The sequence below is a fragment of the Trachypithecus francoisi genome, unplaced genomic scaffold (genome assembly GCF_009764315.1).
Source record: "Trachypithecus francoisi isolate TF-2019V2 unplaced genomic scaffold, Tfra_2.0 Lachesis_group0, whole genome shotgun sequence".
Taxonomy (NCBI): domain Eukaryota; kingdom Metazoa; phylum Chordata; class Mammalia; order Primates; family Cercopithecidae; genus Trachypithecus; species Trachypithecus francoisi.
Genome location: NW_022681453.1, coordinates 88,912,434 through 89,031,588, shown reverse-complemented (window position 1 = coordinate 89,031,588; position 119,155 = coordinate 88,912,434). Strand labels below are relative to the sequence as shown.

General features: G+C 39.5%; 2 protein-coding genes across 6 annotated transcripts; both read left to right on the top strand.

The window, feature by feature from the left end:
- The first annotated feature begins 20,692 nt into the window (after window positions 1-20,692).
- On the top strand, window positions 20,693-85,529 carry TBC1D23 (TBC1 domain family member 23). 2 transcript variants are annotated; one of them, XM_033211496.1, is made up of 19 exons: window positions 20,693-21,406; window positions 39,952-40,063; window positions 42,071-42,176; window positions 43,619-43,823; window positions 51,132-51,255; window positions 55,592-55,716; window positions 55,805-55,851; window positions 56,678-56,781; window positions 58,740-58,862; window positions 60,050-60,142; window positions 63,213-63,383; window positions 66,274-66,316; window positions 67,856-67,962; window positions 71,505-71,644; window positions 72,946-72,990; window positions 77,062-77,150; window positions 79,400-79,535; window positions 80,803-80,997; window positions 83,872-85,510. In XM_033211496.1, exons 1-19 carry the CDS (start codon window positions 21,354-21,356, stop codon window positions 83,951-83,953), a joined length of 2,100 nt encoding a protein of 699 aa, XP_033067387.1. In that variant the 5' UTR covers window positions 20,693-21,353; the 3' UTR covers window positions 83,954-85,510. The 2 variants fall into 2 exon arrangements, with proteins under 2 accessions (XP_033067387.1, XP_033067388.1); XM_033211497.1 differs by lacking the exon at window positions 72,946-72,990 and having other exon boundaries at window positions 21,333-21,406; window positions 83,872-85,529.
- A 9,873-nt stretch (window positions 85,530-95,402) lies between these two features.
- Window positions 95,403-115,948, top strand: NIT2 (nitrilase family member 2). Of its 4 annotated transcripts, none has more exons than XM_033211480.1 (10): window positions 95,403-95,574; window positions 98,886-99,004; window positions 99,618-99,738; window positions 100,869-100,957; window positions 107,560-107,653; window positions 108,156-108,230; window positions 110,717-110,795; window positions 112,798-112,896; window positions 115,120-115,175; window positions 115,524-115,713. In XM_033211480.1, exons 1-10 carry the CDS (start codon window positions 95,418-95,420, stop codon window positions 115,613-115,615), a joined length of 981 nt encoding a protein of 326 aa, XP_033067371.1. In that variant the 5' UTR covers window positions 95,403-95,417; the 3' UTR covers window positions 115,616-115,713. The 4 variants fall into 4 exon arrangements, with proteins under 4 accessions (XP_033067371.1, XP_033067372.1, XP_033067375.1 ...); XM_033211484.1 differs by having other exon boundaries at window positions 95,552-95,889; window positions 115,524-115,946; XM_033211482.1 differs by lacking the exon at window positions 95,403-95,574 and adding an exon at window positions 95,591-95,955 and having other exon boundaries at window positions 115,524-115,946.
- Window positions 115,949-119,155: the final 3,207 nt, after the last annotated feature.

Here is a 119,155-nt window from a genome sequence, read left to right as displayed (position 1 = left end):
CATGTATGCTCGGAATCAGCATCCAATATATAATACTATCTCTCCCATAGCCAGGCTTCACGGGTCCAGGAATCAAGGGGTGGAAGTGGAAGTGGCACCACTCACCATCACCCCTAGTGATCCACTAGCAAAACTTTTGCTCCTGAGATTGTACATAATCTTCAAATAAAGACAATAATAAGGTCATAATTACACCTAACATAATAAAACTATCCTTCGTACAACTGGAAATGCATCAATCCCCAATCCAAATACTATTACATAAAGTTAGCAGTACTTAAATGCTGACATGAAGTCTATAAATCTTATGTCACATGATAAAGGAAAAGGAAATTAAATGAAGATATTTTCTTAGTACAAGTGTATACATGCACAAACAGGTTTTTAACAAAAGGAGGAGGAAATACTCATGACAGTTACAGTCCTCGTTTCTGCAGCTGGTCACATGGTTGTAACTGGTATTGATGACTACTTTCTTCTACTACCCACTCTGTAATCCCTTTGTCTTCAGCAAGCACCTCAACAGGCCATGGTTTTTTTCCTGACGGAGTGACCCAAACCTTCACTCCTAAAGGATCGGGGTCATTTGTAGTCCTGCCTGGATTGGGCTGTTGTAGTGTCCCATTGACCTTAATCACAGGGTATGGTAATACTAAGAGACACCCTAATGGTCTCCTGTATTCCATGCATACTCTTCCTTACCTCCATTGTGGAGTAGTAGACTGATTTCATCTTAATAGTCTGGGTAAATCACCCCAGCTAACACTGTAACTCCCTTCTTAGCCTGTTGGCTTAAAGGTAAGAGGAGCTGTGTATAGGTTCAAGTTGACAAGGGGTGGACTTGTGATGGTTAACACTGAGTGGCAACTTGATTGGATTGAAGGACACAAAGTATTGATCCTGGGTGTGTCTGTGAGGCTGCTGCCAACAGAGATTAACATTCGAGTCAGTGGGCTGGGGAAGGCAGACCTACGCTTAATCTGGGTGAACACCATCTAATCAACTGCCAGCAAATATAAAGGGGGCGGAAAACCATGAAAAGGCTAGACTGGCTTAGCCTCACAGCCTACATCTTTCTCCCCTGTTGGGTGCTTCCTGCCCTTGAACATTGGACTCCAAATTCTTCAGCTTTGGGACTTGGACTGGCTTCCTTGCTCCTCAGCTTGCAGATGGCCTATTGTGGGACCTTGTGATCATGTGAGTTAATACTACTTAATAAACTCTCATATGTATATTAGTTCTATTAGTTCTGCCTATTAGTTCTATGAGTTCTGTCCCTCTAGAGAACCGTAATACAAACTGTAATCTCACTGTAACACAGTAACTATTTGCATATGATATTCCAGGTGAATTAGTATGTTTATATCACGGTAATCCTAAAATAGGTACTTTTTGGGTGACATCTTATTTATTTTTAAATGAAAATAGCAATATTATACATGCTGAAATATTTTTAATAGAAGAATATAAAGCAAAAGGAAAAGTACTATACCTTTCACATCCATTCAAGAGTCATCACTGTTGGCCAGACGCAGTGGCTCACATCTGTAATCCCAGTACTTTGGGAGGCTGAGGTGGGTGGATCATTTGAGGTCAGGAGTTCGAAACTAGCCTGGCCAACATGGTGAAACCTCATCTCTACTAAAAATACAAAAAGTAGCTGGTCCTGGTGGCACATGCCTGTAATCCCACCTACTCAGGAGGCTGAGGCAGGAGAATGCCTTGAACCTGGGAGGTGGAAGTTGCTGTCAGCCGAGATCACACCACTGCACTCCAGCTTAGGCAACAGTGAGACTCCGCCTCAAAAAAGGAAAAAAAAAAAAAAGAGTAATCACTATTAATGCATCCACCTTTTTCCTTGTATACTTATACATACACACCTATAATTTTGTCTTGTTTTACTTCCATTTAACGTTGTTATAAACATTTTCCACATTTTCATATAATTGCTATTTCAAAGGCTACACACCATTCCTTTCTGTGGATACAGTAATCAGGACTCTTAATTGTAAGTGACAGAACTCAAACTGGCTTAAGAAAAGCAGAGGCTTATTGACTCATATAACTGGGGTGAGCATAGGGGAGATGTTAGATGTGACTAGATTCAAGGTTCAGATGATGTTTTCAGGAATGTGTCAGCTGAGTCTCTGTCACTCTTCATCTCGTCTCTGCTTGTGTATAGGCCTTATTTGGTCTAACTGCAGCCAGGCTTTCTGCATGTGGCTGAGAATGTTAGGGTTATATTTTTCCAGTTCTAGACCCTAGAGGAAAGAGGAGGTCTTCCTAACCAATTTCAAAGGAAAAGTCACAGGAAAGGACTTTCCCTGACTCATCTTTAAACCAATCACTGTGGGCTATGGAGATGGGACAAACTGATTGATCACCCTCGGTCATGTGCCTACCCATACATTTAGGAAGGGCAAAGGAAGTGATAGGGAAGAAACAGCTGAGCAGTACCTTTCACAGATTCTAAATCCTGGACTTTGAGATTGTTTCAGTATTTTGGCTGGGACTGATAACACTGGGAACATCTTTACGGCTATTACTCTTATTCGTATGGGATTACAGTTTGCCCTCTGTATCTGTGGGTTCCACATCAACAGATTCAACCAACCGTGGATCAAAAATACTTGAAAAAATTAAAACACAGCAAGACAGCTGGCTGTGGTGCCTCACGCCTGTAATCCCAGCACTTTGGGAGGCTGAGGAGAGTGGATCACTTAAGGCCATGAGTTTGAGACCAGCCTGGCCAACATTGTGAAACCCCATCTCCACTAAAATTACAAAAATTAGCCAGATGTAGTGGTGCATGCCTGTAATCCCAGCTACTCGGGAGGCTGAGACACAAGAATCACTTGAACCCAGGAGGCAGAGGTTGCAGTGAGCTGAGACTGAGCACTCTAGCTTAGGCAACAGAGTGAGACACTGTCTCAAAACGACAACAATACAACAAAAAATAATGCAAATAAAACAATATAGTACAGAAACTAAATAGCATTTACATTGTGTTAGGCATTATAAGTCATCTAGAGATGATCTGAAGTATACGAGAGGGTGTGTGTAGGTTATATGCAAATATGACACCATTTTATATAAGAGACTTGAGCATCTGCAGATTTGGGTATCCACTGGAGGTCCTGGAACCAATCTCCCACGGATACCGAGGAACAACTGTATTTCCTTATGAAAAATTCTTTGGAGTAGAATATCTGGATCAAGGAGTATCACACATTCTTGTGGTTCTTGCTACACATTGCACTTATTGTTTTTCAAGAGGATTGTGCCAAAGAAATAGCTTTAAAAAAAATGAGACCATATGAAAATTCTGAAGTCCATGTATTAATTCAACAAATATTTGTTCAGCACCTACTATGTGCCAGGCACTATATTTACCCAGACCTGCCACACAGGGAGTCAGCAGGGTCTAAATCCAAATTCATATGTGTGATCTGTCTTTAGCAAGAGGACTACATGTCCAGAGATAAGTTCTGTTTAAAAGTCATTAAGGATGCTTGTGGGTGGGGCAATGGTCTTCAAAATAAATTTTTTTAGAGAAAGGCTCTCAGACTGTTGCCCATGCTGAAGTGCAGTGGCATGTTCATAGATCACTGCAATCTCAAACTCCTGGGCTCAAGCTATCCTCCCAGTTCAGCATACCGAGTAGCTAGGAGTATAGGCGTGTGCCACCCTGCCTGGCTAAGCTTTTTAAATTTTTTGTAAAGATAGAGTCTCACTATGTTGTCTCAAGCAATCCTCCTGCCTTGGCCTCCTAAATTGCTAGGATTACAGGTGTGAGCCACCCCACCCGGCCAGGCCAAGAGTCTTGATGTGAGTCTATCAATTATCAACTTTCCTAAAATGATGTCAGCATTTTTTGGTTGTCCAAATGATTTATTTTCATTCAGAAACTTTTTTTTCAAATTAACTATACAGACACAATCTAAATTGTAATCTGAGTCATCACCACCCACCAGCAAGTCTCTTCATGTTTCTGAGCTTCAGCTTGCTCATCTCCAAATGACAATGCCTGCCAAGCACTCAGGTCAGGGACACCAAGGGGATCAGAGGCGATGAATGAGGGAACAAGGAGACTAGTTACTTAGAGAGTGATGAGAAGGTTTTGAAGAGCCAATGCGGTGAACATGATAGGAAGTTTAAATACTGAAAAAGATAATTTGTTAAACTGTAAAGTAGGATATGAATGTAAGATATTATTACAATCAAGAGAGGTACTGCGAAAGTGAGTTTTTTTTTCATGTAAATATGGTACAAAATTATAACCATGGAATATAAAGCTGGGTTTTGAAATTCTGTCACTACCTTTACAAAAAGAAATAAAGAAAAAAACATTCTGAAAATGCCTCTTCCTTCAACCAGGATCTCTTGGTATATTATGACCACTTTATTAAATATGGAGATGGAATGATGAGTTAATAAAAACAAATGAATAAATTTACATAGACTTGCTAACTTCCCTCCAGATTTGAGTTTCATAAACAAGAATGTATCATGTAAGTCATGAATAACAGGGCATGTGAATTGTACTTAGGTTTTAACATTGGCTAAATGTTTTTAGAGCTAGAGCCATAGTTTTTTCCCCCCACGAATGAACAACTTTAGAGATCATTTAGTTCAACTCCCTTGTTTTACAGACTGTTTTGGTTTCATTGCTTGAGCAGAAACTTTTAATATATGCTTCCATGTGGTTACTACCCATATATTTTAAAAAGACATGTTTCTTTAGTCCTCCTTCACTATATTGTGGCTATTTTTGAAAGGTACATAAATAGAGAAACCATTAGAACTATTATGGAGTGGTCCAGCTTGCTTATGAATACATTTCATCATGTAATCAATCAAAAGATTTAAAAGTATTTGGCATTTACAAGGAAAGATTCATAAAATGCTTCATGAATGAAGGCCTCATTTATTTCTAAAATGCATTCATGGTTATTGAGTTCCATAATAAGTAGTAGTGGGAATGGAAATTCTGGAATCTCAAATCTATTGTTTTTCAATTTTCAACATATGTTTTAAACACACACCTACTGCTGGGAACTGTGAGCTGTCTTCTTTCTGATGTTTGCCACATCATTACACTACTAACAAAAGGTTTCAGTTGACTAAAAGCCAAATTCTAGCAGAAAGGAAGATGAATTAAGCACTTAATTATAATTTTCTGTTAAATGGCATTTTATTTAACTCATACTTTATCATTTTATCACCAGTTTTAGCATATGCAAAATTAGCTAATTTTGTTATTGTGGTAAGAAATAGAAGCCATATAGAATTCACAGGCCTCCTGAGTGATACCCAAACACAGTACTATTTACTTACTTTATTATTTTTTTTTTCCTTTTTCCAAGACAGCATCTTGCTCTGCCACCCAGGCTAGAGTGCAGTGGTGTGATCACAGCTTACTACACACAACCCTGCGGGCTCAAGCAATAGTCCCACATCAGCCTTCCATGTAACTGGGACTACAGGCATGCATAACCATGCCTGGCTAATTTTTTGTAGAGACAGGGTTTCATCACATTGCCCAGGCTGCTCGTGAACTCCTGGGCTCAAGCAATCTACCACCTGCCTTGACCTCCCAAAGAGTTGGGATTACAGGTGTAAGCCACTGCACCTGGCCCACAGTACTATTCATTAAGTTGCCACTGACCTCAAACCAAGGTAAGAGAATAATTAAACAATGACAATCCAATGTTTGAAGAGAAAACAGAAAATTACTGAACTGTCTTCCCTACGATATTAGATACATTCTTTAGAAGTAAATAAATAAAGCAAGTGAAAACTACAGTTTCTGTCCCTATTTTTATTGAAGTAGGGCATAGAAGATCGTTTTCTTCTCCTTCAGCTTTGATCACTCAATTGTTATAAGCCCTTGGGTAGTTGACAACACTTCATTCAGACAGAGCCACAATGCTTGGCACAAAGTGTACAAGCTTTAGAATTGAAGAGACCTGGGCCTCAGTTTTGATATTGCCCCTTCACCGTTGGTTCTGTCACTTATTTGATCCCTCATTTAATTTTTATCTTATCATCTGACACATCATCTATGTGTCAGGCATTGTCTGAGAAGTGGAGATAGAAAGCTATAGAAATTAATCAGACATAATATTTTCCCTTAAGGAAGTTATATTTAGTGGTAGACATAGTCAAGCAACAGATAATCTATAAAGTAGGACTATTAAAACCCACAAAATGAGAGTACTGTGAAGATCAAGGATTAAGTAAGATGAGCCCAGGTGCAGTGGCTCATGCCTGTAATTCCAGCACTTTGGGAGACCAAGGTGGGTGGACTGCTGGAGCTCTGGAGTTCAAGACTACCCTGGGCAACATGGTGCAACCCCATCTCTACTAAAATACAAAAAATTAGCTGGGCATGGTGGCGTGCACCTGTAGTTCCAACTACTCGGGAGGCTGAGGCACAAGATATAGCTTGAGCCTGGGAGGCGGAGGTTGCTGTGAGCCAAGATCATGCCACTGCACTCCAAGTTGGGCTACAGAGTGAGACTCCATCTCAAAAAAAAAAAAAAAAAAAAAGGATTAGTGAGATGACATATATAAAGAACCTGACACTGTATCTAGCCTGCAATATACATGCAACACATTTCTTTTTTTTTTCAGTGCTAAATAAGTTAATGCCACTGTGCTGGGGATTGAACAAGTTAAGTTACGGCCCAACCCTCAAGAGTTACCATATAAAAGTTGGAGGGAGAAGAGTGGAAGCAGTTGTTTTAAGTATTTAGATATTTTTGGCACAGATAGCACAGGATAAATGTCAATAATCTATGAGTTAAGTGCCACGTAAGCAGAATAGGGAGACAATAAAACCGGATAAAAAAGATTGCAACAGTAAAAGACTTGATGAAACTGGCTGTTACAGAAGTGTAGTTTATGCTTCAGAAGATTTACATAAATTTCCCCAGTAGAGCTCACTCATGCAAATTTCAGAGGAAAGAAGGCAGGCTATGGGGTAATTCAGACTTAGAAATTACTCTGACAGGCAGATAAACTTTCTTTTTTTTTTTTTTTTTTGAGACGGAGTCTCGCTCTGTCGCCCGGGCTGGAGTGCAGTGGCTGGATCTCAGCTCACTGCAAGCTCCGCCTCCCGGGTTCACGCCATTCTCCTGCCTCAGCCTCCCGAGTAGCTGGGACTACAGGCGCCCGCCACCTCGCCCGGCTAGTTTTTTGTATTTTTTAGTAGAGACGGGGTTTCACCGTGTTAGCCAGGATGGTCTCGATCTCCTGACCTTGTGATCCACCCATCTCGGCCTCCCCAAGTGCTGGGATTACAGGCTTGAGCCACCGTGCCCGGCCGATAAACTTTCAAAAGATTAAGAGGAGCAAGCGAAGGAAAGATTAAACTGTTAGATCCTTGAGTCCAAACTACTGAACCTTGACAGAAAGGCAAGAGAAATCAGAAGAAGGTGACAAGCTGTCAAGAGAAAGGGGGACAGATGGATAAGGTCACAGATGGAGGGAGGAGCATGTTCAGTGCTCAGAGGGAAAATGAACAATAACAAAGGGCAGAAGTTTGTAATCAGAAAAAGGGAACTCATGATCTTGAGATATAACTTATAAATGTCTTCAGTGGCCCTGAGCAGAGTCATATTAGTGGCTGGCTGTGGAAAACACGAGATGTGCCACTCAGGCTCCCCTTTTCAAGAAAGGATTCGCTACCTAGCTTTAAGAAGTCTAGTTAACTGACAGATTCCAGCTGTTAGCTCCTTAAAACCTGCACTGGAGCTGAGGTTGTACTCTTATTAGGGTGGTCCTCAATCAATAACTGAACAAGGAGGTGGGTACAAGGAGCTAGCCATTCCCACCCATTGTGGACTCCTACAACTGTTCACCTCTGCAGAGATGCTCCCTACTGAACTAGCAGAGAAAGCATTGTACTCTGACAACTCCCTGCTCAGTCCTACCTATTTCTCTTCTTTTACAGGTGTAAATTCCCCCCATACACCTCTGGTACTCCTAACTCCATCTTACCATCTGCTTGCCAAAGAACCCACCTGTAGAATTTTAGCTCTGTCACATACATTATTGTATTAGTCTGTTTTCACACTGCTATAAAGAACTACTTGAAACTGGGCAATTTATAAAGGAGAAAGGTTTAATTGACTCACAGTTCCACAGGCTGTATCGGAGGCATGGCTGAGGAGGCCTCAGGAAACGTACAGTTATGGTGGAAGGTGAAGGGGAAGCAAGGAACCTTCTTCACAAGGCAGCAGGAGAGAGACAGAGCTAAGGAGGAAGTGCTACACTTGTAAACAATCAGATCTTGTGAGAACTCCCTATCATGAGAACAGCATGGGGGAAATCTGTCCCCATAGTCCAATCACCTCTGACCAGGTCCCTCCCCTGACACGTGGAGATTAAAATTCCACATGAGCACTTTGGGAGGCCGAGGTGGGCAGATCACGAGGTCAGGAGATGGAGACCATCCTGGCTAACACGGTGAAACCCCGTTTCTACTAAAAATACAAAAAATTAGCCAGGCGTAGTGGTGGGCACCTGTAGTCCCAGCTACTGGGGAGGCTGAGGCAGGAGAATGGCATGAACCTGGGCAGCGGAGCTTGCAGTGAACAGAAATCGCGCCCCTGCACTCAAGCCTGGGAGACACAGCGAGACTCCGTTTTAAAAAAATAAAAAATAAAAAAATTCCACATGAGATTTGGGTGGGGGCACAGTCAAATCATACCATTCCACCCAAGCCCCTCCCAAATCTCATGTCTTTCTCACATTTCAAATCACAATCATGCCTTCTCAACATTACTTCAAAGTCTTAACTCACTCCAGCATTAACTCAAAAATCCGAGTCCAAAGTCTCATTTAAGACAAGGCAAGTTCCCTTCTGCCTATGAGCCTGTAAAATCAAAAACAAGTTAGCTATTTCCAAGATACAATCAGGGTACAGGCACTGGGTAAATGCTCCCATTCCAAACGGGAGAAATTGGCCAAAACAAAGGGCATACAGGCCCCATGCAAGTCCAAAACCCAACAAGGAAATTAAATCTTAAAGCTCTAAAATAATCTCCTCTGACTCCAAGTCTCACATCCAGGACATGCTAATGCAAGAAGTAGGCTCCCCAGGCCTTGGCAGCTCTGCCTCCATGGCTCTGCAGGATACAGTTCCAATTTCAGGTCATTTTTTTTGTGAACGCATATGAGTGTACATTTTTATAAAAAGACAGGTTGGACAGGGTGTGGTGGCTCACGCCTGTAATCCCAGCACTTTGGAAGGCCGAGGCAGGAAGATCACGAGGTCAGGAGTTTGAAACCAGCCTGGCCAACATGGTGAAACTCCGTCTCTACTAAAGATACAAAAAATTGGCCTGGCAGGGTAGTGCGTGTCTGTAATCCCAGCTACTCAGAAGGCTGATGCAGGAGAATCACTTGAACCCGGGAGGTGGAGGTTGCCGACATCATGCCATTGCACTCCAGCCTGGGCAACAGGGCAAGACTGTCTCAAAAAAAAAAAAAAAAAAAGTCAGGTCACCTGTTGAATGCTTTGCTACTTTGAAGTTTCTTCCACCAGATACCCTAAATCATCTCTCTCTAGTTCAAAGTTCCACAGATCTCTAGGGAAGGGGTAAAATGCAGCAAGAGTGACTTTTGTTCTGGTTCCCAATAAGTTCCTCATCTCCATGGGTGACCACCTCAGCCTGGACTTCATTGTCCATATCACTATCAGCATTTTGGTCAAAACCAACAAGCCTCTAGGAAGTTCCAAACTTTCCCTCACCTTCCTATTTTCTGAGCCCTCTAAAGTGTTCCAACCTCTGCCCAACCAGTTTCAAAGTCACTTCCACATTTTTAGGTATCTTTATAGCAGTGCCCCCATTCTGCTGGTGCCAGTTTTCTCTATTAGTCCATTTTCACACTGAGACTGAGTAATTTATAAAGGAGAGAGGTTGGACTCACAGTTCCACATGGCTGGGGAAACCTCAGGAAACTTACAATCATGGCAGAAGGTAAAAGGGAAGCAAGGCACATCTTACATGGCAGCAGGAGAGACAGAGAGAGCAAAGGGGGAAGTGCTATACTTTTAAACCATCAGATCTCGTGAGAACTCACTATCATGAGAACAGCATGGGAGAAATCCACCCCCACGATCCTGTCACTTCCCACCAGATCCTTCCCCTGACATGTGGGGATTAAAACTGCACATGAGATTTGGGTGAGGACACAGAGCCAAACCATATCAATTATCTCATTTTATCCTTATAATAATTCAGGTGATAGAGATGGTAAGAACATACATGCTTCACTTTACAAATGGAAAATCAGAACTCCAGAACACTTCAGTAACCTCACTGTGCTTACACACCTAGTTTGTTCCTCCAAATCTTTTCTGAGCCCAGAGAGTTATTTACCTGGGGGATGTTAAAAGGAATAATGAGTGACAGCAACAGTGCGAAAGGAAGCCACAAATGGGTATCTGCTAAGCTTTGTAGAACTGACATGAGGTTGGAAAGTAAAAACACTGTAGTAGAGAAAAGCAATCAAGAGGAGGATTATAAATGATAAAAGTTGTTTGTATTGGCCAGGCAGATGGAGGCTCCCAATTCCCCTACCTGTGAGTTGAATTTGGAAGCCAGATTGAGCAGGACTGAATTTCTGAAATGAATCTGAGTGAGAATAAACCTCCCTAGCAATGTCAGATACCAAGACAAACCAGGTTTGGGGAGCAAGTCTTTAAACAAGAACCATATCTGACTGACTCCATCCAGTGGGGAGACATCCCAGGGCAGAATCCCATGTGCTTGAAGTCCAGTGTTGGGATAGTGAATCTTTCTCCTCTTAAAAGTTACTGATGCAGTGGCTTATGGCTGGCAGAGTTCAGTACTTGCTAAGAGAATACCTCATGTGTTTACGTCACACAAACGAGTATGTCTGGACAATGTGACAAATGTAGCTAAGCCACAGAAATCGTTTTCTATACAATATTTTAAAATTTGAGATGGTAAAAGGATAGGAATATAAAACCAGAAGTACATAATGCTTGAAAGCAACTGGTAAAATACAACAAGTGTCCGCATATTCAAAAGCTATTATTGATAAAAAAGACTCCTAAACAGTCTTCCTAAAAGTGCATTCTTTTCTAAGTTGCCTCTGACAGGTCCCAGGGTCGTTTAAGGGACAGAAGGAGCTTGGCAGCCAACTTGCTCCAATGGCTCCTCACTGGAGTTACATGAGTGCCACCTAGCGACACTTGTTAAAGCTGAAGGGGGCCGGGATAGACCATCTAGCTCAATTTACCTCATCTGAGGAAACTGAGGCCCCAATATCAGAGATAACTTAAACAGGGCCACACATCTACCTGGCTAGTGGCTGAGCTAAGACTAGGAATCAGGCGACTTGTTTCACGGTTTCCTCAACTGGAGATAATCTCTGGAGTTTGGGAGTCAGGAGTCCTGCCTACTGGACTGTGCCAGAAAATAAAGCCTAAACCTTTCAGGGTCTCAGGTTACCCAGGCACTAAACTCATAAAATAATATTTGTTGCAAGTTTTTGAGACACATGAGTGTCAGAGAAGAGAACCTAAAAGTTGGCAAAAGTGCCCATAGGCATTTAGTTTGCTTTCCTCCACCATGAGTGACTGCCCCTGAAGCAGGTGTACAAGTAATCACATTATTTCCTACAACCAAGTGCTCTGGTCCAAAGTCATCAACCGTAATTCAGGGGCAATGCATCAGTTATAGCCTTTTTAGCACCTTCCGTGGGTGTAACACCATCTTAGAGATCAATTGTAATAAAAATATCATTGAAACCACTCAAGTTTTGATTTCCAGAAGTCAGATGCTCTGCAGTTCTCCAGTTCGAGTTTCTATTTCAAGATTAGTCTAGGCCAGTGGTCCTCAATGCTGCCTGCACATTAGCACTGCCTAAGAAACTTTTAAAATTCACCTGTGCTTGTGTCTGACCCTAGACCAGCAGAATCAGAATTCCTGGGGGTGAGGTTCCCACATCATTTTATGTGTGTGTGTTTTTAAGCTCCTTGGATTATTCTGAGGCTAAAAGGATTGAAAAACACAGTGCTGGACTGAGCTTCTGCTGAGAAAGAGAATGAAGAAATAAATGTAGGAAAGGTGGGAGGTAGATAAGACCATTCCCCCTAAATCCTGAAACAGAATTTGTTCTATACTCAAGTGCTCAATAAATGATTGCTGAAACTTGTCCAATGTGAGGTGCTATGATGAGAATGAAGGAGTTCACAATCTATTCATGATTTTAGGATTCTTTATAGCCTCACATAAGAAACATGTACAAAGAACCACAAGTAAACTTAAAAGAGAAACAGGTAGACATGTCCATATAGATCAAGAAGAAATGTTTTAAAACCTGAACACTATTCAAGTCTACATTACTCTCTGCTTTCCTTCTCCTTTCCCATTTTTAATTTGTTGATTCCTCCACTCAACTCACATGTCATGTATGAGATGTGATAAAGGGCACATATGATAAAGGGACTGGCTATATTCCAAAAGGCTTTGTTGTCATTCTCTGAGGAAGAAACAACTAAGCTGAGCACTGAAGTAAGAGTAGGAAGTAACTTGATGCTATGTGTACATATGTTGGAGTCCAAGGGTGTGCAGGGCTGGGTGATCTTTCAAGACAGAAGAGACAGCAAAGGTCACGTGTTGGGAAACAGTATGGCTTATTCAAGGAACACAGAGGAGACCAGTATAAGAGAAAGAAGAACATGGTGTGGAAAGGGACTAGAATGTCCAGGAGGGCCTTGTCCATTTGCTTTCATATATATACATACCATGTACCACTCCCTCTCACAGTTAAGCCTGTCACATGTTTTTCTGCCTTGCTTTGACCTGCTATTACTATCTTACCTTTAGTATCAGTGACTGACTAACCTCCTGAAGAAAATCTCTAAGTGATTTTTCTAAAATTCCAAGCACTTTTTTCTTTTCTTTTCTTTTCTTTTTTTTTTTTTTTTTTTTTTTTGAGACAAGGTTTCACTCCATTGCCTAAGCTGGAATGCAGAGGCAGGATCTTGGCTCACTGCAACCTCTGTCTCCCAGGCTCAAGCGATCCTTCTGCCTCAGCCTCCCAAGTAGCTGGGACAATAAGTGCATGATACTATGTCTGGCTAATTTTTGTAGGTTTTAGTAGAGACAGGGTTTCTCTCTGTCACCCACACTGGTCTTGAACTCCTGGACTCAAAAGATCCGCCCACCTCGGCCTCCCAAAGTGCTGGGATTACAGGTGTGAGCCACTGTGCCTAGCCCAAACTTTTTTGTTGTTGTTTTTTGTTTTTTGTGTTTTTTTTAGAGACAGAGTCTTGCTCCGTGACCCAGGGTGGAGTGCGGTGGTGTGATCTCAGCTCACTGCAACCTCCGCCTCCCAGGTTCAAGCGATTCTCCTGCCTCAGCTTCCCAAGTAGCTGGGACTACAGACATGCACCACCACGCCCTGCTAATTCTTGTATTTTTTTTTTTTTTTAAGTAGAGATGGAGTTTCACTATATGTTAGCCAGGCTGGTCTCAAACTCCTCACCTCAGGTGATCTGCCTGCCTCGGCCTCCCAAAGTGCTAGGATTATAGGCATGAGCCACATGCCTAGCCTCACCAAACTTTTATTCATATTACAAATGTAATACATGCTCATTGGAAAAAAATATTCTAACAATTTATAGACATATAAACGAAAGTTCCCCCTAAATCCTACCCACTAAAATTGGCCACCGTTAACAATTCCACATATATTATTTAATTTCTATTTGCATGTTCAAATATCATCTCAATTTTTTAGAAAAAATGTGATAATACTAGACAGTGTTCTGTAACTTGCTTTTATAAATTAATATATCATAAACGTATTTCTGTGTTAGCATCCACAGTTTTACCTTATTCTACTTTAGCATCAGCATGGTATTTCATCATACAGACGAACCATTCAATAACGGACAATTAGGCTGACTCCATTTTTTTGCATGTACAAGCCAAACAAAATATCAGTGAGTATCCTTGTATATATTCTTACTCGATTGCATAAATATTTCTATAAGTTCTTGGAAACGCATGTTTCAAAAGGTATGTATATTTTAATTGTAAGTATTTCAAAATTTCCACCCAAAAGTGTTGTATCAATTGACCGCCCATAAATGGCATATGAGAGTGCCTATTACCATTCTCTGTCTCTGACTGGTAATCTCTCATCTTACATAAATAATCAAAACCAAAATTTACCATGATTCGTGTCCTTAGACCCAATCCATTTTCTGGGCTATAACCCTGTTTCCAACTTTATTTTCATTATGTTTTTACATGTTTGTTTTCTCCACTAGATATGAGATCTTTGGGACCAGGTTATACCTTTCCATTTCCAATGCCTGGCATTATACCTGATACACAACTGTAATTTGCTGTAGGAATAAATGATTGAATGGATTATATACATACACACACACACGCATATATATATATATACACACACACATACACACATATATAAGTACAAACCATTATAGAGCATTTACTATGTGCCAGACATTGTTCTAAGCACTTCTACTAACTCATTTAATCCTCCCAACAATCCTATAAATTATCAATGAAAGAATATGAAATCCAAATTCAAGTAAATCAAATGGCAATGATTGACGTATGTTTAAGGGGCAGCAGCAGCAAAAGGCAGAAATGAATAATTCTGTTTGGGAGAGAGGGTTACAGAGGAAATGATGCTCAAGGCTTGTAGCTAGGAGCAACCAGCTGAGGGACTGAGTAGAATTAACAAAGCAGAGGAAATAGTTTTAAAAAAGACATAAAGTCATGGAGCAGCAGGGTATATTTGAAGCCTTGAACACAGAATGGCTGAAGTATATTTTATAAAGAAAGATGGAGGCCGGGCGCGGTGGCTCACGCCTGTAATCCTAGCACTTTGGGAGGCTAAGGCGGGTGGATCACAAGGTCAGGAGTTCAAGACCAACCTGCCAACACGGTGAAACCCCGTCTCTACTTAAAAAAAAAAAAAAAAATTAACTAGGTGTGGTGGTGCGTGCCTATAATCTCAGCTACGGGGGAGGCTGAAGCAGGAGAATGGCTTGAACCCAGGAGGTGGAGCTTGCAGTGAGCTGAGATCACACCACTGCACTCCAGCCTGGGTGACACAGCAAGACTCCATCTCAAAAAAACAAAAACCAAAAAGAAAGATGGGAAAGCACTTAATGAGACAGATTATGAGAATACTGTATCAGTTATAAGAAATTTGGATATTCTTTCAGGGAGTGGTGAGTCATTGAAGCAATTTAGGTAGATTTTCATTTTAGAAAATGTGCAGCAAGGGGCACAAATTCAAATACCTTGGAGAACCTAGCAAGTAACAAATGGGGTCTGGTTTGAAGCAATGGGAAGTCTTGCGGGAAGCAGAATGAAAAGTATATAAAGACACTGAAGTTATTAAAAACAACAACAAAATAAAAACTGCTAAGTAAATTCAGCCTGAGGATCGCCGGTTTGAACCCCTGGGGTAGAGGAAGTGCTGACTGCATGGGGAAGAGCATAGAAGAAGTACAGAGTAATTAAGAAACCCCTTCATCTAAAATATAACCAGGACAAAAACAAGAGAAAATCTGCACAAGGGAACAAGAAGCCAACCTGAAAAATATTTAGAAAGGGAAAAAATCATAGGCCATGCTGACCAATGGGAAGAGAGACAAAGAAGTCAGACTAAGTTCCAAGTTTCTGGCTAGATGACTGGAGATTTAATGAAAAAATTCAGCTCCATAGAATTGGCAGGTAGATGTGCACATAGTCTTTGAAATTTAACAAAATAAAAGTAAATAATAAAGAAAAATTAACAAAAAGAAATGGCAGGTAGCGACTGGCAGGTACATAGACAAAATGAGTTTAGTTTTCAAATGTTGAGTTCAGAATGTCTGTCGTCCAAGTGTAAGCTCCTAGTAGATGACTGGATTTATATATGCAGAGTGCCAAAAAAAAAAATTTTTCTTTTGAATATCTATCTAAATTGAAGGTAGACAAATAGGCTGAAGACAAATGGGCTTTCTCTCTGCTGACAGATTATCACAGAATGTTTTCAAAATATTAATAATTTTTAAAATAATAATGTTTTTTATGGCAACATTATTGTTATAGTAATAATGGGTTGGAAATGGAGATACAGGAGTTACCAGATTATAGGTGAGAATTAACAACAGAGAATTTATTATTGTACCAAAAAAAAGTGTGAGCAAAATTATAGAGAATAAATTCTTTAAACTTCTGGATGCTTTTGTATCTGTAGTCATTTTTTACGTTCATGATATCCTAAAATTCTTTTTGTTTACTTTTGTATTTTTCTTACGTGAATTTGAGATGTGAAAATGACAATGACAAGCTGTATAATTTAGCTTGGGTATTAGAGAAATCAGCTTGTAAATAACATATTCAGATAAACTGTAACATATACCTATATTTTTAACACACTTTGTCAAAAGCATATATCATATAATTCCATCCAGTTACCTTAGATGATTCCTTGCTAATGATTTTATTTGGTAACACATATATATACCAAAAAGGAAGGGTGAATATAAGTGTATAAGACAAATAGAGATAAATTATACATCAAGAATAGCACTGCCATTGTCTGAAGGATTCTGTTTTCAGACTGTGCCTGTGTGTGTGTGTGTGTGTGTGTGTCCTTAGAGCCTGTAGTTCATGAAAAAGCAGGAAGTTCAGTTTTAAAAACTAAGGCTAGTTCCAGCTAACATGTTGTTTACTATCCTATTTCCAACCAGGAAGTACTCAACCCCAATAAAAGCCTTTTGCCTGTAACATGTGGGAACAAAATTGGAATGAGCAAAGGGTTAAACAGACTCCCACATTAAAGCACAAACATCTCAAACCTAAGAATGGGTCAATCCCTATCCAAATGTTTATTTTGGGTCCAACTACAAAACCTATTTAGAGTCAACTTCAATTAGCGAAGACAGCTACTAGAAGGATAATGGAGAAACAGAGTTTCCAGCTCTTTTTCTTTTTTTTTTTTTTATCAGTTTGCTCAACATTTTAAAAGGAATTAAAAGCAGATGTTGAAATTGCTGCCAGTTGTTCACTCGTCATCTGTGAATGGGAATTAACTTGGTTTTGTTCATCATTCAATTAAATGTTAAGCTTCAGTAGTTTAAAGAGTCTGGGAATGCAGGTCCTGATGGGATTTTAAAACGACAAATAACTGAACTAATTTTGATAATTGTGAAAACATTTGTCCTTGTAAGGTAAAAAGGGAATTCTTGGGAAAGTTTAGAATTCTGAAACTCTCACACAATAGCTGCAGAAACAAAAATCAATATTTTGTTATTTAACAAGAACTCTTAGGCATTATCTATGTGTTCAGCCTTGCATTTGGTGCAGTGGAGGCTACAGAGGAACTTAAAAACAGTTGCCATTCTCAGAGTTAAAGAATACAAGATGCTGTATGATTCAGTGCCCAGATGAGAGTGCCTGTTGATGGTCCTAAACTAGGTGAGAGGCGACAGAATGTAAGAAGGGTTGAGATGATATGAGCAGGAATCTCAGGGGCAAGTTTCACTGAACAGTGAAGAATGCGTAGGATTTAATATCACTTCATGTGGCAGCCAACCTCTGAGATGGCCCTCAGTGATTCTTGCCTTTGGGTATTCAAGCCTTTGTTGTGGTTCTTTCCCACATTGAATAAAGCTGACCAATAAGATACTGCAGAAATTACAACTTCTGAGGGTAGGTAATAAAAAAATGTTGTCGCTTCAATCATGGTCTCTGTTGAACTCTTACTCTGTGGGAAGCCAGCCACTACGTCAAGAGGATGTTCCAGCAGCCCATGGAGAGGCTCATTTGGGGAGGATCTGAGGCTAACAGTCAACACCAACTCATCAGGCATGTGAGTGAGCCACCATGGAACTGGATCCTCCAGCCCCACTGAAACCTTTAGATGACTGCATGACTGCAACCCTGGCCAACATCTTGCCTCCAACCTCAAGAGACTCTAAGCCAGAACATCAAGCTAAGCTGCTTCTAGATTCCTGATGCACAGAAATTGTGAGTTATGTATTTATTGCTTTAAGACAGTGAGTTTTGGGGTAATTTGTTGTGTAGCAGTAGATTAAAACATCTCATTAGGTCTTTGTCTTTACCTAAGAATGCACAAAAGTCAAGAAAAGGCTGCACGAATATGGAATAAATGATCAAGAGCTATGATCATTTCTCCATCTCTTTTTAACAAATGCTAAAATAATATTACAATGAAAACTGAATTAAATTCTACTCACATAACAACTATGACCATGCAGATGAGTTGATAATCCTTACCTGTCCCTGAACCCAACCAGCCATTTCTATATAGGTGAATAGCTTAATCCATTACAAAAGTACTTCAGAAAATTCCCTAGTTCATTTTACAAATATTTATGGAGATTCTACTATGTGTCATAGGCATGGTACAAATTAAGTACATGTAATACAGTATAAATGACATAATTATATGGCTCAGAACACCAAATAATAGATGCAAAATCTTTTTATGTTCTCTACAATTTCATTTAAAACCAAGACATTTTAATTTTCTCATTATAAGAAATACATTTTGATTTGATTTTATCCAAGGATAATATGAAATAATACACCTTCCCATTTGGATGTGGGAACTACAATTAGATGCACAAATACAGGTAGGGGATACACCCCAAGATTTCATAATGAAATCTTCTCTAGTTCTTGAAAGGTGTTTTTGTTTTGTTTTAAGCAGAGGTCTATTCTGAAAATTTAACAAATTCTACTTGAGGGAGTGAAACCTGTCTCAGAAAAATAAAAATAAAACAATAATAAAGAAAAAGGAGTCAAAGGCCTTCCAAGTTTCAAGTACTATTTGGCCTCTCAGCTAGATTTCTAGAATATTTCTAGATAATTTCTAGAATTATCACTAGAGGAAAAAGGATGTCATGACCTTGGAGCAAATCTTGAATATCATGACCTTGGAGCAAATACTGAGTAGAACTTACAACAGGTTGATGAATAAAGAGCAAATGGGCAGGGCATGGTGGCTCACACCTGTAATCCCAGCACTTTGGAAGGCCAAGGTGGCTGGATCACCTGAGGTCAGGAGTTCGAGATCAGCCTGGCCAACATGGCAAAACCCCAACTCTACTAAAAATACAAAAATTAGCCGGGCATGGTGGCACACGCCTGTGATCCTGGCTACTCGGGAGGCTGAGACGAGAGAATTGCTTGAACTTAGGAAGCAGAGGTTGCAGTGAGCTGAGATCATGCCACTGTACTCCAGCCTGGGTGACAGACTGAGATTCTGTCTCAAAAAAAAAAAAAAAAAACCAATGACACAAATCCCCAGAAGATACTATCGCTAGACAATTTTGGTTGAAATCTTGTCCCCAATGGGTTATACATCACTAAGATATTGACCCTATCTAGACCCGGCTCCCTAATTTGTGAGGACTAGTGCAAAATTAAAACCAGTGTCTCCTTGTTCCCAAATTATTAAGACTTTCAAGATGGCAACACTTGAGCGTGAAATTAAGCACAGAGTTCTTCTAAGCATGTGGTCTCATGCTATTGCATAGACTACATGCCCATGAAGCTGGCTCTGGCTCCATTAAAGAACATAGAAGTCAGAACTTTCCACGTTACTTTGACAGAATAAAGAACTGTTTAAAAATGTCAAGTGACATATTTTTAATGGGAAAATATTCTACTAGAGACTATAAAGCAGTTGCTGATTTAATTATACTCAAAATGAATCATAATTGAGTACTAGGATCTTCCTAACCAGTGAACAACCGCTTCTCATGTCAATGACTGAATAGGTTTTAAAATCATTTTTTGAAAAGTTTCTGAAAACCTACCGGCAACAATTGAAGGGACCCAGGGGAGGTCCTGAATATTAGAATGGTAATGTGACCTAGATTCACGTATTTTATTCTTTTTGATAGAGGGCATCTAAAGTCTCATTCTATGTTAAAAGAAATGTTCCCTAACAGAGGACTGAACATTACAGAGATCCGGGTCTTGGAAGTGGGTGCAGTACCATGCAGATATGTATTATTTCCTTTTAGGGAAGAGAGTGAACATGTTTTTGGTTGTAAATGAGATAGCTATACTATGTTTTGTATTTATCTTAATAAAAAATAGGTTTTAAAATTATGAAACACTTTACATACCTAAGTATAGACTCTATAAAGAATACTGGCCACCTATGTGGCCACCTTGGGCCCTTAATAAAATATTAAAAAATTAATGCAAACTCCTCCCTTTCCCTGAATGTAACTGCCATTCCGAGATTTCTATGTATCATTCCCCTGCATTTTAAGCTCATATGGATCTATTTTTAATATACTGTCTTTCAAACACCAAATATAAATGATACCATACTTTACCTATGCGTCTGCCATCTGTTTTGCTCATTTAACAGCGTATTTTTCAGATGTATCCATATTGTTACATGCAGTACTACTTCATCACTGTTGTTTTCAGGACTTGCAAAAGCATTTCTTTAGGTCCATCCTCCCGACTGTGTGCTCATTCCAAGGCCCCGGTGGTGGCCAAGTGTCCGCCCATGTGGTGTGAAGGGGAAGTGAAATGGGAAGAGGATTTCGGCAGCTCTCCTTGCCTGGAATTCCAGTCCTAGAATTCTAAATTCGGACTTGATCTTTCAGACTGTTAGGAAGATATATTTAAGTTAGGAGGCCAGAACGTATCTCCTTTAGTATTTAGCTTGATTTACAACTTTTAAATATTCAGACAAAAGGTATGTGGGCCTTCACTTATACTTTTGACGGGGCCTCACAAATAGGGGTGGTCTGCCCCTTTCCTTACGTCCCATTTCTTTCTTCAAATTAAATTGCTACAGCAGGAAATTACTGAACTGTGGCTCTTCTCCTACGTCCGCCTTCCCTGTGTCAATTCCCATTTCCCTGGCTTTCTCAAATAGTTAGGACTCTAAATTCTAACTTTGTTAATTTCGACGCCAAGCTGGAATGAAGACGCTAACTGGACGCCAAAAACAGACGCTGTTATCACACAAGGCCTCCAACTGGGACGGCTCCCATCGAGCTCCGCCCACCCCGCCCAGTCCGCGGCACCGTGGCATCCTGGGACATGTAGTCTTCGGAGGGGCAGCTGCCTCCACCAAGTCTCCTCCCCCAAGACGCTGCCTTTCGGCCTCGGGACGCCGTGACGCTGCGTTCCTGCAATCCCTTGCCACCTCCCTGTTTCTTCCAGTCTGGGGAAGCTCAGTGCTGGACTTCCGAAGACCTTTTACGACATTGGGTCTCGGCGTTGGTCTCAGCGCGGGATCCACTTTTCGGCAAAGTGACGTGGACGTCAACAGCAATGGCGGAAGGAGAAGAGGTCCTGCCGCTGCCAACGTCGAGCGGCGACGGCTGGTGAGTGAAAGCCAGGGCTAATTCTCAGTGCCCCTTTATTCTTCCTTCTCAACATCCTGCCCGTCCCCGAGGAGACGTCTGGCGTCGGCATAGAACGAAGAGGCCGGTCCTAGGCGAAGTCCGGTGCCCTGCCCCGCCCCCTCTGCCTGCCGGGTGCCCCCTGCCTGCCTGGTTCTGCCCAAGGGACTGGGGCGGGACTCCCAAGGAGTGGGGTGTCATCCAGGTGCTGGGCCTCAGAACGGTCCTCCCATGTCGTCCGTCAGTCTCCAAAGTGTCCTGGAGAGGGTGGCTTCAGGGCTGGGTTTGGCCGGAGTCCCTGGCTGTGGGAGTTGGAGTAGGCTGAAGACGGAAGTTTGTTGGATGCAGATCTGAGGCACTAAAATGCAATATGAAGAAAAGATGTTTTGAAATGACCACTGCGAACTTTTCTTGAGGGTTCAGAGGTTGACCCCGGGAGGATCCCCTCCACGTAGTTGGTATACTTTTTTTAAATTCTGGCTGTTATCTCGTTTTGCATTCCAACAGTTTTCATCATGCGTCTCCTTCACGCAAGTCGTCTCTTCCCCTACTACCATGTTTCTCACAGCTCGATTTCTGAGCTTTGGATGCAGTGTGCGACTTTGCTCTTGCTGCACCCAAGGTTTTGCATGCTTACCTGATTTATACTCGGGATTGTGGGGGAGGACCGCCAATAATTTTTTGGTAAATTGCTTACCCAGTATTAATCTTTGGGAAAGGCTTCTACTTTTGAAATAGTTGATCTCACAATACGTTGTTCTACAACATCACTTTTGAAAAAGGGACCTTTAGAGGCTTGTCTAACTTTTACAGTTGATCTAAGTGTATTGACCACATGTATTAGTTTTGGGTTTACTTGTTATATTGTATGTGTACAGCTCATGGGCACTTTAAAAATAATATAGGACATTCATAGACCTCGACTTTAATCCCAGAGGAAAAAAATGGAAATCGTTGAAAGGGATAGATAATTAGTAATTAAGAAATTCAGCTCTCCATTAGCAGACATCAAACATTCCTTAGTGCTGGGCTCTCCAAGGTGTCAGAGGAACACTTCGTGGTGATCTAGATGTAGTTTTTTTTCTTCAACTTGCTTATGTTGGAGTTGGGGAGGTATAACAAGGTAAAATTAATCTCATTCTTTGTGAGTGTGATTAAAAGTATTACGAGAGGTTGGCAGTGGGGGCTGGGGCAGTTGGAGTCACTGGTGGAAAACTTCATGAAAGCAGCAGCATTTCAATTAGGCTTTGAAGAATGAGTAGGATTTAAACCCCAGAGCTGTCTGATAGAAGCCACATGTTGTCATTTAAAATTCTCCAGTAGCAGCATTAAAAACTAAAAAGAAGCCGGGCGCGGTGGCTCACGCCTGTAATCCCAGCACTTTGGGAGGCCGAGGCGGGCGGATCACTTGAGGTCAGGAATTCAAGACCAGCCTGACCAACATGGTGAAACTACGTCTGTACTAAAAATACAAAAGTGAGCGGGGCGTGGTGGCGCGTGCCTGTAATCCCAGCTACTCAGAAGGCTGAGGCAGGAGAATCGGTAGAACGTGGGAGGCGGAGGTTACAGTGAGCGGAGATCGAGCCACTGTCCCCCACACTGCCCGGGGACAGTGTGAGACTCCGTCTCAAAAAAAAGAAAAAAAAACCTGAAAAGAAACAGGTGAAATCAGTTTTAATCATCTATTTAACGTATTTCAACATGTAATTAGTTTAAAAATTATATAATTTTACATCTTTTTTGTGCAAAGTCTTCAAAATCCAATGTGCATCTTACATCTACCTTATATTTCAGTTTGGTCTAGCCACATTTCAGATATTAAATATCCACACATGGCTTGGGGCTAACATATTGGTGCAGAATCAGATTAAGAGATGGGAAAGGCCTCTGAATGGAGTAAGAGCATAAGCAAGGGCATAGACAAGGCAACTAATTTGTTTTGAGAGTAAGAATGAGAACTACCTGGTTGGAGAGAAGTTGCAGAAAAATACGTCTTTTTGCTTCTGGTATCCTGCAAGAATGGCAGGAGAAAAAAAAATAGGTCTGGAAAAATAGTAAAAAAGTTTTTAAGTAATTAAAAGAACCTTTTAAGAATCAGTGACAGACATTACAATACTTCTCAGAAAGTGACCTAGTTGATTATAACCTGAAGTTTGCTGTTTTGGAACGGTGAATTGTATCATAAACTGGCCTTAACCAGCTCATTGAGTGCCATGAGGGGAAATGTTTCCACAGTTAAGGTGTCTCTGGGGAGTTCTTAGATTTTGAGGGATTGTGAGCATGTTCCTGGTTCGCAGAAGCAGAGGACATGGAGTGAATGTTTACTAGAGATAGCATTTGTTCTCTTGTAGGATTGCTGTATCTTTGGTGTGTCTTTGTATTTTTGCTGGGTTTTTTTTCATGAATGGAGGAACACTGACATGGTCAGTGATTTCTGTTTTCCCTCCATCCTCTTCTAATCTTTCTCCTTTTTCTCCTGGCACTCTCATCGTCACCCCAGAAGAGGGTTTGAATAGAGTCAGGAAGACGTTGGGATTGGGAGCCATAGGTTCAGTAAAGCCTGCGTTCTTAGAGTGCTTGGTGAATGGGTTATAGAATGGGGATGCTTTAGTCTTTTTTTATTTTGTTTTTAAGAAATGAGGTCTCGCCATGCGCCCAAACTGGCCTCATACTCATGAGTAGCTGGGGTCTACAGGTGTGCCCCATCCGTCTGGGTGTGTTACACTCTCTTTCTCTTTCCTCCCCCTCCGTCCCTCGCTCTCTTTCTTTCTTTTTGGAGCAAATGTTTTTAACTCCGTCAGATGGAGTTTTTTCTAAAATATATCGTATATCTTACTGCCTAGCTCAAACTCATCTTAGTGACTTGAGTCATTCAGTTTACAAATGTAATTTCAGGATAAAACTACATGTCTGTCCTCAAGGAATTTATGGTCTAGATACAGGAGGCATGTTTGAGAACTTGGATTACAGTTGTGTTATTGTAATATGGTGAGACTTTGGGGGCCTATCTAGACAAATTGTTGCTATGCTAAATGACACAGCAGTCCCTTTTCGAGATTGCTTTTTGTAAGTTTTTCCTATTTTCTTTTTTTTTGTCGGTAGTATCTCTTAATTTGTTCCTAGTCTGTGAAACTAAGTCATTGAACTTGTTAAAATTGTGTATACATTCTTAAAAAGGCTCAGGATGGACCTTGAAGATCTTAAAAGTATGTGGACTCTATGACATTGTTTTTGCTGATTTTCAGTTATGTTCTAGTTCAGTGCTTCTCAAAATTTAAATGTGCATTGGAATTATCTGGGGAGCTTGTTAAAATGCTACCCAGGTAATTGTAGTTGTGATTCAATAGATTTTGAGGTGGAACTTGAGATTCTGTTTCTGACTAGCTGCTGGGTATTGCTGATTATGGTGGTTTATGGACCACACTTTAGTTATCAGGGTTCTAGATTATATGTATATCAGAATGAGTAGGTCAGAGGAATTTGTATATGTCACATTGTATCACCTTACATGTTATACTAAAATATGTGTAATTACATGACTTACCATTGCTCTTTAGATAATGAACTTCTCAAGGGCGGTGGCTGATAAAAGGCAGGCGGCTCAGTAAATGTTTGTTGAGTGAATGTACGCATGAATGAATAAAGACTTTCATATAATTATGTGCAGTAACATACTAAGCTGTCATTTCATACAAATTTCCTGACTCCAGTGTTTTTGTGAGCTGTGGAATTGTCTGTTGATATAATGCTTATTCTTTGTGGAAAGCCAGAGTAATCAGAAAATGCCTCGTCTTTCAAGCTCTCTGGGATTCAGCCATGTAAGCTCAAAGGGTGTGCTAAAATTCTTGTAAAAATAGTTAGTTTGAAGTGATTTGAATTTAATTTTAAAAAAATAATATAAGTTGTGAGAATCTGGATTTGTAAAATCAAACGTGTTGAATTGTTACAGTGAAAAGATTGGTAATTACCTTTCTTGGTATTGAAGAAAAATAGCACTGGATTTGAACATATGTTCTCATTTTCCAAGACTTTCTTCCTGAAATAATGTCTAAAGATCTAAAGTCATAACTTAAAAATTGTTTTGGTATTGACTTTAATTATATAACTGTTGAAATTGGGAGTTTGTTTAATTAAAAAATGTTACTTAATATTCAGCTTTTAGTGTTTTTTATTGCTAAAGTCTTCTTAAATTATTGCTAAACTTTTCTTAAAATTGTAAAAATATCAATTCCACAAGAATCTTCTATTGTTGTTAATCTGAGATGTGAGTAGGAATTGTTTGAGAATAAGAAGTTATTTTTCAAAGTTTTCTGTACTCTGTAAATAGTACTATCAGTGCTCCCTGTTTAATAATCATTAAAATATGAGAAAAGATTTAAATGTCATTTAAGAACTAAGTGTCTGAAATTTCAGGTATGATATAATCAATAAAGAAATATGTTAAATACAAAAGAAAAAGTAACTTTGTTTAAGAAGAACATTGTCTACTTGTGGAACTGGGAAGGCTAGATACTACTTTAGAAGAAATAAGAAAATGAACTTCATTTGTTGAATTGGGGTTATGATGTGACAGTTACTTGATTTTATAAACTATAATTAGAGGGCAGGCAAAGAAATGAAAAAGACATACTGTTTACATTGAAGTCTTTAATTATAATGTAAATTTTATAATTTTTAAAGGTAATTTTTTTTTTTTTGAAACGGCGTCTCATTCTGTCACCCAGGCTGGAGTGCAGTGGCATGATCTTGGTTCACTGCAACCTCTGCCTCCTGGGTCCAAACGATTCTCCTGCCTCAGTCTCTCAAGTAGCTAGGATTACAGGCATGTGCCACCATGCCCAGCTAATTTTTGTATTTTTAGTAGAGATGGGGTTTCACCATGTTGGACAGGCTGGTCTCGAACCCCTGACCTCAGGTGATCCACCCTCCTTGCACCCCACAGTGTTGGGACTACAGGTGTGAGCCACCACGCCCAGCCTAAAGGTAATTCTTTTTTTTTTTTTTTTTTGAGACGGAGTCTCACTCTGTCGCCAGGGCTGGAGTGCAGTGGCCGGATCTCAGCTCACTGCAAGCTCCGCCTCCCGGGTTCACGCCATTCTCCTGCCTCAGCCTCCCAAGTAGCTGGGACTACAGGCGTCCGCCACCTCGCCCGGCTAGTTTTTTTTTTATTTTTTAGTAGAGCCAGGATGGTCTCGATCTCCTGACCTCGTGATCCGCCCGTCTCGGCCTCCCAAAGTGCTGGGATTACAGGCTTGAGCCACCACGCCCGGCCAAAGGTAATTCTTAAGTAATAATTCACTTCTAGGATTTTGTTTCCTGTAGATGTTTTAATATCCATTATTTGAGTTAGCAATTGCTTTTTGCATGCTAAATAAATGTATTTCAATTAATTCATTTTTATCTCTGTGTACTCACTGCAGAGAGGGGATAAGTGCATTCCCTATGTAAGTATAATGAGCAATTCAGAGCACCCAGTTAAATATACTGCAGTATGCAGCCAACTTTTCAGTAGGAGTCTTCTGGACAGAATTGAGAAAATATGCTTGACAAAGCATTTCTGCTGCATAGTGCTGAAATGTGGATTCTTTTTGGTATAAAGACAGTGCCTTTTCTCATGTGTCAAAAAGCAAAATAGAGTTTACCAAAAACATTCTCAGTTCAGCAAACATTCACTGAATAGTGGTTATATTCAAGCTGCTGTGTAAGGTTTTAGAAAAAAATTTGAAACAGTTTTAAGACCAGGAATGTGCATTGTGGTGCCTTCCTTGGACACTTTAATTTTTTCATCATTTTATCTCTAGGAATACTGTGTGAAAATAACTTCTGAAGATATCTAAATGCTGGTGTTTTGGAAATTACAGGCTCTAGCAGAAAAGAATAGGATTAAACAGTTCGAAAAGGGGCAGGGCTTAAAATGAGTTAGATACTGAGAATTACAGATGGAAAGCAAGTAAGTACCTTCCATTAAGCTCATAAAATCAAATTCTTTTTTATAGAAATAAAGAACATAAGAGCCACTTAAACCTATTTTCTGAAATTTACTGTCTATTTGTTTCAAGGGTCTGCCTAACTTTTTAACCTGAGTTAAGAAAATAATGTCTAATTACATCATTTGTTGCAAGTCTTCATCTGTTTTCTTGATGCTTAAAGGAGTTTTTTCTTATCCTTTCGCTGACATTGCATTTGATAGTTGGGTGGGAATCTTGTAGTGTTTGCTTCTTTTTTAAAGTAGTTGTTACATTAAACTAGTTGTTATGGTGGTATTTAATAATTTTAGCAAGGAGATACAGGCTGAATATCTCTTTGGAATGCTTGTATTATACTTAACCGGTTGAGCATCCCTAATCAAAAATCTGAAATCCGTAATGCCTAAGTGAACATTCCTGTGAGTATCATGTTGGTGCTCAAGAGTTTCAGATTTTAGAGCATTTTGGAGTTGGGATTCTTGGATTTGGGATGCTCAGCCTATATAAGAAAATACTATACATTTACATAGAGCATTACTCTTTATATATATAGCTTATATAAACATTTCATTTTGATCTTAAAACAGCTCTATGAGAAAGCATAGTTATGAATTGGGCGTAGTGGCTCATGCCTATAATCCTGTCACTTGGGGAGGCCAAGGTGGGAGGATTGCTTGAGCGTAGAAGTTCGAGACCATCCTGGGCAACATAGTGAGGCCTCGTCTCTACTAAAAATAAAAAAATTAGCCAGGCTTGGTGGCACACACCTGTAGGCCCAGCTACGTGGGAGGTTGAGGCAGAAGAGTTGCTTTAACAGGGAAAATCGAGGCTGCAGTGAGCTATGATCACTCCACTGCACACCAGCCTGGGTGACAGAGCGAGACTCTGTCTTTAATAATAATAATAATAATGTACATGTGTTATTTTTCCTTTAAACAGTTTCTAACCTTTGTTTTGAAGCCTCTGTGCATCACTTTGTGATGCAAAAGATTTATTCGTCTCATATATGTGCGCAATTTGAATACCAGAAATCCTTTATTTTGTGAATTCCATTTAGATTAATAACCATCAGCATAAAATTCAGTGAAATCCTCTTATGAAAAAAAATCTTCTCTGATGGTTTCAGTCCAGCTTAAAAAAAAAAAAAACCCCAATATGTATTTCTTTGTCAAACTATGATCCCCATTGGCATAGTACCCTTGAGAATTGTCCATATGTTGCAAAGTGTTGTCACTTCATTTGCTATAGTTGTTTCTTTATAACAACTATGTTTCTGAAATGATAGTTTCAAGACAAAGAATGTTGGTTGGTGACACTTCTTTTATCGTTATACTTTGAATAAAGTGGAAATTTGTAATAGACATAGGTAATATCTCTCTCTGACTTCTTGCTGTTTTCATACCACTCTCTGTCTTAGGCAAAAGATACACTCTGTTTTTAGTTTCCAAATAGTTAGTGGGGGTAAATAAACAAGGATGCATTTCTTAGTGCCTTAAAAATACTGAACAGTCACCCCATATATATAGATAGAAGGGAACAGTGTTGAGGATTTTTATTTTGAGAAAGCATGGAAGAAGAAAGGATTTAGAGTACTTGCTGAAGTTGACTGCTCATTAGAGAAATTACTCTCCAATTTTCTAGTCAGAATCTTACAGCAAATGCATTGCAACATTATACATGTAGTTATGAGAAATTTTTTTGTGTGTATCTTTTTATTTTTTACGTAGGCAACAACTGAGTTTTTTTCTTAGCAGAGAAAGGAGCACCATTGGTACCGTCGGTGTAATTTGATCTACATGGATTGTAGATCAAAAATAAATCTAAGATTTAGAACACCTGTTCCATTTGTAGTTAATTTTAGTAGCTTATAAAATAACATTTCTGTGATCTCTATCTCTTTTGCCTATTGCATACAGTGATGAAATACTGTAACTGTTAAGTTTGGCTTGTCAAGCCAAGAGGACTAGATTTAGCACCATCTTTACTTGGCCCAAGATCATGATTAAAACACAAATTCTAGGGAAGATTACATTATTCATAAGGGAATCTCCCAAAGCTGTTTTTGTGGATCTGGTCCTAGTGCAAAGTTTTACAATTTTTTTTAAAGCTGGTGAATGGGTGTTTTTCCCCTTGGCATATAAATTTGTAACTTGTTAAAATGCTTGTAACAAGCATGTCTGATTCTGACACAAATCTAGATAACTTCACAATTATCAAATTGTATCAAATTGTGTTCTCTCAAGACTTTAAGTTGTCAAGTTCTTTTCTGAATGTGCTATCATACTATTGAAATACTTGGAAAGTTTTGATGGTTTGAGGTTGGTATTTAAAAATAAGTTGCACAAGACATACTGTGGTCATTGAGCTCCATGCGTATCTACTGTACAAGTGAATCTGTAACAAAGTTATTCTCTTTTCATTTCTACCAAATGTCATACAGAATATTCAAGAACTAAGTAAGGAGTTTTGTTATGGTAGTACTTTGTAACCAGCGTCCTAATAATAGTAGCAAAATACGTTCAAAGCTTTGGTCCTGATGTCTCATTACCTGGGCATTAAGAAACCCCCAGAAGTGTGGTGGCACAAATTAAGCCATGAAGCCACAATTCAATACATGCAGCTTGCCACTGCTTGCTCACTGTTCCACAGTTTGCTCGTGCTTATGACTAGTTAGCTGTTCACTTTAGAGTTTTAAATAATTGGTCAGAGGCTTATACCTGATTAGGATATATACATGGACAAGCTGGGCTGTCAAGGTTTATTCTGTGCTCACAGTGGTTTACATTCTAAACAAATATGAATAAACTGCACCTCATAGGTCCTCTCACCTCTGTTCAACAGGATTTAGATGATAGGACTTGAACTAAAACCTTGGAATAGCCATCTGGCATGTAAGCTCCATAAGAGCATTGACGTTTTTTTCTGTACTACATCCCCAGTGCCTCACACAGTGGGTAGCCTGTAGTAGGTGCTCAATACATATGTGTTGAAGGTTTGAATAAAAGAATACTTATGTCAGGGAAGGAAATAATTCAGAATATGGGTTAGGAAAGCAGAGGAAAATCTAAAAAGAGAGTGTTTTAAGGAGACAGTCAAACTTTGCAGTGTTTGTAAAGGGGACGAGAGCTGACAAAGATGACTAATGACTTCTGAGAGCACCTTTAGTAGAGTGATGGAGGTTTTGGGTGAATGAGAGTGTTTAGGTGAGTGGAGACTACTGTTTTCAAGGAAGTTGAACTGTAAAGGGAAGGAGAGAGATGACTTTTGGATGGGAAGCAGATTATATTTATATATAGGACCCTTCAAGTAAGTAAATGTGAAAATTTTAAAGGAAAGGAGATAATCACAGGTTATGTTTTTGAATGCTAGAAGTACTTTCAGTGAAGATTTCTGAGTTCTTTTTTTTCTCTTGGCTCTGTTTAATACTGTTAGCAGACTCACAGGTTTGAATAATATCCTATGCAACAGAAATAACATATTTAAGATGTTTACATGTCAGGCTTTGGGCTTTTATTGATTTCCCAGTAGTGTAGCTTTCGTATTTTTATATTAAGAAAACAATAATAAATCTTAGACCTTGGCCACTTTAAGATACAAAATTAATTTTTTAATGTGGTAACTGGATTTTCTTTGTAATTTCTCTGTACTCTGCTATTAAGTGTAGAATGATTACATATATTATAGGCCCTACTTGGTCCTTTTAACACTGCTAGTCTTCATTATTTTTATAATTACAGAAAAGGATTCAATTTTAAGAATTTTGAAGATTAGTAAAGCTGACTTAGCTTAGTTGATAGACTGAGAGGCTTCATGAATTTGAAACATTTTTTTTTCCAATCCAGAAAACATTCTATTAATATCTTAGTGTTTTAGATTTGGTTAAGAAAGGAGGTGGAGATGATACAGAGAGTGGTCCCTATGGAGTGGTGAGGATCAAAGAGGGATGAGAAATGGAAGGCGATTGGCAAGAGAGGGAAGAGAGAGATTTAAGATGAGGGAAAAGTTGTTACATATATTGTCAAGGATTCTTTGTGGAAGGAACAACCAAAAGTTTGGTAGCTGGATGGAAAGGGAAAGTGTGGAGACGTTTTTGTGGTGAACATTGCTATTTCTAATGACAATTTTTGAGCATATTGTCTCGGAGGAAAGAGCCAGTAGAGACAGAAGTGGAAGATAGGAGAGAGGGGATAATGGATGGCACATGGCTTCTGAAAGATTGGGGAGTGAGTGGAGATAAGAGCCAGGTGAAGTTATCAGTCTTAGACTAGAGAAGAGATAGTTAAGTCTCCTGTGGATACAGGAAAGAAGAAAATAATGACTGGAATAATAAGTTGCTTATGTTTGTTTGTTTTTGGAGGGGGCTGAGATCAAAGGGAAGAGAAGCCTGCTGGCCTGTATTTTCTCTTTGGAGTCATAAGTAAAGTCACATGAGGTAAAGTGGCCGGGTAAGGAGTCTGAAGTAAGTGGTGAATAGGAGATTTCCAGGCACTATCGTTATATGATAGCATCATAGAGTTGTCTTATTTTCCCAAGAAGCCCACATAGAGTAGAGTATAGGAACAAAGAAGGCAGACTGGTTAGATTAACCTAATGTTAGGAATTTGCAGCTTTCTGAATGTGACAGAAAGACCAAGGAGTGAAGAAGTCAAGAGTGTTGTCAAGAATATGCTTTAAGTTTTGGGCCATGGAATCAAGACTGAGGACATAAAGTGAAGCCACATGAAGACTCTTCTAACTAATCCCTGCCACCCTTCCATCCTTTACCTTTGTCTCCATCCACAGGGAGTGTGGGGAGGATGCTTACTCCCTCAAATTAATTATTTTCTCCACTCAAAAATTGAGCCACATATTTTTATATCTTTTATGTTACTTCCAAGTTTATCATACTGAAAACCTTTAAAATACAGTTTGTTGTCAGCTATAAGTTGAACTTGTTTAGCCTGTTTATACTTCCAATATTAAGTACTGGAGAGTACTAGAATGAAACAGTTTAAAGTAGCACATATGCCACGTTGTTTCCTACTTAATGATTCTGTAAAGTATCCTTTCTTAAGTAACAGTTACTTAATACGCTAAGCAAAGAAGTAATATGTTTGAGAACATGCAGTATTTCGTTTTCCGTTCCTGCCTTAGATTGCTAGGGGTAATGACCTCCAGAGATGACACAAACAAGTGGGAAAACATTCCATCCTCATGGATAGGAAGAATCAGTATTGTTAAAATGGCCATACTACCCAAAGCAATTTGTAGATTCAGTGCTATTCTCATTAAACTACCGTTGACTTTCTTCACTGAACTAGAGAAAACTATTTTAAAATTCATATGGAACCAAAAAAGCCCAGATAGCCTAGGCAGTTCTCAGCAAAAAGAACAAAACTGGAGGCATCATGCTACCTGACTTCAAACTACACTACAGGGCTACGGTAACCAAAACAGCATGATACTGGTACAAGAACAGACACATAGACCAATGGAACAGAATAGAGAACCCAGAAATAAGACTGCACACCTACAACTATCTGATCTTCAATAAACCTGACACAAGCAATGGGGAAAGGATTCCCTATTTAATACATGGCATTGGGATAACTGGATAGTCATATGCAAAAAATTGAAACTGGACCCCTTCTTTACACTGTATACAAAAATCACCTCAAGATGGAAATCTAAAAACTATGAAAACCCCAGAATAAAACCCAGGGAATACCATTCAAAATTATATTTTCAGTATAATTGAGTTTATTATAAATATATATGTCTATAAATATATATGTCTGTAAATACACACATGACAAACTGAAAAGTAATTAACAAAAAGTGATTATCTCATGGTAATGGAATTGTGGTTGGTTTTTAATTTTTTTTATGCATTGGCAAAATTCTCTAAAATGATTATGGTTAAAAAGTCATTTTAAGAAAGTAAGCTATTGTTCAGTAATAATAGCAAAAGTAATAGTATTCATGGATTCTGTTTATTAAAGAATTATGTAGCCAAGCATTGCGCTGAAAGTTTTGTGTTTAGAAACTTACTTAAGCATTAACTGACCCTATAAGATAAGCACTGTGGTGCTTTTTCCTTTTGTGAGGTCACATGGCTGTTGAAGGGCCAAAATTGAAACCTGGATCTGATACTGAAGCTCAAATTTATGAATTTTTATAATACATTAGAGTTGTTTTTTTAAAATTGTGGTAAAATATACATAATGTAAGAAGTTTACCATCTTAACCATTTTTCAGTGTGCATTAGTATTAAGTACATTTACATTGTTGTGCATATAATCTCTAGAACTCCTTTCATCTTGCAGAACTGAAACTTTGTATCTGTTGAAGAGCTCCGCATTCTCCCATCCCTCTGCCCTGGTAACCTCTATTCTACTTTCTGTCTCTATGAATTTAACTACTCTAAGTACCTCATATAAGTGGCATTGTATAGTATTTGTCTTTTTGGGACGGATTTATTTCACTTACCATAATGTCGTCAAGGTTTACCTATGTTGTAGCATGTGTCAGAATTTCCTTCCTTTTTAGGCTGAATAATAGTCCGTTATATCTATACTTAAAGTACACCACCCCATTTTGTTTCTTCATTCATTCCTCAGTGAATGGACACTCGGTTTGCGTTCACCTTTGGGCTACTGGGAATAATGCTGCTGTGAACATTTGTATACAAAAGTCTCTTTCAGACTTTGCCTTCAGTTCTTTCAGACATTCCAGGATATGGAATTGCTGAATTGTATGGGACGTGTATTTTTAATTCTTTGTGAAACTGTCATACTGTTTTCCATAGTGGCTGCATCATTTTGCATTTCCACTAACTACACAAGAGTTCACAGCTTTGTCAACACTTGTTATTTTATGTTTTTGAAAGTAGTAGTCATCCTAATGAGCGTGACGGGTTCTTTGGTTTGGTTTTATTGTTTTTTGTTTGTTTGTTTGCTTTTTGAGACAAGGTCTTCTGTAGCCTGTGTTTTGAGACAGGGTCTCATTCTGTAGCCCAGGCTGGAGTGCAGTGGTGTGATCTTGGCCTTACTGCAGCCTCTGCCTCCTGAACTCAGTTGATCCTCCTGCCTCAGCCTCTTGAGTACTTGGGACTACAGCCGCACACCACTACAACTTGCTATTTTTTGTAGTTTTTGTGGAAACAGGTTTTTTTCCATGTTGCCCAGGCTGGTCTCAAACTCCTGGGCTCAAGCCATCCAACCAGAAGTGCTGGGATTACAGGTGTAAGCTACTGCCCCTGGCCTGGTTTGGGTTTGGTTTTTGAGTGAGGTTTTAATAGACTTGATCTTTAAATTCTTTCAGACTTCTTGAAGAATAAATAATTAATAAATAATACATATGTATCATACACTTAACCAGTTGAACTACTGATACTTATGTTCAAAATAAGATAATTATAAAAACCAAAAAGTTGAAAAAACTCAAAAACTCATTATGTGATGGATGGATAAGTACGATATGGTATATTCATATACAGTGGACTATTTGACAATGAAAAGCATGTACTGATACATGCTACATTATGGGTAGATGTTGAAATGTTATGCTAAATGAAACCAGGCATAAATGCCACACATTATATGATTCCATTTATATGAAATATCCAGAATAGGTAAATATGTAGAGACAGAAAGTAAATTAGTGGTTGGCAGAGGCTCGGGGCAGGGTAGGAGTTGCTGGTGGGGAGGAATAGTGAGTGACTGCTAATGGGTATGGGGTTTCTTTAAGTGAAGAAAGATACTTCTTAAAAAAAAAAAAGGAGATGAACTAAGTTTTGTTTCTTGTTTTTATGCCCTGTTTGGCGAGAGAGTGTGTACATTTAAACAGTTTTCATAAATTTTGAAATGATGGGAAAAATAAGTTTTTAGAACATGGTTGGGAGGAAAACCAAATTTAGAAAAATGTTAATATGTAGTCATTTTTTGCTAGTGGGAGATTTTCTCTAACTTTTTAAATTTTAGCAACAAAATATATGTAATCCAATTGCTTTTAAAAATCATAATTTTTGTATGATTCAATATGGTTTATTCAGAAAACTACAAAATTTCTAATAATGAATTAATCATAGAAGCATTTGGAAATGCATATTAAATTTGGTAGTGCTTGAAAATTCATGCTTCCTTCTCCCATACATTGTGCAAATGCTTCCATATGTTATTCACCATTTAGTGGAAGAAGAAAAATCCAATTCATTTGCTAGCTTGAATATAAACATTAAACTAATTCCATGTAAATCTAGTGACATTGTTTGCCTCACTCTAATTCTGAAGCAACTTGGGCTACAATGCTTAGAGTAGGTGATTTTACCACACAACATCAGGTGAGGGGATATTCTGTTATGTTTTATTTAGGTTTTGAAAATATGCTATTGATAGATCATGACAGGAACCTGTGGTATTATACCAACACGTGTTAATAGTTTAAACGTCACAGAGTCAGGAGGAGATGAGTTTCTCCTTCCTTCCAACCTCAGAAGCATTGGATTTGGTCTGTCCTGAACTTTCTGAGCAAAGTAGATAGTTTTGCTTATTTTTTTATTTCCTAGAATAAATGGACAAGGCCTGTACTTTTCTGTTTTAAAACCTCGTCTGGGTGTCCAGTGTAACGGTACCAACCTGTAATTTGTAAGGTCAATGAGAAGCTGCTATAAGGGCAAAGAAGACTGAACAAAACACAGTCCACCTACTCATACCACACCAGACATGGATTTTGCTTTTGTGTGTTGGAATTGTATTACATGTTTAAAAGTAGAAACTTGGTTTAGGGGAAGAGGAATTCTATTTGAGAGCTAAATGCCATAGAATTCTTATCTCTGCTTGATCCTTCTATGAATTATTTACCTTAACAATTTTCAGCTCTTTACTACTTTTATAAGCACATTTATATTGTCGAAGGTCTAGTAACTGTACCTTTGGATGCCTTGTTCAGAAAATCATGTTACTTTTAATTATTTAGGTTTGTAAGAAGTATCTTTTACTACTTAAGGTGTAGCATTTTCTAGTCTTCAAAGGAGCCCTTGCTGATGGTTCTACTGCTGGAGAGCACATTTGTGGTTCCCTGGGGACAGCATCAAAGAATCCAACAGCAGCTGTATCAACAGAGATGTGCTTGTACATTATTGTGATTTAAAAAGTACTTTGGGCCGGGCGCGGTGGCTCAAGCCTGTAATCCTAGCACTTTGGGAGGCCGAGACGGGCGGATCACGAGGTCAGGAGATCGAGACCATCCTGGCTAACATGGTGAAACCCCGTCTCTACTAAAAAATACAAAAAACTAGCCGGGCGACATGGCGGGCGCCTGTAGTCCCAGCTGCTTGGGAGGCTGAGGCAGGAGAATGGCGTAAACCAGGAGGCGGAGCTTGCAGTGAGCTGAGACCCGGCCACTGCACTCCAGCCTGGGCGGCAGAGCGAGACTCCGTCTCAAAAAAAAAGTACTTTGAGGATTGGGCATTTTGCAACAAAATACAAGCTTTGTTGTCGGGAATAGTAAGGGATTTGGCAAAAATATTTCGAAAAGAAAAGAATTTTGCACTAAAAAGTGAATAATTCCAATTCTTCATTCATCTAGTAAAATAATTTCATCTCAGTAAGTAGTGTTTTTAGTCCCTCATTATTTGATACATTTGACCATTTAAATATATGGTATTTATTCGCCAAAGATGCCATTAAATTTTCTTTGTTTCATGGTTACTAACAGCCTGCCTTGTACATTTTGGCCAGAAGAGAATAGATAAACCCCAGTGTTTATCAGCTATAGACCTGAACTCTGTCTCAACAGTAGACTTGAAATCTTTTTCTCTACCTCTCCCTTCCAACACTTCGGTGACCATATAACAAAAAAACTAAATGTTTCTTGTGTGGTCACTAGTTATCTTCTGTTCCTATGAATTTGTAGTAGCTTTGTCAAGGAACCTTTCAAATACAATGAGTACTTTTCTGTTGAGTATGATCGTAAATGATTACATTTTCATTTAATTCCTTTCCCTTAGGAGAGTAACATTTTATGAAATACATACATTTAAACTAATATTCTTAGATGCCTATCAGTGGGGAGGTTTTCATTGTCTCATTGAAAAAAATGAAGAGTGGGAGTAATTTATTTTCTTCAGAACCACAAAAATGGGACAAAAATCCTGATTTCCTGATCCTAGTGAGATGAACTGCCTTTTAGGCTGCTTCAAGGAATGTTATAAATTGTCCAGGTTATGAAGCTCTTAAAAATTTGTACAGATTTTTAATGTGTGCTGAAATCGTAGATAATGACTGAAACCTCAGTTTTTGAAAATACCTAAGGAATTGAGTGATTTTCTTTTCTTTTTTTTCTTTTTTTGAGATGGAGTCTCGCTCTGTTACCCAGGCTGGAGTGCAGTAGTGCAATCTCGGCTCACTGCAGCCTCTGCCTCCCAGGTTCAAGCAGTTGTTTGCCTCAGCCTGCCAAGTAGCTGGGATTACAGGCACCTGCCACCACGCCCGGCTACTTTTTTGTGTTTTTGGTAGAGATGGGGTTTCATCATCTTGGCCAGGCTGGTCTTGAACTCCTGACCTTGTGATCCACCCACCTTGGCCTCCCAAAGTGCTGGGATTACTGGCATGAGCCACTGCGCCCGGCCAGAATTGATAATTTAACCGGTTATTTTCTGTCTAGAAAACAATGTATACCTTTGTAAAAGTTTTCTTTTAATTATTTTTACCTTATACAAATGAAATTAAATTCATACTCTTCTCCTAAACATAGTAGACTGAACAAAAGTGCTTGGTAATTTACTTGATGATTGTTGCGGGAAGTCAGGGACCCCGAACAGAGGGACCTGCTGGAGCCACAGCAGAGGAATATAAATTGTGAAGATTTCATGGACATTTATCAGTTCCCAAATAATACTTTTACAATTTCTTTTACCTGTCTTACTTTAATCTCTTAATCCTGTTTTCTTCGTAAGCTGAGGATGTACGTCACCTCAGGACCACTATGACAATTGTGTGAACTGTACAAATTGATTATAAAATGTGTGTTTGAACAAAATGAAATCAGTGCACCTTGAAAAAGAACAGAATAACAGCGATTTTTAGGGGAAAAGGGAAGACAACCATAAGGTCTGACTGCCTGCAGGGTCAGGCAAAAAGAGCCATATTTTTCTTCTTGCAGAGAACCTATAAACAGACGTGCAAATAGGGAAGATATCACTAAATTCTTTTCCTAGCAAGGAATATTGATATTAATACTCTCAGAAAGGAATTCATTCTTGGGGGGAGGTCTATAAATGCCACTCTGGGAATGTCTGTCCTATGTGGTTGAGATAAGGACTGAGATATGCCCTGGTCTCCTGCAGTACCCTCAGGCTTACTAGGATTGGGAAACTCCGCCTGGTAAATTTTTGGTCAGACCGGTTCTCTGCTCTTGAACCTTGTTTCTTCTGTTAAGATGTTTATCAAGACAATATGTGCACCTCTGAACATAGATAACAGGAGTTCTGCCTCTTGCCTTCAGAAGGATGTGATCTTTGTTCTGCTTTTTGCCCTTTGAAGCATGTGATCTTTGTGACCTACTCCCTGTTCATACACCCCCTCCCCTTTTGAAATCCTTAATAAAAACCTGCTGGTTTTGAGACTCTGGTGGGCATCACAGTCCTACTGATATGTGATGTCACCCCCGGTGGCCCAGCTGTAAAATTCCTCTCTTTGTACTCTTCCTCTTTATTTCTCAGCGAGCCAACACTTACGGAAAATAGAAAGAACCTATGTTGAAATATTGGGGGCAGATTCCCTGATAGATGATGTGATATTATTATTTTTATTTAATATACCAATAGATCCTTTTTCCCCTCTAACATTTATTTAATACTTATTTTAAGCTAGGCACTGCTCTAGGCATGATATTGATATAGTCATTTACTAAATAGTCTCAGGCTGCAGTGTTTTGAATTCTTGACTGAATTGAGCATAATGTTAAGAACACGAATTCAGGAACCAGACTGTTAAAATTTGAATGCTGGCTCTACTGCTAACATGACACGTGACCATATACCATAATACTGGTAAACACCTGAAAGAATAGTGACTTTTTAATACCAATAAAGTTATTTCTTCAGTTGTCCCCTAAATGTCTATAACCCTTCTTTGCCTCCATTTTTGCATCTGTATGTGGGGTCAATAATGTAACCTACCTCACAGGGATTGTTATAAGGATTAAAAAGAACACATAAAATGTTTGAAATAGTGACCCACACATAGTTGCTATGTAAAGACATTACCTCTGCTAGGAACACTGTTATTACTGTGACTTCACAGTGCTGTCAGCCAGCTTGCCCCATCTCCTCTTTAAATTAATCTAGGAAAAGACAACCAAACTGGTTACAACTAAGGGTAAAATGAGAGTAAATTGACTATATGAAGCCTGAGATTTCCCACCAAGAAAATATGTTGTGTATGCCTTGGCATTACATTTTGGCTGCTGAGAACTTTTGTGTCTTAGACAAGCCTTTAATAGGCCATGCTTATAAATGAATCTTGAATAAGAAAAAGTATGAAGTAAAGTTTATTTTAATAAATAGGACTTGTTTTTTAGGGAAAGAGATCTTGAAGAAGCTCTGGAAGCAGGAGGTTGTGATCTTGAAACTTTGAGAAATATAATTCAAGGAAGACCACTGCCTGCTGATCTGAGGGCCAAAGTTTGGAAGGTAACTGGAAACTAAAATGAATAAAATGTAATCACTGAAGAATAATATATTGAAAAGTTTGTTGCCTCAGCTGTCTTAGTTGCAGAAAACTTTATTATTTTATGAGCATGCCGCATCTAGAAGATTTATCAAACAGTAGCTTATTAAAATGTGTGTTTCTGTAGTGTTTGGTATATTTAACAATAATGGTTTAGATTTTGGAATGTAATATATGCTTTTGTAACCATTAGAAATGATGTTTATGGGGCCAGGCGCAATGGCTCATGCTCTAATCCCAACACTTTGGGAGGCTGAGGCGGGCGGATCCCCTAAGGTCAGGAGTTCAAGACCCTCCTGGCCAACGTGATGAAACCCCATCTCTACGAAGAGGCTGAGGCAGGAGAATCGCTTGAACCCAGGAGGTGAGGCTACAGTGAGCTGAGATAGCGCCACTGCCCTCCAGCCTGAGTGACAAAGTGAGACTCCATCTCAAAACAAACAAATGAAAAGAAGTGGTATTTATGAAAATTGTTTCGTGAAACAGGATACAATCAGTGAGTAAAATAGGATGTATATTTGCAGATACAGAATGCTCATAGCAATGTTAAAAAAAAGAAAGAAAGAAAGTATGCCTCTGGCTGTTGGGGTTATAGGAAATTTTCCCTTTGTTTTCCTCTGTTCAGCTATTCACCAGTGCATGTGTATTATTATTTTTTAAAATTTTGAATTAAGATGTTATGATTACAAAAGAAATACATGTATCTGTGGAAATATGTACGACATAACAACCACAAAGGATAAAATAAAAATCTGTTATCTACCACCTATAGGTAAAACATGTAAGGTCTTGATGCTTACTTACCCTTTTACCTTTTTGTCCTATGCATATATGTAACAGAAATGGAATTAAAACTGTACATAGCATTCTGAGCATTTTATTATAGAAGTTTAAGTACATGCAAAAGCATAGAACTTGTATAATGAACTCCCATGTGCCCATAACCCAACTTTAACTGGTATCAACATTTAGAACAATGTTTGATTAGTATCCTCATCCTTTCCTCCACACCCAACTCACTGGACTGTTTTAAAGCAAATCCTTGCTAGCATACTAAAAGTCTGAAACATTTAAAAGAATGGTAATTCCTGGCCGGGTACAGTGGCTCACGCCTGTAATCCCAGCACTTTGGGAGGCTGAGGCGGGTGGATCACCTGAGGTTAGGAGTTTGAGACCAGCCTGGCCAACATGGTGAATCCCCATCTCTACTAAAAATACAACAATGAACTGGGTGTGGTGGCGGGTGCCTGTAGTACCAACTACTTGGGAGACTGAGGCAGGAGAATCGCTTGAACCCGGGAGGCAAAGAGGTTGCAGTGAGCCGAGATCATGCCACTTTGCTCCAGCCTGAGCAACAGAGCGAGGCTCAAAAAAAAAAAAAAAAAAAAAGACTGGTAATTCCTTAACATCATAAGATAATTTCTTTAGTTGTCTCATACATGTGTTTTTATAGGTGATTTGTCTAAATTTGAATTCTAGTAGGCCTACCTGTTGCATTTGGATATGTCACTTAAGATTCTTTAAATCAACACAGTTTATTTTACATTTTTTTAAAAAAACCTTACAAAACAGCAAAAACATTTTCTCAATTTATTAAATATTCTTCTGTGTAATTTTAAAATATACATGCCACAGATGTACTTTTTCTTTGCCAGTACATTCTGTTGTTTTTACATCTAAAAAAAAAGGAAAGATGATTGCTTGTGTAAATTTACATATCTAAATATATAAATATTTTGGGTAATTTATTGTATTCCCTAAATCAACATGAAGAAATATCTAATGTAAGAGGATTTAAAATCATTCTGCTGGATGTGACATGGCTAAATACTCAAATTTGGTGGAGTATGGATACCTTAATTGTAATCTTTGTTATTATTTTTAAATTCAGGCCTTTAATTATTACAACATGTTTTCCAAGAATGAGGACTAACATATGAAGCTAGTCGCTTTTTAAATCTTTCTTCCAGATTGCTCTGAATGTTGCAGGAAAAGGTGATAGTTTGGCATCATGGGATGGTATTTTAGACTTGCCAGAACAGAACACTATTCACAAAGATTGCCTGCAGTTTATGGGTAAGCTTAATAATCATTTTCAAGCAGAGTTAAATTTTGGAAATAATTTTTGGATTGAGGAATCACTCTTCAGAATTATTTTCTTATAATTTCAAAATATGAAAAAGGCTTGTAAATAGCTTTAGAACTTTTCTTTTGAAATTCTTATGAAATATTGTCTATTGATTTTAAGGGAGCCTAGTTTTGACTGGGTGCAATGGCTTACGCCTGTAATCCCAGCACTTTGCGGGGCCGAGGTGGACAAATCACTTGAGGTCAAGAGTTCGAGACCAGCCTGGCCAACATGGCAAAACCCTGTCTCTACTAAAAAATAAAAAAATTAGCCAGGTGTGGGGGTGGGCACCTGTAGTCCCAGCTACTTGGGAGGCTGAGGCAGGAGAATCGCTTGAACACAGCAGGCAAAGGTTGCAGTGAGCTGAGATTGCGCCACTGCACTCCATCCTGGGCACAGAGTGAGACTCTGTCTCAAAGAAACAAGCATGATATCCTAGTTTTTACTGTTTCTTTTGCATTATGTGTTAGATTTTTCATGTACATTTATGGGTTTGTTGTAGTCTTAACTTTGATTTTTGTATAATTGAAGATCTGTATGATTGTATACAGCCCTCAAATTAAAGGGGAGTTTTGTTGCAAAAGTTTATCTGTCAATCATAGTTTGTGGTCTGCTATAGAGAAACTATTATAAATTGTGATTGAATAGGTTTCCAATCACCCACAACATCTATTTCAATTCACAATGTAGATCAATTTAGTTTATTCTTCTTTTAAATTCATCTCTAGTGTTTTGTTGTATTTTTGTTTCTCTTTCCATCATATTTTAGTTAAATTATTGGCTTGATAGGCCTATGTGTGGTAAGCACACCAGAAACATTATTGCTGGTGTGGACAAAAGAAAGAGAATTTGGTAGTGGAGAATGAATTCCTTTCCCTCTTTTTGCCTGAGTTATAGCAACAGCTGCCCATCACGGGGTAGGTGATCATCTGTTTAGAAAACAGTTTTGCTTCCCAGGAATACGGGCTATGCCTATCTTTGCCTATCCCTTTAATTCAGATTGGCCATTCTTATGTTTGACAGGTATTACTAAGTGCTAATGTTTAGTAAATATTGAATTTATAGAAGTCTTCTGTTTCTTTCCCTTCTCTCTCAACGGACTAGGTAAAGAAAACATGCTTAAGTGAAACTGTTATTCTTAATTTTCTTTAAATGACTGTCTTAAAGTTAAAAGACTGTTATAAAGAGTTTTGACTATGTGTTTTCCTTTGGTTTTGGATCTGTGAACCAATGATTGTTAAGTGTAAGGGAAAATATACTTTCATGTAGTTTCACTTTGTCTTTCTCTAAATGCACTAACATAGTATTATATATTTGTAAAGAAGTGTTATGTCCAATAACAGCCTCTATCAGGCCCTGGGTAACTTTATTTTTAACATTTATTTTCTAGACCAGCTTTCAGTGCCAGAGGAGAAGGCAACAGAATTACTTTTGGATATTGAATCTGTAATTACCTTTTATTGTAAATCACGTAACATTAAATATAGCACATCCCTTAGCTGGATACATCTACTCAAACCATTGGTGCATCTTCAACTGCCACGCAGCGATTTATACAACTGCTTTTATGCCATAATGAATAAGTACATTCCCAGGTAAAATATGATTTAGTTATTGTAGTTTTTTAAGTGAATACAGGTCTGGTTTGCCTTGAGCTAAAGTTACTAGATTTACTTTGGCAGTAAAGTAAAAGGTTTAAATAATTTTGAAGGTTGTTTGAGCCATAATTATTATTTTATTTTTGTGGTTATAAACGTTTTTTAAAAGATTCTTTAGTTAACAATGTATACTTCTGAAACAGTGGTTATACTGGGGTTGGAGTTGGGGAGGAAGTGGGGAGATCTAGGTCAAAAGGATACAAAATAGCAAATAGATGTGATGAACAAGTTAAAAGACCTAATATACAATGTGGGGACTCTAGTTAATAATAGTGTGTTATATTGAAGATTTTTGCTAAATAAGTAGATTATAGCTGCTTTTGCCACAGAGGGGAAAGTGGGAATGTGAGATGATAGGTACATTATTTTGTTCCACAGTAGTAACCATTTACCATGTATGTGTTTTTTATAACATGCTGTATTATACACAGAAATTTACTTTTAAAAAAGAATTTAAAAATTAAAAATTTCTAGAGTTTATATATATAATTCTTCCAGTTTATTTGGTGGTATTCCTATTTTAATTTATTTGCCTATAAAATGAAAACGTTACAGTGTCCAAGTGAAAAGTAAAATTTTTGGAGTGCTACCTTATTGAGCTTGGAAGGAAATCCTAGAAATCTAGGCATTGAACAAGTAAATTGAAGTATGCTGAATATTAGAAAGGTGAAATATAGAGTGCTATGGGGGTGTATAATTTGGGCGACCTAACTTACCCTGGAGGTCAGGGGTGGCTTTCCCGTGGTAAGTGGCATTTAAGTTGAGACCAGACAGATGTGCAGGTGGTTGTGATGGGGATTGTAGTGGGGGTCATGGTGGCTCATGAGGCCAGAAAGAATTGTTGTAGTTCCTAGTGCGATGGATCAGATAGTTAGAATTTTAGTCCCAAAAGAAACTTTAAACGTAGTCTAGACTAGTGGCTTGGCTGTACAACCTTGAATGCGCATTAGAACTATTGGGGGAACTCTTAAAAATCCTAATGACTATTTGCATACATGAGTAATTAAATCAAAATCTCTTGATGATGGGACCTTGGCATCAGTTTGTTCAGAGCTAACTAATTTCAGCATGTAGCCAAGGTAGAGAACCACTAATCTGGACCTTGTTAGTTAACTGACTCTTATTTTTTACTACTTTCTATGTGATATCACACTGTACGAGGTATAAGTGTTTTGTATGGTTCTCTACCCTGGTTGCTTGTTAGAATCAACTGAGGCACTTTTTCTTTTTTTAAATAACTACTTTATTGAGATATTTACATTGCTTAAAATTCACCATTTTAATGTGTACAATTCACTGGTTTTAATTATAGTCACAGAGTTGTACAGCCATAACCACAACCAATTTTAGAACATTTTATCACCCCAGAAAGAAGGCCCATACCCATTAGTAGTCAACTCTCCACTTTCCCCCAAAATGGGAATGATCGGTGTGATTCTCTATATAAGGAATCGTACCTTATATGTTTTTTGTAACTGCCTTTAATGTTTAGCAGTATGTTTTCTAGATCCATATTGTACCATATCATATTTCATTTTTTTGCCAAATAATTTTTTATTGTATGCATATACCACATTTTATTTACCTGTTCATCAGTTGATGGATATTTGGATTGTTTTCACTTTTTTACTGTTAGGAGTATGAAGCTGTGAACATTCACATACAAGTTTTTGTGTCGATGTGTATTTTCACTTTTCTGGGATATGTGCTTACAAGGGGAATTGCTGGACCGTATAGTAATTATATTTAACCTTTTCTGGAATTGCCGGATTTTTCCATAGCAGCTGCATCATATGTTCTCACCAACAGTCTGGAGATCCCAGTTTCTCCACATAGTCGTGAACGTTTGTCTTTTTGATTATAGTCCATCCTAGTGAGTGTGAAGTGATATCTCATTATGGTTGTTGACTTGCATTTCCCTAATGGCTAATGATGCTGAGCATCTTTTTATGTGTTTATTGGCAATTTGTATTTTTTCTTTGGAGAAATGACTTTTCACCCAAAGTACTTTTAAAACATACTGGTCCCTAGAGTTTTTTTTTTTGTTTTTGTTTTTGTTTTTCCCCAATAAATATTTTGTACTTCTATTTTTCGCCAATAAGCCTTTAGAGTTTCAAATATAAGTGGACTGCAAAGAGTGTAGGTATAGATAGTTTTAAATTTCCCCAGGTGATTCTGATGTGTATCAGGATGGAGAATCTCTGTGCTACTTGAAGCCATACTGCTTTATGTAAAGAAAACAGACATAAAGATACCAGAAACCAAGGCTACGGTCATGACAGAGCCAAGACTTGAATTCATATTTAGGGATCATTCTGTTGTGCTAGGTCTCTCAACTGCCTATATTTTAGCACTTCTCATGGCCACCTCTTGCTCTAACAGAGCTAGCAATAGCAAGATACAAGATGTCCCAGCTTTGCCTCTAGAGAATGGTGGTGATGGTAGTTAGGACTAGAGGGGAAAGACTTTTGCATTGTGCTTTGTAACATACTGTTGTCAGGTTCTCTAGTTATTGCTTCTATGACTTCCATATGGAACAGCCCTCCAGCCAGGGTCAGCATTAATAGCCCTGGAAAGAACCCTGAGCCCCACAGAATGCTGCTAGAACTCCATTTTAACATATCTTCTTCTTTTTTTTTTTTTTTTTTTTAAGACAGAGTCTCACTTTGTTGTCCAAGCTGGAGCGCAGTGGCACAATCTCAGCCCACTGCAATCTCTGCCTCCTGGATTCAAGCGATTCTCATACCTCAGCCTCCTGAGTAGCTGGAATCACAGGCGTGTGCCACTACACCCGGCTAATTTTTGTGTTTTTAGTAGAGATGGGATTTCACCATTGGCCAGGCTGGTCTCGAACTTCTGACCTCAAGGGATCCGCCCAACTTGGCCTCCTAAAGTGCTGGGATTACAGGTGTGAGCCACCACTCCCGACCTAACATATCTTCTTCTTTTTTTTATTTATTTATTTAGACGGAGTCTTGCTCTGTTGCCAGGCTGGCGTGCAGTGGCGTGATCTTGATTTACTGCAACCTCAGCCTCCCGGGTTCAAGCGATTCTCCTGCTTCAGCCCTCAAGTAGCTGGAATCACAGGCATGTGATTCCACCACACCCGACTAATTTTTGTATTTTTAGTAGAGGTGGGGTTTTACCATTTGCCAAACTGGTCTCAAACTTCTGACCTCAAGTGATCTGCCCGCCACGGCCTCCCAAAGTGCTGAGATTACAGGCGCGAGCCACGGCACCCAGCCTTTTTTTCTTCTTTTTTTTGAGATAGGGTCTCACTCTGTCATCCAGACTGGAGTGCAGTGGCGCAATCTCGACTCACTGCAACCTCCATCTCTTAGGCTCAAGCAATTCTCCTGCTTCAGCCTCCCAAGTATCTGGGTTTACAGGTGCGTGCCACTATCGCCTGGCTAATTTTTGCATTTTTAGTAGAGAGTGGGTTTTACTACTACCATATCTTCTTATTACAGATTCACATATAAGATGGCAGAATCCCATCAAGCACAGTGCCTTGTAGTTGAGAGCAGCTTTGCAGTGTACAGCTGTTAAATGAATAGATGCTGTTGCAATGACTGACTCCCAGAGATTCCCCACTTTTTCGGAAGACAAGATCATGAACTAGGCAATTGTTTCTATAGTGTATGCCCCTACTCACTGTGTATTCTGCCTTAGCATTCTTTTGCCTTGTATTTATACAGTAGGATAAGTATTAAGACTAAGGAGGAGGTAATCTTGCCAGTATGAATCTAGTTCTGTGTCTGGGCACCTGAATTGCCAGCCTGGGGCCTTCTCTGTAAAACTTCCTTCCACCTGCAGTATCAGAAAGTGATAGATTGAGAGTCATACAAATCCTGTCATTGACTTCACATCTTAGATTTTAGAAATTATTTTTTATTCCCTTTAAATTACATTGTAAGACTTTTTTTTTTTTTTTTGCTTTTTTGATACAAGATCTTCCTGTGTTGTCCAGGCTGGTCTTGAAAACCTGGTCTCAAGTGATCTTCCCTCCTCAGCCTCCTGAGTAGCTGGGACTATACGTTCATGCCACTCTGCCCTGCTTAAAACACTCTTTATTGGCCGGGCACGGTGGCTCACGCCTGTAATCCCAGCACTTTGGGAGGCCGAGGCGGGCAGATCATGAGGTCAGGAGATCAAAACCATCCTGGCTAACACAGGGAAACCCCATCTCTACTAAAAGTACAAAAAATTAGCCAGACGTGGTGGCAGGCACCTGTAGTCCCAGCTACTCGGGAGGCTGAAGCAGGAGAATGGCGTGAACCCGGGAGGCAAAGCTTGCAGTGAGCCGAGATTGCACCACTGCACTCCAGTCTGGATGACAGAGTGAGACTCTGTCTCAAAAAAGAAAAAAAAAAACACTTCTTATTAATACTGTCATGTTAAAACTGTGAGGCCACTGCACTCCAGCCTGGATGACAGAGTGACACTCTGTCTCAGAAAAGAAAAAAAAAGAAAAAACACTCCTTATTAGTGCTGTCATGTTAAAAGTGTGAGGCCACTGCCCTCCAGCCTGGGCGACAGAACAAGATTCTGTCTAAAAAAAGAAAAAAAAGAAAAGAAAAAAACACTCTTTATTAATGCTGTCATGTTAAAACTGTGAGGCCAGGTGCAGTGACTCACACCTGTAATCCCAGCACTTTGGGAGGCCAGGACAGGCAGATCAGTTGGCCCCAGGTGTTTGAGACCAGCTGAGGCAACATAGTGAGACCCTGACTCTACAAAAAAATTTTTTTAATTAGCCAGGCATGGGGGTGTGCACCTGTAGTCCCAGCTACTCAGGAGGCTGAGGTGGGAGGATCACCTGAGCCCAGGGAGGTCGAGGCTGAAGTGAGCCATGATCCTGCCACTGCACTCCAGCCTGGGCAACAGTGAGACCCTGTCTTAAAAAAAAAAATTAAAAAATATTTTAAAACTGTGTCATTCATTTCATTGACTTTTTTACATGAGGCCTTTTACTTCATTTTCTTTACGGTTTGCTTTTTTAGAGATGGTACCCCTACAAAAATACCACTTGTTGAAATATCAACTTAGATATGGAAGGGGGCAGTATGGCATAATGACTTAATGTCTAGTTTCTGTGTACAAGTCTTAGCTCCATCACTTCATAGCTATTTTACCTTCAGTGAGCTGAAGTGAGCTATTTTACCTTCAGATGAGCCTCAGTTTTCTCATCTGTAAATTGGGTGTAGATTTCATAGGTTTGTTTGATAAAATGTAAGATAAAATGAAATAACTTTGTAAAATGCTTATTACTTTGTCTGGCACATGGTATTTCCTCAATAAATAGTTGACTTTTATTATGATGACCTGTGCTTTGACCTGTTTATAAGTTTTTGCTGATTCATTAGATACATTCTCGCCTCCTTCCCTTGTAATAGTAGAATGTATTTCAGTACAAAAGCTGAATGGAGTAAATTTATAGAACTGAGGAATTAGTGAAGCGTACTGGTCTAAATGAAGATTGAGTTAGTCAGCACCTTGTTAACAGTAACACCATACTTTAACCAAACTGTCTGGAAGTAACTGTGTTTGCAGTATTGCTTTTTGTTTTTAACTGTATGAGTTAAAAAATAACTACCTCTGGCCCAGTGTGGTGGCTCATGCCTATAATCCCAGCAATTTGGGAGGCCAAGGAGGGAGGATTGCTTGAGCCCAGGAGTTCGAGACCAGCCTGGGCAACATGAAGAAACCCTGTCTCTACCAAAAATACAAAAATCGACTGGGCATGGTGGCATGTACCTGTAGTCCTAGCTGCTTGGGAGGCTGAGGTGGGAGGGTGCTTTGAGCCCAGGAGGCAAAGAGGTTGCAGTGAGCTGAGATCACGCCATTGCACTCCAACCTGAGCAACAGAGCCAGACCCTGTCTTAAAAAAACAAACAAAAAACTCCCCCAAAAAACATGTAATTATCTCCCTATATCCAGTAAGATCCATTACCAAAAATCTAGTATCTTTTAAGGGATTTTTTCCGTGAAGTATTCTGTTTGCGTTATGACAAACATGGACACAAGAAAATGAACTAATGTGAATGTAATAGCATCTTAACAAATCCTCTGGGCTTGAAAGATTTTCTAAGAGTGCTACTTATGTGGGAGTTAGAAGATAAGGCTTCTGAATTCGAGATCAGGGACTGAGTATGGAAGGAGGAAGTCACTGTACTTCCTGAGGAGTGAGCCTAGTTCGTAGACCACATCTGGACCTGCTCCAAGGGTTTGTCATCTCTCAGCTCAGATGCTTGGGTGCCTGGGTAGAGGGACAGTACTTTTCAGATCAAGGCTGTGAGTGGCTACTGTGACCTGGGGCCGAGGAGTCTTCTTAGAGCTGAGCAGGCTGAGATGCTTCCCGAGCTGATGACTAGAAACTAGGAAATCCATGACCCGAAGTGCATCTGTAGGTGCTTTGTGATTATTTCTCACTTTTATTTTAGGTTTAGGGGTACATGTGCAGATTTGTTATATCGGTAAATTGGGTGTTACGGGGATCTGGTGTACAGATTCGTTCACCACCCAGGCAATAAGTAGAGTACTCTCTTTCTACTTTTGAAGTCTCTGGCAGGAAAATGTGGTATTTGTTTTTAAAAAGGCTTGAGATAAAAATGTTAATGGCCATGTTTGGTGCCTTGTACTTTAAAACAATATTCAGATTCATTTTCTCCATTTTGCTCTCACAATAACCCTTTGAAGTAGGACAGTTATTGAACAAGATGAGTATTTTGGCACCTTCTGGAATTTGCTCTGAGGAGTTGGTACTTGGGCCACTTCAACAATTTTTAAGGCCACTATTTCTAAAATGTTCACCTGCCCATTTCAGACTTGTACCTTTGCTAAAGGACATTTCTAATTGAGTATATAAACTGTGATGCTAACCTGAAGCCTAGATTTTAGAATTTCCTCTTTTTTGGCAGAGAAGAAAGGACTCTCCAGATCTCCTTTTGGGATCCCAGCCTTACCAAATAACTTAAATTTGTTTTCCGTGATCCCTGTAGTTCTCTCACTTGAGTGCTGCCTGGGTTCACCTGTGAGACTCTCCCTAGAGTAGCTTTAGACCTACTGTTTCTACAACTTTTGTCAAGTCAGGGACATTGAAAAAGGTGTTAGCAAAAGACCTCTGCCTGCTACTGTCAAGTGGGCTTCCAGTAAATGCTGTGGAGGGTATAGCAGGAAGACTGGTTACTGATGTGATTATTTCTGATCTATTAATGCAAAAAAATTTTGCTTCTTGTCTTCTAGGGATTGTTCCCAGAAAGGGAGACCATTTCATCTCTTCAGGTTGCTCATCCAATACCATGAGCCTGAGCTTTGTTCTTATCTTGATACAAAGAAAATTACTCCAGACTCCTATGCACTCAACTGGGTAATAAAGTGAAAGTAGGAACATTTAATGAAAAATAGATTTCTATAAAGCTATACTTAGGTGGGTTTTTTTTCAAGGAAGAGAAAGAAAAGTGCTAATTATAGATCATTACTGTTTAAACCAAAGGGGTAAAATTATTGGCATTTAAAAATAACTTTTTTTGCTTTTCAGTTGTGTTCAGATTATTTGATATGAAGTTTACTTTTATTGTTTTACATGTATTTATAAATGTAACTAATATTACAGCTAATTACAAGTAAATATTACAACTATTTACATATATAATAAAAATGAATATATACATGTAATATATGATACATATATCAGTTCAATTGAGAACTTTGTTTAAATTGTTGATGGTGTGTATAAGAATTTGTATACAGTCACGAGGAAAATAACTTAAGGTTATCAAATGGTTAATATAAAAGAATATAAAGTATAATTCAGCACTCTATCATTCTGTATTTGTATTTTCAATGGGAAGTCTTACTTTAGGTCAGTGGTCCTCAAACCTTTTGGTGTCAGGACCCTTTACACTCTTAAAATTTGTTGATAATCCATATGGATTATGTTGAGAAGAAGTTAAAACTAGACTAGGTGCAGTGGCTCATGCCTGTAATACCAGCACTTTGGGAGGCTAAGGAAGGCGGTCACTTGACGTCAGAAGTTTGAGACCAGACTGGCCAACATGGCGAAACCCCATCTCTACTAAAAATACAAAAATTAGTCGGGTGTGGTGGCGTGTGCCTGTATTCCCAGCTACTCGGGAGGCTGAGGCAGGAGAATCACTTGAATCCGGGAGGCGGAGCTTGAAGTGAGCCGAGATTGCACCATTGCACTCTGGCTTGAGCAAAAGAGTAAGACTCTGTCTCAAAAAAAAAAAAAAAAAGGCCGGGCACGGTGGCTCAAGCCTGTAATCCCAGCACTTTGGGAGGCCGAGACGGGCGGATCACGAGGTCAGGAGATCGAGACCATCCTGGCTAACACGGTGAAACCCCGTCTCTACTAAAAATACAAAAAAGTAGCCGGGCGAGGTGGCGGGCGCCTGTAGTCCCAGCTACTCGGGAGGCTGAGGCAGGAGAATGGCGTAAACCCGGGAGGCAGAGCTTGCAGTGAGCTGAGATCCGGCCACTGCACCCCAGCCTGGGCGACAGAGCAAGACTCCGTCTCAAAAAAAAAAAAAAAAAATTTAAGGAATTTTAAATGTTTATTAATGTATTTAAAAGTAATTATAAATTTATTACATGTTGATATAAATAGCCTTTTTAAAATAAAAAACAACTATTTTCCAAAAGAAAATCAGAGTAGTGGCATTGTTTTATATTTTTGCAAATCTCATTAATGTTTGGCTACATCAAAGATGGATTATCATATCTGCTTTTTTTTTTTCTTCTTCTTCTTCTTTTTTTTTTTTTTTTGAGATGGAGTTTTGCTCTTGTCGCCCAGGCTGGAGTACAGTGGCGCAATCTTGGCTCACTGCAACCTCCACCTCCCGGGTTCAAGCAATTCGTCTGCCTCAGCCTCCCAAGTAGTTTGGATTACAGGTGCCCACCATCATGTCCGGCTAATTGTTGTAATTTTAGTAGAAAGAGGGTTTCACCATGATGGCCAGGCTGGTCTCAAACTCCTAACCTCAGGTGATCCGCTTGCTTCAGCCTCCCAAAGTGTTGGGATTACAGGCGTGAGGCCACAACACCTGGCCCATATCTGCTTCTTTATTCAATCTGTGTTAATATCACATATCATGTAGCCATTGGAAAATTCTGTTGTTCATTTTTGAGGGAATAAATATGAAAAAGGCAGGTAAATTCTACATATTTTTGTAACAATAGTTTTGACCTTACAGATCCTTTGTAAAGAATCTTGGGGACTTCTAGGAGGTCCCCAGACCACACTTTGAGAACTGCTCTTCTGGTTAGCTTGAAGATCTTTCTAAAACAATGATTATTGGGTGCTAGGAGACTATATATTCATATTGTTTTATTATGTATTGCTTAACTTTTCTTCAGGAAGAATCCCATTTCTTCTGGTTATTAACTGTGTGATCTAAGACAGCCTCTGAGCTTCAATTCCTCATCTGCAAAGTGGAAATAATAATAGTACTATACCTACTTCAGAGGATGATAGGATGAGTTAACAATCAGGAAATGGGTAATTGGAGAATTCTAACTGGTTTCACCTCTGGGCTCATTAAATCTCAAACCTCAGTAGCCTGTTCTTTAATTCCCTCTTGGCCACAGTCTTGTCACTTTTTTTTTTTTTTTTTTTTTGAGATGAGGTCTTGCTCTGGTGTCTCAGTCTGCAGGGCAGTGGCACAGTCTTGGCTCACTGCAAGCTCCACCTTCTGGGCTCAAGTGGTTCTCCCACCTCAGCCTCCTGAGTAGCTGGGACTACAGGCATATGCCACCACACTTGGCTAATGTTTTAATTTTTTTGTAGAGACAGAGTCTCACTGTATTGCCTGAGCTGATCTCGATCTCCTGGGCTCAAGCAATCCTCCCGCCCAGGCCCCAAAGTGCTGGGATTACAGGTGTGAGCCAAGCCTAGTCTTACCACTTTGAGTTAAAATGAATAAATACCTATAAAACTGTAGCTTCTCTGAGATTCATATGTTGCCACTGAATCTACTTTTATGTTTAAGAAGTGAACTATTTCTCTTAAGCATTTTAATAATTAATAGGGGTCTCTCTGCCTAGGAAATGCCATTTCTGATGCCAGAGCTCTGAATTAGTGCTGGTAGCTGGAGGTTTGAACTGAGTGGTTTCTCTTCAGCTGATATGCCAGATAGTTTATTCTTGCTACTAGTATCATGTTGATGAAATAGAATTTGTTAAATATCAGGAGATGAAACAAAGAGTAATTCCTAAACCACTGTGAGCAATGCAGTGGTAGCTTTAGTTGAGCTAAGTGAGCTTAAAGATGACTGTATTTTGCTATTCTGTTTGTATGTACCTCTTCTAATCTGTGTTTGTAATCGTAATTTTGAAAGCAACCACAAAAAACATTAGTAGCATTACGTATTTTAAAAGGCTTGTGGTCAAGTGTGATGGCAATGACATAGGCTGTGGAGTCTCAGGCTTTTTTGTATTCCCAGCACCACTCACTAGCTCTGTGAGCTTGAGAAAGTAATCCAACTTCCTCACCTGAAAAAAATGGGGAGTAATTGAAATCTACTTTCTCACCTGCAAAATGGGAAGAAATGTGTTTACTTTCCAGGCCTGTTGTGAGAATTTAAGTAAGAGATATTTTTAATGACATGTGATAATAGTTTAGTATTAGTTTAGTATTGCACAAAGAGTGCACTAAATATATGTGTTCCCGTTAATTCTCTTTAGCTATTAAAAATGTTTTAAATTTAAACCTGTAGATGGAATTATTTCTGTATCTAATGAAAGTTGAATGATCTAAAAATATTACTTCATGCAACTTAAAACACAATTGGGTTGTAGAGATGCTTATAAATTAACTCTTAGCTCCTGAAATATATCAAAGGATATGAATGTTGTTTATTTTATTTATTTATTTTTTTGAGACAGAGTCTCACTCTGTCACCCAGGCTGGAGTGCAGTGGTGAGATCTCATCTCACTGCAACCTCTGCCTCCCAGGTTCAAGTGATTCTCCTGCCTCAGCCTCCCGAGTAGTTGGGACTACAAACACGCACCACCATGCCTGGCTAATTTTCGTATTTTTAGTAGAGACGGGGTTTCACTATGTTGGCCAGGTTGGTCTCAAATTCCTGACCTCGGGTGATCCACCCACCTCAGCCTCCTGAAATGCTGGGATTACAGGTGTGAGCCACTGTGCCCAGCCTAATCTCTTTCAAGTGATGTACAAGTGAGCTTTGGGAGCAATTCATATTTATATTACGATTAGAGTTTTATTAGCTGCTCTTAAATTACCATGTTTGATCCTCACAATTACCTTGTAATTTAAATACTGTGCTGTTATTATATTGTAATTATTTTAGTTACTCTTATGGAGCTCAGACCATAATTACGTTAGTTATGCTATGGCAAAGATATGTGTGGTTACTTTAGGTATTCTTTTCACAATAGTAGTAGAAGATGGGTAGCAGTATTCCTCTTTTTTACAGAAGTAAAAATGGAAGCTTTAAAGAGGTTGACATGTCCTAAGTCACACAGTTAATAAGTGGCTCCATTGTCCCTTGAATTCACATGTTTTGCCTTTGGATTTCATACACTAAGATTAAGGTACGCATTAAATATCAGGTGCAGATAATTTGATGTAATGTTTCTTATTCATTTGCTTTAATACTTTTAAGAGAACAAGTCACCTCCAGTGGTTTATGTCTCTCATTTCATTTCCTGATTACAGCTTGGAAGTCTTTTTGCATGTTACTGTTCCACTGAAGTCACTCAGGCAATATGGGATGGATATCTACAACAAGCAGATCCATTTTTTATTTATTTCTTAATGTTAATTATCCTTGTTAATGCAAAGTAAGTATCTGGTTGGTTAGTTGTTTTTTTTTCCTCTTAGGGTGCTCTGTTAATATTTAACTCAAATTGATTTGATTCCCTTTTACAGAGAAGTTATTTTAACACAAGAGTCAGACAGCAAAGAAGAAGTTATCCGTAAGTATCATTTTATGTAGCGAAAACATTTCGGGTCTCCTTATCTGTGTAAGTTACTCAGTTTCCTCATTCATAAATTTAGGAGATTAGAAGAGCTCTGAGGCTCCATTCAACTCTCAAATTATATAAACACTCTCCAGGTACAGACCTTGAAGACTATTTTCCTTTATTTTGCCATCTTCATTCATTCCTTCATATTTGTTCACTCTTTCATTGCTTTTCATATACTATTCCTTTGGTTTCACTGTTCAGATAGATCGCCCTCCTCTGTTCCTCCCTACCCATCCTTAATTTACCTTTCAATACTCTGTTTATATGATATTTCAATTGTGAAACCTTGGTTCTCCTTTTGGGTTCTCCCCACCATATTCCCCACATGGAGATAGTTACTTCCTCTCTATATTGCCTGGCACTTTGTGCTATCTGTATAGTAATGTTTATCTTATTATATTGTAATGATTTATTTTTATTTTTTTCATACAAGACAAAGTTCTTTTAAGTCAGTAACTATTTCTTAGATATTTTGTATGTTCAGGGGCCCTGGCACTTCTTCATATATGTTTGTTAAATAAATCATAGAATTCTAATTAAGGTTAATGAATTTTATTTGATTGCCTGACACCATCCTTCACTAACAAGAGATTTACATTAACAGTTTCAGCTCACTTGGAGAAATCCACTTTTCCACAAGACATTGTAAAAGCACCACTGTTGAGACTCTATTTGCATAGTATTTATGAAGATATTTCAGCTCTGATACATAAATAATGTTAATGTTTGCATTTTTCACAAACTACTAAATATTATGTCTATAATCATGTTTCAGAGTTCTTGCAAAATACTCCATCCAGTCTGAATATAGAAGATATAGAAGATCTTTTCTCTCTGGCTCAGTATTATTGCAGCAAAACACCAGCTTCTTTTAGGAAGGTATAAGACAAGAAATGGTCAACTATTTTGTATTTCACCTTTGTACATTGTTTTATTACTTTTTATTCACTTTAGTTAAAATACTCTAGGTTGTCAATTTTTTCTGTTTCTTTATGTGTTGTAGTTTTGTGTGGTTTTTTTTTTCCTCTCCATAAAGACCTTTCCTAGTGGAGGAAGAGACTAGTTAAAAAAGATAGTAGAAAGCATCTTACCTCGGCTGGGCGCGGTGGCTCAAGCCTGTAATCCCAGCACTTTGGGAGGCCGAGACGGGCGGATCACGAGGTCAGGAGATCGAGACCATCCTGGCTAACACGGTGAACCCCGTCTCTACTAAAAATACAAAAAAAACTAGCCGGGCGAGGTGGCGGGTGCCTGTAGTCCCAGCTGCTCGGGAGGCTGAGGCAGGAGAATGGCGTGAACCCGGGAGGCAGAGCTTGCAGTGAGCTGAGATCGGCCACTGCACTCCAGCCTGGGCGACAGTGCGAGACTCCGTCTCAAAAAAAAAAAAAAAGAAAGCATCTTACCTCTCTTCTGATTATTGTTGTTTCTGATCATAAGAAAATTGACTGTGAGATATTTGCTAAATTAGTGTTTTCTTGACTTTAAGAATTATATTACAGGGCTGGGTGCGGCGGCTCACGCCTGTAATCCCAGCACTTTGGGAGGCCAAGGCGGCCGGATCACAAGGTCAGGAGATCGAGACCATCCTGGCTAACACGGTGAAACCCCGTCTTTACTAAAAATACAAAAAATTAGCCAGGCATGGTGGCGGGCACCTGTAGTCCCAGCTACTCAGGAGGCTAAGGCAGGAGAATGGCGTGAACCTGGAAGGCGGAGCTTACAGTGAGCTGAGATCATGCCATTGCACTCCAGCCTGGGCGACAGAGCAAAGACGCTGTCTCAAAAAAAAAAAATTCTATTACAGTAGTAATCCAGTGGAGGAGGTAGAGTTATGCCACTTTTCTCTGGAGTGCAGGCTTGTACAGTCTTAGTGATGCAGAGCTGGCTTATAATGAAAGGTCATTTAGGCCCCATAAAGACTTAGACCCTTAGACCAGACAGATGCTTAATAAAGGACACCAGATTAGAAGTGTGAGTGATGTGAACTCCTGAAAAATGAAACTCTAAGAAGCAAAAGCTAATAGTGGAAGAGGCACAAGTTTTTAAAGCCAGCAGGTTTGTGTGTGACTTCAGGTGCCCATGAGAGCATTATTATCTTTTTTTTTTTTAAAGCATTCTGCCATAATAATTTCTAGTTAGTACTCGTCATGTCACTGAAGTGTCAAGATAAAGTTAAATTATGTTTAGTATACTGTGTTTTAGAAAGCAGGTAAAGGAAATCTTTTATGATCATTTTCCCTTAAAAATAACTAATTTTAAAAGACTTATTTCTAGGGACCAATTTCAACTATTTTAATAATTTTCTTATATAGAACTCTTTAGTTCCTAGCAATGCTGGATAAGTCAGATGGTAGGACAGTAGTTTAAAATACTGAATGAAAAAGACATCTTATTTTTTTTCTCTTTCAAGAGTTGCACCTTTTATTCTTCAGACATAGTGAAACTGTACTAGCAGTTGTGAATTAGAGCAGGCCATGGATCAGTATTTTAACTCATTTATGCAATCGATTCCTGCCACATATTTGCTTTTATTAAGATATGAAAAATTGTAAGTAACCATTTTTAAAATTCAATAGTAACTACAGGTGGTAGTATAGAAAATAGCTATTTAGAATGTGTTATTTTTTTCTTAGTCTTTCATTTTGTGTGAACACTAACAGGGACTTTATGTGACTTTTTTGTAGTTCTTAGCGTATAAAATTTGAGATTAGTATTACGTTTTTAAAAATCACAACTCAAGAATGTTATAATTTTACCTGTTATGGTTTAATTAGAATATTTTTAGGAAGAAATTTTGATTTTTTTTTCATAATGTTTAAAAATTTCCCTTCAAACAGGATAATCACCATCTCTTTGGTAGTACTTTGTTGGGAATTAAGGATGATGATGCAGATCTGAGTCAGGCTCTTTGTCTGGCCATCTCAGTGTCAGAGATCCTTCAAGCGAATCAGCTACAGGGGGTAAGTAAAGGAAACCCAGTTTGTTAGGGGACGGTTCATTTTAAATACAAGGAAACAACTTCCTCCCTGTTCAGTGATTCCCACAAAATCAATTTACTGCAACAAGGTGGCTCTTTTGGCTTTTTGAATGATTGTGTTAAATGTTATGTTCAGAGGGTCATTTTAAAACTTGTCAGCTTGTGTGTTGTTTTAATTGTCTACAATTAATTATTGTTGACATTCTTGACACCAGTTTTTGTAAATCGACATATCTTTTTTCATATTTCAGTAGAGTGACTGAATGTGGCATTGTATAAAATACTTAAAAGGGTGAATTTAGCATTTAACAGTTTCTGGTAGTTTACAGCTAATTGAATTACATGGTTTAGTTCGATACAACTTATAGCAAACGAGAATTGTGAAAATGTAATTTTCTTCATGAAAATCTGATCAGTCAGTTTGATGGTGGTTTTTAATATATGGTCTTTATTACTAGTGGTGCAACAGTTAACCGTGGTGTGTATTTGCAAGGTGTAGTGTATTTCCAAGGTTGAGGTCAGGAAAGGAATGGATGTGGGAAGATAGCCTTTTATGGTAGATCTTTCTTAGTTGGATTTCTTACTGTATCTGTGCTGGTTATTAAGAATTTTCAAAATACAAGCATCTCGCTTTTTTCTTATTCAGACTAATATTAAAAAACAAATGAAAACATGTTATCCAGTTTAAAGAGACCCACATGAACTTCTTTAGTTAAAACTGGTATTTCAGAACATTCTCCCTTCATCCCACCCACACTAAATAGATGTTTAGTTCTTACGTGAATTGAACTGTTGATAAATTTGCAGATTTATTTGCAAAAAAGAAAAGCATATCCAAAGTTATGTTTATAACTATGTAGTGTTTACATGGTACATTGTCAAATTCCAGTATAATTTGTTTTATAGCTCAAACAGACATTCTCCTATGTATTTTAAGACTTTCCAGTAAAGAACAACATCTAAAAAAGAAAAATGTTTTAACTGTTAAAAAGAAATAAAAGTATTTAGAACCTTCAGGTTATTTTCTATACTAACTAGGTCCTCCTAATTCCATGTGAGATCCATGTTTTCATAAACTTATTCCCTTCCTTTGGTTAACTATGAATATTATATTGTGCAATGTGAACCTCATGGGAAATTCCTATATATCAAATGTTGTTTCCCCTTTAGGAAGGAGTCCGGTTCTTTGTGGTGGATTGCCGTCCTGCAGAGCAATATAATGCTGGGCATTTAGCAACTGCTTTCCACTTAGATTCAGATCTGGTTAGTATAAATGCTGATTAATTATTCTTAAAGTAACTTTTTTTCCTTTAGTTCATAAATAAATGTATAGGTCCCAGATTGGGGAATTTTTTTCTTTCTGTTTAAGAAGGGAGTCTCTGCCCTTATAAGAAAAGTGTTGCTGTCAGGTTTACTTTTCACCCAAATATGCTTTTGTGTTGTTTGTTTGTTTGTTTCGCTCTTGTTGCCCAGGCAGGAGTACAATGGTGCGATCTCAGCTCACTGCAACCTCTGCCTCCTGGGTTCAAACTATTCTCCTGCCTCACCCTCCTGAGTAGCTGGGATTACAGGCACCCGCCACCACACCCGGCTAATTTTTTGTATTTTTAGTAGAGAGAGGCTTTCACCATGTTGGCCAGGCTGGTCTCAAACTCCTGACCTCAGGTGATCCCCCTACCTCAGCCTCCCAAAGTGTTGGGAATATAGGCCTGAGCCACTACATCCGGCCCAGATACCCTTTTGGCATCATAAAGAGTAGTTGAAACAATGCCCACTGTGGCTTACTATTGCTTACCATTGTTATGTCAGTAAATTCTGAATTTAGTTTGAGCTACATAGTAGAGCACTTAGCATAGTGCACTGCACCTACTAAGTACTCTTCGGATATCAGCTCTTACTGTAATTGAGTAAGAATTCTGTAAGCTTTATAGTATGAACCATTTTTAATCATGAGTATTTATGCATATAATAAACTAATATTTAATAAGGATAGTATCTGGCTTATAAGTACTTAGTTATTAAAACTACTATCCTAGGTCATTTAATTTGAAGAATGGTAAAGTAAATAATTGTCAGAGATGTATAGAGCTGTTGGTAAAATTGAGGCTAATGTCATTTAAGCCATTCTGGGATCATTAAAGCCTCAGGGATGGGGAACACAGGAGTGGGATGAGAAATCTCTTAGCTAAATATTAAGTCTACCTTTCCCCTTCCTAACTTGTCTTAAAAATTTGATGCTGAGACTGAAAGGGTGTGTGAAAGGGCTTAGGTAATATTGAGAGAAAACTAATATAAGAAATCAGAGTTTTGGATATTGTAAGAAAGGCCATCTTAGCTCATCCATATTCCATAGTTGAACTCTGTGCCTTTCTCTTCCCTTGATTCCTCTGTCATTCCTATTTTAACAGTTTACTCAGGTGATTCATGAATACTTAAATTAATTTTTTTTTTTTTTGAGACAGAGTTTCTACTCTGCCACTCAGGCTAGAGTGCAGTGGTGTGATCTTGGCTCACTGCAACCTCAGCCTCCCAGGTTCTGGCGATTCTCTGGCCTCAGCCTCCCGAGTAGCTGGGACTGCAGGTGTGCGCCACCACATCTGGCTAATTTTTTTGTTTCTAGTAGAGGAGGGGGTTCATGTTGGCCAGGCTGGTCTTGAACTCCCAGCCTCAAGTAATCTGCCCACCTCGGCCCCCCAAAGTACAGGGATTACAGGCATGAGCCACCATGCCAGGCTTGAATTTTAAAAAAATTTTAAAGAATATTATCAACTTACTTAGTCTTGCAGACTTTTAATATCTATTTACATATTTCTTGTTTTGCCACTTGATTTTTCACATAACAGTTTCTAAGAGATGTTTTGATTTAAGTACATTCTTTCTAATGATGCATAGTGGTCCATGGTACATGTAGGTATACTATAATTTATTGCCTGATTGATGTGTATGTGGGTTTTTTTGTTTTCTTGTAATAATGCTGCAGTTAACATCTTTATATACATTTTGTGAACTTATGCAAATATTTCTGTAAAATAGATTCTTAAAGGTAAAATTGTTTTGTTGAGGTGTGTGGATATATACATTTTACTAGAGACCACCATATTGCCCTTTAAAAAGGTGGAACACAGCTACTCTGGAGGCTGAGTTAGGAGAATTGCTTGAACCTGGGAGGCAGAGGTTGCGGTGAGCCTAGATCGCGCCACTGCACTCCAGCCTGGGTGACTGAGGGAGAGTCTGTCTCAAAAAAAAAAAAAAAAAAAAAAAAAGATGGAACCGGCTGGGCGCGGTGGCTCAAGCCTGTAATCCCAGCACTTTGGGAGGCCGAGATGGGCGGATCACGAGAGGAGATCGAGACCATCCTGGCTAACACGGTGAAACCCCGTCTCTACTAAAAAATGCAAAAAACTAGCCGGGTGAGGTGGCGGGCGCCTGTAGTCCCAGCTACTCGGGAGGCTGAGGCAGGAGAATGGCGTGAACCCGGGAGGCGGAGCTTGCAGTGAGCTGAGATCCGGCCACTGCACTCCAGCCCGGGCAACAGAGCGAGACTCCGTCTCAAAAAAAAAAAAGGTGAAACCTTCTTATGTTTCAGAACTCTAAATGAGAATGCCATTGGTATTATTGGACATTATCAATCTTTTCGCATCTTACCAGAGTGATGAGTGAAAAATAGTTGTAATTACCAATGAGGTTGAACATTATTTTTTGTGGGTGTGCTGTTTATATTTGCTTTTGTTTTTTACAAATTGCTTTTCTATGTGGTCTGTCCATTTTTCTATTTTTCACCATACTTTTTGTGTATCTCCATTAAAACAGTTTTTAAACATCGTTGTAGTCATTGTCGTACTTGTTTCCTTGAGGGTAAGAAATGAATATTTTATCCTTGTATCTCCATTACCTGCAATAGTGCCGATAAACAAATGCTTTCTGTTATTTCTGACTATCCTCTAAGAAATACATGGTTTACCATCTAAGGGGAAACTGAAAAATAGAGCTTGTTTTGATCTATAGTTTTATACTCTTTCTGTCTTGATACCTAAGGACACAGTTGCTACTTGTTATGTAAGAAGAAACAGGAACTAAACAGGTTTTCTCTAGTAGAGACGTATTTTCTTTGCATCAATCTTTGTGTGAATGTTCAATTTTTGTTCTATTGTATTATAGATACATTTATAAATATTTCTCTTATCCCAGGGGTTTTATTTATAAGTCTTTTTTTCCCTTCATTTTCGTTGTAGCTCTTTAAATATTGGGGTTTTTCCTAAAAAAAAATTCAAAATTTACAAATATATGTGAAACACAGGCTTGTCAAGTTTTTAACTTTAAAAAAATTATCTAGATGCTCCAGAATCCATCTGAGTTTGCACAGTCAGTAAAATCCTTGCTGGAAGCACAGAAGCAGTCCATTGAGTCTGGCTCCATAGCTGGTGGGGAGCACCTCTGTTTTATGGGCAGTGGCAGGGAGGAAGAAGACATGTATATGAACATGGTCCTGGCACACTTTTTACAGGTATGCTGACATAAATTATTTCAGTTTTGTTTGGTTAATGTTACCACCTTTAAAAAATTTGCGTAGATAACTTTTTGCTTGTTAGATTTATCTGTATTTTTCTTGGTTTTGTGACTTGTTAAGGTCTTCAGGTTTTTCTCATATGCTCATATGTTTTTTTAATGTTTAATTCAAACCATCTGGAATTTATTTTGTGTAAGAAGTAAGGTAGGAATTAAAAAAAATTTTCTCCAAATAGCTTACAAATTGTACAATTTGAAATACCACCTTATTAATATACTGAGTTCCTCTATGCATCAAGATCTATTTCTGGATTATTATGTTACACTGATCTTTTATTGTTTTCTGTTTATTATTGCTTTTTTGAGCTGGAGTCTTGCTCTGTTGCCTAGGCTGTAGTGCAGTGCGTGATCTTGACTCACTGCAACCTCCGCATCCCGGATTCAAACAATTCTCCTCCCTTCGCCTCTCGAGTAGCTGGACTATAGGCATGCGCCACGATGCTTGACTAGTTTTTGTATTGGTAGTAGAGACGGGGTTTCACTATGTTGGCCAGGCTGGTCTCGAACTCCTGACCTCAAGTGATCCGCCCTCTTCGGCCTCCTAGAGTGCTGGGATAACAGGCGTGAGCCACCGTCCCTGGCCTATTATGTTACATTGATCTTTATGTGTATTTATGTCCTAGTACTTTTTACAGTAGCTATATAATTCATTTTAATATCTTCATTTGAAACTGAATAAATGCATATGCACATTCATTCACAACACCTGGCCATCTTTCCTTTTTGTGTTTAAGGATCGTCTTCAACACAGCTAATTTGAATTAGTGATTTTATGCAGCCTGCTTCTCTGCTTTTTTAAAAACGTCACTCAGTGATGGCTTGTTTTATATTAAAATAGTTACTTATTAGGTATTCTTTGGCAGTTTATGTGTTAAAGTCCTTACTTTGTATGGTCCTGAACTATGGAATCAGCAAGATGGTAGGCCTGGTAATACACAAGCCACTCAATTTGGATTCATTTCTATTTATGTTGTATTTTACTGAGAATCTGGTTTGAAAAAATTAAAGACGAAATCCTTGAAAAGCAAAATCAGAGAAGGAAGAGGATATTTGGGAGAGAGATTGTAGGATAATTTTAAATTTTATTAAAGGAAAGAGTTTAGAAGCATACGGAATAACAAAAGTAGGGAACCAAACTCGTTTCACTCATAAATTTAACTGGTCTATTCTAAAAATGCTTCAGGCCAGGCAGGGTGGCTCACACCTATAATCCCAATAGTTTGGTAGACTGAGATGGGAGGATCACTTGAGCCCAGGAGTTCAAGACCACCCTGGGCAACATAATGAGACCCTGTCTCTACAAAAAATAAAAATATTAACTGCGTGTGGATGTATTCATCTGTAGTCCCAGCTGCTTGGGAGGCTGAGGCAGGATAATTGCATGAGCTGGGAGATTGAGGCTGCCGTGAGCCGTATTCATGAGACCCTATCCTCAAAAACAAAATGAAATAAAAACGCTTCAGTGTAAACTGTACTGTATATTGTGAGGGCTGTCATAGGGCAAGAGTTTGGAATATTGTGAACTTTTTAAAATTATTCAAGTTCTTTGTGTGGTTTTATAAATTTTTTCCCGAATTTTTATTATGGAAAATTTCAAGGAAATTGAAAAGTAGGGAGAACTGAATGCCATAAACTCATTATAAAGACATAACCACATCATTATCATACTTTATTAAAAAAAAATTTAGTGTTCAAGTTTCCCTGATTTTCCTAAGATCTAAAACAACATTGACATTTGGTTAATGTCTTTTTTTTTTTTTTTTTTTTTTTTTTTGAGGCGGTGTCTTGCTCTGTCGCCCGGACTGGAGTGCAGTGGCCGGATCTCAGCTCACTGCAAGCTCCGCCTCCCGGGTTCACGCCATTCTCCTGCCTCAGCCTCGCGAGCAGCTGGGACTACAGGCGCCCGCCACCTCGCCCAGCTAGTTTTTTGTATTTTTAGTAGAGACGGGGTTTCACCGTGTTAGCCAGGATGGTCTCGATCTCCTGACCTCGTGATCCGCCCATCTCGGCCTCCCAAAGTGCTGGGATTACAGGCTTGAGCCACCGCGCCCGGCCTGGTTAATGTCTTTTAAGTTTCTTTGAGTTTATAGGTTCCTTTGTTAAATTTTTTTCCTTGCATATTTTTGTTGGGAAAAGCACTTAATTTGTGTTATAGAGTTCCCCACATTCTGGATTTTGCTGATTACATTCACATGGTGTCGTTTATCATGTTCTGTCCCTGGTATTTCCTGTAAGCCAGTAGTCTACATCTAGAGATGTGTTCAGACTTCTTTGTTTAGGAGAAGGAGGTCCTGAGGGGGTGATGCCTGCCTCTTTTAGATGATGAATACTATTTAGATGTATTTTTAGTGTTCCTCTTTTTTATTGTTGTTTTTATTACTTAGATCCATTATGTTTTTAGTAGTTTGCAAAATGGTAACATTCCCTTATTTCTTCATAATTAGCCATAATGTTTCTTTTTATATTGTCTTTTAATAGAGGACCCAAAATATTTTGAAAGCTTTTAAAAATCACTCTGATTACATCCTAAAATACTGTTTAATTTTGGTTTGAACATTGCACTATTGAAACGATAATACAAGTAAAATCAAGACTTGTTAATAGCCTTGAAGTTGTCCCCTTCTTCCCACCCAAGCACCAGACCCTTACAATACGTAAGGTAAATGGATATACCTCTCTGTGTGCCAAAGTCCAAAATGTCAAGGAAATAAGAAAGCCCTGAAATTTAATATATAACTTGATATTGTATTTATCAGTGTTTTAGAACTAGCTGAAGTTTTAATTAAGTCGCATTTTTGGAAGAATTTAAATTTTCTTTTCCGTTACAGAAAAACAAAGAATATGTGAGTATTGCCAGTGGAGGATTTATGGGTAAGATTTTAATGTATTAGTTGTTTTCCTCTGTGTTTCAGAAGAAATTGTATTGATTATCAATAGAGTTGATCTGGAGTGGTCACATTAGTTAATGGGTAGACTCTTCATTCATTCAATATTTTCAGAAAAGGCAAGGCCAGGAGGACTTACAGATAACAGACAAACGTAATAGGCAGTTGAAATGAGTGACTATTTGATGTAAGACTATTTTAATAGATTTGTTTCCAAAAAATATTTTTGTAAAGATGAATGAAAAACTGTCCACATGATTGCCTCTATGGAAAAGAAGGATTAAATGATGGGACGGGGAAGGAAGAATTCAAGGAATACTTTTTATAGTATACCCTTTGGACTCTAGGTGTTTTATTATTTTATTTTTGAACTACTTGAAGGTATTCTCTGTTTAAAAAATGTTAGCTAAGTGGAACAAAATAAACTGATGTTTTCAGAACTGCAGACTAATATTTGATAATCTAGGAGAGTCAAATAATTGTCAAGCTCTCTGCAGGCAAGTATTGAGAATTTTACTTTGCAGGCAGAGTAACAAGATTTTAAAAGAGCCTATCTTACATTAGAAAAAGAGATTACAAAAATACTGAGCTGTAAATGCTGGGGAAAATTAATGATCAAATCAAATCAATATATAAGAATCACATGCTAACCAATTGTGCAACTGAAGCTCCAAAAATCAAATCAGTATATGTTGAGGGTAATGGAATCGTAGGCTTTAATCATGGGAGTTAGGCTGTAACTTAGGATTTTTGGAACATTAGGATGTATTTCCTCTTGGTCTTTGTTGATATTAACAAGGATTATGATTATCTTCTATTTATCATGACCTGATAACTAACGACTTTTGAGGTTCATACCCAGAGTGATGTACAAAAAGGGTTATTTTAATAAGTAGTGTTAAACATGTATTGGCCCTAGGCTCATTGTTATTTATTAGGAATCCTGGTAATGATATAAAACTTGATTATTAAGCTTGTAATTCTCAAAAGGGTCTGAAAAGCATTTTTTTTATAGTGTAGCCCAGATTTTGGAAATGTTTTTAAAACCATGGATTATTTATTCACCAATAATAATATCTCTTTCTGTAACTGTTAATGCCTAACGATGCTTCTTTATTATGGGAGAGATTGATTGATGTCTCCTTATGGTATAACGAAAGTCACAATCGGTTTTCTATTTATCCTTTATGTCATAAAAATGTTGCAGAAATTATCTATTAATACTTGAAAGATTTCCTTCCAAAGAAGAAAACATAAAGCCTATACAGTTATCATCACCTTTGGCGTCACTTAAGAAATGTTGTCCGTGTACAGAGGGTTTTAGGAGGAAGAAGACGAAGGTTTGCTCTAGCTTGGAGGCCTTTTCTCCATCACAGACGTGCAGAAAGAAATACCTGTGATTATTTCCTTCGGTCCTTTTTTCTCAGCTGTGACATATTTATTATATTTCGTTGGTAATGAATTTTTCCAAAGAGGGTTGATATTTTAGGTTTTGTTGTTGTCGTTGTTTTTAATTTATCTTAAGCACTGCAGCAGCACCTGGCAGACATTAATGTGGATGGACCAGAAAATGGATATGGCCATTGGATTGCTAGTACCTCAGGCTCAAGGAGCAGTATCAATTCTGTTGATGTAAGTGTATGTAGAGAGTACGTTACCGGATTTGGATAAGTTCCCAGAAAAGGTGATTAACTACTAAATCCCTACCATAACAGAAATGGAGTCAAAACATTTTAAACACATGCCGTGAAGAATCATAGTATTGTGAGATTAATGAAATGATACAGCAAGCCTTTATTGTGAGATTGATGACATGATACAGCAAGCCTTCACAGCTAAACTAGGTGGGAGCTCTTGAAGTTCAGCTGCTGAAATCAAATTTCTCCCTGTCCATCTGTAGTTTGGTATCACATAGTGACAGTTTTATGCTCCAGCTTAAATATCGATGGGGACAAATCTGGGTCCTATAAATAGCTGGGACTCTTAAGCAAGCTGATTCCAGGCGTCTTCCAGTTAGTTTTTGCCAGAATACGAGGGCTCATAATCATCTCATGCACACTATATCTGTACCCATCCCCATCACAGACTTAAATGATTTGAACGTGAGTCTATCCACATTTGAGAATTGGTCAGGCAGAGGAAGACAAGAACTAGTTGCCAATCCTATTTGATTTTTAGTTATTGAGATGTGTATTACTACCCGGTTTTGCTACAGTGGATAAATCTGTTTTTCTGTTCTACTTTGGAAATATTTGGGTAATAGGTCTTTTGTGCTTTTCCAGTACTTCAGTATTTCATGTTAGTTGAATTAGATGTCATTAAATTATTTTCATAAATAATGGTCCTCATCTACGTAGTGATTATTTTTTAAAACAGAAATAGAAGGGAAACTGCAGTACAAGGTCATGGTTAGTAGCTTGGGCTTACAGGTCTGACATACCTAGGTTCAGATTTCATCTACAACTTACTTTCTTCATGATCTCCAGCAAGGTCTTTTTTGAGCTGTGGTTTCTCCACCTGTGTAATAGAAATGTTAACAACATAACCTTCTTCCTAAGGATAACTTGAGGATCAACTGTGGAAGTAAATGGAAAGTATAGTACCTGTCACCAAATATTTAATAGTAGTTATTATGAAATTGTAACTCACTACCTGTGTTAGTTGAGGTTTATCTTTGGCCATGCAAATCAAAATCAGATTATTTTCACATCAGCAGATAAGGCTTGCCTGAGAATCTTATTTTTAACTTGATACTCTTATTTTTAACTTGATGCTCTTTGTGTGAAATCACCATTTACTTAGTAAATGTTTGCTATTTTCACTTACAAATAACTAAATAGTATTTCATTGTTTGGGTATATTATAATTTATTCAGTTCTCTATTATTCAATATTTACATTGTGTCCAGTTTTTTTCTGTTACAAACACTGTTTAATTTTTGTAGTGATAAATTTGCATATGCCATGATTATTTAGTCCTAGAAGTGGAATAATTTGATTAAAATGTTACCAAAGTCCTTAGACTTCTGCATTATTATCAAATGGCTCTCCAAAAACATTCTAATTTATATTCCTGTTCACATCACTGGATAATTTTTCTGTTGAAGCTTTTATATTCAGATTTGAAAAACACTGATTGAGGCTATTTTAGAAATTATCTTAAAGAGCATTCTTTTCAAAGTAGAACCAAACCAAAGAAGTTTTGCAGTTTAATTTGGCTTTGAATTTAGATATAGAAATAGAAACATAGTTTTTTTGTGTTGTTAATGACATTTCTTCTAAAAATAAAAGTAACAGATGTTCATTGTAGCATCATATATAAATAAGAAAAGTATAAAGAAAACAAAGTCACCTGTAGCTGTTCCAGAGATAATTTTGCCATTCATATTTTGAAGTATTTTCATCAAACCCTTTTTAGTGAATGTGTTTGTTTTAAAAGTAGTGATCATAGCAAAGTAGAATTTTATTTTCTGCTTTTTTCATTAAACGTATGAGCATTTTCTAGCATTTTAAAATGCTATTTAAAAATAGTATGAGTTTGTAATGACTGTATAATTTTCCATCAAATAGTACCCAAATTTCTGGGCACTTCCCATTAATTCTAAAGAGGAATTAATTGGCAAAAAAGAGGATCACTTTTAAATGTTTGACACCCATCACTGAATTTCCTTCTAGGAAGGTGTATGTGAGCAATCCCATGAAACAATTTAAGAATTATACTCAAAGCCATGCACAGTGGCTCATGCTTGTAATCCCAGCACGATGGGAGCCCGAGACAGGTGAATCACCTTAGGTCAGGAGTTCAAAAATTAGCCAGGCGTGGTGGCAGGTGCCTGTAATCCCAGCTACTCAGGAGGCTGAGGTTACAGTGAACCGAGATCGTGCCACTGCACTCCAGCTTGGGTGACAGAGCAAGACTCTGTCTCAAAACAACAACAACAAAAAACAAACAAAAAAGAATTATACTCGCATCCCTTACATTTGGTACATCAGGATAATTTTTCTTCAGAAAATAAAGCCCTCAGTGGCAGTGTCTTTAAAAAACAAGCATTTACAAGGGATAAATATTTAAAAGTTTAGCTACATGGATAGTAGTTTGATTATACTTTTCCTTTATTTTTGTAGACTAGTCTAAGAAAGGTTAATAGTTTTAACTATTTCCTATTGAATAAATAAGGTAATTTCAGACTCCACACACATATATGTGCAAATAGTAGTTTGATCATACTTTTGCTTATTTTTGTAAACTAGTCTGAGATAAGAAAGGTCAGTAGTTTTAACTGTTTCTTTCATAATAAAGAAGGTAATGTCAGACTCCACACACATATATGTACAAGTATATCCTAATATTTTATTCTACCTTCTATTCTTTTTCTTTTCTTTTTTTTTTTTTTTTGACACGGAGTCTCACTCTATTGCTCAGACTGGAGTGCAGTGGCACAATCTCAGCTCACTGCAACCTCCACCTCGCAGGTTCAAGCAGTTGTCTGCCACAGCCTCCCAAGTAGCTGGGATTACAATTGCCCATCACCACGCCTGGATAATTTTTGTATTTTTAGTAGAGACGGGGTTTCACTATTTTGGCCAGGCTGGTCTTGAACTCCTGACCTCGTGATCACCTGCCTCGGCCTCCCAAAGTGCTGGGATTACAGGCGTGAGCCACCGCACCTGGCCTCTACCTTCTATTCTTAAAATGGTTTCACCTAATGAATTAGGTTGCAGCTGCCGCAACAAAATATCATACCACAGACTGGTGGCTTAACCAATGTAAATTTATTGTCTTACTGTTCTGGAGACTAAAAGTCAAAGATCAAAGTATTGGCAGGTTTAGTTTATCCTGAGGCCTCTCTCCTTGGCATGTAGATGGCTGCCTTGCCCTCTGTGTCCTCACATGGCTTCTTGTCTGTTTTCATAGGCTCATGTCTTTGTCTCTTATAAGGACACCAGTCAGACTGGATTAGAGACCACCTATAAATACCTCATTTAACCTTAATTATGCCTGTAGAGGCCCTGTCTCCAAATACAGTCACATTCTAAGATATACTGGGAGTTAGGACTTTAACATATGAATTTGGTGGGATTACAATTCAGTCTATAGCATGTAGATAACCGTTAGCAGTAGTATGTCTTCTAGTCATGTAGAGAGCAGTTAATCCATCTATGTTCTTTTTTTAGGGTGAATCTCCTAATGGCTCAAATGATAGAGGAATGAAATCACTAGTAAATAAAATGACTGTGGCTTTGAAGACAAAATCCGTTAACGTGAGGGAAAAAGTTATCAGTTTTATAGAGAATACATCAACTCCTGTGGATCGGTGAGTTGTTTATACAGTATGAGTTTATGATGAATAATTAAAACTAAAGAAATAATGTCTTACAGTAAGTAAATGTTAGTTGACTTGAATGTGTTTCAGAAAAGGATCATAAAGTACATTTTCTATTAGATGATTTCATCGTTTTCATTAGAATTGCAGGAATGTACTTTATATCCATAATTATTCTCTCTTACTACTCAAAGGTGCAAATAATGTATCTGTCACATCATGCCATTCACTAAAAATAATTTATGTCCCAGTATGTATTACATTTCATATAGTAGCTGCTTCCCAAATGTCAAATGGATGGAGAATCATCTGCTGAATTCAGTGATCTCATAGTAAGGACTTCTTCCTCTGCTCCAAGAATTTAAAACCTAGAAAATCTGGTCATGCTAAATATAGCAGAAACCCACCTTCTGATGTTTAAGATCAGACCTTCATAGAATTTTATTTACAAAACCCCATTTCCTTGTAAATTACAAATGAGGGACGTGGTTAACAACTGATAAACAAGTTTAAAAATATCTGTTTTATGTATCTTGTTTCTTATTGTAACTGAGGATACATTTTTTTCTCCATGTATGAGTCTGTTTGATCTTTCCTGTTCCTAGAGTTCAAAGCTAGTCTTATAATTGCAACAGAGAATTTGTTTTTAAGGAAGCCTTATATTGGAAATGTGTTATAGTATTTGGTTTCACTTTCATGTCTTGCAGTATCCTGGGAAAATTGACGTATTTTACTTTAAGAACTGAATGTCAGGGATTTGTTGTCTGTCCCTTTATTAAGTATAGTATATATGCATACAAAAGTACAGTTTTTTGCATTTAGTAAATAGCTGAGAAGGTAATAGATTATTTTCATTGATCCAAAAAATTGTACCTTATCCAAAGTGGTCAACTGATAATTACCAAGGTGTTTTATCAAGCCTGAAAGACTTGTTTATGCAATAAAGTTATTTCTGTTCTCAAAAGCTAACTAACCCTTTTACCTTTTGTTGGTGCTTCTAGGTTGGAGGACTATTATTGCTGCATTTTGTAGCATGAACATTTGCAATTTTATTTTAAAATTTGTTTTATTTTAAAATGGACTGGTGATAACTAAGTCAAAAAGACTGCTGCCTTGATTTACTTGTAATTGGCTTTTCTTTGTTTTTCTTTGTACTTGGGATGATGGAAACATCTTTATAGTGTACACTTTGGGTGAGAAAAACTGACTAAACTGTACCATATTTTTTGTTTTAAAGCTGTTGCATTTTTTTATAATCATTTTGTTCTGTCCTCTGCCTTGATTTGCTATAGAATGTCTTTCAATCTTCCTTGGCCAGACAGATCATGTACAGAGCGGTAAGCCAATGAGTAGAGCATTTTTCTTGAACCATCCTTTTCCTTTAATATGCCTCATGCCATCTATAAGCCTTATGCTGTCTTGGCTCAAATTTCATGCAGCTATTTCAAATGCTAAACTTTCCTCATTCTGCTTTTAGGAGTGTGTCATATTGTTAGATATACTTTTCTTTTGTTTTTTGCTTGATCATTTTAATTTCTTTTCCTGCATGCTTGTTTGTATCACGCATTCCACAGATGAAAATTAAGTTTGTTCAAAACCTGCAGTTTTTATTCTGAGACAGGGGAAGGTGAAACAAAGAAAGCATGTGTGTGGTCACGAGTTGACAGGTTATTTATATATATAAAAAACTGCTTTGGTGCTCATTTGCTTCTATCTCCTGCCTAGCAGCAGAGAAAATTATAGCACCTAAAAATAGGCACCATTCATGGTTCAAAATTTTTGTTAATTAATGTACATTATGTAATTTTATATTTTTAGATGTTTCTTAATAAGATGTATGTATTTAGGTTGAGTTAGCATATATAAATCTAAGCCACTACAGTTCTAGGGTTCTGCCTTTGGTTTTTGTTGAAAAAAAAATTACGTTTTTTTTCTAGGTGGTGGATTACTTTAATGTATAATTTGTCACTTCTCTAATCCAAATAAAATGAGGTGTTTCTCATTAAAAGACAAAATAAGTTTAAGGTTTAAAAATCTACTGGATCTTCAATTAGGATAACAGAAGAACTTTACTAACTTAACTCTGTGTGACTTTACAGTTCTTATACTCACAGAATTTTTCAGCAATTTAGAATATCAATTACAGCAACACCTACAAACATTTAAAAAGAAATTCTGTAAATCCTAAGTGGGCCAGAAAAAAAAAAAAAGAAATTCTAGTCATATTTTGAATGTAAGTTAAGCTTTGGAATAATGGAATGGAATTTTTCTCAGGTCACTTCAGTATTCTCAGTGACTTGAAGTAGCATTTTAAAAAATAATACTTCATTCTCTAAGACTATACTTTTGGCCGGGCGTGGTGGCCTCACGCCTGTAATCCCAGCACTTGGGAGGCTGAGGCAGGCAGATCACGAGGTGGGGAGATCAAGACCATCCTGGCTTACGCGGTGAAACCCTGGCTTACATGGTGAAACCCCGTCTCTACTGAAAAAAAAAATACAAAAAATACAAAAAAATTAGCTGGGCATGGTGGCAGGCACCTGTAATCTGAGCTACTCAGGAGGCTGAAGCAGGAGAATGGGGTGAACCTGGGACGCAGAGCTTTCAGTGAGCCAAGATTGTGCCACTGCACTCCAGCCTGGGTGACAGAGTGAGACTCCGTCTCAATAATAATAATAATAATAATAATAATAATACTTTACTCTCTAATAACTTATCTTCTAAGAGTTTTGATTTATTGTGACTATTCCTACACAATGCCAATTACAGGACTTCTGCTAATAATTTTACCTAGCACTACTTTAAAGGAAATTGCTCCTTTTCAAATTATAATCTATTTGTGAATCATCCTTTCCATTTTATTCTGTTATAGGACCATTGAATTAGTCTAATTTTTTTAACTCCCAAGTTCCCAAATTATTAATTTTTATAACTTAAATCATCTCTGATCCACAGTTAGATATATTTGTTTAGAAAAATGAGAAGTTAGAATGAAATAGGTTTCTTTCTAAGCTCAGTAAATTAAAGCCTACTCAAACCATACTAGAGATGTTTCTATTATTACCATGGCAAAAAAGTATAGATATTATGCTTTAAAACAATAGTCCAGCTGTTGAATTTTATTCATTTTTAGACAGTCTTTCCAAAAATGTCTCAATAATTCTTAGCATTCATGGTTATAAAGACTTTGCATTGTATTATAAATCTTGATCAACAATTAATAATTTGTTTTTTAGGATTGTCTCTTTACTCATACTTTCTGGTTATTTGGTTATCTAGTTATAGCAAATGCTTATTTGCTGTAAACATTTATCTTTGTTACTTTCTATGTTATGGCAGTTTAATTGTGCTTTAATATTAGGAGAGAACTCATAATCTAATCTAAAATTTTACAATCTAGATGGCATCAAAACATTTTTAGATAAAGCTCTTACCTCTTTCTTTTGTAAGAAAGCTGAATCTGAGTTTCAAAGGCATCCAAATTATATCATTTTCTATCTCTCTCTGATGAGCATAGTTTGGTAATTTATAGGACAGTTTTACATTAGATATATTTTAACATAAAACCAAATGATTGTCACTTTTTGTTTAACCAGACTTTAAGCCTATGTATTGATTAACCTAACTTGTAATTTCCAATGAATATTTGTTATACACTAAACTCTCGTTATGTTGAGGAATGTTATTTTGGAAGAAGTAAATCAACAGAATTAGGCTACAAAAAATTTTTTATTGATGATGTATATTTAAAATTTAAGTATCGATTTGATCTCTGTCTTCTGGGAAAATTGAATTCTAAACCTAAGTAAAGGCCAAGTGTGGTGGTTCACACCTGTAATCTCAGCACTGGGAGGCTGAGGTGAGAGGATCACAGGTACAAGAGTTCAAGACCAGTCGGCAGCATAGCAAGACCCTGTCTCTGAAAAAATAAAAAAATTAGGTGTGGTGGCACACCCCTGTGGTCCTGCACCCCTGTGGTCCCAGCTACATGGGAGACTGAGGCAGAAGGATTGCTTGAGCCCAAGAGTTCGAGGCTGCAGTGAGCTAAGATTGTGCCACTGTACTCCAGCCTGGGTGACAGAGCGAGACCCTGGCTCTAAAATAATAATAACAATAATAATAATAATAATAATAACTAAAGGCATGTAACCTCATGTTTTTTCTCACATTGGAATATCTCTTGAAAATAGAAGATTCTGAGTGTTTTCATACATTACATGCACACACCCCAAAAAGCTAGAGTCTTCCTTTGTAGTAGGTAATTTTAGCTGATCCTTATCCTACAAGTAAAACAATGCTTTTCCCCTCAGAAACATGTAGTATTTTGTTGACACATTTTAATTTTACCTCTTAGTTTATTTGGGATTACCTGAAAATTAGTAGGGTATTAATTTTTATATTAAAAAGAGAGGTCACACTTCCTATAGACCTAATCAAGCTTGAGTTTACATGCTTCTGCCTTTTGAAAAAGAGGCAGATTTTTTTTTTTTTTTTTTGCCTTGAGGTGGAGTTTTGCTCTTGTTGCCCAGGTTTGAGTGCAATCTCGGCTCACCACAACCTCCGCCTCCCAGGTTCAATCGTTTCTCCTGCCTCAGCCTCCCAAGCAGCTGGAATTACAGGCATGCACCACCATGCCCAGCTAATTTTGTATTTTTAGTAGAGACGGAGTTTCTCCATGTTGGTCAGACTAGTCTTGAACTTCCAACCTCAGGTGATCCACCCACCTCAGCCTTCCAAAGTCCTGGGATTACAGAAGTGAGCCACCGCGCCTGGCGGAGGCAGATTCATTTTTATGGCTTATATTTGCACAACAAAAGTAGAATCTTCATTTCTATTGAAACAAAAGTAACAGTAATAAAAAAATGGGAAGATAACCCTTAAGACACTTGCACTTATATGAGAAACCTTAACCACTCATGTTGGAATTTGAATATTTGGTGTCAGTAACTTATTTTACCTAACAGACATGAAGGTAGTACCAGGCGTTGTCCTAATAGTTTTACAATAAAATTAACCGATTTAGTTCTCACGATAACCCTGACAGGTAGATATTATTAGCACTATTTTACAGAGGAGGAATCAGAAGCACAGAAGTCTAAATAACTTGCGCAAGGCCAAACGGATCTAAGCATTAGTTTTAATGTGGATATTAAAATTGTTTAAAATTTAATTTTTACATATTTAAGAGCATTCAGTCTACCAAGGCCTTATGCCACTTTTGCTAACATAATTTCTTTATCTTCTTTTGATTTCCTTAACATAGCTCTCCTAAAACTATGGGTAGTGCACAGGGTTTTGCGGGGGATAAGGAATATTTACATTTTGTGTGAATATTCAAATGATGCTTGGTAAAAATCTTTGAAAACTTCTTAAGTGATTATTTCTCCCCTAAAATTCTTTGAATATAGGCATGTGAGCAGCAGTGACAGAGTGGGCAAGCCTTACCGTGGTGTAAAGCCTGTTTTCAGCATTGGGGATGAAGAAGAATACGACACAGGTGTAGTAATACACTTAACTACAGAGGGCTTTGCTCAGTCATCAGGGTGATTACAGCAGTCATTCTGGGAGTAGCCAATCAACTGCTTTTTTAAAAAATTGAGATTCTGTAGAAATAATTGGAGAATCTGTGGCTTTCTATTAAGAGTTTGGTTTTAGACACCTTGAATTGTAACTATTAGAAATCCAAGCAGAGGCCGGGCGCGGTGGCTCAAGCCTGTAATCCCAGCACTTTGGGAGGCCGAGACGGGAGGATCACGAGGTCAGGAGATCGAGACCATCCTGGCTAACACGGTGAAACCCCGTCTCTACTAAAAAATACAAAAAACTAGCCGGGCGAGGTGGCGGGCGCCTGTAGTCCCAGCTACTTGGGAGGCTGAGGCAGGAGAATGGCGTAAACCCGGGAGGCGGAGCTTGCAGTGAGCTGAGATCCAGCCACTGCACTCCAGCCCGGGCTAGAGCGAGACTCCGTCTCAAAAAAAAAAAAAAAAAAAAGAAATCCAAGCAGAAATGTTAAGTAGAGGCAATTGATTATAGGTGTCTTCAGCTGAGGAGAGAGGTCTAAACTGATGATAATTTGAAGGCTATCAGTGTAGAAATAGTATATAAATCCAAGTGATGGGATTGAAATTCCTTTGATCAATCACCTAGGAGATTGAGAGTTGTGGGACTAAAGCACTGAAAATTACCAAATTGAGACTTCTGAAGTCTTTTGAAACTGGAGGCAGTATCCTAAAGGGCCACAAGATGGTGATATTGTGTCAGGGAGGGTTGTCTTCTCTGTGGTTATGTTTTTTAAAAATAATTTAGACCAGGCTTGGTGGCTCACGCCTGTAATCCCAGCACTTTGGGAGGCCGAGGCGGGCAGATCACTTGAGGTCAGGAGTTCAAGACCAACCTGACCAACATGGTTGGTCTTTGTACTTTCTCTACTAAAAAAGTACAAAAATTAGCTGGGCGTGGTGGTGCATGCCCGTAATCCCAGCTGATTGGGTGGTTGAGGCAAGAAAATTGCTTGAACCCAGGAGGCAGAGGTTGCAGTGAGCCAAGATTGTGCTACTGCATTCCAGCCTGGGCGACACAGCGAGACTCTGTGTCAAAAAAAAAAAAAAAGAAAAGAAAAAAATTTAGTCTTTGGTTTATCATTCTACTGCCCAGTTCATCCTAATTAAGCAATCATAACTAATATTGGTTAATATGTGTTAGGTAAGCAGTCATAACTAATTTTGGTTAATATGTGTATTGAGTTTGGGAAAAAATATATAAATGTACAGAATGAGGAAAAAAGACTCCCAAATCTCACCTTGCTTTTTCCAGTTAGTAAAACATGTTGCATATTTCCCATTTCAGTTCATGTATCTCCTCATTCTCCTTCTATCATATAAACATACCGTACTTTATTTAGTCCGTCTTCCAGTTGAGACTGGTGGTTTTCCAGGGTTTTTGTTTCAAATGGCAATGGATCTTTATATAAAGATATATATGCAGATTAGCTTTTGATGAAAGTATATTCAGAGGGTAAATTCTTAGCAGCCAGATTGCTAGGTTATGGGGAATCACATTTGACATTTTAATAGATACATTTACCCTCAAGATAGTGCCTATTGTTTAACAATTCAGCCATCTCTTTACAGACTAGTCAGATCATAGTTAGGTTATGCATATCAAAACAATTAAAATTCCCCAAATAGTTTAATCTTTAAAAATGTATTCTTAATATTTGCAGTTGACTTTGTTACCATATGAAAGTGATGTTTGATAATAATATTTCTATATTAATATCAGTGGCATAAGGAAATAGAGTAGCAGGATTAGAATTGGTTGTGTTATTCTTTTTTTTTTCTTTTTTTCTTTTTTTTTTTGAGACAGAGTCTCACTCTGTCACCCAAGCCGGAGTGCAGTGGTGCAATCTCAACTCACTGCAACCTCCTGGGTTCAAGCAATTATCATGCCTCAGCCTCCCAAGTAGCTGAGATTACAGGTGTGCACCACCACACCCAGCTAATTTTTTGTATTTTTTAGTGGAGACGGGGTTTCACCATGTTGTCCAGGCTGGTCTTGAACTCCTGCCCTCAGGTGATCTGCCTGCCTCCCAAAGTGCTGTGATTACAGGCGTGAGCAACTGCGCCCAGCCTGTTTGTTTTTTAATCCATATCTTCAAAATACTACTGAAATTTTTTTAGACTGTTAGGGAATGTATCATTTTAAAAGTTGGTAGTATCCATATTTAACACTTTATATTTTTTATAGATGAAATTGACAGTTCTTCAATGTCAGATGATGATAGAAAAGAGGTTGTAAACATTCAGACTTGGATAAACAAGCCAGATGTCAAACATCATTTTCCTTGTAAGGAAGTAAAAGAAAGTGGACACATGTTTCCCAGGTACTTTTAAAAATGTCTTCATCAGAAGTAAAATTGAATTTGGGGAAGTTAATAATACAAAACTGAACTACAGAAGAATATTTATCCTAGTACAATAAGATATAATTTCCTTCTGTCTACTTGTATAATAGGTCTTGAATTATAACAGTATTTCTTATGTAATTTTTGTTTTGAAAAATTTTATACAAAAATGTTGAAGGAATAGTACATTGAACACCCTTATGATTCTTTGATCAACTGTTAACACCTTTTAATACCACCCCATTTCGTATGTATATATGTACATATACATGTATATGTACACTTTTGTCAAACCTTTCAAAAGAAGCCTACAAATGTGACACTTCACCCCTAAATGCTTCAGCATAAACCTCCCAAGTATATGAGCATTCTCCTGCACAACTTCAATGCCATTACCCCACCTAAAAATTTTTGTAAATTAACATCATTTATCATACAGATCATACCCCAATTTTTCAGTGTTCCCAAAGTATCTTTTGAAGTGTGTTTTTTCTTTCTGATCCATGATCCAGTTCATTAGTTCACACATTGCATTGTCTGTTACGTGTCTTTAGTCTCACCCTGTGTGCAGCAGAACTCATCCCCCCACTCCCTCGCTTCCCTTTTCTCTTCATAATGAATGAATCCTTTGAGTCCAGGTCAGTCATCCTGCAGAATGTTCCACATTCTGGGCTTGTCTGATAATTGTCATATGGTATTACTGTACCTAAAAATGTGAAAGTATTATATTAAAAAGAAGCTGAGATACAGGGGTTGTGGGTGAGTGTTAATAATACTATGCTCATTTTGCCTTCAGGATCCAGTTACAGAGTATTACAAAATGTATAGGGAAACCCAACAATTGCCTAGTGATCTTGGATATTAGATATAGGATATGGTGCACTGAATGAGAATAGTTTATGAATATAGGTAATAGTATTAAAAATTTGAAAAGTAATATACTCCATTTCAATAAAAGATATATTATTGTAATGATTTCTATGTTGTATGGAACTTTTTATTACATTTATTATATTTTAAATCATTGCAGGATTATCTGTTAATAAAATATTAATTTTGCATACAATTAAAAGCCTTTAATATGTAGTTTACTTGTTTATAGATTAACCTCTGTTTATATTAACTCAAATAATTTTATTTAGAGTTGAACATTTTTAATAATTGGGGTGGTTGTTTCAAAACAACACCTGTTTTCAATGACATTTACTTGAATTTTTTTTTCTTTTAATGCTCTTTTTGTCTCAAGTCATCTGTTGGTTACTGCAACACATATGTATTGTTTAAGGGAGATTGTTTCACGGAAAGGATTGGCTTATATACAGTCTCGACAAGCGCTGAATTCTGTAGTTAAAATTACATCCAAAAAAAAACATCCTGAACTCATTACCTTCAAGTATGGAAATAGCAGTGCTTCAGGAATAGAAATCTTGGCAATTGAAAGGTAAGATTTTCCTTACGATGATATTATCTGAATTACTGCAGTTCACTATAAAGAGTTTGTTTCTCTATTTTGGGGAATGGATGGTGGAATAGGATAGGTGAACCACTGTTAGCGTTTCTTATTATCTCTTTCTCCCCAGTCCTTAGCCATGTGTGGTTTAGCCATTAGCACATGATTTGAGTAAGTGCCATAGCAAATTTCGTAAAGTTTCTGACCCAAGGATCCTTATTGTTAATCTACACCAGTGCTGCACTAATTGCTGGCTTGCAATGAAATAAGAAACTTGTTTTAGAGTATGTCAATATTTTTATTTTCCTTCACAGAAAAATTCTTGTTTTGACAAACTGTCAGTGAACTAAGCAGTGTGCTGGATGATATAGGTAATTTACAGCCTGGTACAAGCCCCCGCCTTTATCTCATTGTGGGTCACTAACAGTTCACAGACTGGCCCAAGGGCTGTTGACCACACTGATATTGATACTAAACCATTTTTAAATCTATAGATAAAAATATGAAGCCCAGAGGGGTTGAATGACTTCCCAGATCCTGACACTTAGTTTGTGACAGATCCAAATATAGCCTTCCTGACTCCTGATTTGTGGTTTATTCCACCTTGCATCAGTTCAAGTTGTTCCCCTCCTGAGATTTAGGGTTACACTTCTTGTTTACAGGAGTGCTTGGATAAAGAGTAAGCTTAAGGTAATATCGGAGCACTTTTAAATAATCAACTTCAATTGAAAGGGGAAATTATTCAGTTTCTTTGATCTTTTACTGACAATTAGGTAGCAAACATCATGAATCTGTACTGTTTTATGTACTTTGTTAAAAGAAAATAATACCCGATTTGTAAAAAAAGTCACTTTGTTGCTTTATGTAAGAATAAATATTTACATAGTGATATTTTCTTTTTTTTTTTTTTTTTTTTTTTTTTTTTTGAGACGGAGTCTCGCGCTGTCACCCAGGCTGGAGTGCTGTGGCCGGATCTCAGCTCACTGCAAGCTCCGCCTCCCGGGTTCACGCCATTCTCCTGCCTCAGCCTCCCGAGTAGCTGGGACTACAGGCGCCGCCACCTCGCCCGGCTAGTTTTTTGTAGTTTTTAGTAGAGACGGGGTTTCACCGTGTTAGTCAGGATGGTCTCGATCTCCTGACCTCGTGATCCGCCCGTCTCGGCCTCCCAAAGTGCTAGAATATTTTCAATTAATAAAGATATAAAGAATATGTCATTCTAATTCTCTGTTAACACATTGATGAGTATCATCTCAGATTTTTTTAATGCATATGTTATTTCTCTATTAAAAACTAGATAAATGTGATACAGGCTTGTTTTTGTGTTCTGATTTTTTAAGAAAACAGTATAGTGTGATATATTTACATTTTAATAAATATAAATTATTATTTTTTTTTGAGGCAGAGTCTCTCTCTGTCGCTCAGGCTGGAGTGCAGTGGTGCGATCTTGGCTCACTGCAAGCTCCGCCTCCCTGGTTCACGCCATTCTCCCTGCCTCAGCCTCCCGAGTAGTGGGGACTACAGGCGCCCACCACCACACCTGGCTAATTTTTTGTATTTTTAGTAGAGGCAAGGTTTCACCGTCTTAGCCAGGATGGTCTTGATCAACTGACCTTGTGATACACCCATCTCGGCCTCCCAAAGTGCTGGGATTACAGGCGTGAGCCACCGCGCCCAGCCCAATAAATATAAATTCTTAACTTTTTAATGGTAGATATTCTGTTATAAGGATTTCTCAGGAGATTGATTTAACAAGCCTCATGTTCATTGGCATGTACATTATTTCATATGTTTAACTATTAATCTTCTAGTGGGCCTTTAAAAAAATGTGTATTTACATAGTTGTCCAATTCATCTTCTCAGGATAAATTCCTGCAACTAGATTCAGTGGGTCTCTGAGGTATACACATTTTAATATCTACTGATAAATTAATTTTAACCAAAGGAGATTTGAATTATGACTTTATCATGTATAGTAAAAGTTGAGAATTATGTTTTAAAGGCTTTCCCATAAATTTTGCTAAATAAATTGAAGTTTATTGTATATAGATCAACATCTTTTTTTAATTCAGAGTTGTGGAAGATAGTCTTAATAGTGGAAGATAAAGTAACTAGATTCTCCCTCTGCCTTTCTTCATTGACATTTATGGTTCTCTATTCTGGCTTGCATATGTAACACTTACAGATGATTTATACAGTGGAATTGTTAGGTTTTACAGAAAATGCTTTAAAAAAAACAAAAAAAAACACTATTTTTATTCTACAAGAAAAGAAAATGGACGTTTAATCTATGGTGTTGATATTTTGTAATAGTTATCATATGTCTTGTCTTTTGTAAATATTTCAGACCTTACAACACCATTTTATTATGTACATAACCCTCTGTAAAGTTTGGATAACTACAGCTATTTTTTAGGTAGGAATCTGTTTTGGTGAACTTAAATTACTTGCTTAAAGTCAAACTATTAAGTGTTGGAATTGTCATTGTCTTTGGAATTGGATAACAACAATTCGTATGTGATTTTTGTAGCTAATTGAAGGTACATCTGTATTGGGGACTGGAATATTATATTTTTTATCTTGTGTTTTATCTAGCTATTACCTATATTTAATAATGGCTCAAAGAATTTTAGCTTTACACTGTATGAAAAATCACATTGCCTTTGCATTTAGGTTTTCTCTCTTTCAAAATAAGTTTTGGATTATGTTCAAATAAGCTATGGGAGTACATAGGAGGCATTTCTGCTGGCTTTGTGGGTTAGGGAAAGCTTCCCATTGGAGGCGACCTATCAGCTGAGTCTTGAAGGGAAAGCACTGTATTAATATGTATATGTGTCTATATATATATATATTTTTCCTTCCCCTTAGGTATTTGATTCCAAATGCAGGGGATGCTACTAAAGCCATAAAACAGCAGATCATGAAAGTTTTGGATGCTTTGGAAAGTTAATATAAAAGAAAATTATTTAAAAAGAAATTAAGACAACCAAGAGAAACATGGACATATACTTCCTGGTAAATACTAACTGGAGACCTTTCATTTGCTCATGGGGCTGCTTAAATAGCAGGTCTAAGAAAGTGTAAATTATTATAATCAATCTGTGGACAGTAAACTTTTTAAAAATATTTCTTTTGCATTTTGGTTTTATAAAATGATGTATTATAAAGGTCAGTTATTAAATTACTTTGAAGTAACTGACCCTGTGCCCTTATGGACTAAGTAAGGATACAGAATGCAGTTCTGTTTTGAAGAGCTGTTTTAAGGGAACATGCATCACTTTCGGGTTCAAAAACAGCTGTACACATACATATCTGCAGTGTCTTCACTGAAAATTAGAGATAGAATTAGTTGAGGAGACTTCCTTAATTGCTAGATTGTTTCACCCACTGAGCAATATCAGAAACTAAAAACATAAATAACTCACTCACTGTTTCTGTTCTTCTTAAGAAGAGTGAAATCTTTTTAATGGAATGGTTGAAGATTCCTGCCAACTCAAAATACAGTACAGCTAGTAAAGTGTTGAAACATCATTTTCTAAATCACCTTTGCTCCATTAGCTAATTATTTGGACACTAAATGCTTCAAAGATAAGAAACTTCATCCTAATGATTTCTAAAGAGCAGTTGAAAGCATTAAAATAAGTAGGTAGGCTGTTAAGATTAACATTTTGGGGACAGAATTGTGTCTGTAAAAATGTCATTGGTTTTTATTACAAGTGGATTATTTGATTTATATTTTAAAACTAAGTGTTTAAGCCACATTGATTTGTCCTCATTGAGGATTATAGTCGGTAACCACAGTAATATCCACTTATATAAATGCCAAATAATCAGAGAGCTTATAAAGTACAATTGTTTTTGTCATCATTTTCTGAATTTCTTTCTCTTCTTTTGGTTTTATCCTCTCATTGAAGTTCCAGTGGTTTGAAATTATTTTTGGACACATTCTCTTAATGTACTGAAAATTGCTCTGCTGTATTTTGCAGAGTTCTTCATTTCATGTATAGTGGTCCATATTAGACACATTTGGTAAGAGAAATCCAGGAACACATTTAGGGCCATGGAATGATACTTTGTAAAATCCATTTGGGAAGTTGCAATACCCACAATCTGACATGTCCTAAAATATAATGGATTATCTCTAAGGGGTTGATGGGAGAAATATTTAGATGTACCTGGTTAACAGCCAGTCATTTTGATTTACTTATGGAAATCAAGTGAATAGAAGGCAACATAATTCAGGAAATCTTATTCTAATATCTAATAAAAACAGTTTGAGTGGTTGAAGACATCTGCATGAAATTGCACCTGGGTGCATTACTTGGTATAACTCTCCCCTAAAACTGTTGTATTGCATTTTTTCCCTTTTCTTGGCACCCCTTTAGAAATGTGCTGAAGTCTCATTTTTCACCCATTTCAGCCATGGGACATTTTTCATAATATTAATGTAAAGATGTTTGTGTTACTGTTTATAAATTACAATTGTAAATAAATTAATACAGTTTGCTCAAAATTTTGTTCTTAAAGACACTGTCTCTCTCTTTCTTTTCCCTATTTGCAAATCTCTTAAGACCACAAAATTAGAGAATTGAAGGCATTTAGTAAGTTACCTACTACCATGAACTACACAGTTATAGGATTATTTATGACTATTAAATGAAAATACATTTCATTGAATGTTCTAGGCACTTGTGTAGCTCATCCTTCCTTCACTGGCCCACTGACCACAGAGCTGGGAATCACTCTGGGCTGGCCACCTCTCATGGGCTTTCATGATTGCACAGGTTGCAACTTTAGGAGGTTGTTATTTTTTGTATTTTCAAGAGAAGGAAACCAAGGCTCAAAGAAATTGAGTGAAAAGAGAAAGTATTTCTCTTATCTCCACACTCCCTGGAAATTATTTTGGTCTATGAAGGTATACAATTACTTCTCCTGTATAGGATTGATACCATTTGCTCACCATTAATAAAACTTGGTCATTATGATAAATTTGTATTGACATACTCAGCTGTTTTTGTCACTGTGTTTCACACAGGACCTTTAACTCCTTAGCATGATACTCTGACATTAGACTAACCAGCCGTAAATTGGCAGTCCTAGTTAAAATTGATAGTTTGATGTGGGGGACCCCAACCCTGTAGGTTGAATGAGTAATGAATGTAGTATCTCAGTTTGAACATTAACATCTTGAACTTAACATATTTATTGAAGTATTCACATGCCTTAAAGCTCCCCCTTTTCGGTAGTTATTGGAATATCCACAGAGTTGTGCAACTCTAGTTCTAGAACATTTCATCACCTCAGAAAAACAGAACAAATCTATACCTGTTAGTAGTCACTCTCCTTTCCTCTTCCCTCCAACCGTTACCAAGCACCATTCTACTTTCTGTCTCTGTGGATTCCGGACATTTCATTACAAAAGGAATCACACATTGCCAGCTTTTTTCACTTAATATACATATTTTTTCTAATTTTTAAATCACATCTATTTCTTCAAAACATATATATATATATTGGGTGGGGGGCGGTGAATGGAGTCCCACTGTGGCGCCCAGGCTGGAGTGAAGTGGTAAGATCTCGGCTCACTGCAACCTCCACCTTCCCTGTTCAAGCAATTCTCCTGCCTCAGCCTCACGAGTAACTGGGACTACAGGTGTGTGCCACCACACCCGGCTAATTTTTGTATTTTTAGCAGAGACAGGGTTTTGCCATGTTGGCCAGGCTGGTCTCGAACTTGTGACCTCAAGTGATCTGCCCGCCTCAGCCTCCCAAAGTGCTGGGATTACAGGCATGAGCCACCATGCCCAACCTCAAAACATAATATTTTAAAGCTTCATTTGCATTGTAGCATGTATCAGAATTTCATTTCTTGTGGCTGAATAGTATTTTATTGTATAGATGTAACTCATTTATTCATCAGATGGTGGACATTTGGGTTTCTTCCACTTTTTGGCTTTTATGAATAATGCCCTGTGAATATTTGTGTACCAATTTTTGTGTTAAACGTTTTCATTTCTTTTGGATATTTACCTAGGAGTGGAATTACTGAGCTGTATGTTAATTCCATGTTTAACTTTTCGAGGAACTTCCAAACTATTCCACTTTGCTTCCCTACTGGCAATATGAGTGATTTCTCCACTTGCTTGCCAACACTTGTAACTGTGTCTTGTTGATTATAGCGATCCCTAGAGTGGCCACTGGGTACACCCACAAGTTCACTAACTGGGCAAGGAAAAACAGGTTGCCCATTTTTCATATCAGTGGAGTTTGATGGAAAGAGAGGCACATTTTTGGAGTTAATTGTTATTATATGTCAGAGACTGAAGAACATTGATTAAGGAAGCATTTTCATTTTCCTGATTGAGGAGAAAAGAATTCAGCTATGGTCACTTACCCCTGCGAGAATGTTATGCAGAGTTTTATGTGGCATGCAGTGTGTTATGTAGTGCTTAATAAAAATATTCTTTTTTACCAAGGAATTTTAAGGATCAAGGACTTTAAGATCTGAAACTATAAAAATTCTGGAAGATAACATCAGAAAAACCCTTCTAGACACTGGCTTAGGCAAGGATTTCATGACCAAGAACCCAGAAGCAAATGCAATAAAAACAAAGATAAATATGTGGGATTTAATTCAACTAACGAGCTTTTTTCATGGCAAAAGGAACAATCAGCAGAGTAAACACCCCACAGAGTGGGAGAAAATCTTCACAATCTACACGTCTGACAAAGGACTAATATCCAGAATCTACAACAAACTCAAGTTAGCAAGAAAAAAATCCCATCAAAAAGTGTGCCTATGGAATACTATGCAGCCATAAAAAAGGATGCGTTCATGTCCTTTGTAGGGACATGGATGCAGCTGGAAACCATCATTCTGAGCAAACTGTCACAAGGACAGAAAACCAAACACCGCATGTTCTCACTCACAGGTGGGAATTGAACAGTGAGAACACTTGGACACGGTGGGGAACACACACCGGGGCCTGTCGTGGGGTGGGGTGAGGGGGAGGGATAGCATTAGGAGAAATACCTAATGTAAATTATGAGTTAATGGGTGCAGCACACCAACATGGCACATGTATACATGTGTAACAAATCTGCATGTTGTGCACATGTACCCTAGAACGTAATATAATATTAATATTTGGGTTCTTAAGTATAATAAAAAATTCAGGACATATAAACAGTAAAATTGTGTTCTACCACAAAAAAAAAAAAAAAGTGTGCTAAGGACATGAATAAACAGTTCTCAAAAGAAGATACACAGATGGCCAAAAACATGAAAAAATGCTCAACATCACTAATGATTAGGGGAACACAAATCAAAACCACAATGTGATACCATCTTACTCCTCCAAGAATGGCCATAATCAAAAAATTTAAAAATAATAGATATTGGCCGGGCGCGGTGGCTCAAGCCTGTAATCCCAGCACTTTGGGAGGCCGAGACGGGCGGATCACGAGGTCAGGAGATCGAGACCATCCTGGCTAACATGGTGAAACCCCGTCTCTACTAAAAAATACAAAAAACTAGCCGGGCGACATGGTGGGCGCCTGTAGTCCCAGCTGCTTGGGAGGCTGAGGCAGGAGAATGGCGTAAACCCAGGAGGCGGAGCTTGCAGTGAGCTGCGACCCGGCCACTGCACTCCAGCCTGGGCGGCAGAGCGAGACTCCGTCTCAAAAAAAAAAATAAAAAAAAAAAAAAAAAATAATAATAGATATTGGCATGGATGCTGTAAACAGGGAATGCATCTATGCTGCTGGTGGGAATATAAACTAGTACAACCACGGTGGAAAACTGGAGATTCCTTAAAGAATTAAAAGTAGAACTACCATTTGATTCAGCAATCCCACTGCCAGGTATCTCCCCAGAGGAAAAGAAGTCATTGGCTGGTCGTGGTGACTCACACCTGTAATCTCAGCACTTTGGGAGGCTGAGGCAGGTGGATCATCTGAGGTCAGGAGTTTGAGACCAACCTGGCCAAAAAGGTGAAACCCTGTCTCTACTAAAAATGCAAAAATTAGTTGGGCATGGTGGTGGGCGCCTGTAATCCCAGCTATTTGGGAGGCTGAGGCAGGAGAATTGCTTGACCGCAGGAGGTGGAGGCTGCAGTGAGCTGAGATCACGCCATTGCACTCCAGTCTGGGTGACAGAGCAAGATACCATCTCAAAAAAAAAAAAAAAGTCATTATAAGAAAAGGATAACTTGCACATGCATGTTTATAGCAGCACAATTTGCAATTGCAAAAATATGGAACCAGCTCAAATGCCCATCAATCAACAAGTGGATATATATATGTATATATATGATGGAATACTATTCAGTCATAAAAAGGAATTAATGAATGGCATTGGCAGAGACCTGGATAATATTGGAGACTACTATTCTAAGTGAAGTAACTCAGGAATGGAAAACCAAACATCATATGTTCTCGCTCATAAGTGGGAGCTAAGCTATGAGGATGCAAAGGCATAAGAATGAGACAATGGAATGTGGGGACTCAGGGAAAGAGTGGGAAGGGGTGAGGGATAAAACACTACAAATTGGGTGCAGAATGTACTGCTCAGGTGATGGGTGTACCAAAATTTCACAAATCACTAAAGAATTTACTCATGTCACCAAAGACCACCTGTTCCCCAATAACCTATGGAAATAATTAAAATAAATAAAATGAAAAAAAAATAGACCCCCACAAATAATGGGCAGTTGTTTTGAGCAAAGTTTCAAAGGCAATTCAATTGAGAAAGGGTAGTCTTTTCAACGTATGGTGTTGGAACAACTAGATACCCATATACAAAGAAATTAACCTCACCCTTTATATCTCAAACCTTATACAAAAATTAACTCAATGGATCATACAGCTAAATGTGCAATGTAAACCTATAAAACTAATAGAAAACAGGAGAAAATTTTCATGATTTTGGGTGAGGCCATAGTTGTTAGACATAGGAAAAGCACAATCCATAAGAATGAATCACGGTCTATAATCCCAGCACTTTGGGAGGCTGAGGCGGGCAGATCACAAGATCAGGAGATAGAGACCAGCCTGGCCTGCATGGTGAAACCCCCTCTCTACTAAAAATACAAAAATCAGTCGAGTTTGGGGATGTGCGCCTGTAATCCCAGCTACTCGGGAGGCTGAGGTAAGAGAATCGCTTGACTCCGGGAGGCAGAGGTGGCAGTGAGCTGAGATCGCGCCACTGCACTCCAGCCTGGGTGACAGAGCGAGACTCCATCTCAAAAAAAAAAAAGAAAGAAATTAAAAATACATTTAAAATTTTTGCTCTGCAAAAGACACTTAATAGAAGGGAAAGACAAGCTAGATACTGGGGGAAAATACTGTACTTGCAAAACATACCAACAAAGGATTTGTGTTAAGAATATATGAAAATTTTCACTACAACAATAAGAAAACAAAACAATGGGGAAAAGAAGCATTTCTTCAGAGAAACATGGGTGGCAAATAGGCATGTGAAAAGATCATCATTAGCTGTTGGGGAAAAGTAAATCAAAACCACAATGAGATGCTACTACACACCAGTTAGATTGGCTAAAATTAAAAACAAAAAATGACAATACCGAGTGCCGGTGAGGATATGGAGCAACTAGAACATTCATACATTGCTGGTGGGTGTACAAAGTGGTACAGACACTCTAGACAACAGTTTGGCAATTTCTTATGAAGAAACATAAGTTTACTATACAACCCAGCAATCCCTTTCCTAGGTATTTACCCTAGAGAAATGAAGACTTACATCCACGCAGAAGAGTTCATGGTCATAACTGCCCTACTGTGCCACCTCTTTGCTGTTTGCTGTCCTGGAAACAGTAGGCCAGAGCTAGTGGCCTTCTCAGTACTTGCTTTTCTCTTCAGGTAGCCAGCTTAACTCCACAGGTACCTGTCTAACCCACGTGGGAATATTAAGTTGGTTTCCCAACATTAAGCAACTTGTCCAAAGTTACATGGTGTGTCAGCAAAGTTTTGAACTCAGGTCTCCTGATTTGCAGAGAACTGCATCAGAAATTTAAAAATTCTATGTATCTGTGCATGTATGTGTATATTTAGATGCATACACACTCTTTGACTCCTCCCTGTACACAGTTCTAACTCAATATGATAATTCCCAAGTTTGATCCTTTGCTTTCTGTAGTATCATACTCTTTCCTTCTCGGATTGCATCTACTCATAGATTTCTTCTCTTATTCTCTGCAAATGACTGCAGTTCTGATTTTCAGCCCCTAATTTCTGACTGCTGTTAGTGTTTTCATATTGTGGTGTTACAAGGTATTCACACACATACATACACACGTTTTCAAGCACAGTCCCTGACTCCTATAGCCTTGTTAAGTCTTTTGTGATAATGCCAGGTGTGTTAGGCCTCAGGGGCAGGCCCCAGGAAATAGAATCTCTCTGGCCTCTCCTGCTCTCCTTGTCACCTGCCCCAAGGCAGGACTCTAATCTTGCAGATGCTGGGTCTTAAAACTCTCCTGAGAGCTCCTGCCCTATCCCTTGGAGGAAGGAATGCTGATGACATGAAGTTCCCATAGAAGCCCAAGAGAACAGGGGTTGAAGAGCTTCTGGATAGCTGACCACGTGGAGGTTCTGGAGGGTGGTGTGTCCAGGAGGGCCTGGAGGCTTTGTGCCCCTCCTCCCATACCTTGCCCTACACCTCTTCATCTGTAGCCTTTGCAACATCCTTTATGATAAACCAGGAAACATGTTTCCATGAGTTCCGTGAGCTGCTCCAGCAAATCATTCAAACCCAGAGATGGAGTCATAGCAACCCCAACTTGAAAGTGGTTGTCAGAAGTTCTGGAGTCCAAGACATGGCTGGTGCCTGGTGTATCTTCCTCAGGTAGACAGTGTTGGAATTGAGTAGGAGGATACCCAGCTGGTGTCCACTTCTTGGTGGTAGGGAGGAACCCCCTCACATTTGGTCACAGAATTCTTCTGTGTTGATGATTGCTGTGATGGTGATGTAAGAGCAGAGGAAAAACACGTAGAGTTTTTCCACCTCTACGTGGAACACATATCCACCTCTCCCCCAAAAACTGAGCTCACGTTCCCGCAGACTCAACTCACACTATGAAGCGGCAGCTGGAGGAATGCTGAGGGAAAGGAGAGACCAGTTAGGAAGTGCCTGTAGCAGTCTCCCTAAGGTGAGCAAGGCCTACCTGTGGATGGTGGTGGTGGGAACTGAAAGGAGGAATCAGGGACATTTCAGGAGAGTAAGAAGAGTCCTGTCCCTTACCAGAGGTGGGGAATGAAAGACTCGAAAGTCACTGAAGTGACTTAGATTTTCTTGGAGGGCTGGAAAGCAGGGAGAGTTAGAAAACTGGGCATAAATTGTGGTGCCTGTTAAGTGCTGGGTGGAGAAGCTCTTGGAGGTGATACATTTAGCTTTACATAGTTGAGTTTGAACTGATGTTAACACATGTAAATAGAGATGGTGGCAGCTGGAGATGTTGAAACAGGTCCTCTGGAGTAAAAATTAAAATCTGTAGCCGGGCGAGGTGGCGGGCGCCTGTAGTCCTAGCTACTCGGGAGGCTGAGGCAGGAGAATGGCGTGAACCCGGGAGGCGGAGCTTGCAGTGAGCTGAGATCTGGCCACTGCACTCCAGCCTGGGCGGCAGAGCGAGACTCCGTCTCAAAAAAAAAAAAAAAAAAATTAAAATCTGACTAGTAACAGCCTGGAAATGGTCATTAAGCCTGTGAGACATGAGTATAAATGAGAATAGAGACTGAAAAGGCACATCAGATTTTTAGCTGGGCTTTCAAGATCCATTTGGCCCGGTAGTTTTGTTTTTTGGCCTATTTTCATATGTCAGATGAACGGGAACATGGAGGTAAGGCAGAGGTGCTGCAGAGAAGGGACAGTGAGGGGAGTGGTGGCAGGCAGGGCTGCACAAACTTCACCCTTCAGCCAGATTCTTCTTCCATTACCTCTAAATCCTTTTACATATAGGTGAGTACAAGGTCCTGAGGGTGAGGTGATTTGCCCTAGGTATTAACATCCCAGTGTCAGAGCCAGAACCAGAACCAGAACCCAGTGACTAGCTTTTCCATTATGCCCAGAAAGTTCTAAAGAAAGGTTTAAAAAACACACTTTCATTTAGCTTTTCCTTCTCTAGGAACACCCCTAGTGCCCAGAACACCCATAGTGCCCAAGTCAGCAGTTTCCCTGCATGTGACAGAGGGACAGTACCCATAGGCTTTTGGTCTTGATGGCCTTCTCCTGGTCCTGCTTCTCTCTCTCTCTTTTTTTTTTTTTTTTTGAAATGGAGTCTCGCTCTGTCGCCCAGGCTGGAGTGCAGTGGCACGATCTTGGCTCACTGCAACCTCCGCCTCCCATGTTCAAGTCATTCTGATGCCTCAGCCTCCTGAGTAGCTGGGATTACAGGCATGTGCCACCACGCCCAGCTAATCTTTGTATTTTTAGTAGAGACGGGGTTTCACCGTGCTGGTCAGGCTGCTCTCGAACTCCTGAACTCGTGATCCACCTGCCTCGGCCTCCCGAAGTGCTGGGATTATAGGCGTGAGCCACTGCACTCAGCCTGGTCCTTCTCTAATGGCTCCTTCCCAGGCTCCACAGTCCCTTCTTCTTCTGCATGTGCCTTTTACACTCCTCTTGTGTGTTCTCATCCAAATTCAGAGCTTCCTCTTAGTTAAAACTGCTGATGACTCCTAAGTCAATTTCCGGCCCAGACATCTTCTGAGCTTGAGGCTTTGGTCCAGTTGCCTAGTGGGCATCTCCACCTGGATGCCATGGCTCATGCCTATAAGGCCAGCACTTTGGGAAGCCAAAGTGGGAGGATCACTTAAGCCCAGGAGTTTGAGACCAGCGTGAGCAACATTGTAAGAATCCATTTCTAAAAAATTGAAATAATTTGCATTTTGAACAAGCACTTCAAATAACATGTCTAGCCAGGTTTAGGACCACTATTAGATACAATGTTATGCCAATAAAATTGGAAGTCTAGATGAATTTTTTTTTTCACAGGTTGTCTGTGACCAAAGGTTGACCCTGAAACCTCATAGGTTAATGAGCATAGCAGAAATTAAAAGATTTTAAAGGTCTTCCTGCTACAAAGCCAAGTCCAGATAGTCTCTTAAGCTGCAGAAAGGCCATAACTGCTACATATTTCCCCCCCAATTTTTTGTTATGAAAGCTTAAAATTTTAAACTTCTACAAAGTTTTAATCTAGTACCATGAAAAGCTGTATCCTCCTCCTAGATTTAATAATTAACATTTTGCCATATCTGCTTTATCTTATGTATTTTCTTTGTGCTGACGATTTTCAAGTCAAACATTCTGACAGTTCATCCCTAAATACTTCCTCATTTTCTAAGAATAAAGACATTGGCACAATCACAACATACAGCGCACAAAATAATTCATAAAAGCATCGAATATCTCATTCATATTTAAATCTCCCTAGTTGCCCCCAAAATGTTTTTATAGTGTTCTTTTACAAACCAGGATATGTTTCAGTACAAACTATTCTGGGGCATTCCAAAAGGTGGTAAGTTTTGGAATTTTGTTCCACAAGATTGACAAGGCACAAAACCACGAAACACGAAAATTTAAAAACAATCTAATAAATAAAAATGCAAAAATCAGAGTCTATAGGCTGGGCTCAGCGGCTCAAGCCCATAATCCCAGAGGCTAACGCCTATAAACCCCAGCACTTTGGGAGGCTAAGGTAGTAGGGTGTTGAGCTCAGGAGTTTGAGACCAGCCTGGGCAACATAGCAAGACCCCATCACTACTAAAAGTAAAAAACTTAAAAAAAAAAAAAAAAAAGAAATAGCCAGGCGCGGTGGCATGTGCCTGTAGTCCAGCCACTTGGGAGGCTAGGGACGGAGGATCGCTTGAGCCCAGGAGGTCGAGGCTGCAATGAGCCGAGATTGCTGCACTGCACTCCTGACTGGGTGACAGAGCGAGACCCTCCCTAAAACAAAACAAAACAAAAAAGAATATTAGCAAAGAGATGACAATGTATTCGAGGACTGACTGGTTGAGGGCCTCGCGCTGAACCCTCAGCATCTTTCCCGTTGGTCTAGCAGCCTTGTAGTCAGATCCTACATACGTCTCGTGTGCCTAAACGAACCAGGGTCATTCCATCCCCGTCACAGCCACTTGTTCAAATAGCTCAAGCCTATCAGCATACGATGTTACCCTGGCCACAGAGTTGATTCAACCAGCTAAAAGTCCTTTTGCGGAGAATCAGCAAACGCTACAAATCAGGGCTTTCGTCCCTGAAAAGTTCGGTTGTTAAACATTCACCAGCACACCACCTCGACTTAGGCTGTTCCCTTTTGCCCTTTGCCTTTCGAGGCATGCTTTTTCCGGACTGTGGTAATTAACCATTTCTCGTTGGTCCGTCCTGGTGTTCCAGGCGCACTGGAATGAACGCAGACCCCTCTACCCGGGGCCGGGGCCGGGAGGCGGGGTGGGGCGGGGCCTCTGGCGCGGGCCCCGCCCACCGTAGGGTCGCTGAGGTCCGCCCGGACTCCAGAGCTCAGCCCGCGCCGCAGGTGGTGCTTGTCGGGAGAGCCATGGCCAGTAAGTGGCGCGGCCGCGCGCTGCAGCTCGAGCTCGGGCCGGAGGGGAGGCTTTGGAGCGGCGCCGGCGGTGGCTTGGCCGGCTCAGCCCCCTCGCCCCGCGTCCCCGCCGTGCGCGGCCTTCCCTGATGCGGGCGTCCGCGTGGGTCCGGGATCGCGTGGCGGGGCGGCCGGGCGCACATCCGGGATTCCAGGCTTCCGGGGTGGCGGGCGAGGCCCCGAAAGCACCAGGCCGCCCAGGCCGCGCCGGCACCCGCCGCGTCCTGCTTGAGAGAGGCTGATGGACGTGTATTTCTCCACGGTGTGGGCCGCGGTGGTAGGATCCGACTCCCTTGGGTGTTTTCAAGTTGCCTGACCTCCTCCAGCCCCGCCCTGCACAAAGGTGCCCAGGCGGTTCTTCCTTTCCCCCCTCACTTTCCAGCTCCAGATTCTGACTTGGTTTCTTGCTGTGTCACTTACTTTGTTCAGTGACTTTGTGCAGCTTTTCTCCCTGCAAGCCCCGTTTCTTTATCTGTAAAATGATGTTAATGATACCTCATAGAAGTTTATGTGTGAAGGACTTGGCACGGTGCTTTAAATTTTATTTTCTTGTTGGTTCCTTCGCTCACAGTATTTTATTGTTTTTTTTCCTCCCCTTCGTTGGGCCTTCGTTGTTAGATTATGATGAATATTAGGGCAGCCTTAAAAGTCACTGTGTCTCCACTTTACAGATGAGATGGAGTGACTGGCGTCTCGTCCTTAGCATGAGGAACTGCCCAGTGGCGGGGTTTCCCTGCTGCAGCACATCTGTAGAGTGGGTCATTTGCAGAATGATAGGCAGTCCTAGGCTTAGTTGAGGACCCCGCCCTTGTGGGTGAGATGTGTAGGAGAGGAAGCCATCAGCATAGCCATGGCGAGCTTTATCTTTCCCACCCTCAGAATAAGAGACATGGCCAGGCACGTGGCTCACGCCTGTAATAGTAACACTTTGGGAGGCTGAGGCATGAGGATCGCTTGACCTCAGGAGTCCGAGTTGGAGACCAGCCTGGGCAACATGGCGACACCTGTCTGTACTAAAATTAAATACAAAATTAGCCCGGCGTGGTGGCACGCCCCTGTAGTCCCAGCTACTTGGGAAGCTGAGGCGGGAGGATGGCTTAACCCCGGGAAATGGAGGGGAGACATTTAGTGGATTTGTCTGCTGTTCTGGTACCAGCTCAAAATATCTGTTTGCCCCAGAATAACCCCAGCTGTTATTTCCTGTTTTAATTTCTTTTGTATCCCTTCAGATTCTGTAACTATTTAGCAGGCTGCCTTCAGGGTTAAATTTAGTGCTTCTCACTATATTTAGGATAGATAGAGGAATGGGACATCTGAGTTTCCTTTTAGTTAACCCTGAGCCGAACAGGCCTTCATCAGAGGCCAGGTTTATCATTGTTGCCTCTTCTGGAGACATTTGCATTGTTTACAGGAAACACCCAGAGATAGCTCTCAAATGGTAGGATTTTCAGACTGGAGCAGAGGTGGGATGGGGAGTTTGGGCAGGCCATTACTAATAATTCCTGAAGTTTTGCAGAGCTTCAGAGGTTATGATGTGCTTTGGATCCTTTACTGCGGCGTCCCCCCAGACCGTGAGCAGGAACTATGTATCCATCAGGGTCCAGGCAGAAGGTGGAGACAACACTAGTAACTCAAACAAGGAAATTTATTTATTTATTTATTTATTTATTTTAGAGACTGAGTCTAACTGTGTTGTCCAGGCTGGAGTGCAGTGGCGTGATCTTGGCTCACCGCAACCTCCACCTCCCAGGTTCAAGTGATTCTCCTGCCTCAGCCTCCTGAGTAGCTGGGATTACAGGTGCCTGCCACCACACCCAGCTAATTTTTGTATTTTTAATAGAGATGGGGTTTCACCGTGTTGGCCAGTCTGGTCTGAAACTCCTGACCTCAGGTGATCCACCTGCCTTGGCCTCCCAAAGTGCTGGGATTACAGGTGTGAGCCACCACACCCGGCAGAAAATTTTATATTAAAAATTATTATCTGGCCAGGCGTGGTAGCTCATGCTTGTAATCCCAGCAGTTTGAGAGGCTGAGGCAGGAGGATTGCTTGAGCCCAGGAGTTCGAGACCAGCCTGGGCAACAAAGTGAGATCCTGTCTCTACAAAAAAAATTTAAAAATTAGCCAGGCATGGTGGTGCGTACCTGTGGTCCCAGCTACATAAGAGGCTGAGACAAGAGGATTGCCTGAACCCAGGAGGTCAAAGCTGCGGTGAACCATGTTTGTGCCACTGCACTCCAGCCTAGGTGACAGAACAAGACCCTGCCTCAAAATTAAAAATATTAGCTAATGGAAAGTGATTTTCATAAAAGCTAAAAGGGGACTCTAAAAAACAGAAGAAAAATAGATGTCTAGCTACTACCTCCAGGAAGGAGTCAGCTTGGAAGAGCCGCCAGCCTCCTTGCTCCAGGGCTGAGCACAGACCTTGTCAGGGCTGGCTACGTCATTTGTGGGACCCAGTCCCCTTGTTCAGAGAACAAGGAAAAGTGCTGTTAGCTTTTCCTTCTGCAGTATCTCTCTCAACCTCTCATGGTGTTATTTGCTGTTTAATGTCATGTTCTCTTGGACACAGGAATGTTTATGGGGTAAGTGCAGACTGTTACAGGTGCCTGGGACCCCTGTCCTGTGAGTAGGCATGTGTGCAGCTCACGGGCTGCCAGGGTTTCCCTCTGCCAGCAGCGGGATCAATGTGCTGTGACCCAGCCAGTAGTGGGGAAACTGAGACAGACATCTTCCCTTCCCACGAGCTGGGCTGCCCATGGGAAGTACGTGAGCAACTTCCAAGGAATTGCACTTTCTGTGCTGGGACATGCTCAGTATATGGATTGCAGATAGGCGAGAGGTCCAAGAACAAATAGTAAGGGACAGGACCATATTCAAACCCAGTCGTTTTACTTTAAGCCATATTCTCATTTCATTCCCTACACTGCATAGGAAGAAGCTGGTTCACTCTAGATTCTTGCACTTGGCATGGGACTTTGTCCATGCATATTGCTCCATCTCCAGATAGACTTTAGCACTATTGACATTTTGGACAGGATACTTCTTTGTTCTGGAGGGGGTTGTCCTATGCATTGTAGGAAGTTTGGCAGTATCCTTGGTCTCTATTCATTAGATGCCACTCACACCTCATCAGTTGTGGCATCAAAAGTATCTTCAGACTTTGTCAGATGTTCCCCAGGGGACATAACTGCCTTCCATTTGAGAACCATGGCTCTGTCTGAATCCAGCAGTTCAAGCCTCTGACAGCTGTTTTCTTTTCTCTTTGTCCTCAGCTTTCCGCATGGCCCTCATCCAGCTTCAGATTTCTTCCATCAAATCAGATAATGTCACTCGAGCTTGTAGCTTTATCCGGGAGGCAGCAACGCAAGGAGCCAAAATAGTTTCTTTGCCGGTCAGTATGGGGGCAGCCATCCTGTTCTGGGCCCTGTAGACCCAGCAGAACAGTGTTTGCTAGCTCTGGTTGTCCTCTTGTATCCTGGGGTCCAGCAGTGTCCCTTGGAGCCCATAGATTGTTTTGTGTTTGACTGGAGGATGACCTTAGCAAGGGTCTTTGTAAAGTAGAATGTGCCAACACGGTCATAGGTCGTTAGCTTTTCGATCTTCCTCTTTGTTCAGATGAAGAAGCCAAAATCCTAGTATATTGAGGGACATACGGGAAACTGAAATGCTCAGTGCTTGGACACTTTGTTCCTTATATAATTAAGTCTTTATAGGCCCAGAACATGTTGGTTTTAGCACTGAGCCTCCAACATTTTTTTTTTTTTAAATGAACTCTGGGAGAGCCTATGTGACTTGTCTCTTCTAACCCACTAGGCTAGCTTTGTAGTCTTGCCTGTGACTACAGGCTGTTTACCCTTGAGATGCCAGTGTTTTTCTTATTAGCTGTGTTTTAACCCTTCGACTGAAAGCAGAGCGAGAAGCAGCAGCTATGGCCTCTTACAGCAGAACTTTAAAATGGATGGGTGTTTTGATCTTTTTTTTTTTCTCTGCCAATATTTTTCTAGGAATGCTTTAATTCTCCATATGGAACGAAATATTTTCCTGAATATGCAGAGAAAATTCCTGGTGAATCCACACAGAAGCTTTCTGAAGTAGCAAAGGAATGCAGCATATATCTCATTGGAGGTAACTTTATACCCACAAGGTATAATGGCCTAAACATTAAAAACATCTGAATGAGCCAGGTGTGGTGGCATGCACCTGTATTCCCTACTTGGGAAGCTGAAGCAGAGAGTTTCTTATTTATTTTTTTTTTTTTGAGGTGAGGTCCTGCTTTGTCACCAATGCTGGAGTGCAGTGGTGTGATCATGGCTCACTGCAGCCTCACCCTACCAGGCTCAAGTGATTCTCCCACCTCTTAGCCTCCTGAGTAGCTGGGACTACAGGTGTGTGCCATCATGCCTGGCTGATTTTTGTATTTTTTTGTAAAGATGGGGTTTCACCATGTTGCCCGGGCTGGTTTTGAACTCCTAGGCTCAAGCGGTCTGCCCACCTTGGCCTTCCAAAGTGCTAGGATTACAGGTGTGAGCCATCATGCCAGGCATGTTTTTTATTATACTAATACAGGATTGAGAAAAAAATTTTTTTCCATAGAGGCCACATACATACAGGTAACTTTATTTTTGTGGTTTTGGAATAAATGTTTAAAGGTTTTATTTGCTTAAATAAAAAATAAGCATAGAAAAAGTTCTATAAATATAGCAAATAAAATGTTTTCTGTACGATGATATATTAAGAATTAGAAATGAAGGCAAAGCAAGAAGCCTGGAGATGAAACTGCATTCAGTGATGGAGAGGCTTCTGACTTTACATTCTCATCTTTTGGGATACAGTTTTGTTGCAGGACCTGGTGAATTCAAGTTAAGCAATGGGAAATTTTTCATTTTGCCCTAATGTTAGAGATTAAGTGTTGCTCAAGATCATGGCTGAATTTCAGGAACAGTTTGGTTATTTTTTAAGCCTGTCTTTGGCATCTAACCTAATCATATCCCGTCTACACTCTGCAGTTTATCTCTGAAAGATCATATTCAAGAAGGACAAAAAAAAAAAAAACATGATTAAATTACCCATAGAAGGGAATACTTATTCTGCATTATAGAATGAGGTGTTGCCTTATTCTAAAAACAAAATGAATAAATAAACCGTAAAAGATGGGTTCTTTATTTTTCGACCCAAGTTATCAGGCTTTTATCCCTTTCTCACAAAAGAATTGTTCTATTCTTTTTCTTATGTTACATTTCTTCTCTCAATGAAAGGCTCTATCCCTGAAGAGGATGCTGGGAAATTATATAACACCTGTGCTGTGTTTGGGCCTGATGGAACTTTACTAGCAAAGTACAGAAAGGTAAGTAGGAAGTGTGGCGTAACAATTTGTTATCTTGAAGCCAGCAACAATGTGTGGAAAAAACAAAAGAATGTGCTATGAAGTCCCCTAGTCCCTCCCATTATATCATACATGTATTAGGGTTTTAACTGATTGGCACAGGTGGTTATTCTTGGCCATTTGCATTTTTATATAAATTTTAGACACAACCTGTCAATTTCTGCAAAGGAACAACCTATAGTAATTTTTGTTGTTTTTTTTTTGGTTTTATTTTTAGACGGAGTCTGGCTCTGTCGCCCAGGCTGGAGTGCAGTGGCGCAATCTTGGCTCACTGCAAGCTCCACCTCCTCAGTTCACATCATTCTCCTGCCTCAGCCTCCCGTGTAGCTGGGACTACAGGCGTCTGCTACCACACCCAGCTACTTTTTTGTATTTTTATTTTTGTTTGTTTGTTTATTTATTTATTTATTTATTTATTTTATTTATTTATTTTTTTTGAGATGGAGTCTAGCTCTGTCGCCCAGGCTGGAGTGCACTGGCGCGATCTTGGCTCACTGCAAGCTCCGCCTCCCGGGTTTACGCCATTCTCCTTTCTCAGCCTCCCGAGTAGCTGGGACTACAGGCGCCCGCCACCTCGCCCGGCTAGTTTTTTGTATTTTTTAGTAGAGACGGAGTTTCACCGTGTAGACCAGGATGGTCTCGATCTCCTGACCTCGTGATCCACCCGTCTCGGCCTCCCAAAGTGCTGGGATTACAGGCTTGAGCCACCGCGCCCGGCTTTTTTGTATTTTTAGTAGAGACGTGGTTTCACCATGTTAGCCAGAATGGTCTTGATCTCCTGCCTCGGCCTCCCAAAGTGATCTGCCTGCCTCGGCCTCCCAAAGTGCTGGGATTACAGGCATGAGCCACTGCGCCCGGCCAACCTATAGTAATTTTTATTAGTATTTCATTGAATATATAGAGAACACTTTGGGAAGAGTTGCCATCTTTTTAGTATTAAATGCATATACATGGCCAGGTGCAGTGCCCCATGCCGGTAATCCCAGCCCTTTGGGAGGTCGAAGTGGGTGGATCACCTGGGGTCAGGGGTTCAAGACCAGCCTGGCCAGCATGGTGAAACCCCGTCTCTGCTAAAAATACAAAAAATTAGCTGGGTGTGGTAGCAGACACCTGTAGTCCCAGCTACTCGGGAGGCTGAGGCAGGAGAATGGCATAAACCTGGGAGGCAGAGCTTGCAGTGAGCTGAGATCCGGCCACTGCACTCCAGCCTGGGTGACAGAGCGAGACTCCGTCTCAAAAAAAAAAAAGATTAAAAAAATAAATACAAAATTGGCTGGGTGTGGTGGCTCATGGCTATAGTCCCACCTACTTGGGAAGCTGAGACAGGAGAATCGCTTGAACCTGGGAGGTGGAGGCTGCAGTGAGCCAAGATCGTGCCACTGCACTCCAGCCTGGGCAAGACAGAGCAAGACTCCGTCTCAAACAAACAAAAAAAATGCATATACATTTAGTATCATTAAGTCTTCTTGATGAGTTGACCCTTTTATCATTATGAAATGTCTTTTTTTTCTTGTAATACCTTTTGTCTTGAATTCTGCTTTATCTCTGCTATCACTGTAACCACTCCAGGCTTCTTATGCCTACTGTTTGCTAGTACATGGTTTTTCCAGTTCTTTGTTCTCAAGCTATATGTGTTTTCATATTTTAAGTAGATCTCTTGTCAACAGCATATAATTATATCTTAATTTTTTCTTTATTCTGACAATCTGTGTCTTTTAATTGGTTAGTCCATTTATATTTAATGCACTTATTGATATGATTGAATTTAGGGATACAGACATTTTACTTTTTTTCCCTCTGTTCATCTTTTCTGTATTATTTTAATTAAATATTTTTTAGAGTTCTGTTTTAATTTATTTTTTTAGTTATACCTCTTTGCTTTTTTTTTTTTCTTCCAGTTGTTGCCCTGGGAATTATAATATGCATCCTTAACTTTACATAGGCTACTTAAGAGTTCATATGATACCACTTTTTGTGAAATTTAAGAACCTTATAATGGTGTAAGTCCATTTTTCTACCCCATTGCCCCTGCCCTTATTCTTTATGCTATAGTTGTCATTTGTAGTCCATGTATATATGTTATAAATCCAACAAAACAGTAATACTTGATTGAAATAGTCATATGTATTTTAAAGAAATTAAGAAAACAATCTTTACGCTTATCCAAATATTTATCATTTCTGGTGTTTTTCTTTCCTTCTTGAAGATCCTTCTTCTATCTGGTATATCCTTCAGACCAAAGGCCCTCGTTTAGAATTTTTGTACTGAGGATCTGTTAGCTAGGAATTCTGTTCGTTTTTCTTTACGAATATGTCTTTACATTGTTTTCATTCTTGAAAGATATTTTTGCTGGAATAAAATTTTGGATTGATCGTTTTTTTTTTTTCCACTAGTAGTTGTTATCTAGTCTTTTTTTTTTTTTTTTTCCTTCCCTGATGAGAAGTGGGTAGTAATTTGTATTGTTCCCTGGGATATAATTTGTTGTTTTTCTCTTCCTCCTTTCAAGATGTTTTCATAATCTTTAGTTCTTAGTATTTTGACTCTTATATGCCTAGATGTGGTTTCCTTTGTCTTTGTCTTCCTTGGTACTTCTTGAAACTGTAAACTTAAATCTTTCACTGTGTTTGGGAAGTTTTTTTGACACTATTTTGTTAAATATTTTTCTGTTCCTTTTTCTTATGGAGCTCCAGTATATGTACATTATATTTTTAAATATTTTTTCAGGTCACCAGGCTCTGTTTTTCTGTTTTTGTTTTTCCAATACTTTTTCCTTCTCTTCTACAGATTAATTTCTGTTGATCTTTCAGACTTTTTCACTATTTCTTCTGTCTTGTTCAATTTTCTGTAAGCCAACCCAGTGACATTTTTAAAAATTCAGATATTAAGATTTTCAGTTCTGAAATACCCTTTTGTTTCTTTTTTATAGTTTTTAGTACTCTATATTTTCTGTTGGTTCATTAAAAGCATATTTTTCTTTACACTCTTGAGCTTAGTCAGTTTCTATAGCTGCTTTAAAGTCTGATAATTATCACATCTGTGTGCCACAGAATGAGACTCTTAGGCCTTTAAAAGGCCTTTGATGTAAATAAACTCATGTCTAAACAAACAACAACAAAATTGTAACATCTGGGTCATAGCAGGATCTGTGTTCATTTGATTGCCTTTTCTTTGCAGTGTGAGTCACACTTCTGTTTCTTTGAGTATCTACTAATTTAAGATTGTATAGTGGATTATGTGTTGTAGAGATTCCAGATTCTATTATAGTCTTCCAAAAAGTGTTGAAAATTTTGTTTTAACTGATAGTTTACTTGGTCGCATTCAAACACCAAACTCGTATCTTCTTTGTAACGTGGGCAGCAACTTTAGCTGCTCTGTTCTGTCTGGTTGTTCTGCCCCACTTCTGTTTAACTCAGTGATCAGCCAGAGATTTAGAAAGATTTTATATGTAGAATTTAGGGCTCTCGACTCTTTGCTTTCTCCATTTCAGGATTTCCCCCCTTGGTTTCCAGCTCTGGTTCTTCAAGCCAGTGTGATTATGGGTAATTTTCACCACCACTTATCACAGCAGCTAAGACCTTGCTTCAGGGTAACAGCGGTAAATAGAACCGGGAAGTTCACCCAGGGCTGTTCCCTGCTTCCACATGTTTGTGTTCTTCTCTTCAGGTTTTACCTGCTTTGTTTTGGTCATTCTTCAGTGCTTTAAGTAGTTGTGTCTTTTATTTTGTCCAGAGTTCATAGTTAACTACAAGAGAGCTGGTCTGATGGGAGCTACTGTGCACCTGCTGGAAGGACAGCCAGCACTGGGCTATTAACCCAACTCTTTGAAGTATATCTTTTTAGTATTAAGTTTTCCATCCCATGAATGTTGTATATATCCTGACATTTATTACGCTTTCTTTACTTTCTCTCAATTTCTTTTTATAGTGTTTTGGGTATAATTTTGTATAACATTTGTGAGATTTATTCCTCATTGGTGTTTTTAGATGCTTTTTCATTTTCTGGTTTTTTTTGTTGTTGTTTTGTTTTTTTTGAGATGGAGTCTTGCTCTGTCGCTTAGGCTGGAGTACAGTGGTGTGATCTCGGCTCACTGCAACCTCCACCTCCCTGGTTCAAGCTGTTCTCTTCTTTCAGCTTCCCAAGTGGCTGAGATTATAGGCACACACCACCATGTCTGAAAAATTTTTATACTTTTAGTAGAGACAGGGTTTCACCATGTTGTCCAGGCTGGTCTTGAACTCCTGACCTCAGGTGATCTGCCTGCCTTGGCCTCCCAAAGTGCTGGGATTACAGGCGTGAGCCACCACGCCCGGCCCATTTTCTGTTTCTTGCTAATATATAGAAGTAGAGCAAGTTTTTAAAATATTGACTTTGTGGTGAGGCATGGTGGCTCCTGGCTGTAATCCCAGAACTTTGCGAGGTAGAGGCAGGCAGATTGCTTTAGTTCAGGAGTTGGAGACCAGCCTGGGTAACATGGCAAAACCCCTTCTCTACAAAAAATACAAAAGAAATTAGCTGGGGTGGGGGTGGTGTATGCCTGTAGTCCCAGCTACTCAGGAGGCTGAGGTGGGAGGATTGCTTGAGCCTGGGAGGTCAAGCCTGCAGTGAGCCAACATCACACCACTGCACTCCAGCCTGGGTGCCAGAGCATGACTCTGTCTCACAAAAAAAATTTTTTTAATGAAAAAAACTTATAGCAACCTTGCTAAACTCACTCATTAATTCTAATAATTTATCTGTACATTTTAAAAAATTTCTAGGTACATAATTATATCATCTGAGAATAATGACAGATTTCATTTTTTCTTTTCAGTTGTTACAGTTTTTGCTTCTTTTCTTTTCTTTCTTGCCCTGTTTAGGCTCTCTGGTACCTGTATCAAGCAGGTGTCCTTGTCTTGTTCCCAATCTCAGTGGGAGAGTTTTCAGTATTTCATCATCAAGTATGATGTTTGTTTAGGTATTTTGCAGATAGTCTTTATCAGATTAATAAAGTTCCCTTCCTAGAAGTTTTTCTTTCTTTCTTTCTTTTTTTTTTTTTTTGAGACGGAGTCTAGCTCTGCTGCCCAGGCTGGAGTGCAGTGGCATGATCTCGGCTCACAGCAAGCTCCGCCTCCTGGGTTCATGCCATTCTCCTGCCTCAGTCTCTCAAGTAGCTGGGACTACAGGCGCCCGCCACCATGCCCGGCTGATTTTTGTATTTTTAGTAGAGACGGGGTTTCACCATGTTAGCCAGGATGGTCTCGATCTCCTGACCTCGTGATCCGCCCATCTCGGCCTCCCAAAGTGCTGGGATTACAGGCGTGAGCCACTGTGCCTGGCCTCTGTTTTGTTTTTTAAATCGGGAATGGCTGTAGAAGTTTACCAAATGCTCATACATCTTTTGAGATGATCATGTGATTTTTTCTTCTTTGTTACTTTAGTAAAATCGATTGATTTTCTAATCTTAAACAGCATTTGTTTTCTTTGAATAAATCCAATTTGGAAGTGATGCATTATTCTTTTGCTGAATTTGGTTTGCAGAATTTTTACCTATTTTTAAATGCCCACCCACTTTCCACCTCTCCTGTCAATTTGTCAGTTTGATTCTGATAAGTCTTTTCTTTTTTTTTTTTGAGACACAGTCTTGCTCTGTCACCCAGGCTGGAGTGCAATGGCGCGATCTCGGCTCACTGCAACCTCCACCTCCCAGGTTTGAGCAATTCTCCTGCCTCAGCTTCCTGAGCAGCTGGGACCATGGGCTGCACAATCACCCCTGGCTAACTTTTCTTCTATTTTTAGTAGAGACAAGGTTTCACCACATTGGCCAGGCTGGTCTCAAACCCCTGACCTCAGGTGATCCACCCACCTTGGCCTCCCAAAGTGCTGGGATTACAGGCGTGAGCCACTGTGTCCAGCCTGACTCTGAGAAGTCTTTATTTAGCATATATATATATATTTTTTTTTTTTTTTTTTTTTTTTTATTTTTTTTTTTTTTGAGACGGAGTCTTGCTCTGTCACCCAGGCTGGAGTGCAGTGGCGCAGTCTCGGCTCACTGCAAGCTCCGCCTCCCGGGTTCACGCCATTCTCCCGCCTCAGCCTCCCGAGTAGCTGGGACTACAGGCACCCGCCACCTCGCCCGGCTAATTTTTTGTATTTTTAGTAGAGACAGGGTTTCACTGTGTTAGCCAGGATGGTCTCGATCTCCTGACCTCGTGATCCGCCCGTCTTGGCCTCCCAAAGTGCTGGGATTACAGGCTTGAGCCACCGCGCCCGGCCTAGCATTTATATTTTTAAAAAGCAACACATTAGTTACCTGCCATGAGAAACCTAGAGGTTGATTTGCATACCACATATAAAATAGGGGTTATAAAAGGTACAGCATCATTTTTCCAGTTCCCTGTGGTAGAATTCATTTTGATAAGGTGTCAGTCAGCTTGTGGGGTGGATGATGAGCAGTCTGGGGGTACTCTTTGCATAGTTGATCTTAGAGCACCTTCTATATCCGCCCAGGGAAAAATATTGTCATTACTGCCATTCCATTTTACATGCTGGAAAAGAGGTAATCAAATCCATTATTTGTGATGCAGATCCATCTGTTTGACATTGATGTTCCTGGAAAAATTACATTTCAAGAATCTGAAACGTTGAGTGCGGGTGATAGTTTCTCCACATTTGATACTCGTATGTACCAGATAAGTTTGCCTCTTTAGCAATCTCAGTAGAAGACAATCAGGTATTTACTTCTTTTTTGTCTCTCTCCAATTTCTTCACATAACCTAACTGAAAGACCATAAGTGAGAAAGGCAGAGAATTATCACAGATCTAGAAAGTTTGGGCTTATTTGAGAACTAAGGATTTGACACGATTTTGCCCTTTGATTTGATTGTAGCCTCCTGTTATGGCTTCCAGAGTATACCTATTAGGCCATGGTTATGTACCTCCCATCTAGATAATAAGCATTCAGCTAGAATGCATTTCTCATCTTTACTCTGCTGATGTAAATGATGTCTTTATGAGATGAAGTCCAAGTAGGAATGAGCTTGTACATGGTCTCTGTCCTCAGGTCCTGTGTTAATTTATCCCTGTCAGTGTTTTGTGATCATTAAGTCATGGAGAAGTTCCTCTGCCACACCATGCTGTAGGGAGTTAACTTTTCACATGTGCATTTTCTGTTTGGAAACAGCTTACTGCAGAGTGGGTCTGGGCATCTGCTACGACATGCGGTTTGCAGAGCTTGCACAAATCTACGCACAGAGAGGTGAGGCAGTGCAACAGCTGTGTTACGTGGATGCTTGGAGGCTTGGTTCTAGGCTGGTCTATGTGGGATCCTTCGTCAATAAAAGCTGGGAGAGGGCTCTTTAATCTCTCCATCACCAGCCCTTTCACCCCCATGAGGCTTCCCAGACTTTTGCTGCATGTGGATAACAAGGTTTTTCAGGGATTGTAATTAAACACATCATGTAAGGTAGGAGCTATGCTCATAAAGGTCTGGTCTACCCTTGAGTCCTTCTTGTTACTGTGTTTGGAGAGTCACTGGAAGCCCAGTAGAAATGAAGTGGATTTCACCACTCAGTACCCCTAGACACTGGGTAGAGTGGAAATGTAGTCTGTGATATTTTGGTCCAGACGAGGAGAAATGTGCCAGTATCTGGGAAGAGCCGGTTCAAAAGATGTGGGTTCTAGTTCCAACTCTTCCCTTTAATTGGCACAGTGCTTTGCTTAAATGATTTAACCTCTAGAGCAGTGTGGTTCTCAGTTTAGTCATAGGAATGATATGAGGATTAAGAAGAGAGAACCTATAAAGCCCCTCGTGTGGTACTCAACAAATATCAGCATCCGTATTACTAGACTGCTTGAAGCTACTTCCAATGAGACTGTCACTTAACCAAGTGAAGTGGGTGGAAATGGTTTGACTGCCTGCTCAGAAGGTGGAGGTCATGGGCCTTGGGGTCAGTAGTCTGTTGAGCCATCTATCAATAAGCATTAGGGCAACTACTCTGCCCCTAATTTCAGTTGAAAAGAATTACAAAAAGTGGTCATTGGCCATGTGGAGCTGACATATGGAGCTGAGAGAAATTTGTTTTTTTGTTTCTGTTTTGTTTTTGGTTTTTTTTTGGAGACAGAGTTTAGCTCTTGTCGCCCAGGCTGGAGTACAATGGTGTGATCTCGACTCACTGCAACCTCCGCCTCCCAGGTTATGCACCCGCCTGGCCATAATTTCGAGGCCAGACTGGTCTCAAACTCCTGACTTCAGGTGTATACCCGCCTTGGCCTCCCAGAGTGCTGGGATTAAAGGCGTGAGCCACTGCACCTAGCCAGAGCTGAGAGAAATGTGAATGACAGTTCTCTACCTTATTTTTGTTTGTTTGTTTTGAGGCAGGGTCTCACTGTCACCCAGGCTAGAGTGCAGGCGTGATCCTGGCTCACTGAAGCCTTGGTCTCCTTGGCTGAAGTGATCCTCCCACCTCAGCCTCCCAAGTAGCTGGGACTCCAGGCACGTGCCACCATACCTGGCTAATTTTTAAATTTTTTGTAGAGATGGGGTCTCTCTATGTTGCCCAGGCTTTCTGTACTTTTTTTTAAGTGAAGTTGATGCTGGTGGGCTAGGGGAGGCCCCCAAACACCAGTGGGACCTTAACCCCAGCTATGTCCATGCTGTTGACACTATTGCAAGAAGGAATTCAAGGATGAATCAGAAAATAGTGAAAGTATGGAGATTTACTGCAAAGTGAAAAGTACACACTCAAGAAAGGGAGTGTGTGTGTACTCAAGAGAGTCGTGCACAAGGAGGTTTGGGCCATCTACCTTTATGGGTTCCCCCCCCTTTTTTTTTTTTGAGACGAGTCTCAATCTTTTGCCCAGGCTGGAGTGCAGTGGTGCGATCTTGGTGCGCTACAACTTCTGCTTCACAGATTCAAGCAATCTCCTGCCTCAACCTCCCCAGTAGCTGGGATTACAGGTGCTCGCCACCACGCCGGGCTAGTTTTTTGTATTTTTAGTAGAGTATTTTTAGTATTTTTGTATTTTCATCATGTTGGCCAGGCTCGTCTTGAACTGCTGACCTCAGGTAATTTACCTGCCTCAGCCTCCCAAAGCGCTGGGATTACAGGCGTGAGCCACTGCACCTGCCACCTTTATGGGTTTCTTTACCAAGGGGTGAAATATTCATGAAGCTTCCTAGAAAAAGCTGGAGATTTTTTGGAATTGTGGTGCCACTCATTTTTTCACCAAATACGGGTGTTCCAGAAACTATCATGGCACTGGTGGGTGTGTGATTTAGTGTGTTAATGAGCTTATAATGAGGATAATGAGGTCCTAGGTGAAACCTAGGTCAAATCCAGCACCATATTGAGTCCACTGGGTCTTAGCCCTGGTTTCTCAGGGTCTTAGCCCCTAGCTTATACAGCTATTTCAACAGTTTCTTTTTGCTAGTCATATGAAACTGCTGCCTAGAATTTTCTGTTCTCTTGCAACCATCCTGTATTATTTCTGTCTCAAGGTCACATGTGATTTTGGTCATCAATACCACTTTTCTTGTGTGTCCATATGTGTGTGACTTACATGTTTGTATTAAAGGAATTCAGAGCCATATCTTAATTGCTGCTGGTACTGTCTGACTTGGCTGACATCTTTTTGTGTTTGGGAAAGTTTGAGTTCAGTCCCTGCTGGCTAAGAACAGTGGGGAGGACTGGTGGTGCTGGGTGCTCACTGCATCCACTGTTCTTTGGCTTTTCTCTCCCCAAGGCTGCCAGCTGTTGGTATATCCAGGAGCTTTTAATCTGACCACTGGACCAGCCCACTGGGAGCTGCTTCAGCGAAGCCGGTAAGAAAGGAACCATATATTCAAGCCTCTCGGTATGTCCTCTTTGTAGAAAGATTTCCGGTTGGGTGGAGGTACCAGCCTTCCTGATGTGGATTCTGCCCCTGACTCAGGATGCCCTTGTATCCAAATGCAGTTGGAAAGGATGAAGCTCTAAGGAGGACTTCTACTGCTGTGCACTTTCTCCTCAGAAGCCACAGTGCCAACCTCATGGATTTTAGAAACTGTACTTTTTTTTTTTTTTAAGAGATGGGGTCTTACCGTTGCCCAGGCTGGAGTGCAGTTGTATAATCATAGCTCATTACAGCCTTGAAATCCTGGGCTCCAGAGATCCTCCTGCCTCAGCCTCCTGAGTAGCTGGGACTACAAGCATGTGCCACCATGCCTCGCTGATTTTTTATTTTTTGTAGAGATAGAGCCTCACTCTGTTGGCCAAGCTGGTCTCAGTCTCCTGGCCTCAAGTGATCTTCCCGCCTCAGCCTCTGAAAGTGCTGGGATTACAGGCGTGAGCCCTAAGCCCTGCCGAAACTGTGGCTTTGGTATTTCAACATTCAGTGTGTTAGATGGGTAGTGATTTCATTTTTCTGTGATTAGATGTGGATTGTTCCCTCTTAAGTCAGTTCCAGCAACTTTTACAGAGACATTGAGACCCACGGAGCTTATGTCTTCAGAGCCCCAGAAGCCAGTGAAAAGGCAGGGATTAGTTTAGCTTGACCTAGGGAGAGATCTGTGGTCTGTACCCAGCTGATTCTATGCCATTCAGATCAGGATGCTTATCCTATCCCCTCCTTCACACCGTCCCACTAGTCCTGACGGTACTGTGCCAAGAAGCTCACTAGAAGCTCTTGTTCTTCTAACCTGTAACTCCAGGGCTTTGCACAAGCATCTTTGGCAGGTCACAGGTGCCTTTCCTTAGTCTTCTAAGGCTGAGACGTGGTAAAGGGCAAATAGCATAGGTGGACGTCAGATGGAAGGGAAAATGAGTGTGACTGTGTGTGTGAGTGTGTCTGTCTGTAAAGTGCTCTACAGCCCATGAAATGCTGGTCAGAGATGATGGTTTTCTGTAGAATTTTTAAAAGTTGAAGTAATACAAAAAAGTGTACTAATTTTAAGCATACAGGTTGGTAAAGTTTTGTGTGTTCACCTGCCACCAAGATGAACATACAGAACATTTCCAGCCCCTGAAGATGCTTCCTTTTCTGCCCCTTTCTAGTCAATACTCCTCCCTCTGCCTAGAGGTAGCCGCTATTCTCACTTCTAGCGATGGTGGTCATTTTTAATGGAAAGGAAAGAGTTTAGCTGGTTGCATGGTGGAAGATGGGGGTAGGGGCATAAGATGCCATGAGTATTAATGAAGGTACAGTTTTGTCAAAAGAAAGAAAAGTTTCTGGGATACTGAGATGACCCAACATGGGTCCATGAAGTCTAGAGGGCTCCCAGGTGAGGGTGGTTTGATGTACCTGGACTGCGAGCTGCCATCTTTGTTCTATTTGAGGTGGTGGGACTGCCACCATGGGCACGGAAGCACCATGCGGCCTGCAAGGTGTATTGCTCTCATGAGGCCACTTCCGTTCTCTCCGGCCACCTTGACTTGCTTTAACCAGAGAAGCTCTTCTCTTATGTTAGCTTACGGCGGGTGTCTCAGCAGCGGCACTGTTGACATTTAGGTGTGTAATTCTTTGGGGGCTATCCTGTGCACGGTAGGATGTTTGCAGCATCCCTGGTCTCTACCTACTCGATGTCAGTAGCATCTCCTTAGTCATGACAGTCAGGAAGATCTCCAGACATTGTCAGATTTGGTGGACAACATTGCTCCTTGTTGAGAACCACTGGCTTATGCAGTGAGGTAACTTTTTAAAGAGAAGGTTCCATGGCTCTGGCTTCCTTCTACATCTGAGTTAGCCTGAACTGTCCTACTTTTTAAAAGAAGGATCTATCTACTTGGGTTAGAAAAATGTCAGATTTATAATGTATGATTTACTTCTTCCCTGTCTGTTGACTACAGGGCTGTTGATAATCAGGTGTATGTGGCCACAGCCTCTCCTGCCCGGGATGACAAAGCCTCCTATGTTGCCTGGGGACACAGCACCGTGGTGAACCCTTGGTGAGTGAGGCTAAGTGACAAGAGGCTCAGTCGGAGCTTCAGAGGTGGCTCGTTGGCAGATGGGTTTTCCGGTTCCTGAGCAGCCAGGCGTCCACCTCTCACTCCCATTTCCCCACATATCCTGCCAGCGTTCTGTCTGTCCCTGAGAGGAGCTTCCACTTGAAAACCATGTGGAAAGAAATCACCCTGCTCTCATGATCAAGCACTTGGCCTTAGCCCTCTTCTGAGCTTCTGGTGGCCTCCGCTGTCAGTCATGCTTGGATCCCGTGGGGAAACAAGGCAGCAGTGACGGGCAGGCTGTAGTAAGAGGCTGACATTTTTGGGTAAAATGTAAGTTGGCTGGCTAGTCCCAGGGTAGGAATGAGTTCCAGGGTGAGGACTTTGCTCCCAGTCTAATGACCAGAGGAACAGTAAGGATGGGTTCAGTAAGTGAAACTATGACCCTCTCCCCTGCAAAAGGGAGAGGCATTTTATTACTCAGTGGAGCCAGCACATAAGCCTGCCCAGACACAAGTACAGACATACGCTCATATGCATTCCTTACGGTCTACATTTGTACAGTTTACATCACACTTTCACACACATGGTCTCAACTTGAACTCTCGGGAACTTGTTCTCATTAAGCCCAGTTTATAGATGGTAGAATTACAGAGATGAAGTGGCTAGAAATAGTGTTTGAATCCAGGACATCTGCCTTCAGAACTTGGATGTGTTCCACACCAGTTCTCTGTACGAAAGCACGCACACACACTGGTATGTATGTCTGCATTTCAGGATGAGTATACCAGTAACAAGACTGAGAAGAGTTAAATATTGCTGTGGGGTTTCTGAGGGCTTCTCTCTTCTGCCTTTATAGGTAGGGCTCAGCTCAATGTGTGTGGTGGGGAGGCCTTGGAAGGTATGACTTGTGTGAGATTCCGGTTGGCCTCCTGCACATTAAGCTTGAGGAGGGACATTGAAGGACTTAAGTTGCCTTGAAAATTTTCTTGAACTTGCATCAAATTCCACTGTCCAGAGATCTTTGAAGGCCAGGACAAATGGGGAAGAATCAGAAAATAATTCAGTTACGTATCATAAATGGTGATGCTTGTAGCTCATTTGTGCCAAAAGTCTGTTTGTGGCTATCTGGTAAACAGAATCAGTTGTTATGTCAAGATGATTTTGGAGAAGCTTCATTTCTGTAGATAAGGGTTTGAACCCTTGCTCTGGGCCAAGAGACTAAGCAGTGGAGCCAGTTTCTTCCTTTTTTTTTTTTTTTGAGATGGAGTTTCACTCTGTCGCCCAGGCTGGAGTGTAGTGGTGCAATCTCAGCTCACTGCTGCAACCTCTGCCTCCCAGGTTCGAGCCATTCTCCTGCCTCAGCCTCCGAGTAGCTGAGATTACAGGTGCACACCACCATGCCCAGCTAATTTTTGTATTTTTAGTACTGATGGGGTCTCACTTTGTTGGCCAGGCTGGTCTCGAACTCCTGACCTCAAGTGATCCACCCACCTTGGCCTCCCAAAGTGCTGGGATTATAAGCATGAGCCACCGCACCCTTCCTGGAGATAGTTTTACAGCTCAGCCTTACCCTGGATTTATGAAGGAGTGTGGCTGTTCCCTAGTGCAGGGCACCTGCCAGTGTGAGGTTACCCTCCATCCCCCACACCACTTCTACCCAGTCTTCAGAGGTTGAACTCTTTTCCCTCAAATCTGAAACTGAAGCCCATTAACACAGGGGTTCAGGCATCACAGCCACCAGGGCACAGCAGATCTGGGACCCTGCCTAGGCCCAGCTTCCTCACTCTCACGTAGGGTAGCAGCCCAGGCAGGTGTGAAGACAGGTCTGGACTGCTCTTGTAAAGGGGTCCACTGAAATGCACTCATGAGGGCATGAGATGGAGCTTCCTGTTGGTTGTAGGTAGCTCTACTCCCAGATCTTTATAATCATCAGATAACCACCATCTTCTAGTGGTTTGCAATTTATGAAACATGATCCACAATTTTATCACTAAGCCCTCACAGAGCTTATTTCCACTTTATAGATTAGGAAATGGAGATTTAAAATACCTTGCCATAAAGTCACAGAGCTACCTAAATCTTAGGACAGAAATCTGTACCACTACCTTCTTGTTTTCAATCTCATACTTTTCCCTTTGGCCTGTGAGCTTGGGAGGAAAAAACAGACCTTGAATATCACCAAACATCAGTGAATCCACTCATTCTCTTCTGCATCTTTTTCAGGGGGGAGGTCCTAGCCAAAGCTGGCACAGAAGAAGCAATCGTGTATTCAGACATAGGTAAGATTTTCCCAGATACGGTTTAGGTCTCTGATGTCCCCATTGTTCTGAGACCAGACTCCATAGCTGGCAAGTCCCTGTCATTTGTAGGGGTTCCTTTATGCCCCTCCTCATTGATCTCTGAGGATATGCTAGAGTCTGGTTCTCTGGCCAAGTCCTGGGGAGTGTATCAGCTTGAGTTTTCTTGGTTTGGTTTGAAATGATGCCAGGCCATCTGTGCACCTAGATAAGACCTATGTTACTAAGTTACTTACTAAGACTCTTTGGTTTATACAGTGTCGGGAAGAAATCACCTTGGTTAGTGAGGAGTTGCAAATTATTAATAGTGTACTTTCCTGTTTTTTGCAGACCTGAAGAAGCTGGCTGAAATACGCCAGCAAATCCCCGTTTTTAGACAGAAGCGATCAGACCTCTATGCTGTGGAGATGAAAAAGCCCTAAAGTTTATGTTTCTAATGTGTCACAGAACAGGAAGATATGATTCTACAACATAATCAACTCCCTATTAAATTCATGAAGTTTTTTTTTTTTTTTGGAAATTCAGCCTTGTCCTTCCTAGGTTCTCTATTGAGATGAGAAAGCCTCATTATGCTGACATTTTCCACACCACATTAAATCGTTAAAAAGGATGCAGCCTGGAACCAGAGAGCAGAAAGCTGGGCTGGTTCTGAAGCTTCTTCCATACTTAAGTTGCCTCCAAGCAGTTTGTGAAAGTATCAGATCTTGGTATCCTGGTGATTGAGTCACCTAATATAAATATATTTGTGTCATGAACCTCTTATCCCATTGCTGGAGTTGGAATTTCCATCATCTAGAAAACGTGGGCTGGTGCTATTCTTTTCCAAGCCAGTACCTTGAAGTTCCATTTTTGGTTCATGAGTAGCTATAGGACGCAAGGTGATACATCTTTGGTGTTTGCCAGAGAAGTTCGCAGCCCCACGCCTCTTACCAGCCTTTGGGCTCTTCAAATTTAAAAAGGAGCTGCTCATTCAACCCCAGGCCCTCCTGGTCTTGCAGGAAGGACTGGGTCAACAAAGAGCCCCATGGGAGAATGGCAGTGGTGCCATTAGTGAAGGCAATTTAGTATGAATCTCTGCAAAAGATTTTTTTGATAGCATTGAGTGTCTGAAAGTTCCATTCTTTTTCTTTTTTCTTTTTCCCCAGTAACACTTTCTAGCTCCACAGATAAACAATCACTGAACCTAGTAGTTCTTAGACAGTTTGGTTTGAGAATCCTTTTGTGGTTAAAAATTAAGGACTGAGCCAAGCGCAGTAGCATGCGCCTGTAGTCCTATCTACATTGGAGGCTGAGGCAGGAGGATCCCTTGAGTCCACAAGTTTGAGGTCAGCCAGAGACTCACTCTCTCTCTCTCTGTCTCTATGTGTATATATATATACATATACTTCTGGCAAACAACACTGTGTACTAAGAACAAGAGAAAAGACGAATGACTTTTTAAAAATTTTTAAATTTACAATTGATGCATAATTTTACTTTAAAAAAATAAGTGTGCAGTTTGGTAAACTTTGACATATACAGCTGTAAACCACTCCAATCAAGATAACATATTTACCACACCCAGAAGTCTCCATGTGCTCTATTATAATCCCTCTGGCTAGTCCTCTGTCAATCACTGATAACTTTTATTACTATAGATTAGCTTGCATTTTCTAAAATTATATAAAAATGAAATCATGCCATTTATGCTTTTTCTCTGTCTTCTCTCAAAATTACTTCTTTCACTCAAAATTACATACTCTGTATGTCTTCTTTCACTCAAAATTACTTACTTTCACTCAAAATTACTTCTTTCATTTTTAGACAGAAGCAATCAGACCTCAAAATTACTTGGAGATTCATCTGGTGTGTGCATTAGTAATTCATAATTCATTCCTTTTTTATTGCTGAGTAGTATACGATTTGTTTATCCATTTACCTGCTGTTGGAGATTTGGGCTATTTCCAGATTTTGGCTGTTGCAAAAAAGCAACCTCACAGATCCTTTTAAAGGATGTCAGGTGCTTTCAGGTAACCCTAGACTATAGTGCCACTGCTCTCTATCCTAGCAGGCACACTGAAATAGTTAAACCTTGCAATAGTGTGAAATCATTTTCTTTTAAAAAAATGTATTTCCTTCTTTTTATATATTTTACTCTAGTCTCATGACAAATTATTTTCTTTTTTAAATAGTCTTACTGTAAAGCCCACATCTGTATAAAAAAATGAAAGATCTGGTTGGTGTGGATGTGTGGAACCTAGGAACCCTCTCTTGGATTTTCTCTTACTCCCCAAAAAACTTCCTTTCCTCCAAAGAGCTGCTCAGAAGTTTGAAAGCCAGTGGACAAGCCTTCCTAACTGTCTTGATGCTACAGAAGCAAAGGAGCTTTACAGAGACGTAGCATTCCTGTAACAGGTAAGGCAGGGGGTGCTAAAACTCTTGAGACAGAGTCATGATGTCGCCCAGGCTGGAGTGCAGTGGCGCGATCTCGGTTCACTGCAACCTCTGCCTCCTGGGTTCAAGCAATTCTCAGGCCTCAGCCTCCTGAGTAGCTGAGACTACAGGCATGTGCCTGTAATTTTTTACAAAATGCCTGGTTAATTTTTGTGTTTTTAGTAGAGATGGGGTTTCACCATGTTGGCCAGTGTGGTCTTGAACTCCTGACCTCAAGTGATCCACCTGCCTTAGCCTCCCAAAATGCTAGGATTACAGGCGTGAGCCACTGCGCCTGGCCTAATTTTTGTATTTTTAGTAGAAATGGGGTTTCACCATGTTGGCCAGTCTGATCTCGAACTCCTGGCCTCAAGTTTTTCACCAGCTTCGGCCTCCCAAAGTGTTGGGATTACAGGCGTGAGCCACAGCACCCAGCCTTTTGTTTTTATGTATTTCATTAAATGAATTGTCCTTTTGGTGGCGTATCAGGTGATCTTGCCTTCTGGTACTCTTGAAAAATACGAAAAGAAACAAATGAAGTAGGCATCTCCTCTAATTAGTATGTAGCATTTTATTCTTAGCAAATGTGTGGTAACCTGGCCCTGGATTTTACCTTTTTGCAAAGTGATATCTGAATAAAATGAACACTAGATTCCCACTTGGAGTGGAAGAACATTGCAACTAAGTTTTAACTGCCACACCCCTGTACTCTCTGACTTTCTAATGAATTAGACGATGTTTTATTTTTGTTTTTGCATAACACTTTGAAGTCTGCTATCACAAGTTGTGAACCAGTATCTCTTGCAGTTTAGGTAAAAGGCAACACATTTAATGAATTCACATTTAAATGAATTCCTCACAGGGATGATGACCTCTGCTGAAATACAGGATGTGCAGTTTGTGGTGACAGTTCTACTTGACTTTGACCTAGCTGTTTGAAGCTGAGAGTTCATAGATAATGAGTGTTGCATTGGTTGCAAATGAATAAATAAATAACATTATGGGGTTTTAAATGACCAAGGAGTAGATTGTGACATCGACTGGACTCCTTCCGGATACCAAAAGTTAGGTCTGTGCAAAGTATAAAAAAAGTTTCGACGAGTTTAGGTTTCACCGTAAATGTTCTGCTCTATTGGCACTGGTTTTAAGTCTGTTGTGCTACTTTTCAGGCACTGCTGTTTAAGTTTTGGTGGTGCGTGGGTACAATGAAGCCAGGAGGGATAGAAAGGGAAATGACGCGTGTGCTCCAGGCTAAATAGGGGCTCTTCCTTATGCCTCCTAACCACCTGTGTGTGACAGTTTCACATTTCCTGTCAAATTACCTTCATTCATTTCTACTTGTGAATGAAGTTTGGAGACTAAGAAAAAGCCAGCTGTTGGAAGAGAAAGCACTTTAGGATAAAATGGTCTTGTTAAAATCACCAATGAATAAGTTCAGCCCTTGACGTACAGATAACCAAAACACATACCTACAAAGATAGTGCTTCTTGTTCAATGATTTACTTCACAGTTGATTCATAATCGAATGAACAAGAATCTGCAAGAATAGA

Excerpts from the sequence above, each read along its gene's own strand:
- TBC1D23 (XM_033211496.1), top strand. The coding sequence starts at position 21,354 with ATGGCGGAAGGAGAAGAGGTCCTGCCGCTGCCAACGTCGAGCGGCGAC. Across the intron at positions 43,824-51,131 it reads ATGAATAAGTACATTCCCAG|GGATTGTTCCCAGAAAGGGA; the intron begins GTAAAATATGAT and ends CTTGTCTTCTAG. Across the intron at positions 55,717-55,804 it reads ATTATCCTTGTTAATGCAAA|AGAAGTTATTTTAACACAAG; the intron begins GTAAGTATCTGG and ends TCCCTTTTACAG.
- NIT2 (XM_033211480.1), top strand. The coding sequence starts at position 95,418 with ATGAACGCAGACCCCTCTACCCGGGGCCGGGGCCGGGAGGCGGGGTGG. Across the intron at positions 110,796-112,797 it reads GAGCTGCTTCAGCGAAGCCG|GGCTGTTGATAATCAGGTGT; the intron begins GTAAGAAAGGAA and ends TGTTGACTACAG. Across the intron at positions 115,176-115,523 it reads AATCGTGTATTCAGACATAG|ACCTGAAGAAGCTGGCTGAA; the intron begins GTAAGATTTTCC and ends TGTTTTTTGCAG.